The following is a 135,973-nucleotide window of genomic DNA, read 5'->3' on the forward strand; positions in this document are numbered from 1 at the left end:
GGTGGGGTGATAGGAAGTACAAAGGAAGTACAGTGGGGCCGAAAGCTTTTTTGGAAGAAATTTATTGTTTTGTAAAAAAACCATCTCGATCAGAGAACGGCAAGGGTACACCCAGACAATGAGTTCACCCGAATTATTCGTGCCTTTTCGGCACTCAGGCTATATTTATGTGAAATTATTGGGATTTCCTTCCTTCCTTTCATGTAAAATTATTCGGTCAACCCTCAATGACCAACTCATGCAATACAGCTGAAGACACCCGAATCACTCATCCCAAAAACTTGGGTGTTTCATGTGCATAGAATTAAGTGGGTGTCAAAAACGCAAACACTCAAAACACACAAAGCGATCTGTGCACTCGGGTGTGAGCTCTTTTTTTGCACTCGAAATGTATTTATACACTCGAAATGTATAAGAGTGATTCGGCTGCCGAAAAAAGAGGGGTAACTTTTGGCATACAAAGAAGGGAAGTTTTTCCATTAACGCAAGCAGTGTATTGAAATGAGCTAAAGGGGTGTTTTGTGATTTAAGAGGAAATAAAAAGGAGCATACAAAATTCCCCAAGAATATTTCCTGAACTAAAAATAAATAACCATTTAGTTCATTTGGCTTTGAAAGCAGTGCAAGTTATTTCCCTTAGGGATTTTTTCTGACTATTTCACATGCTAGCACTGCTTTCAAAGCCAAATGAACTAAATGGTTATTTATTCTTAGGGAAATAACTTATTTCCCTTAGGGATTTTTTCTGACTATTTCACATGCTAGCACTGCTTTAAGTTATTTCCCTTAGGGATTTTTTCTGACTATTTCACATGCTAGCACTGCTTTCAAAGCCAAATGAACTAAATGGTTATTTATTTTTAGTTCAGGAATGGGGAATTTTGTATGTTTCTTTTTATCCCCTCTTAAATCACAAAACATCCCGTTTAGCTCATTTCAATACACTGCTTGCATTAATGGAAAATGCCAAAAGTTACCCCTCACAATTTCGCTTAGCTTAGGGAAATTTTACCCCAATCTCTGAAAATTTCGGAGAACTATAAATATTTTAAATAGTTAAAAGTCATAAATTAAAACCAATTTTTCAATTAATGTTATATTGCTTGAAAATCATTGAAATTATTAATGTATTATCCACCAATAAACGTTCCCAATCTTATTTATTTTTAATCTAGTCCAGATTCCATGCATTTATTAACTCTGATCAATATATCTAAATATTTAATCGCCGCAAATTGTCCATGAACTTGTTATGAATTCGCTAATGCCAATACATCAAATATCCGCATATAATAGGCCTGCACTAGGCTCTCAATAATTTATAATCGATTGCATTAAGAGCTTAATCAATATAAGCCACCAATTTGCAGACACCTCTGCCCCTCCGCCACCGCCACCGCCATCACCACCACTTTTCCTGCATTTTCATTGACATTTTCCATTCGTCAGAGTGAAAGTCGCAATGGCCTATCTATCGACTTTCCCTGCCCCACCCACCACCCACACTTTCACTCAAGGTGAACTCAATTGAATTCTCAACATTTGCACATCAATTATTTCACAAGCAGCCAGTTTGTCCTTTTTTTCTACGGCGTTGAGAAAAATACAACAAAGCAGTTGGAAAAAATGAAAATAAATCGTAGCGTAGCCGTGGCTGGAAAAATCAGTGAAGCAAAAACTGCATTGGCTGCTGCAGTGGCTCCTGCCGATCCTTGCGGCGCCTCCACCTGCAGCTATCCTTTCGTTTTTTTTTTCGCCCACCCGCATAACAGATTCAATGTCAAAAATTTGACAAAAACTCAACAAGAGGCGAAAAGGAAAACAAAGAGCGAACAGAAAAACAACAACAACTAGAAGAAAATTTCCCAGAGATTTTCGCTGACGAATTTGTGGCAGGTTCATAAATCCAAACAAGCAACAACTAACTAACAAGAAGAAGACAGGCGCAAAGAACAACAGGCATTAAAAAATCAGCAAAAACAGAAATAAAAAACATGCACAGCGAGAAAATATGATACCTTTTATGGCTTATACTTTTGGAATTAAGTAAAAAACTAAAAACAGTTGTTAAAAGAAAACTTAAAAAGTAGATTTACTTCTTGCTTTTAACTTTATAGTTTATTTTGATATACATTAAAATTTGCACACACTTTCACTGCATTTATTTAAGATAATATTTTCAATAGCTTTTCCTCAAATACGTGGCAGAAGGAGTGAAATTTTTTGGCGCCAAAAGAACATACAAAAGCGAGAGGACAAAAGCTGGAAAAAAGCGAGAAAAAATGCCAAACAAATCGAGAACTCGACACAAAAGTCGCTTTCAAAATTTATTCAGTCAGCGTCGAAGTTCATTTGAGTGTCATAAATCAGTTGGCCCCAGTAGAACCAGCACCATCACCAGAACCAGAACCATCAGAGCCACCCACCCAGAACCACCCACCAGCGCCGGGGAAAGTGGGTGAAGAAGAAGGTTGGAGTAAAATCAAGGAGAAGATGAGAGGCAGGGGCATATAAATGACAACTTTGACTATTGGCTGCCATTGCACGTACAACAAACTGCAGCTTGGGCACGATTCAGCATCGTTGCGGCAGGGCCCTCGCATATTTCCTTGCAGCGGAAAAGCATAGGAAAAGCGTCGGCAAAGGAAAATATTTTCGAAATCGTAGTAGCAGCAGGAGCAGAGCCAAATGTCATGAGAAATCTAGTCGGGAGCAAGCGGCACACACAAAAACATTCCTTTAAAGGGTGGCAGTGTGTGTGTGTGTGTGTGTGCTTAGCCATGGAAAACTGAGGGGGCTACCACCCAGACCAGGGACCAGACATTTCCCCCACATCGACTGGATAAAACATTTCTTCGTTATAAATCAATTTCAATTGCGCGAGCAGCTTAAGCGACAAACGATTTGCAGACAGTCAGCCACTGAGAAACCAAAAAAACCAAAAGACTGCCAGCCAACAGAAAAGGACTTAAAAATAAAAAAAAGACAGAATAAGGATATTCGGCAAAGCAGAAAATGCTGTTTATTTAGGCAATTTGTTGGGAAAACAGCAGGAGTGAAAATCCAGCAAGGAGCTGGTAATATTTCCCCTAAAAATATATTACTTTTTAATGAGCTGTCATCAAATATTAATATTTATAAAGCTGATATTTAAACAGCTGATATGGCAAACCCTATTAAGGCTTTCAAAATATCACATTTTCTGATTTAATTAAGCCTTACAATATTAATCAATCATAATTACATTCACTTTTTACGAATAAATAATGCGTTTCAGTACATAAATCGCTTAATTGTAACGCAATTTAAAATTCTGAGTGTGGAAATGTATTTACGTAAATGCCGATAAATTCACACATTATGTTTTTAAGCAGCGATTTTTAAAGTTAACATATATAAACATAATATGGTTAATTCGGTTAAAAGTGAACTTTAAATCAGGAAGAAATTCCCTTTAAAAATGCAGCTTCCGTTGGAAAAGTTCTTCTTTTTTCAAATATTTTAAACATTTTACCTGAGATAACTTCAAAATATTATATTTACAACCTATTAACTCTTTGTTTATTTGGTTGCCTAACTTATTTTCAATGTATATTAAGTATTTTAATCGTTTGGTTTTTAAAATCTTAAACTGACAAAATGAAAATGCAAATGTAAACAGAAATCCACCGAAATCCCTGTCTAGCCCCAGGCACTAGCTTATGTTAAACAATCCACCAAAAACTTGACATCAAATTTGTATGAGGATAAGGATAGTAACAACCAACCCCCAACCTCTAAACCCCTTAACCCTATATGGTATATGGTTCCATCTCGTTCAGCTGCCGCTGCTGCTGCTGCTGCTGCTGCAAATGAAGCGCTAAATCTGCAAGTGTCAAGCACAGGAGCTGCAGCAGCAACATTTCCTCCGCTTTTCATTTTGTCTTTTTGTTTTTTATCTTTTTTTTATCTCTTTGTAAGCATTTTATTTTGGTTCCTTTATTTTTTGTTTGTTTTTCTTTTCCAGCAAGTACTGGCTGCTGTTGCTGTTGTGTGTGCTTAATTTTTTTGTTTTATTTTGTTTTGTTTGGGGCAGCATCATTGTGCCGCATTTTGTTGCGGACGGGCCTAACCCATTTGCATAGCATAGAGTGTAAGGGGAACGAGGCGATGCGGTGGTGCCTCCATTTAACCCACTGAGCTCGTTTTGGATGCCGCCGAGAGCAACAAAACCGCACAAACCGGAAGTGAAACAATGTACGACGCTTACACACATGCACACTTTTGAATGCTGAAAGGTAACCAGCAAACAACAAAGAATAATAATAAAAAAAACACTTTTACACCTGCCGGCAACAGGGCAACCCAGAAAAATTGTTTGGGCTAATGCTGTCCTAATGCCAAGCTTTCCCCAAGTCCTTCTCCATGAACAAACGAAATATTTGTTTGCGGAAATCATCAGCATCATCATCACTTCCGCCATGGGTTCTCTCTCTCTCTCTCTCTCTCTCTCTCTCTCTCTGTTCATGTGCTGGTGGCATCTTTTCTTTTTTCTTTCCCTCTTTTTATATATATAATTTCACCTGGCCAGGCTGCCACCTTCTACTTTCTACTTACTCCATCCACCTGCTCACAAGTATCCTCTGCTTGTTTGTCGAGAGTTGTTTACCAGTTTAAGTTTTTCGGGTGAGCAGTTTGGGCTGTCTGGCGGAAGGTGTCGGTTCCATTGAGAACCAGATGAGCAGCTAAGGCCACTCCTTTCCTGGGCCAATGCCTGGATCACTTAAAGGGTCAAGAGTCGAGTGCCAGTCTAGGGAATGCCTCTTAGAACTAAAATTGGAAAGTGGGAAATTACGCAGAATAATTATGTTAAATTGCTAGGAAAATTCCTTGAAAATGTTTATAATTGAAAGGAATTAAAGGCAATACATAAAAATAGAAAAACTCAAACCTAAGATTAACCTAAAGTATTTCCCATAGAAACCAACCAACAAATACCTTCGAACCCAATCCATCTCCATCTTGTAAAAGTGCAAATTCCCCAACTTTTTCCCATTGAAATACATGTGCGGTAATAAAGGATTGCATGCCAAGTTAAATTCTATCTTTTTTATCATAGTTCACGTAGCAAAGTTGCTTACCTTTAACGCTCGCTTTGACTTGGCTTTGGAGTGAAAGTGGCTTGAAAGTTTCTGGTCGGCCGCAAAGTTGAAAATTTCGCAAAGCTTCTGCATGGCGTATGTGGTATCTGGACTCCTGCAAAGGAACCCCAACCCCGCTTTCCTAACTTGACAAATTGCAATCGAGAACAACTGAAATTGAATTGTGGTTCTGCAGGGGTTGCAAGGTATTACAGTGCGTATACGTAATTTGATGTGTTGCTCCTATGTTGACACTTGTCAGTGCCTAATAAGCAGCTGTAACTCTTCCGGAAACGGAGGTTAACACAAGAATCTGTAGGAGGCTAAGGAGAGATGAGGGCAGGCCAACTAACGAATAGCAAACGCAAATTGCCAATTATGATAGCAAAGTAGTCGCTTATTTTGCTTATTTATGGCACGATACGAATATTTGATATATTTACGACAATATCATGCTCAGAAAACACACACACACACACACACACAACCTGTGCGAAAAGGGGAACCAGAAAAAGTGGGGTTTAGGAGGAGCGGCGTGCAACCCCCTCCCAAAATTGTTGTACGTGCCGGGGCTGAATTTAATGCGGCCAGGCATGTCAACAATTTATGCTAGATCGAACTGAAACGAAAATCGCACAGAGTAAACAATTTTATATGGATTTTATATAGATCTTAATATTTATTTATCTTTATGTTTGTATGAATTCAGTTTTTTAAGTTGAATATTCAGCTTAAGACTTACTTATTATAAATTATTTTTCCATTATCCTTCTAAAACATTTAAAACTTAATAAAAAATGTGTAAGAAACGCATCTTGCAGTTAGTAAATATCTAAAAAAGTGTGTAATCTTAAGTGTTAGATAGTAAAACAGAGCATAATTTCTATAATAATTTATAAAATATTAAAATGATGTGGAAAATACCATCTAAGATATGTTTCATTTTTCACTCAACTTCTCATCAAGCTTAGAAGTTACACGTTCATTCACAACCTAATTGATACAATTAAGGAGTAATATTTATAAATAACAATTTCTTAACAAATTAACATTATCAAAATACTTTTTTTCCAGTGCATAACCAGAGTTTCAGTCTCGGCAATGCCAAGGATGCCAGCATATGCATCACAAATAATTCGCATAGCTGGCCAAAAAAGTTGCCCTCTGAAGCAATTGGCATAGACGCAGCTTAATATGGGAATAATATATATATGTATATATATGTATATTCCCGATATCGGTTGAAATAAGAAGATGCTAGGGGGCACAGGCAGTTTATAAGCATTTAAGCGGCTTAACTCGCCGTCTCTGACTTATCGCATTGTCATCAATTTGGTTAAGTAGATTTCCCATCTCCCCCCATCGCAGTAGCATTCGTTGATTGAAAATTTTGCACACTCCATTGGTCTTGGGGAAGGACACGTAATTATTTCATTGATTGAAAATTCGTTGCTAGCACGAGGATAACTGTTTGGGAAACGGCAAGGAAAGCGGAAAAACTGCGAGCCACTACTATTCCAGGCATAATCAATCACGTTTTATCGGGATAATTATTGTTTGGCACATTTTCCTGCATAAATTGAGTGGTCTCAGCCTAGGCTGATACTATTATTATTGTTTGCACTCAATTTCATTTTGAAGGAGTTTATTCACTTTAGGGGGTACGGGAAATACGGCCAATACGGATATTATTTATGCAACAAAGCAAATACCCAAGCAATTAGCTTATGCCGCAGACAAAAGGCGCCGCGCCTGATGGGTAAAAGAGACCCCCCAAGGTATCGAAATCGAGCGGGATTATTGGATATACTCGTATATATATATAAATTGCTTGCATTTCAAATGAGTATATGCAGTTAAATGCACTCGGTAAATATTTGCTAAAAGCCCACGGCTAGGGGACCCATAAATTTTTGGCCAGCCACTCGACCTCAATTATTGATTAGCCTTTTCATTTGGCCAAACGCGAAGTGTTGACACACAAGAGACTTTGTAATGGGCAGCAAACATAAATCAAACTAGGAATCCCCACCAATAACCAATGAAAATCCCTTCAAATTGCAAATAAGTTTCGAGGTAATATAAAAAGTTTACGAGTATTTTAAGATTTTAAACAGAAAGTCAAAATCATTTATCAAAAAAAGTAAATTCCATTTTTTGCCAGCCAATTGAATTCAAATATTAATGGTTTTTTTGTATAATAAAATGATAGAAAACCCCAAACATTTGCTAACAACAAAAGGAAGCCTCAAAATAACCATAAAAATGGAAACAAACAAATAAACTCATTGCTGCATTGTCAGCCGCAGAAGGTCAATGAATTATTGATTGTCTCAGGCCAAGGACAAAAGCTGAGCTGAAACTCCAAAAAAAAAAGAAAAGAAATCCTTTTTTTTCAGCTCTTCCACTTGACTGGCCACAACTCAACTTGAACTGGCTTAGAGCGGGCTGGTTGAGTTGTCAAAAGTCTTGCCCCAAAGTGACTTTAAGTAAATAAATCTGAAATAATTCAAGGCTCTGGGGCAAATAAATTCAACTCTCTTTGTTTTGGCATTCGACAGTCTTTTGGGAGTTCGGAACTTAAATTTATTGCCCAGTCAACTATTTTCCCCTTCCTCTGACTTGCCTCTGTCATAGATTCCATCAAACTGATAACAATAATAGCTAGTAATAATAATATGCAAATTGATTTGTTATTATAACTTCTGTTTTTTTCGTACACCTAAAGCCGCTTAGCAAATTGAATGCACATTCAATTGATAGGAGCTGCCAAAATAATAAAACTGATTGTGCTGCTGCCACATCATCAGCAAACAATGACAAACATTAAACTATATCTATATCTGTAGCCTTCTGCTGAAGGATTTACCCAGTGCCAACATTCAGGATAACAATAAATCATATTCGAGTCACACATCCGTATCAAATTGATTTATCTGCTTGACAAGGGCAAATCCTATTAAAATAAAATCTAAAGTAAGAAGGCCAAACTTGGGTCTTTAAACTCTTTGATTCTCTGCAAATATATTTAAGGATATTAATTTATGTTTTTATATTTGATAATCAGCAAGACAACAATATTTATTACTTAAGCATAATGATTTTTATGGATTTCATTTAGTGATTTCTCTGGTTTTTAACTCTTGCCAAGTTCCATACTATCCTTTATTTACCACACAACAAAGCCACATAAAGGTCATTAAAATATTAAAAATAAATGCCTGTAAGCCCAAGTAAGCACAGCTGCCAATCGTATTAGTATAAAAAATGTGTAAACTACCTATTGATTGGTAAAGTAATTGTTTAACAAAACTAAAGCAAATAACTAATAAATTTATTAGGAAAATGCTTTTTCTTTAAATAAATGGTCAATGTTGTGGCTTGCCAAAGGGTTTATTACCACCACAAATATGAAAATAGAAATATAAAATAAAACTAAAATAGAAAAATCTGTTGACTCTTGTAAATATCATTCAAAATACAGCATATACTTTTTCTTAAAATTTCTGTTTTTACGGTTCATCAAGTTTTATTAACTTAAATTACACAAATATTCAAATATACGGAAAAATGCAACATTTCAAATTTGGAAAACAACATATTGCAACATTGCCGCCAGTTTACACATCATTCTCATCGAAGGGCAATAAAACCGCAGCAAAAATATATTTTTTATAATTTATTCTGACTTCTGCAAACTCTTTATTAGAATATGCAAATTTTGTGGGCAAACAAAGAGCAAATATTTTGTATAATTATACCCGTTACTCGTAGAGTAAAAGGGTATACTAGATTCGTTGAAAAGTATGTAACAGATAGAAGGAAGCTTTTGCGACCCTATAAAGTATATATATTCTTGATCAGGATCAATAGCGAAGTCGATTGAGCCATGTCCGTCTGTCCGTCCGTCCGTCCGTCCGTCCGTCCGTCCGTATGAACGCTGAGATCTCAGGAACTATAGCAGATACAAAGCTGAGATTAGGCATGAAGATTCTTGAGGTCCCGGGACAGCGCAAGTTTATTACAGCATCCTGCCACGCCCACTCTAACGCCCACAAGTCGCAAAAAACTAAAATTGCTGAAATCTCAGGAACTATTGCAGTTAGAAAGTTGAAATTCAAAAAGTATAATCTTTAGATGGCAGCGCATCTTATAGTGGTACTACTATCCGGCCACACCCACCCATACGCCCACAAGGCTCAAAAGACGGTTTTCGGATTTTCTAGAAAAGCTGATATCTCGGTAACTATAAGAGATAGAAAGTTCGGATCAAGCATGTATGTTTCTATAATGCTCCCAATGCGAATTGTTTTTTTTCCAATCACGCCACGCCCACTCGAACGCCCACAAAACCCGAAAAACCAAAAATGCAAAAATCTCAAAAACTATAAAAGCTACACAATTTTGCTTAAGAACACGTATTTAGGAGATGCCTCTGCAACTTGCCACGAAGTTGCATCCGGCCACGCCCACTCTAACGCCCACAAACCGCGGAAAACTGTGGAGTCTACAATATTATTATGAATGCCTTCGTTTGACCTTGTGTAACTTATTTCTGTTAATATCTATCGACTTACAAAAGATTTTTCAAATCGGAACATTATTTCGCTATTTATGAAGAAATTAAGGTTATAAGGCTCCACATGGGCAGTGACGTCACTATAAGCATACTCAACATACTTCCTCTGACAATAGGTGGCGCCTTGTGAATTTCCACTAGCAAAATTAAGATTTTAAAATTGTGTAAAACAGTAACGGGTATCTTATAGTCGCGGCACTCGACTATAGCTTTTCCTCTTGTTTTCAAATGAAAATGTGTGCCATATTTTAAAGAACTTTTGTGGAAAGCAAGAGAAAACTTTGATGAGCAATAAAAAAAAGAATTTGATAAACTTATTTCGGGAATGAAATAAATTTAATATTTAATAAGTCAGTTATTAGGCTATTGTTAAGGATCTCTGACAAATTGCCTTCTCTGTCATCATTGTCTTAGTTAATTATGGGAGTTATAATGTCAATTTTAGTAACTTAATCGATTGATAGAGAACTTTAAAGGTTGCCTGCTAAGTGGTATGCTTAGGTATTAACATTGACTTCCCATTATTCCTCTCAGCTTTCAAAGTTGTCCCAAATCTGATAATCAAAGGCCAAGCATTGTTAACCAGAAAACTCGAACTTGGACAAAAGAGGACCCAATTAAACACTGACTTTGGGGGCACTTGGCCAAGATGGGCAGTGCAAGCACCTCGAGTAAGAGAAAGGGGAAGGTAATTGAATAGTTGTCGCAACAATAGTGCCAAGTTCGTTGAAAGCAAGTTGATTCCATAAATCGCATACAAATAGCCACATGGGAGTATTTGTATCGTTCGAACAAAGCCGCCAAGGCAATGGCAAACAAAAACAGGAAACGAGCTAATTACATTCCCCAAAATGTTTGTTTTTGTGAGTGTGTTTGGGGTATTGAGCAAGGGGAGGTGGAGACAGAAAACAATTTGTTGGCTAAATTATCTGGTAAATTAAGCAATTTCAATTCAACAAACGAAACTGAAGAAGATGTTCTTCTCTTTCGGGAAACCCAAAACCTGCAAATCCTCCAACGATTTGCCTTCAATTTTTTCTTCTAATTCAGAAACACACACACACACACACACTAAGGCCAAACGGGAGAGTGCTTATGTGTGCGTGAGGTGCGGCAAGTGCTGCACAAATCGGTTGCTAAGTAGCTCATAATGGCCAAGCTTGCCCCGAAATGCTCCCATTGGGAGGCCATCTTAAGAGTCCCCCTCCTGTGCCACGACTCGAAAGTGTATGTCCGACTTTCGCTGAAGTTGGCCAAGAAACTGGACCTCTGTTTATGTTCCCCATATAACCTTTTTGAAAAAGAAAAGTATTTTTGAATATTAAAGTCTCTTTATAAACGAAAAGATTGAAAAATCGTTTAAAAAGACACTTTTTATAAATTTTGTAAAATTTTCTCTTTAAAAATATATTAAAATTGATTAATAAATGATATTAATAAGTTAGAATACCCATTAGGATTTTAATTCATTTATATTTTAAGCAAATTATTATTATTTAAATTTAAATTTACAATAATCTTAGTAAGATAAATAATAAACCTCCTACTATTTAATAATTCATTACAAGGCATTCAAAATTCGTTTGTTTGAAAATTTCAAAACACTTCCGGTTTTGTTTTTTATGTCTGAATGTTGCATCTTGGTATTTGGCTTCCTGGATGGACCATAAAAAGGGTTAAAGGTTACCAAATGGCACGCATACCAATGCGGGCTTACAACATGTTGCATGTACACACATACTCGTACATACTGCTGTTCAGGTGAGTGAGTCTGTGTGTGAGAACTTTTGATAAATGCAGATTTTATTGTAATTCGATATCAATTTGTGTGTGCGTATGCAAAGGGCAACCAGGGGCCCCGGCAATCGCTGGGCAATCCTCCAATATTGATATTGATATACAATTTTATGGCAAACATTTAAACTGCCGTCCAAAGGAGCGTATTAAAGTGAAATCAGAAACAGAAGTGTAAAAAAAAAAAAGCCAAACCGTTTACGAAGAGATCCATTTCCCAGAGCTTTTCACTCGGAATACCGGGCCACATTAATCAGGCAACTACGGCGGGCAAATTACATCAGTTTTGTTTGGAAATGTTCCCATTTAATTTAATGAGACATCATTATGCCAAAACTTTAATCTCATCAGCAGAGGTGGCTACAAAAGCATCACAAGCAGCAGCAGCAGCAGCAGCACCAGCAGCAACGCAAAAAATTGTAATTATTGAGACAGCGCTTTTTTCGGTTGCAGACAGCAGGTACACTGGAAGAAAATCGATTAATTAATGTTCATTAAAAATAAAAATAAAACATTAAAAAACACTTTAAAGTTAATTTACAGCTAAATATTAACTTAAAAAGTCCATTTAATACATTTTAATGTAATAAAATTTGTTATCGATAAGTTTATTTTTCCCGATTAATCAAAAATCCGATATATATTTTCATTTATCATTCGACAACAAGGTTACTTACGAATTACTTTACTTAGAGTGTATAAGTCAGTGGGCGGTGGGCGTGTCGGGATGCTGTTAATGATGTTTGGCAACTTCAACTCCAGTCCGCCTACACACACATACACACACCCATGACCACAGGCAGCCGTAGAAGCATACACACGCACACACTCTCCGGCGGAGCACACCTTCAGCATCCAATTAGCGGTAAAGCGAGTTTCAGGATCTCACCCACACATACGTATACGTATGCCTCATCCAACCATTTGGGCATCCCTTTTCCACCGCGCACTCGCACTCTTTCTAACAAGCACTCGAATCGCTCTTTTTTTCACACACGGCAAACGCCGTGTTGTACCCACACATATGTTTTGCCTTTGTGCAGCAGCAAACAAACAAACAAACAAACAACAACAAAAAAGTAGCGTGCAAAAAAATGAAAAATGGCAACACTTTAACTTTTGAACGGCGTTTCACCCACAAAACACCAAGCCACCTCTCTGGATTTCAGCTACCTGCCCTCCTTTCAAATGCGAATTTTTTACCCGAGACTATTTTTGTTTGCCAAGTACACTTGAGGAAAAAGTTTTAGTTTGTTTAGAGTAAATTATTTGAAAAGTAACAAAAGTATTCCGGATTATGATTAACTTGCGTTTTGTAACTAAAAAAAAAACAATTTTTAGAACATAACTTTTCTGATATCACTCATACGCCTTGCTGCAAACAGTATAAAAAATCTATTTTCAATATGAAGATATATAAATTGTTTTCAATGCATTTTGATTTAATTAGTATTTTAAAAATTATGTTGAACTGTCTACACAACCATTAGTGTGCACTTCGCATGTACTATATTTTGTTAAGCTGATAAGGCTTGCCTTATTCTGGGCATTGTTTCATTGCTCATATCATGATAATAACCACAGAACCTAAAAAAGCTTACTTTTCCCAGAATTCGAATAAATTAAATATTTATTCTTTCTAATTTGTTATAAAAAACTTATGACTAAATCAAATTTCCGAAATAAAAAATATGTTCATAAAAATTATTTTAGATTATTTTCTTTCTTTAAGATTATAAAATTATTTTACGTTTCAGATTTTATTGATTTACTAACATTTAAAAACTTATTTACTTCTTTTATTTATAATTATCATTGGATTGGAAATTTGCTGACAAATTCAATGTAGAATTAATCCATTTGGACAGTTTTAGCACATCCGTAAAGATGATGGGTCTTTTATCACCGGGCTTGCGAGTTCCCCAGTTGACAATGCCCACTTGGACATAGGAAGGTGAATATGTAAAAGTTTGACAAACCAAGGGAGCACCACCATCACCATTGCAATCCTTTCCCTCAAAGCCATCGCCACAAAATTGACCGATTGGCAATTCCCTATTAAGTCGAATCTTACATACATCATCACTTAATCGTACAATTTGTATCTTCTTAATAACATCGGGATAGTCATCAGAATTCCATTCAGCTTTGCCCCAGCCGTTGAAGAAACAGGAATATCCGTTATATATAACTTCCGGCGATAGATTCAACTGAATCATCTGGATATTATCTGTCATCGTAAATGCTGATTTTAGAATAAGCATGGCTATATTGTTTACAGCGGTGTACGGGCTAAACCCCTCATGACGGACAATCTTCAAGACCTCAAGATCTACATGTCGCTGATCCGTTGTTGTGGAAATATTCCCTCCGCCAGCGCGCACTAGTAAATCATATTCGGTTGTTTCGTTTAGGATACGGCAGGCTGTGAGGACCACATTGGGTCTGATCAGGGAACCTACTCCTATGTATCGAGTTAACCAATACCGTTGATCCAGCACAGCAACCACCCAGGGATATGACTCACGTAAGTAGTTTTGATTTTGCGCACGTTGCAGCTGATGGCGAATGTTGCATGTACATTAATATAACTTTATATTATTTGTTTAATTTAAGTTTACCTGAAATTTGTACGTCTGTTGAGCATTTGCAAAGCTGCACAGCAAAAGAAATAATATATATGGAGTCATTTCTCGATGAGGTTTCAAAGTAAACTGATGCCGTAGAAAATCATTTTTTAAGTTGAACTTATCAGTATTTAACTCGCTGAACAATTACCAGCGAGTTAAACACTGATACTCACTTATACTCATTTATACGAGTATGTGAGTGGATGGCTTATCAGTATTTATTTATTGGAAACTTAGTCATATATGTTCCTTTGAAATATGTATATGGTCCATATTTCGGCTTATATTAGATTACATTACCGAATTTCAAATACATTTTTTGTCTAGAATCAGATTCAGTTTCTTTTCTCTCAGTGTACTTTTTTTTCCGCCTAAGTGTAACTTTTGCATAATACTCGAAGTTGAATGAAAAAAGAAGTGAAACAAAACAAAGACTAGTTGCATAGTGCATATGTGCGAGGAGTCAACAAGCGTACGGTTGCCGGGATTCAGCAGATTCCAATTAAGTTTTAAATTTTTAGCAGACAAGCTTATGAATGATGACGTTCACTTCGATGGCAGCTCACTTGGCAAATGTCCAAAAAGGTTTTCCCCTTCCCCACATACCTTCTGCAAAAATGTGCTAATCATTTTCATTTGCAACGAAATAGCCGAGCAAATGGTGAATACAAGAAACAAGCATCGCCTTGGTCTCTTGAAATCTCCTCCCTTTCCATTTTCCTTGGCACCTTTCAAGGACTTTTTCCGCATGCATTCCCAAGTAGTTGAACATGGGAGTGCCATTATGGGAAGTAATAAACAAGAAATGGAATAACAAAACTGTTTTGGATAGAATTGCAGATGCCCTTCGTCCTGTGATTAGCATTTATCACTGAGGGCTGCACAAATGCTAATGTTAAAGGGTTACGAATCACACTATTAAAAGTCATATTAAAACTGTGATTCGATAAAACTATTATATAATTATTTAAAATAATATAAATAAATGAAAATACATTTTTAAAGCATTATGTATAGATTAAAAATTTTCATTTCGTTTTTAAGCAAATCTTTGAGATACAAAAGGATCTTTTAGATAAAATAAATATCTTCAGGATTAATACGTATCTTGACGATGACCAATTTAAATCTACGTCAAGTTGGCATCTCCACAAGACTGCCCGCCAAACTGCTCCCCATTTAACAGCTGTTTCCAAAGTTCCATTTTGACAATCGACTGCTTTTCAAAAGCTGCCAATGCTTCTCTGATGGCGCCACCCACACTTTTCTACGCCTGATGCCGAGCAATAACAAAAAGCATACAAATGCTGAAGATGAAACAAAAACAGAAAATAAAGAATACGCATGTATGACCTTCGCACAAGGTGACTGAGGCATAGAGAGAGCGTCAGAGAGAGCGAGGGAGTGAGAGCGAGTGAGAGTAATGAAGAGTGGAGCAAGAAATGCAAAAATGGAGCATAGCTAAAAGTGCAAAAGAGACGGAGAAATGCAGCGGCGAGATAAGAACCGCTGTGTCAGCCACGCACAGTGGAAAGAAATCTCAAAAATATTATTATCTTTCTATTTTTTTAATATAAAATAATTTTTTTTTACTTTACATTAGATATAGGGTTTGAATTAGAAATTTTATATTTTAAAATTGAGAGTTTTTAATCAATAAATCAAGTTTATTTAAAATAATGATGAGCGTTTTTTATAGTTATAAAAAATATAAGCTTTATTTTACTCCTATATCATCTCCTTGTTGAACTTGATTAATGCACTGATAGAGCAATCCAACCACTGTGCATCATGAATTGTTTACAAGAGTGCCTTGTCGGAGAGTAAAAGAACACGAACGGAGAGACAAAAGCTCTTTATGAAAAAGCTATAATACACCAGTATAAAAAGTATATCGAGAGTATAAAGTGAGATTCGCTCCGGATTTTGCTGTGAACGGTCGTCTGTTCAGGTCTGGGTTGTGTCTAGTCTATAGTCTCCGTTTCCTCTTCGCTGTCGCACACGCAAACGGGTCTCCGCCGCACACACGCGCACCCACGCATCGGAATCAGCGAACTATATAGAACTACTGTAGAGAAGGCCTGATCAAAGGGATATAACTAGGACATCATGTCGAAGCCACAATCGGACGCCGATCGGCGCAAGCAAATCTCGGTGCGCGGTATCGCCGAGGTTGGCAATGTCACTGAAGTGAAGAAGAACTTCAATCGGCACCTGCATTACACCCTGGTTAAGGATCGTAATGTGTCCACTTTGAGGGACTACTACTTCGCCTTGGCCAACACCGTCAAGGACAACATGGTTGGCCGTTGGATTCGCACACAGCAGCACTACTATGAGAAGGATCCCAAGGTGAGTTCAATGCCCAGTCAGGCCGCCCAGTTATTGATTTTACTTCATGGAATTTTCCAAAAAAAAAAAAAAAATCTAACCTAACTTTGACATAGTTGAGGACCTTCTATATCTAATTTTTCCTGACTGTAAAACTCCAAAAGTGTTTAAAAATTTCCTTTATATATATTTTTTTCTAAATTTTATTTGCCTATTACGACATTTTTTTCGGCATGCTCCATTCTCTTTTTTTTTTCGCTTCTGATTTATTCCTCAATGCGCTTTGGCCAACAAATTTACAGTGAACACCCTGCTAAATGAAATCCTAAACTTCCTATAAGACAGAATATATATCTCTTATATATATCTAATAAATTCTAAAAACTATAATTATATATGATTAATAGCTACTTGTTGAACTTTTTAAGAGGAGCTTATTTTCATAGAGTATTCCGTGTTCTATATATAATTAGTAATATTTGCACTTACTAGTTCCAAGCCCCATTTTATACCAATATTTAACGCCATAAGGTGTGTTAAAAAAAATTCCGGAAAGTTGAGATTTCTATTTTGTATATATCCAGCATTTACTGTACTTCTGCAATTTCTGCTTTTAATGCATTTCCCACGCTTTCGTTGTTTTGCTACTATATAATTGTTTCGTTTCATTTAATTATCCGCGAAATAGCCAAAAAGCAAAGATGGCAAATGGGATCAATGCCAAGAAATGCGCCAAAAAAAAGGTGTGACACTTTCACTGCAACAAATTGCAAAAGTGCAACAAAAAAAGCCGGCGAATTTTTCAACCACCACCCTTTATTTTCTGCTCCTAATCGAGAATTTCCACCCGCCAGCTGACGGAGCAACAAAAGCCTTAAAATAGCTCAGCATATAGCAGCTGTCGCCGAGCAACTTCTATATCTATGCAAACATATTTATGAGCATTTGAAAAATAAAATCCCTAGGGCCTTGGCTCACTAATTCTCTCGGTGTTTGCCCCAGAAAATGCAGTTTAAGTAAGGCATGTGTGCACTTGCATTTTGCCCCCTTGCAGTATTATCCATCAGATACACAATATAGATATATACATCTTTCAAGCACGTGCCCGAAGCGTGAGCTTTTCGTTAGCAAATTTCGCAGCATCGGCAGCTAAACGTTTTTGTCCTTGCTGAATGTCAGCTTAAATCACTTTCAATTTCTGTCCCATAAGCTTACCCAAAAAATGTATCTATTAATTTTCCATTGACTTCGACCGCTAGAAGTTCAAGCTATATACATATTTGGGTGATAAATATTTCCAATTTAACTAAATTGTGGAAACTGCCGTCATAACGACACACATATTTTCAAGGTCAATCAAAGGTTATTAACAACAACCAACTGACAAAAATATCAAGGAAAATTTCCCTCATTTTTATTTTTTTTTTTCTCTCTTTGAGTTTTTATTTTGGCTACAATTTCGTTTGCTATTCGTTCTCATATATATCTATATATATATATCCACCTAAATATATTTTCTTTTCGTTCAGGTTGTGGAACTTTTATAGGCCCGATTGTGTTTAGTTGTCCCCTCACATGCAATTAGCTCACGCAACCATCTGAACATAAAGAGAAATACATATAGCTAGTTGAAGATTGTATCTGTTGGATACTTGAAACAGCTGTTATTATGCGTATCGCAGTACTTAGAGTTAATTGACGACTACTTGTCGCCCATTGGATTCTGTGACAATTTATGCAAATTGAAGAAAGTTCAGCAGGGTGGATAGCCTCATAAGAAGAGTTTATTATTATTGTTCCCCTGTAGTTTTCCACGAGTCAGACTGACCCAATCAAAAATATTGCCACACTTATCACCCACATGGAAAGCCAATTAATAGCTTTCCAGCTATCAGGGATAAACGAATGTTCAATGCCAGGGTAAAAAGACTATCACATTTCCAACTTCCTATCCACATCTGTTGTAAATTTATTGCATATAGGTAGGAAAAAAGAAGAAATAAACAACAAATGCAAACAAATACCGGTCATTTGTTGTTGAGGTGTTCTTTATCAAAGCCGCAAAAAAACAAATGTCTGGGCTCTAATTCGAATATAGACCTGGCCAGAACGAATAGAAAAGACCCTGCATAACGCGAACAGCTGTGAATAATGTCACCACCGGCAGTTGAATGACTTCAAAAGCTTTTTATGAATCTAAGAGATTACTCACGGTTTGTTGTGGAGCTCCATGTTTTTTGATTAGATAAGCTAAATAGGTTATTCGCATTTTATTTTGGGTACAGAGGAAAGGTCATGCTTAGAATCGATTTTGATATTCGGTAATCCAGTTTTGATTATCTTGATTTTTTCAAAATTCTTATCGTTGTAGTCCGTTTGAAGATTAATAACATACTTTTTTTCCGAAAAATTTATAAGGAATTGTACTTTAATACTTCAATTTTATATAAATAAATCAATTAAAGAAAATAAATGTAATACTTTAATATTTATTCCTTAACACATCTCAGTATAGTTATTAGATCATATATGATTGCAATAAGTGTTGCCCTTTCGTTATCAACTTCTTGGAAATATCTTGATATTATGTTTACATAATCTCATGATCAAACTACACCTTATTTCATAAGAATATTATTGGTCACAAGATTTCTAATATGTCAGACTATATGGTAATGTTTCCCTTGACTTTTATTAACTATGACTAATACTAACTTTTTATCAAAACAATGTTCTTTCCACAAACAACACATCTTGTCAAAATCAGTTCATATTTTCCCTATTACCACCTAACAGTATACATATATCTTATCTGGTAAATAGGTTTGCAAAATATTCCTAATCGAAAATCCCCGGATTCCATATAGGCGCCTTAACCCCTTTCACCTACAAATATGCACACAGAAACACGCTCGCCAAACATTCCGCACTAATTGGCTATAGTTTTTTTTTTTTTTTTTTTTTGTTAATATTATTTTGCCGGATCATATAGCATCAGACATCTGAAATCAGCATGCGCCAGAGGTATGCGTTTTAGGGCATAGATTACATAGGTGGACTGATAAGGAATGGGATTAGCATACCATGGGAGCCATTAGCTATTAACTGGCGACACTGTCAGCGATGTTGTGTCGTCAATGGTGATTGGTGATCCGTGATCGATCGATGATGATTAGCATTAGACCAGCATTGGGACAGTGATAATGATCCCGATTCCGAGTTATATAGATTCATGCTTTGCCATGATGATGTTTGCCCAGCATGCAAAGTGCAGCCTGCAATCTATTGATAACTGTTGCTTGTTGCTATTAACACAATAAATGCCCTCGTAACATCGATCGATTGATTTCAACTGAATCGAACCGGTGATTGTGAATGCCTTCCTCTATTTATAGTTTTCCAGTTGGGTTGCCCTGAAATTACCGGTCGATTTTTAAGCTGATAAGGTATTATTCAGTTGGGAACCGTGAAATGGAAAAATGGGTGACCTTCTGGCCAAACATAACTAGGTCTTTAAGGCATAGGCGGCGCCATCCTTATCAGCCTTTAGTTGCAAATATGCACTGTACAGTTGAGCCTGAAATGTTGAGACCTTGCACTTGGCTGATCATTACGGAAATTCACGACCAAAACTGGTTTCCAATGAGCTTATTAATCCCACTCTCTTAAACTCTACGATTAATGCTCTTCAATGCTGTTTTATACTCTTTAATCTGTTAATAGTATGTGTTTTTAACTTTACCAAGAAGTAACTTAATTAAGTCTATTCCTTACCTACAACTATACTTTTATGATAAGAAACGAAATTATAAACCAACTATTTAACGAAACCAACCTTTTAACTTTTTAGCGCGTCTACTACCTGTCGCTGGAGTACTACATGGGTCGCTCTCTGACCAACACCATGATCAACTTGGGAATCCAGAGTGAGTGCGAGGAGGCTATGTACCAGCTGGGTCTGGACATTGAGAATCTGGAGGAGATGGAAGAGGATGCCGGTCTGGGCAATGGTGGTCTGGGTCGCTTGGCCGCTTGTTTCCTGGATTCGATGGCCACTCTGGGTCTGGCCGCATATGGCTATGGTATCCGTTATGAGTACGGTATCTTCGCCCAGAAGATCAAGAACGGTGAGCAGGTTGAGGAGCCTGATGACTGGCTGCGTTATGGCAACCCATGGGAGAAGGCCCGTCCGGAGTTCATGCTGCCGATTAACTTCTACGGTCGTGTGATCGACACGCCCGAGGGTAAGAAGTGGGTGGACACCCAGAAGGTGTTTGCCATGCCCTACGACAATCCCATTCCCGGATACAACAACAACCATGTGAACACTCTGCGTCTGTGGTCCGCCAAGTCGCCCATCGACTTCAACCTGAAGTTCTGTAAGTCTCTAATGGAATATTTTCCCATAAGAAAAGCTAGAATTAATATATCTGTATCTATCCTTTTCCAGTTAACGATGGTGACTACATTCAGGCCGTGCTTGACCGTAATCTGGCTGAGAACATCTCCCGTGTGCTGTACCCCAACGACAACTTCTTTGAGGGCAAGGAGCTGCGTCTGAAGCAGGAGTACTTCATGTGCGCTGCTACTCTCCAGGATATCATTCGCCGTTACAAGGCCTCGAAGTTCGGATCCCGGGAGGCGGTGCGCAACACCTTCGATCACTTCCCCGATAAGGTTGCCATCCAGCTGAACGATACTCATCCATCGCTGGCCATCCCTGAGCTGATGCGCATTTTGGTTGATGAGGAGCACCTGACCTGGGAGAAGGCATGGGAAATCACCGTGAAGAGCTGTGCCTACACCAACCACACTGTGCTGCCTGAGGCCTTGGAGCGCTGGCCCGTGTCCCTGCTGGAGTCGATCCTGCCACGTCATCTGCAGATCATCTACCACATCAATTTCCTGCACATGGAGAATGTGAAGAAGAAGTTCCCTGACGATCTGGACCGCATGCGTCGCATGTCGATGGTGGAGGAGGATGGCGAGAAGCGCATCAACATGGCCCATCTTTCCATTGTGGGTTCCCATGCCGTCAACGGTGTGGCTGCCATCCACTCCCAGATCCTGAAGGACTCTCTGTTCCACGACTTCTACGAAATGGAGCCCCAGAAGTTCCAGAACAAGACGAACGGTATCACCCCGCGTCGTTGGTTGCTGCTCTGCAACCCTGGACTTTCCGATCTGATTGCCGAGAAGATCGGTGACGAGTGGCCAGTGCATCTAGACCAACTGGTTGCTCTGAAGAAGTGGGCCAAGGACCCCAACTTCCAGCGCAATGTGGCCCGTGTCAAGCAGGAGAACAAGCTTAAGTTGGCCGCCATTTTGGAGAAGGACTACGGTGTGAAGGTCAACCCTTCGTCCATGTTCGACATCCAGGTTAAGCGTATCCACGAGTACAAGCGTCAGCTGCTGAACTGCCTGCACATCATTACCCTGTACAACAGGATCAAGAAGGATCCCACAGCCAACTTCACCCCGAGGACAATCATGATCGGAGGAAAGGCTGCTCCTGGCTACTATGTGGCCAAGCAGATCATTAAGCTCATCTGCGCCGTGGGCAATGTGGTGAACAACGATCCCATTGTGGGCGATAAGCTGAAGGTTATCTTCTTGGAGAACTACCGTGTCACCCTGGCTGAAAAGATCATGCCCGCTGCTGATCTGTCCGAACAGATCTCTACCGCTGGCACAGAGGCCTCTGGTACCGGTAACATGAAGTTCCAGCTGAACGGTGCCCTCACCATCGGCACTCTGGACGGTGCCAACGTGGAGATGGCCGAGGAGATGGGTCTGGACAACATCTTCATCTTCGGTATGACCGTCGAAGAGGTGGAGGCACTCAAGAAGAAGGGTTACAATGCCTACGACTACTACAACACCAACCCCGAGGTCAAGCAAGTGATCGACCAGATCCAGGGCGGTTTCTTCAGCCCCGGCAATCCCAACGAATTCAAGAACATTGCCGACATTCTGCTCAAGTATGACCACTACTACCTGCTGGCCGATTACGAAGCATACATCAAGGCCCAGGATCTGGTGTCCAAGACCTACCAGGTGAGATTTCGAAGAATTTAATGAAGGGGGAAAACGTTAATGGTTTAAAAGACTTTTACTTTTTAATTTTTGTTTCTAAAACAACTTTTCTATCTATTATTTTCCAGAACCAAGCCAAGTGGCTGGAGATGTCCATCAACAACATTGCGTCCAGCGGCAAGTTCTCGTCGGATCGCACCATCGCCGAGTACGCTCGCGAGATTTGGGGCGTGGAACCCACATGGGAGAAGCTGCCAGCGCCGGAGGATCAGCCACAGAACTAAATCAATTTTTGATATTATTTTATTATTTATGTGCTTTACTTTTGTTAAAGTCAAAGTCCAATTTTAGGCGCCAAAAGCAACAACTAAAACTAACCAAGTAAACACGGGCCACAGTCCCGAATTGTTAATATTTTATTTAATAAAAATCCAAGATAAACAATTCAACTAGTTATCTCATCTCTGTGGAAACGAATCAACAACACCAACAACGGTACCTACCTAAAAAAAGACCTCAGGAACACTTTCAAAGTAACAAAAAAAGAAGGAATTAAAAAAACTTTAAAAAATGGAAAGAATTATAATAAACGTTAGTGGCAAGCTTGTTTAGATATCGGATATGCGTGTTTTAAATCGAGATTAAACCTCAAGTTCAACTGTTAAATGTAAAAATTAATATAAATTGAATAAACTTTGATTCGAAATAGAAAACTGTGGCATTTTCTGTGGTTCTAATGGTAGCTAACGAGTAAAAGTGGAAGAGAATATGTTTATCTTATTGGAAATATACAACTTTATTATTCACACAAAATTTAAATTTAAACAAATTCTGAATATGTATTTGGGGAATGAACACTTTTTAAAATAAAGTCCCATTAAAAGAACACAAGAGTTTAGTAATTTTTACAATGTAATTGTTGTTGGATTTTTCTCTTTTTAAAATAGTCACTAAAAAATTGTAAATATTTCAAAATTATTTTCGCTCACAATCATTGCTTCTAATGGATAAGCCATTCAAAAATTCTTTAAAAATTAAACAAAATGCTCTTCATAATGCACAGAACGGGGGAGCAAAATCCCCGTTTGTATTCAGTAGTTAACTCTGGAGGATCGAGTCGACTTGCTGATGTACTGTCGCTCCTCGCCACGCGATCCGCTGGCACCACTTCGTTCTCTATCGAATTTTTCATGTGAACGTTCCCGCGGTGACTTCTCCTGCGGAAGAAGATATATCTTGGTTAATAAAAAGTTTCAAAAGGTAAGCAGGTTGTAAACGATGCAAACATGATCCTTGCAACAGCAGCACCGTTCACATCCAACTTAAAGATACCACACTCACTCTGTGACGTTCTCCTCTATCCCGTATTTCTTCTTCACCATTTTGTGCTGAAATTCGTTTTTCGGTTTTGAATGTCTTGATTATCCGATAAAAAAATCTTCTCTCACCTTCGCGCCGTCGCTTATGTTCATTGCTATTGGACTCCTCGGTTCGATCGCGTTTTCGGCCCAGCTTGCGATCCTTGCGAGCATCTCTCTCTTCATCCGACAGTTTGTCCTTGTTGCGCTCTTTGGTCTTGAGGCCTCGCGCCTTCTTCACGCTGTCCACCAGTTCCTCCACCTTCTGCAACGGTATAGGGTTAATGGTTGTAAAAACATATTCAAATTCTTGCTTCCTCTACAACTTTAATTACTTAAAACTGTAAAAATAACCCAAGAAGGTACATCTGTATTGTTGTTCGCCTAAGTCTCTTTTGTTATTCTATGCCTATTATAGCCGTCGTCCCCACCACGCGCCCATCACTTACCCGTGGGCAGTCTCAACATCAACGAATTAACAACTAAACTGGGCTGCACAGGTAACTGGTAATCAGAGTCAGGGCGCTGAGTAGGTTTTCCATTCGGATTCCTCCATGAGCTTGATGATTTCCAAATAGCCAGTGACGGATCGACATCATATATTCCATAAAGTATATCATTGCTTCTGTATACGGTAGTATTTGTAGGCAGTAGTATCCACTTTGTTTAACTTTGTTTACAGTTGTCGATCAGAATAATGTTCCATATATATATTACTCGAATTGAAGAAGTTATCCAATTTATTTTTGTTGGCATTGTAGTTTGTTTAATGAAGTTGGATCCAGTTGCAGTATAGACGTTATTTATTGTAGATGTTGATGTTCTTCGCGCTCCATAGAGTAGCATTTGTTTAAGTTTGATTTTTTATCCATCTTTCTTTGAGCTTGTTGATGCTCATTTGTGTCATTCATTTTGACATTCATCAAGAACGTTTTAAATAGTTTCCATTTTAAAAAGTTTGTTGGTATACTTTTACAAAAAATTGAAGACTTAAGTTATGATGAATTGCGGGTTCAGTTTTTGATGATTTAAATTGTAGAATTGTTTTTATAATTTGGTTTTTGTAGATTCAGTGTCAATATCCAGAAATGATTTCTTCGATGTTTTATTCTTCCTTTTAACTTAAGACGGTTTTTTAAAAAATCCTGAATTTTGAGTTGGTCATCCATTTGCTCCTTTATTTTTCCTTAATAATTGGTCCTCTGCGCTTCCAGCGAGATTCGTCTCTTCATTTTCGATTGTCGCCTTCGTGGTCCCAATACTCCAATTTGGTAAATTATTTACACAACTACACTTAAACTACTACAATTAATTAACAAAGTTGATTATAAAAAAAATTCCCTTTGGAAAACAATGATCCTGTCACATTTGTCTAAAAAGTTTAACTTTTTCTTATAACTTAGCTTAAAACTAACACCCAGAAATGAACTACAGCTTATACTTAGAACTAAGGAACATTTTTAGCATAGAACGAAGGCCACCGCATCATCTACACCAAGCATCAGTTTTTTATGTTTCGATATTTTTATAGGTGGTGGGCTCGTTGTTGAGATGTTGATTTTGGAGTCGCAGTTTGAAGTAGACGTTGATGTGTTGCAAATTGGTATACTTTTCGCATGCTCGATAAGAACTTCGTGTATTTTCCCTCCAGATGCAATCGTCATCGTAGTGTTGTTTTATATTGTTGTTGTCTTAGCGTACTTATGACTGCAACCATTTGGTACTAACCTTTGAACTGCTGGTTGACGACTCCACTTTGCGACGCTTTGAATCTACTAAAACGAAAGGTTAGATATTTAATTTCCACTTTAGGGTGGATCAATTTACCTTTTTCGTATTCAATGGTTTCATGGCTACGTTGCCGATGCTGCATTGAACCGTTGCTTTCGTTCGACACGGAACTTAGATCTCTCATTCGTCCCTCAAACTCCTCGTAGTGACGGTTGTCGGTGCTGCCCACTAGATCCACCGTTTCGACTCCATCTCCATGCCGATGTCGCTCTTCACCACCGCGTCGGGAAGACTTCTCGCGCTTTCCGCTGTTGCGCTTCCAATTCTTCCAGACGCTGCGAACGTTCCCGCGACCGCTGATGCTGTTCGGCTTCTGTTCGCTCCTTAACCCTCACAATTTCCCTAGAACCGCGATGGCTAGTAATGCTTCCGTGACGCTGCTCGTGCTGATCCTGTCTGTCTCGCTCCACATCGCGACTGCGGCTTTCACTCTGTCTGCTGCCATTACTACCATTGTTTGTGTTCTCCAATTGTTCATCCTTGCTGCGGGATTGGGATTCCCGTGGCGCTGGCAAATCACGTTGCTTACTCTCACGATCGTTATTGGAGGCCGTTGAGGAGGATGTGGACACCAAAGTGACGTTGTTGCCCTCACTTTTCTGGCTCTTTGATTCCCGCAGGAGAGAAGCTATAAATGAGTTTATGGTTAAGAAGGTACCTTAAACATATAAAATGAGTTCTACGCACCTGCTTTAGCCTCTGGCTCCTTGGTTCCCGACTTTTGTTCGGTGTTGTAGAAAGGCGCGGCACCGCTGTTGGCCTTGGCACCTTGTGCCTGTGCAGAAGGTGAAATAGGCGACATTTTTTCCGCTTTAACGGCACCGCCAGATGCAGCAGCACTATTTCGGCGACTCCTTTGTTTGGCCGCTCGGCCATCTGGTGAAAGTCGCTCTCTTTGAGCATGTGAGGGGTCTTTAGCTTTAGCTGACCAATGTAGCTGGAGGCAATGGCATACAGATCTGGTCGCTTTGTCTTCTCTTCCTCGCGCACCTTGTCAACTTTACGTTCGATGATTTGCGCAAGCTTCGCAAGAACCGGATAGTGAGGAAGGATGCGCATCAGGATGATCAATGCATTACGAATCTGCATGAAGTCCTTCGAGTCCAAGCAAAAAACGATGGCCTTAGTGATCTTGTAGTGCCATTTATGGCATACATGTCGGTAGTTTTCGTACCCAACGTGATCGTTGGCCTCTGAGAACTGATTGCTCACTCGAAACTTGGTGACGAAACCAGGATAGTTGGCGCATTCCTTGTTAAACACCGCCTGATCCGCATGCCAACGCATAACGGTCTCTAGCATGGCGCACAAGAAACGGCCGTATCGCGTGGCCTCGCCCTCCGTGCACGAAGTCACCGAGTAAGTGATGTCACAGAAGATCTTAAAAGGGAAATACAGAGAGTAAGTTTATTTTAAAATATAAATATTTGGTACTATTTACCCGATCGTAACACAACAACGTTGAGAAGTTCGATGTCTTGAGGTTGTGTATGGCGTGCACGAATTTGGCACAATACAGCGCATCAAGAGCTGTGAAAGTGCATCGCGGGAAAAGGCAGAGTTGAAGGAACTGCGTGATTGTATCGTTTTTGGCCGACTTGGCGGATCGCAGTAGGAACCAACTATCCTTTTGCTCTTGCAGTCGCTGCGAGATCTTATCCACGTGCTCGTGCTGTTTCTTACGTTCGTCGTTCAACTTCTCCATTAATGCAATGTACCGCTCTTGCTCCTTCTTGTTTTTTGACTGGTTCGAGTCCTTGCCCTCGGCTGCCTGCTGGGCCAGCTGTTTGAGTTTGCCGATTTCGCGCTGATAGCTTTCATTCGGAACGTGCAGATCGTACATGCTGAGACTCCAAAATGTTACCAGAAACTGAGGACTAATGTCCTCCCACACCTTGGCACTGTGCAGTGGTCGAACAGACTCCACAATCGGGTTCATAATCAACTGCGTGGCTTCCAAGTACTTTTGAAGCTTTTGAGTTGTGGTCAGCTTCTTGGCGTTTGGATCAGCCTTGCGCAGTTGGTCATATTTTTGCTATAAGGGAAAGAGGTGAATAATAATATTCCTCAGACAAAGTTTTCAGGCTTACATTGATTTGATGAGTAAACATGGGCCTGGCCAGGAAAAAGGCCACATCGGTATTTATGTGGTACTCCCGCAGCATAGTAATAATCGAGGGCAACCGCTCTACATACTCGTCAACCGAATAGGTTGACCCTAGGAAGGTGCCAAACTGGACGAGGGTATCCTGACACTGATCATACAGATTTCCCACGAGCTTCAAATGACTGTGCGCAGCTGTCTCGCGGTAGATGACGCAGTGCTTCTGTTGGGCCATTAGCAGGCAAATGGCCACGGCGAGATCATTGTTGGCCAAGGCCTCCTTTAGGCGATTAGAGGACTTTTTCGTATTCCGCACTTGACTAAAATAGCCAGCCTAAAAAGGAAAGAGATTTAATAAAAGTATTTGTTTAGAAATTATTTATAAGTTGATTTATATAATTACCTCTCCCCTGAGTTGTTCTCCACCGCACATAGCCTGGAGCTGATCATTGGTCATCTCTTCACACGACTCCACGCCCAGCCATCTTGTGGACGATTTCTCGCAAAATAAGTAAGTCCAGAGACTTCTGGGATTTTAGTTGATTTGCCACATATTGCAGCAAGCCACTAAGCTCAATGCTGTACTTCTTATAAATGGTGCCGCAGAAGGATGCTAAGGCTTTGCAACCACAATGATAGGGACGTGCCATCATCCTTGAATCTCAGACGACCAGTTAAGGTTAGGGACTCTATAATGCAGTATCCCAGACAGTCAAAGGAAAGGGCAGTAAGATACTTGAGCATATCGCAGACAGGACCAATGAGATTGTCATAGATTTGAATTTGCAAGAGAATCTACAAATATATTTAAGAAAATTATGGAAATGAGCACTTGGAAAATAATATATAACAAACTTACATAGTCAAACAGAAGCCCTGGTGCACAGTGGCTGTACTTGCCCACCAGGCGACCAAGTTGTTTAACATTCTCCTTGCTCACACGCTTCATTAGCGCCTTGATATCCCGCTGAGCCAAGCCACAACGCCTGATTAAATTGGGATGTATCTGGTAGCTGTCGTTCTTCCAACGCGCATACAAACTATAGCGGAAATGGTACGGGAAATACTTTAGCACAGCCCAGATTTCCTCGGACATTGAGCAGTTATTGTCCAGATAAAGAAGTGAGGGCAATATGCAGGCATCTAGAGAGGTCATAATGTCATAGTAGTGCTGCTCCGCCTCTGAATTTGGAGGCGGTCCGTTTAAGCTATCCACTCCCATCTCTACAACTAGTTTTCGCATGATGCGAATTAGCTTGTACATCAGCACAGTGTCGTAGTGCATGGCAGGTCCCAGGACGTTTGCCATCGGCCAGGTGTACTTTCTTAAATCCCCAAATTCTTTTGCCTGCATCTTGGCTAACAGCTTGGAATCGTCGTACAAGCGATTTCGGCTCTGTTTTCGTCCAGCGGGAGCTTTGAAGCATTTCTTATAGTAGATATTTTCTATGGACAAGTGAATCAAATCGGCAATGGCACGGGCAATAGGTTCTTGAAGTACCACCGCCTGTTCGGGAAGCTTCTGGATGATCTTATAGGCATTTTCCCAGTCACCCACTTTAAGTAGAGCTTCGCAGAGACCAAACTTTTGGTTGACACAGTATTTTTCCTGATAAATAAACTATTAATGTTAATATATACTATTTCAAAAATTTGAAGAACTTACCTCATTAAATTTCTTGACCGAGGGTGGCGGTGGCGGATCCTTCTCATCTTCCTTCTTGTTGGTTTGAATAAGGTTCAGCTTCCGCACCATTTCTTTTGCATCCGCCAGTTCCTCCTCCCAGTCCGCCTTAATGCTACTATCGTTTGGAGTTAACCACACATAAACATCGTTTAGCTCGATGACGCCGTGCTTAAGCAAAAGTGCACAAACATGATATAAAGACCGAGGCGTACGGGAGTCTTTAAAGTGACAGAACTTATAACCAAGGACTTCGCAGATTATGGCACCGGTAGGCATGTAGCTGCGCAGCAAAGGAATGAACAAATTCCAGCGATCCGGTCGAGACTCAAAGGACTCGATAATAATGTCCAGCACTCGATTTGGATCCAAATTAAAGCAGCCTATAAAAAGATTTCATTAGGTTCAAACAATAGCTAATTAAAGTATGCCACCAAACATAACATCTAATATAACTTGTTTTTAGGGAAAAATATTACCTATTAATGATTTTATGATGTCCATAATGCTCTCCGGCGTGGTGCTTTCATCAAATTCCTGATTCAATTCTGTAATAAGCTTGGCAAAGCCCTCGCTCTCCTCACGGAAGAGATTAAAGCGGCGCTGTTTGTAGCTTTAAAATACATTAAAAATTACGTATTTTATGAATCGAAAACTAGCTTTAAAATACATACTACAACTTGGTTTTGACCTTGATGAATTTGGAATAGAAGCTCTTGTTTTTGACAATTCCGGCCTCCTGTAACGTATCGATTTCCAATCGCTCCTTTAGCAGACTTTCTGAAACCACCTTGTCCATGTCCTTGACCAATTGCACGAAGGCATGTCGCTCCTCTTGAAGACCATCGGTAATAAGTGATGTTTCACTGTCCAGAATGTTGACTACGTCCACTATAAGGCTGGGAAACTCCGCGTGGAGGGCCTAAGAAAAAAATACATTAACATTTAATATTTGTTTATCTTTTACAAATTTTACGTTTTTTAGTTGATACATAAATATAATAAATCAAAAAAAAAAAGAATAAGTACGGAAGTAGGAAGCCATACAAATTTACCACACTTACCACGACTTCCAGGAGCAGATGAAGCACCAGATCTTTTTTGTGAGTGAAGCGCAGGGCTTGCCAGAGGAGCTGGTAGATGGCATTGGAGATGCCCTGCTTAAAGACGCCGTTCTGGTCGTAAACGGGAGTATCTGCCGCATCCGGTAGCTGTTGCTTGAGGTACTTCAGGCTAGAAGTAAACGTTTAATTTAGCTAGGGGTATCGAGGAACAGTGGGTCCAAACAGTCGACACAAGAGCGCGCGTATATCCAGCAGCAGGACACAAACTTGTGGCAGCCACTGTACTGCGAATGTGTGTGCGCGTGTGCCTTATATCTCTACGTTTGTATCGGTGTCTGAGCGTGGAACCACACACGTACAATTCGCTCCGTCCGGATTTGTCTAAATGCTTGAAGACGTCCTGATTGAGTGAGCCTGGTTCCTTTCCGGCGGATCCACTGGCGGTTGCGCCATTTGTGTCCATCGACTCCGATGTCCGGTTTTCGGTCGCCGCTCCATCCCCACCACCATCCGCGGTTCCTGTAACGCTCTTCAGCTTTTTGAGCCGCCGCACCCGTTCTGTGGATCTCTGCATCCTCGGATCAGATGGTATACGCGGGCGCTTTGCTGCGGGGGCTGATATCTGCTCCCGAATCGATCAAATCTCTATACTTGTCGAAATATTTGACAAATTTTCACACTTTGGTTGAAGCAGTGCCACCAGTGTGACCCTTTTGCGTGCCAACTAAAAAGTTAAGCGGTGAAACAAAAATGTTCTATTTCGAGGTGACTATTTTTTGGGACGTATGAAATGAAACATTACATTAAAACTGTACTTTTTAAATGGTTTCACACGTTCCTCTCAAATTTTGAAGCGTTAAAAACTATTTATTTTATGATAATTTCTAATATGAGATTATTTTTTTTATTTGTTTTCTCTATAACTGGAGAATAATAAGCCCTTTAATTACTAATATTAATCTTATGTAAATAGTTTCATTCCCTGTGTTTCGTTGAAATCTCACTTATCAAACAACGTCTCAAATTATACACCCTTTTATTGATTTGTATGCGCATCTAATTTGGGAATCTCTTGAAAATGCAATCTAAGATCTAACCAAATTCAGGGATTACACAGATGCAAATTAGCTTTCTCGCCAGACTGCGTGGATGCTGCCACGTTTTTAATGATTTAAAAAAGGGGTATCAGATGAAAAGTACTTACATATATGTACATGTATGTACATATGCCCTTGACGACCTATAATTACATAGCTATATCACGCGCAGATAAATATAGAGATCAACGGTCAGGCGTCAATATCTTAATAAAACACCAGATAGATTGAATGAAAATATTTATGTATTTAATTTGTGTTTGCATTATTGATTGCTAAATAGCCGACCACAACTGCTAGATCTAGAGCATTAACGGATTGAAAAAATTGTATCTCAAAGCGCTTGTGGAAAATCTTATGCTAGGAATTCCAGGTCATACTCTTATTTGAGTACAGTCTTTTATACTATTCTTAACAATACAAAATCAAGATAAAAATTCTTGTGGGAAAATAATTTTGAACATAACATTTGAAGGTAAAATCATAATAAAAGTAAATTTGGATGATTGCTAGAGGTATAAAGCTGAAAATCCCAATTCTTAAAGCAAGGGTTCATTTTCAATTTTGACATCACACTCAATTATGCAGCTATCCACATAGTCGTAAGATTTGGGTGATGGGGGACTACAGTTTTGAAGAATGGAATTGGAAAGATAGTTCTGAGAGTTCTCCAATTGAGCGGCAAAACTCGAATCCGGAGCGGGTGTCAGTTTTGGCAGGCCTGTTCCTACTGGTTTGGGTCCCGTTCCTGTAAGCATCTGTTGATCCTCTTTTCTGAGTTCAACCAAAATTCGAGCCATTTCCATGCGAAACTTTAGAGTACTGATAGGTGACAACGACTTCACGTGCGGCACCATACTCATCAAAAAGTTAACGTCCGAATCGTTCTTTAGATCGGCAGATTTTGGCAAAGTCTTGCTGGCGTGGCCATTCAAAATATGGCCATCAGACGAGGGTGAAGTCTTTCTGCGGCGTGCCCTTTTTGACGGCGGCGGAGGTCGTGGCACGAATGGACTAGCATGCATCAGTGGAACGGGAGATAGCATTGTCGGCGACAGATCCTGATCGGATCGTTGGGCAACTGAGGATGAAGAATCAGCCGGTTTGATGAGAGAACCACCATCCGACCCCGAGTCTTGTGGCATCGACGGTTCCCGCTTGAATATGTCACCAATTATCTCAAAGTCAACGGAGTCATCATTGTCCAGATCCACATCAATGACAAAGTCCATAAGCCGAGTGGATTCAAAGTCCTCTTGTTCGGTTTCCAAATCGAATTCCTCCGGCGGAAAGGGTACCAGGCGTTCCGGATCGAAGATGTTGCGCATGAACTCCAGGGAACGAAAGTAGGTCCAGTGAGACGTTTCGATCCGTTTCTGTTGGATCTTACGAATCTCGGCCCTGTAGCTGTCCCGCAATCCCTTGAAACGCTTCTTGCAGGTCGTGACTGCGTTAAAAAAAAACAAATACATTTAATATTAGGTCTTTGCGCGAACAATCACTTTATTGTCAGGTACTCACTATCCTCCTGCAAAATCCGCGCCACACTTCCCCATTGAACCGGTGATTCCTGATTGCGATAGGACATGGACATATTGGTGTCCCACAAGCATCGTCGCTTGGCAACCTCCGCTATGAGTCGAAAGTTTTCGGATTTCATGATAAACTGGTCCAAAAATGGAAGTTTATCAATAATTGTAGTGCAAGTTCTGGACTCTGCACTTTCACAGCGATTTTCTTTCACTCACGCGCTCACAGCAAACTCGACGAATGTGTGAGCGGTTAATTGATAAAAAATTTGTTTCAAATCCCAAAAAACCTTTATTTCCCTGCTACGTTTCGAGGATAATAGGCGGAATATAAAATTTTGGGTGGCGATGAAATCTCCCGACACTACGCTTAACTTAACTGGGCAACTCTGGCCTAACAGCTGATGTGGTGTTACTATTCCGTAAGAAAAACGGGCACACTTCGTTTGGCAACTAAACAAATGATTCACAAACGGAATCGCTTTTTTGCCGGCTGTGGGTTTGAAACTTAATTAAATAGTTATACAGACATGTCGAATCCTGCTGAAGAGTGCAAGGACGAGGATCTGCCCGCAAATACGCTGGAGCATTTCACCGAACTGCAGCAAGTGCTGGAGATGATTGAAAACATCAAATCTATTGCAGCTGGTACCTTTGAAAGGGAGTTTGAGCAATACGCCCAGGTTTTGTCCAGATATCAAGAGCAGCCGCATCTGCTGGATCCACACTTGGAGGAGTTGTTGGGTAAACTTTTGCAGAAGATTCGTAGGCAGGACCTGGACACCGGAGAACGACATGCTGCTTTCAAGTATCTTTATATTATCTGCAAAGTTCGTACATATAAGGTCCTTGTCAAGTTTATGCCCCATGAACTGAGCGATCTAGAGTTTGCCCTTGATCTATTGGGTCAGCAGGACCCAAAAGAGTTTGAACAGTGGGAAACACGTTATATATTACTCCTATGGATGTCCATCCTGGTCTTGAATCCCTTTCATATGTCGAGACTGGATGCCTATGAAACAGCTCCTAGTCCCACCACTACCAATTGCACTCTTATCAACCATGTCCAGACTAAAAGCTCCAAGATGGAACGCATCTTCGAGCTGATCCAGGTTTATGTGTCCACCAATGACACATGCAGCAGCATGGCTGCTTATTTGGCTGCTAAGTATTTCGTTCGCAGCGACATCAAGGATCTGTATCTGGAGAGATTCTTGGACTGGATAATGGAGCAGCATCGAGCGGATACAGTGAACGTCAAATTCGGTCAGCTGGCTGCAGTCGCTGCTATTTTAAAGCACGGCAAGCGCGAGGATCTTTTGCCCTACGCAGACAAGCTGCTTCAGTGGATTACCTCCTGTCAGTACAAGGACGGCAATGACTTTCTGAAGTACAAGAACTATATTAAAATTATACAGAGGATCGGATTGGTGCATCTAAAGCCTCGTATTGCCAGCTGGCGGTACAAAAGAGGTAAGTTTGGGTAATTCATATGGATAATGAAGAAAAATAAAAATACTTTTCATTTAGGTACTCGCTCATTGGCCACAAATCTTAGCCACGCATCTGGAGCAAGAGGCGAATCGGCTGCTTTAGAAGTATCACCAGAAGAAGGAGAGGAGATTCTTGTACCCGATGCTATCGAAGAGGTGATTGAGGAGCTGCTGCAAGCTCTACGAAGCGGTGGAAATGATATACGCTGGAGTGCAGCCAAAGGATTGGGCAGAGTCACCAATCGCCTGCCAAAAGACCTGGCTGATGAAGTTATAGGCTCTGTAATTGATATACTTAACCCACTAGAACCCCACGAGGCTTGGCATGGTGCGTGTTTGGCCTTGGCGGAACTGGCTAAAAGGGGATTGCTGTTGCCTCATCGATTGGAGGAGCTGGTTCCTCTTTTAATGCAAGCTCTTTTTACGATGAAATGAAGGGATACATGTCGGTGGGTCAGCACATCCGTGACTCTGCATGCTATATGTGCTGGGCGTTTGCCAGAGCGTACAATCCAGACGACGTGAAACCCTTTGTGCACAAAATCTCATCTGGATTGCTGACTGTTGCCGTTTTTGATCGCGAGGTAAATTGCAGACGAGCTGCCTCCGCCGCATTCCAGGAAAGCGTAGGTCGCTTGGGTAACTTCCCTTTCGGCATCGAGATCTCCACAACCACGGACTTTTATTCCGTGGGCATTCGTCAAAACTCCTATCTGAACATCAGCGATTATATTGCTCAGTTTGAGGTTTATAGGGAACCTTTGATTAATCATCTAGTGCAACATAAGGTCAACCATTGGGATCCAGCAATTAGGGAGCTGACAGCCAAGGCCTTGCATAAGCTTTCCCTCAGGGAACCTGAGTACATGGCCGCTGTTGTATTGCCACAACTGTTGGCTAAAACTGATACCATCGATATAAACTGTCGTCATGGATGTGTTTTGGCAATGGGAGAGATAACACTTGCCCTTCGGAAACTAGAGGAAAAGAATGATCCATCTGTGGCTTACCTTTCAAATCAAAGGATTGCGGAGCTCAACGAACTAATAAAGACATTCTTAGACAAAAGCTATTATCGCGGAATGAGCGGCGAGCTGATGAAATCCTGTACAGCCAACTATATTAAAAACTGCAGTCTGGCCAAGCTACAGGCGACGACCGAATGTTTGAGTAAGGGATATGTTACCCAACTAATGTTATATATTTAATAGAATTATGTTTATCCTTTTAAGCATCCTGGCAGAAAGTCATAGACTACTGTCTGGTAACTAAGTCAACCTCCATTCGGGACTCTGCAGTCGAGGCTTTTGGCGAACTCTGTACCGCGTATTACAGCTTGGATTCCAGACACCAGGAAAACGAAGAGGTCATTTATACTTATCTAAGAGGAGCCGAAAATGATTTGGAGGAGCACATACGTATGGGATATATTGCTGCTTTGGGAGTACTTCCAGCCTTTATGATCCGTCCTCACCTGTCGGACATTTTGGACTGTCTGGTGAGGCATTCGTTGACCCCTTTGCAGGTGGTTCTGGCGGGAGGAATGGGCGACAGGGAAAATGTTCAAACATACAGATGGAGCGAAGCTCGGACAGAGAGCGTGAGAGCCTTGACTAAATTGGTGAAAACCGTAGGATATAAAAGTGGAATTGGTAAGTTTTGGGGTATAATAATAAGGTTAAGATGCAAAAATTAAATCGCATAATTATCCTTTTCCAGACTCATTTGCAGACCCTAAAAACTTTAACAAGATTATTGAATGTCTGCTAAAAGCTTTAAACGAATATACCCTGGACAATCGCGGCGATATTGGAGCTTGGGTTAGGGAGGCGGCTATGACTTCGCTTTATGAGATCGTGACACAGTGTCCGCCTGATCTCCTTGCCCCAGAACATGTCCATCAGATTGTTGTGGGCTTTATGCAGCAGGCTGTGGAGAAGATTGATCGCACTCGGGGATTAGGCGGCCGCCTCTGCTGCCAGCTTATTCATCATCAACCCAGGATACCGCATATACGAGAGCATTCGAAACTTCTGGAAATATTCCCCGCGGATGCGGATTCCGTACTTTGGCTATTTGCTGATCACACATTCCCATTGTTTTGTGAGCTTCTCTCTCTGCCTGATTACTCTAAAAGAGTCCTTTTGGGCTTGAGTGCGAGCATAGGTCAACTTACTGAATCTCTGGTAAGTTAGGTGGTACCTTTTGGTAAATCTGTTGGATTCTAAAATGTTTATCCCACAGATCAAGTATGCCTCTAGTGCCTTATTCCAATTTTTGCGTTCCAATCCCGAGACTGTGCCACGTCTTTGCTCCGAGGTTGTTCAGATTTTCGAGGAGCACCTGCTGAACGAACGAGTGACTTATCCAATGCTCAGTTTTCTGGATATTCTCATAGGATCTGGAACAGTAGAATCTGTACTTCATGATGAAGCAAACCCTTTTGCCGAGGATATCTTTAGATTGCTAAACCTGGAAGTTAAAGGCTATAAGAAGTTGTATAAGACCGCTACCAGCATTAGTGCTTTTTGCCAACTGCTCCAGGTTCCGCGCTTATCCAGACGCGTCCTCTCTAAGCTCTCAGTATTCCTTGGTCTGCAGCATGTCCATGTTCGTAAAACCGCTGCCACAAAATTATACGAAGCGCTGGCTCTTCACGGCGATGTCACCGAAGTTCCAGAGGATAATTTGGATGATATCCTCACACTTCTCTCGGAAACGGACTGGACCATGCCACTGGTGGAGGTGCGTCCGTTGAGAAATCAATTGTGCCACCTAATGGACATCAAGGCTCCTGTGAGTGGAGCCGCATTGCAACAAGCGAAAGCGGAAAAATGAATTTGTGGCAATACCAGTTAAGCTTTTGTAATTTAACATTTGACTTAATTTATTTTGAGATTTTCGCACAATTATACTGATTATGCTGGCAACACGTTTTTGAGCTATGAACGATTTTTTTTTTTTTTTAAGATTATTACTGAGAAGAACACTTTATGAATTTGCTTTGAATTTGAATTTAATTTAATATTTTCAAAGTGCGAGCTAAATAATTTGAAATGATAATACTTACCAATATAAATCAAATCTTTTCTAAAAAATAGAATCTACTATTATTTTTTGTCTTCTTAGAAATGAAAACATTTAACGATTGTTCTTTTGTTTTAATCCTGATCTTGTTTACATATTGTTAAATGCTTTATTGTTTCAAAACAGCCTTTGCTTTAATATTCAAATATTTCATACATAAAATGAAATTCGAAAATTCTTGGTCATTTTCAAGCCGGGTAATTTTCGAAAAGAGCTTGACATTTTCCTATTACACGGCGACGGTCACACTCAGACAGAGACATAAAAAACAACAGAGACAGCGAGGGAATGAAAAATACAAATAAATTAAAGGCGGACAACCGAAAACCAAATAGCAAAGAGGGATAAAAGGGCTGAGATCAATTAAACACCGCCGGACTTCACACGGAGAAATTTGTCATAGAAATTGTTTTTTTTTAAACAAAACACAATCTTGCAAACACACACGTTTCTTTAGCGTTACACAATTGTGGATTGTGGTGTGACAATTGTTCTGGATTCAGTTTAAATCACGATGAGTATTTGGGGTATCCGATGTCTTACGCAGAAGTTCATCCGTCAGGCTTATATTCTGGCCAGCAGGCGGCTAATGAGCCCAGTGCCACAGCGATCACCGCCGGTATATGGTAAGTGAGGTTAAGGCCGGCAAAAGCCGTTTTGTGATTTATTGTTTTTTATAAGATTTAATTAATATTGTGTTTTCTTTACGATTATAGCACCACATCGTTTGGCTCACAGTAGTCTCTATCAAATGGTAAAGAAACGTACCCTCGAGGCGCGCACCAAATTGCAAGCAAACAAATATCCGAATAACCAAGCCTGCGTCACCAAGCCCCTAACCATGACCCAAAATGAAGAATGCGAGGAGGTCGCGGAGGCCACCGGCATTCCCAGTTTCGCCAATGCCCAGTTTCAAGCCCAATCTCAGTCGGAGCCACTCTTTAAAGTGGTATCCATCGCTCATCCCATCCACCATTCATTTTAGCTCGCTAAGTTCGGGGATGCAAACATTGGGATTCCACTTTAGCCGAAAAACTGATATAAGCTTTAGTAGTAATGAGATATTTCATTTCACTCCAAATTAGTCATTGTGAAGTTCATATCAAGATGTAAATGTCAAGAAAGGCTGGGCTATGTATTTGAAACCCGTTTGCATCCTTGCCTGGAATTCTTATAGAGCTGATTAAAAAATTTCCTAATTAAATTTCAGGGCTTTGCAGATGTCAAGTCAGTCTGCAGCGCTAAGGATGTGCTCAAGTCTGATAGCGCACGGCTCAGCACCAGCCAAACAGTTCTAGATAGCTGCAAGCAACCCAATCCTTGTGAGGAATTCAAACGAAAACGAAAAGAGACAACTTGCCAGCCGTGCAACGAGGATGGAACTGCTCCAGGGGACTGTGGTGGTGGTGGTGGTGACGAAGAGGTGGAGTGCCGAATGAAGGACCTACGTCTCAAGTGCCTGCTTGGTGCCTTGGCCGCTCTACTAGCTGGAGGATTTGTATGTTAACATCTGATATCTTCAAAAGTTCCTCTTTAAATGTTTTTTTTTTTAACTTTCAGCTCGCTTGGTTCATGACGAGGGATACGGAAGACAAGGAAGCCAAAAAAGCACAGGAAGAGGAGGAAGAACGGAAACGTAGATTGATAGCTGGACTAGCTACGAGTAAGTATGCGCTGGCAGATAAGCACAAGCCAATTTCATCATGATTGGATAATATAACGAAAGAATTACAAAATTGTTATGTTGCTTATCATAGGCCATTAGGCGAAAAGATAACTGCAATTGGGAAATGTGAAATTCGGTAGTATTTCAATTTGTTTTCATCTGCAGGTCCGCCGAGTTCTGAGGACCTTCCCAAGCATGTTCCATACCTTATTATCGGTGGCGGAACCGCTGCCTTCTCAGCCTTCCGAGCAATCAAGTCTAATGACGCAACTGCCAAGGTTTTGATGATCAGCAACGAGTTCCGCAAGCCTTACATGCGTCCTCCGCTGTCAAAGGAACTTTGGTACACGCCCAATCCCAACGAAGATCCCATCAAGGATTATAGGTTTAAACAATGGACAGGTTCCGAAAGAAGGTAGGCTTCATTAGTATTATGTTTATGAGCAAATTTTTTATTCCCTAATTCCTTTACAGCTTGTTCTTTGAGCCAGACGAGTTTTTCGTGGACCCCGAAAATTTGGATGACAGTGCCAATGGCGGAATAGCTGTCGCTCAAGGTTTCACCGTGAAGAAGGTGGATGCGCAAAAACGCATAGTGACGTTGAACGACGGCTATGAGATTGGGTACGACGAATGCCTAATTGCCACGGGCTGTGCCCCCAAGAACCTGACGATGCTCCGTGATGCACCACCCAGTGTGCTTGAAAAAGTAATGGTCTATCGTACACCTGATGATTTTGATCGTCTCCGAAAATTGGCGGCTGAGAAGCGATCAATCACAATTGTTGGTAATGGTTTTATCGGAAGTGAGCTGGCCTGCTCTTTGGCTCATTACTCTAGGGAGAACAATGGCGGCAAGGTGTACCAAGTATTCCAGGAGAACGCCAACATGTCCAAAGTTCTGCCGAATTATCTTAGCCGTTGGACGACGGCAAAGATGGAAGCCCAGGGTGTCTGCGTCATACCCAATGCCAGCATTCGATCTGCGGTCAGAGATGAAACCAATCTAAAGTTGGAATTGAATAATGGTATGACCTTGATGTCCGACATTGTGGTAGTTTGCGTGGGTTGTACACCCAACACAGACCTCGCTGGTCCCAGCAGACTGGAGGTAGATAGGAGTCTCGGAGGTTTCGTGGTCAATGCGGAATTGGAGGCCAGACGGAATCTTTACGTGGCTGGCGATGCCTCCTGCTTCTTCGATCCTCTGCTGGGCAGGCGACGAGTGGAGCACCACGACCATTCGGTGGTCTCCGGACGGTTGGCTGGTGAAAACATGACGGGAGCAAGTAAGTCTCTATTTCCACACCTAATAGTTGACCCATTTTAATGAATACTCTTTTACTTTTCTTAGAAAAACCCTATCAACATCAGAGCATGTTTTGGTCTGATCTGGGTCCAGAAATCGGATACGAGGGCATTGGTTTGGTGGACTCCTCATTGCCAACTGTTGGCGTATTCGCCCTGCCCTCGAATACTGGCGAACGGGTGGACCAACTGTCAGAGTCAAGTGATTCTGAGGTCTCTGCAAGTTCAAGCGAGTCGACGGAGAGCGATGCCGTTGTTACCCCAGATGGCGTTACCTGTGATCCCGATGAGGCGGCCAACTATGGCAAGGGTGTGATATTCTATTTGAAAAACGACAAGATCGTCGGCATCCTGCTGTGGAACCTCTTCAATCGGATAGGCTTAGCTAGGACGATAATCAATCAGAATAAGAAATACGATGACCTCAATGAGGTGGCCAAGCTGTTCGAGATTCACGCGTAGAGAACCGACAGTCCCGAGGGGACCAAGGAGAAAATCTTATCATTATCCTGAAATGCTAATAAGTCGATCAGTACCGAATGCCTTTAACTGTGTTTACTGTGTACATATGCAACTGCAACTAGATATGAACGGCAATGACGCAATGCAACAGAAATTTTAGTTTTATTATTTTTGGAATAAACCTTTTTTGTAGTTAACGACAGTAATATGTTTATATGGTAGCAATATCGTATCGGCATGTAAATATTCAAAAGTCGTGGGTTAGCGAGTATCTATCTGTTGAATTGTGTGTAATTTTCCTAATAAAATAAGCGTCAAAAAATTTGTTGACAAAATTTTGCACAGCATCTATATTGTTTAACATTTTGCATTTTCACTGTTGAAACTCGCTTTTTTATCAGTAGATTGATTGGTTATTAAACTAGAATTAAGGCTTTTGTTTATTTTTAAATCAAAGCATTGGAACTTTGAAAGAGACTTTGTTTTATTTGATCAATAAATAGTGGTATTAAGAAGTTCATTTTTGAAAATTGCTTTTATTTATTTATGAATTTAAAGAAATTTAAAATTGTAATATAATGACAAGAAAACTATGTAACCTAGTTGTTTCCAGTACGAGTTGTCATAACTTCTCAAAGTCGAAAAAAAGGTATTCCAAAATTCCAAGAATTTATTTGAAGTTCTTTAACAATTGTAATAAACCATCTGCCGTTAAAAGGATTGCACCTGGCTTATTAGGGTAACGCGGATTAGCCAGGTTTTAAAATTCGCGAAATATCATCGTTGATCTTACCTGTGACCTGACCAAAGGTTACTTATTAGCGCGATTGGGATTACCGGCCAATTGGTAGGTAGAACTTAAGAGTGGGTTGCCTCTTCTAGCAGGTAAATTCGCGAACTATATAAACTTGCGCCACAACTCAGCAGGACATCAGTTCCTTTTTGACACTCCAACCATGAAGTACCGCATGTTGAACAAACGTAAGCAGGCGACACCTTCGCCAGTGAGAGACTCCGGAGTAGAAGACGTATCCTTGGTCAATCACAGTGCCTTGGAATTGGAGGCAGCTTCTGCTTTGTTGCTACTACGGTATCAATACGATCGGCAGGCGTGCAACAATATTATTTCATACACTGAATCCTGTTCTCCAACTCCTCCCCCTGCCGTGGCTGATAATACAACACCCAAGGATCAGACAGTTCGTCCACCCGTCACCAGCCAGCCATTAAAGAAACGCTCTATACCGTCGCACCTCCTTAGAAGATCTTTGACACCGGCTAAATCAGAGAATTCGGTTATCAATAAGTCTATAGTCAAGGCCAAAACAAGGACTCCAGTGCCCAGTAACGAGCGGAGCTGCAATAAGGCTCTGCTTAAGTCCTGCAGGAATATGATTCGTGAGTTTTTGGACAATCAGGAACTCATCTAAAACCAAGTAACCAAGTGCCAAAATATTTCTAGAATAAGTACATTTTATAATTTTATACTTTTGATTCAAGATTTTACAAAAAGTTAAAGGAAAAAAGTTGAAAAAAAATTAAGATTTAAGAAATCTGTTTATAGAATTTGTATAATATTGCCAAATCAATTTCTGTATTTTATACTTGCAACAAAAAGAAATAATGAAAATATATTGCCCAGTAAATTTTGAAGCACCAAAAATGATAGTCAATCTCAAGGATCTTGGATTTCACTTTTCAATTTATTTATTGCATATAAATTTGTTTCCTTTTTTTATACATATATAAATTATGTATTGATCGAAAGATAACGTTTTCAATGGAAGAACAGGTATTGTGGCGACACTAGAGTGCTAATTATTAGCTATTGGCGGTGTTTATACTTAAGGCGTACGAAAAACAAATAGAAAATTATCATTACCATAAATCTACACAATAATTAATAATTACAGTTGCACTACAGGCTAAATGTATGAAAGTGCATTGATGATATCTCTCCCTAACTCGATTCATTCTGTTTGATATAATTAATAAAGTGCTTCAAATGTACATTTTCTATTGTTTCATTGTATTTAGAGCTGGTGAGTGGGTGGTGATTGGGTGGTGGGGGTGTGGGTGTGTGGTGGTAAGATCGTAAGCGTTTTACAAACTAAACTTGTTAATGCTTAAATGAACACCTTCATTTGCTGCAACATCTCCTGCTGGGCTGCCATTTAATTGCAGCCGCTTAAGCTACAGTACAAATAATATAATAAAATTAAAGATAATAGAAAACTAATGTGTATACATATATGCTTGTGTGTATCATCATTGCTATATTAAAATGGAAGCCAATGTTTTATTTTTCTTGTTTTTTTTTATATGTATGTGTTTTTGCTTGTTGCAGTGTAACTAGGGCTAAGGGGCTCAATTGAAATTGAATTTTGAAAGCTCTCTTTTCAGGCTGATCTTAAAGACAGAGCAATCCCATCCTTGCAAGAAGGATCACAAAACTGTTTCAGTTTCGTTTGTTAGGATTGCTCTTTTTTCGGTATGAATTCAGCCATAATGTGAATCAAAGATAATTCTGTTGTTATCACAAGAAATCAATTTGTCTTGTTGTATACAAAAAACTCTTTCTATGCAGATTTGTATATTAATTAACAATTTCGCCAACAATTCAAATTTCATATTTCCTTCACTTTCTTTCTATTTTAACAATGTTTGTTGGTTTTTACTTTTTTTTTGTTTTCATAAATTTGAAACCATTGTTGAGGCAACATTTGTAAAGCTCAAAGGTGGCAACACTTAAGGTCTAAGCTACTGCCTAATGTTCTCTCCTTAATCACTACTCATTACTTATATATGATTGATTATGGTTAGGCGTTCTTTGTTTTTTTGTTTTGTTTTGTTTTTGATAAATGTAGAAATTGGCACATAAATCGAAGGCTGCGCTGCGCCGGCTCAAGAAATCTACTTACAACAATGAAATTACATGCACTCTGCATTTGCTTAGCTTAGCTTAATAAATACGCTTGATGTATAAAATATATGTATGTTATGTATGTGTGTTTATGCAGATATGATTTCTATATACAGAAAGTCGGGCAGGTCGTATCAGAACAGCGAAATCTATTCTTTGAAGGACATGAGGAATTCAGATTTAGAAATTTTATATTGAATATCAATTTGTATGTAAGAAAGAACTAAGAGCTTGTTTTATATAGTTTCTTCAAATTCTTCAAAGATTAGTTTTCCATATGGTTTGCCTATCCTACGACCCATCCTAACCGAAAGGCATCCAGATCTATGTCCAGCAGGGTGTCTGTTTATATGTTTGTGTGTGTGCGCATGTTGTGCTGGTCCCATATTATTTAGGTCAGGTAATGTTGTGTGTGTGTGTGTGCTCAGGAGGGAGTTGAAGATGAAAGTAGTACGGTGATTGTTACAGGTTATTGCTCTTCCTACTGCCGCATATGCCTGAACGAATCCTCCGACTCTCCGCCATTACAATCGCTATCCATGGGCACGGGTTGTGCCTGCTCACTGACCTGATCCATGGGTCTGGGCGAGCTGCTGGCAGTGGAGGCGGCGGGCTGCTGGTCATCCGACTTCGGAGATTGCTCAGCTGGCGAAGCGGCTCCCTGATGATCGTTATAGCGTATCAACTTAATGGTCGTCAGCCCGTCAGCGTTACGAATGAGTCTGCAGGGCGGAAGTTTGGATTAGCTCTCTGATATGAAAATGAGTCTTGGCAGACTTACGGATAGCAGTCCTCGTTGCTGGTGGCGTTGCTCTTGCTACTGACACTCAGATCCGTGGGCTTCAGATCCTCGCCAGCGCTTTCCGAACCTGATCCCGAGCTATTCTCCAATTTCAGGGGATGGAACTGAAACTTATCGGGTCCTCCAACAGCGGATGGGGTGTTCAGGGCAGGGGAATTGGGTGGCGGACCAGCTGCCGCCGCCGAAAGGTAGTGAAAAGCTCCATTAATAGCGTGCATGAAGAGCGGCGATGTGGGCGGTGGTCCATAGGCTGCAGCAGCTGCTGCTGCCACAGCTGCCACGGCGGGCAGGCTCATCGGTCCATTCCGTGAGGCGGGACGCTGGGGCGATTGCTGTTGCTGCTGCTGGGACTGCTGCTGCTGTTGCGGATTCCAATTTTGGCCAGCAGGACTTCCAGGAGCCTGATTACTGCCTTGCGGCATCGATGAACCGTTACCATTTCCATTCGCCGGCGTCGATTGCCGCAGAAGCGAAATATTCTTGATGTTCTTCAGTTCCGTGGGATTGCGTAGAAACTGATAGCAATGTCGCTCGCCTTGTACTTTGCGGAGTATGTTTAACCCTGTAATAATAACGCAGGGCACGCGACATCTTGTCGTAGTTCATGGACAGATGATTCTTCTGGATGCCCCATAACTTGGCCAGACCGGCGGGGTCGACGATCTTGAAGACACCCGTATCGCGGCACTTCCATGCTATCAGATCGCTGTACTTCTGGTTGCGATCGTTTAGCAGCTGTTGCAAAAAGTCCCACAACAGGCGGCCATCTAAAAGAAGTAAAGAATGGGGTTTAGTTTCTGTTTTAGAAATAATCTCATTTAACAACTTACTCGTATTGGGCTCTGAATTTTCGGGGAAGAACTCCCTCTTGGCTTTATACATATAACTGGGTGTGGTCGGTGCGGAGATGGATCCACCGGCAGGGGTCACCACTGGGCCAGCAGTATTATCTAGAGTCAACTTCTGGGGCATTTGTTGTTGCTGCTGCTGCTGCAACTGTTGCTGCTGTTGTGCTTGAGCTGCGGCTGCGGCCACTGCAGCAGCCTGTTGCTGCTGTTGCTGTTGTTGCTGTTGGGACCACGAGTTTACAAAACTATTCGTAAGCTGTTGCGTCCAATTGGGCTTGATGTCTTTCAGTATGGGTGTTCCCGGCGGACTGGCCGTGCTGTAGGACAGCGGTGCTGTTTGCAACTTGCCCACTCCACCGCTAGTCTCAGAGTATTCCTCCTCAGAATCGGAGTGATTGCTGCTGGCACTGCTAATGCCCTTCATGGGCATAATGTTCGGCTGGGTGCCATTACTTCCGGTGCTGCTGGCACTGGACGACGTGGGATTGCTGTTGTTAGTGGCGCCACCAGCATTGGTTGTTGGTCCTGATACTGTTGCTGCTCCTCCAGAGACTGCTCCGTTTTGGTACGGTGCCTGGGGTGGACTACTCGCTTGGGAATCCACTGAGGGCGGAGGACTCAGCGTCACAGAGTTCGGTGCCATGAAATGATGTCCCGCCAATCCGTGAGCCGAACTATGGAAGGGACTGTTTTCCGGCGGTGCATTTAATGGTGGCCACGTAGGTGTCGGCGGATGACTGTGCGGCGACAGGGGATAACGACTGGTGGGCGTTACTGGACTGTTGGGCAGATGCCACTGCATCATGTGGGACTCTATGATCAACATCTGCAGCACATTGTGAAGCACATCTCCTGCCCCCGGACATCTGTGTCCGAAGTCCGCTCGTGTCAGCAAACACAGCGCCTTGCCGTTCATTTGGAAGAGATCAAAGTCGAGCTTAGGGAGATCGAATTCGCGGACACAGAACCGTAGGAAGACGAGCACATCCTCGCGGCTCCAGAGACGCGGATCAGAGGGCAGGGAAGGGGGCAGTTGTGTCTTAAGCTCCGCCAATTGGCTGGAGGGCGCGGGAGGGCAGCGCCAGAGCACATCATTCCAGATGCCTGGATTCAGCGAGTTCAATGATAACTGTACTGGGAGCATTTTCATTTTGGACATGCAGCCACAGTGTGTAAGGAAGTATCCTGGTCAGCGGATCCGTATCAGTGGGAGCCACTAATGGTGCCTTTAAATTGTATTATCTAAAAATAAATAGAAAGAGTAAATATAAATAAGTATATAATTTCAAAAATATGAAAGCTAAATATAATTTTTAATAAAGAAGATTATCTTTTAGAATTTACTAATGCTAATAATAAATACAAAAATGTTGTTTCAAAAGGAATAATCCGATGAGAATGTATAATTTTATGAAACTCAGTCACTAAGTTTTGTTTTAAGTAATAATATTTATTGGCATATATGAGTGTTACTTTCTTGTATATATTATTGAAAGTTGATTATACTATTTTATCTTTCGTTGAGCTTTGTTCTGAGTAATCCCAGTAAACGTGATTCACATTCCTATAAATCACTGTACTCTAAATTTGTATTTTCACTGCCTTTTTAGGTATTACTGAAACCCTTCGACAAATTTCAGAACTTGTTTTTTTTTAAACAAACACAATAACACACAACATACATTTGTCTGAAAAACCATTTGAGTAATTTCAAGGGAAACTTTTTTGTTTATTTTAAATATGGAAAACTACCACAGAATCTGGCATGGATGCCAAGCACACAGTTCTTTTGGCGGTTCAAAGTTCACTACTGAGAAATTAACATCGCAAAAGGATGTGGCCAAATGGTTGTTGTTGATCACTCGTCGACACACTTCCGCCAGAGAAATATCTAAGCGGACACATCACCTAGTCGTGGAGTAGGGGATAACACTGATCCCGCTCCCAGACGCCACACATACCGATCCAATCCGATTTGATCCGTCGTCGTCGACGGGAGCGAGCGGGAGAGCGACACTCAGACAGACATTCGCATTCCAACCAAATCAGATTTCTTCATAATCGTCGCGGGGCAGCCGATGGATGAGGATGAAATAAACAAATAATATATCTCTCCGATGCCGACGCAAGAATAACAAAAACAACAGAAACGCGACGGAATGAATCTATTTGTGCGTGCGTATATTTGTGTGTGTATGTGTGTAATGATATAGCCGATATATTGCGGGCAAGCGCATCCGAACACTACTTGGCGCAAACTGGCGACGGGATCTCGATCTCGGAGAGCGAAGAGCGTGACTCACTGGCAGCGGCAGAGACAGAGGCAGCGCAGCAGAGGATCCGATCAGGCAGCGACAGAGGTCTGGACCGGACCTCTCTCTCTTTTCTTCCTTCTCGATATCTCTGCTCAGCGGGCATCTTCAGCAGCAGCGGCAACAGCAACACACCCCCGCAGCGACCGAGGCGCAGGCAGACCAGAGGAAAAAGAGCAAAAGCGGGAGAAGATTGTTCCAAAATAAAAAGAAGAGGATTCAACCACAACGAACTTTTGAATGCGCTACAAGGGAAAAATATCAACCAACATTTTTATTTTACCACCTGACTTTTGCTCTTTTCTATTGATATTTTCTTCCCTCCGTTTATTGAATTTAATTTTTAGTTTTATAACAAACTTTTAGTACCCAACGTGAGGCCTTGCCTTAAATCCCCTTTAGGCTCTTCCGCTTCTAAATACGGATGGTTATTAAATTGTTGACACTTCACACCTCAAAAGAAATTCATAAATACAAAATTTCCACAACCTTGGTTTTAATTTCACTTCCTGAAGATATTTTGGAAGGTTTTATTTAAGATTTATAAAAAATTATCCAAATAATAAACTCTTAGAGCATTTCTTAGTCGTCAAAGAGTAGCGGCAAAAGCTTTTTAATTGTAAATTTCTCAATATGGTAATTTCCACCAAAAATGTGTGATCTCTTCTGGTGGTATGGGTGTGCATGGGCGGCAGTACACACTGCCATTCCGGATGTGTACAAACCAAACGCAGACACACGAATACCGAAAGACGTATACACACACATGGCGGTGATCATTTGCTGTAAAGATTTCAACATAAGCGAATGTATTGATGGCACCAGCCGACGGGTGCGGGGCATGAGGTACGGGGTACAGGGTACCGGGGGAGCGGCCAAGTCGAACGTCTCTCGAAACTTGAAAGCCGTGCCCATTGCCCACTCTCGTATCTTGCTGCAGCAGCAAACGGAAGTGCACATTCCAAACAGAAAACCCGTTTCCAAAAGCAGCAGCCAGAGAAGAGGGAGTGGGATGGGAGCGACCAGTGTTGGAGAAAGACGCTGCTACGGATGGGGCAACTAATAAATCCGCCAGTGGGTAAAGAGAGCAGCAAGTCTCAGTCGGTGGATCGAGATGATTGTGGCAAGTATGGGGATGTTGAGGAGCAGGAGTAGCATCCAGCCAAAACGTGGGGCACCCTGTTCACAAACACAGCCAAAGTAAGCAATAAAATGGTAACATTCCTCTTGATTATAAATTTTAAAATTAATTTCAGATCTTCACTGACTTAGTTAATGTTACTTTAATGGTTTTGATTTGTTTCTTAAGTTATAGTTAATGTCTTAAAATGTTGTTCCCATAAGCAGAGCAATATTTCCTTGTCCTGTGCTGTATTTATTCCCACATATAGCCGGACCAGACGTTTTCGCTGCACACATGTTCAGATTTATCTCGCATCTCTCCCCGACCGACTCGGTTGTCTTGCTCTCCCGAAAGAAACTTCCTCATTCTCCGGGAAGCGCTTTCAACAAGTGAGCACTGCCGAGAGCGCCAGAAAGGGAGGGCAAGAAAGAACATGAAATATTTGTGATGGCGATGGGGAAAGAAAAAAGGGGGCGGAGGACGGATGATGATGATGATGAGGAGGAAGATAATAATCGCCTTGAATATTTTATTGTGCATGTACATGGCTTAGAGGGGGTCTATCCGATCCACAACCGATCCGATCTATTTGTTTTTGAAGAGAGCTAGAGGTAAATGCTGATGCCCCGCTGCTGATTGTGCACACTCCACCATACAGACACACACATACTGATACAAAAACGATCCTACGTGTTATTTCGGTTGCCACAACACATGGTTGAGTTTTCACTAAAATAAAATCATATATTCTAGTGCACACATGTTCCGCAGCACCAGCAACGGCAACACAAAATAAATAAACATTCGGCTAAAAGTTGGAGTCGGTGGCACGTAGTAAAATGACAAATGAATGCTCATCAGCCAGCTAAAAAGAAAACAACAATAAGGAAGGCAGGGCAGCAGCCCAGGAACAAGCAGAGTTGGGTCAGTACACTGACGAAAAAAATTCAGGTTAACATATATAAAAATTTCAAAGACTATATAATGGAAGTAAATTAAAATTGGCGCCCAACCAAACGACTTTTTTGCAGGACATAAAAATCGAAATGTCCTATTAATGTATGTTTTAAAAGTAACAAACACACATTTTTTACAGTGGAATAACTTGAAGCAGTCGTCTCACACACGCAATAAGAGTATAAAGAATATTTCTAAATCTCGGCGCAGGAGGCGCGGCAGAGAAGAATCCGAAAAGAGCAGCATTAACTCACTCTCTCTCTCTCTCTCTGGCACAACTCGAAATCAACTCAGGCACACAGGTAGTTCAAAATCGGAGGTAAGGTATGCGAACGATCTCGAACCGGTTTCAACGGAAATTACAAACGAAAATTATAAAACGATCAGTTTAGAAAAGAAAGAAAAAAGAAATAAATGCCTGGGGGAGTGGAAGGAAAGCTGGAAAACCAAATACAAGCAAATGGGTTAAAAGAATTTCATGGGCTCTTTCTACGAGTATTTGCAATGTTTCCGTTTTTGGCGAAGGCGGAGGAGGGGTCTTTCGTGTGTGGGATCGTGGGATCGGAAATGCTAGAAAATGGGACATGGCAGATCTGAAAGGCGGATAAGGAAGTCGAGGAGGTAAGCGTTCTTATAGAAGAGAAAGGAAAGGATTATATGGGACAGCCATCAGATAAGATTAAGTTAAACGTTAATGCCAGCTTGGATTTTAGCACTATTAACCCTATCTACTTTTCAAAATCTTTACTGAAATATTTCCATTTTTCATATTTTTACATAAAAATAACCGACATCAGATTTAATACCTTCTTCTACTAAGTGAAAAGTGGCTTCCAGCTCAGATTTCACTTACAATCCAACACTATAGTACTTCCCTATCGCTTAGCCCCTTAAGATGACACTCGAATGGCATTTTTGATCGGCACTCCTAGACGCAGCTGGAATTCCAGCTTGCAAGTGAATCACCCGAGTGCCCAGCCAGGAGTTGAACGTTAATGAGTAATTTCCGCAGGCGCATCCTCTTCTCTTCGGAACCCCGCCACGCCTCTCTTACCCAGTCCACATACTGTGTGCATCAAGTGCTGCGCAGTAAGAACGATGGGAAAATAAGAAAATCTGATAGCCATAAATGACGGGGGAAAAAGGAACCCGAAGAGAGACAGAAGCGACAGCAGCCATGGCGCATTAAGATTAACGGCTCAACGCTCCATCGAAGGGAAGGTGCAAGAAAGAAAGAGTGAGAGGGATGCTGTCTCCCTTTTTACACTGAAAAATGCATCCAAGATGCACATTAAAAATTTGTAAAAAAAAACCTTATGTTCATTTTGTAAATGAAAAACCTTTTCTTTTTGACTTTAGAAAAAGATTGTTCAACATTTAGAGGATATTTTCTTCAACCCAGCACTACATTTCTCTCAGTGTAATGATCAGGTAGAGAAGCAGCGCAATGAGGAAATGCGTCCGTCCTTCCCCTACCTGATCTGCACTTTGCTTTACATCTTGTAGGACTTCTTGGAAACCCGGCTGCGGATCTGTTCGAGACCCATCAAAGAATGGAATGAAGTAACTGAAAGGAAGAATGACGAGGCATGTGGTGCACGTTGCCTATGGTGGTGGTTGTTGCTGTTGCTGTCGTTGACATTTGATCTCTTTTATGAGGTCTTCCTTGAGCGAGCTCAAGTGCAGCATCGGCTTTTTTGTTTATCTCTTCTTTTCTGTTGTGCTGGTGTTTTTAGGTCTGGCCCCTAAATCAACCCCTAAAGCCAAGGGATTTGACCCTAGTCCGCAAATTGTCTGTAATTCAATGAGTTTACTTGTTGGGGGTCTTACTGCGATTCGATTCATATCGATCGTGGTAGATAGAAGATGTTCTTTTGACAGCCAAATGTAAGGGGACCTTAGGGGATTTACTTGGCCAATAAAAGGATCTTGAAATTAAGATTCTTTCAAGGTGAATGATTCCCATAGAAATTTCATTGAGTCATAAAATTCATAGGCTCTATATTTTGCAATAAAAGATAAGATGAACAGTCAATATCATTTTATTAGCTTTTTTTTATTATATTTTCTTTTAGAAATTTCAGTAAGTCTTAAAAGGTCTAAAGTTTATCAGTAATGTTGATTATTTGTCTTTAAAAAAATAAGAAAGAAATAATGTAAAATTTTATTTTAATATTTCAGCCATTTGGCAATCAAAAAAAACTATGAGTAATGGCTATTCGTTCACTTAGGTTTCGAGTTCAAGTCGTTTCTATGGATGTGTTTACTTTTTGCACGTGTATTTCGTCTTTCAGATATTGCCATATACGTATGCTTGTATATGTGTGCTTGCTCATATCAAATACTCAATTAATAAGCATAAAAAAAAAGATATTCAAAATTCGAAATAGCTAAGTCAACGACCTGCTTTGCTTTTATAACTGCTCTGAGCGCAACACTCGTCACCGTATATTTAAGAAACAGCAACAACAACAAAGCGCTCGTAACTCTTGATTTACCTTAGCTCCCCATCGGATAGCCCCCTTTAATACCCCTTCTTCTAGCTCCACCGCTTTTTAGACGCTGCTGAGCGTGCATAACAAGCGCGTGAGCGTATCGTGTTTGCTATTTGTGTTTGCCTTCGTTTAACTGTATTGGTATATGGGTACCCCTCTCAACCAAAGTGAAAAAAAAATAAAAAAAAAAAAAAAACGCCAATTCCGGGTTCTTCTTCGCAGCCAAAAGTCGAAATAAAAATATATAGAAAAAGTATGCGAAGAAGCGGGGAAATAAGCCAAATGTCTGCGGTTCATTTTCTGTCTAGATCGTCAGTTTATGTGTGTTCAGCTTAAAGCGCCGTAGGCACTTTTCTTTTGTTTTATTGTTTTTTCTGCGGCCTTTTTTTTTTTTTGGAGCAAACCCCCAAAGAACAAGGCAGGCTCAAAGCTCAAGCTTAGGCAAATCAATCATCGTTACGCACTTTTGGAGAAGCTTTAAACCCGATCTCAAATCGGTCCCAGACCCAAAAGCCTTGCGGTAGCTGTAAATTAAAGTAAAGAAAGAAAGGAGAGCCACAGGCATTCCCCTCCACCTAACACTTTGGTTGGTCATTATAATACAGTGGTCTCTGCATAAGAAGTTTGTTAGTTCGAAACTAGAACAGTTCCAACTTGAATTCTAAAATAAATTTGAAATAATTAAGGACTTTAATTTATATTATAAGTAAGATTTTTCGATATTTACACTACTTTAAAATCCAGATTTTTACCACTGTAGTTTTCTCTTTTGATCTGGCGACAAGATCTGGCCAACATTAAAGGTCTTCTTCCTCTTCTCCAGCTTTAGCTTCGAGCTCTTTTGTTTTGCTCGATCAGACAGAGGTGAAAAAGAGAGGTTGAGAAGAACTAAAAACGAGATGGGGAGATCTACAGCTGCTGGAGGCGTTACGTGACGTGTTTGTTCTAATGTAGCTCAAACCTCGGCTTCAAGTCGTTGTTTTTTCCTTTTATATTCGAGTTTCTTATTTTCTACCTCTTTTTATTTTTTGTGTGGAACTCTTTCTGCTGCCTCATTGTTCATCTTTATATGCGCATCGGGTCTCGAAAGGGGGGAGCGAGATGGACTGCTTAATGATATCAAACGTTCGATAACCTTTTCGGTATTTTCTTGTTGTTGTTTTTTTTTTTTTTTTATAAATATGCAAACTCAAAACCACAGCACAAAAAAAAAAACCAAAAACATACATACATCTCTTCTATGCTGATCATTCTCATGACTAGAGAGATATCCGACTTCGTAATGAGCATTGGAACAATCGGAAAACAAAGGGCGCAAAAGCACAGCATCATCATTATGATCATTATCATAATGCTTATGATCGAATCGGTAGCTAACTACCTAGAAATAAAAAGAATAACCACAACGAGCAACAGAGAAAGATGCTAGAGATCTACAGTCAGATATTCCATTTCCATACGATGGATGAGTTCATCAAACGACCAGACAAGAGTTCAAAATCATTCTAGTTGTTGCTCAAAGAAGGGGATGATGGTAGGGATACACTGAGAGAAATCTATTGTATTATAGAATTTATAAAATATATCAATAATGAAAGGAAAGCTTTAACTTTGAACTTAAGGTATATATATTAACTATCAAGTTTCCTGAAGAGAATTCTTAGATTTTTTCCAATTTGTTATCCTTAAATCCTTAACTAAACTTGAATTCCTAACACTTCCGGCTTTTTTAAGTGTACAAATGGTGTTTGCTGGTGAGGAGCTGGATAGTCATAGACCTAGACCGCATCAACCGCATCATTTGTGCCCATTACATTCAATTAGTCGCATCTGTGTTTTTGTTTCAACTCTTTGCGATTTTCTCGCACTTGCATCAATCTTCTCGGCCCCTCCTCCATCATGGTTTGCCTTCTGCCCACCATCCTAACTTAATAAGGCAGTCATCAGCAGCATCATCATCATCATTGTTGTTTTTGTTGTTGTTGTGGACTGTGCTGCCTTGCAGCAAGAATTTAATGTTTTCCTCTTATATCGAAAAGGGGTTGCCAAGCTGGAGGGAATTCCAAAGAGGGGGAGGCATTGGCGAGCATTGGACATCTCATGTGCGTCTCTCTCTTTTGACTTGGGGTCGGGGTCAGTACGGGTTCAATTGAGTTGGTTGACATAAGTTGCTTCCGTGTTTGAAGACCGCAAAATACTCTTAACTACAGTTTAGATTAACTCTGTAGAAGGGGTAGACAATAAAGGGGGAGGTAGGTAATCAGAGGAAGCTAGTAAGATGACTTTCACTATTACATCCTTTTATCTGTAATCATAAAGAAATATTTTATAACTGATACCTCTGTTAAATACCATTTAATTTCATAAGTAAACATTTCCGAAGATCTTAACTGAACCACCCACAAGTCAACCATCAACACAATCTTCTGCAACACATACTAAAGAAGAATGCTAAAGGAACCTTGTCTAACAAGCTGATAAGATTCCCATCCCCCATCACTCGTAATCCCAGTTCCAGTTCCAGTTCCACTGTCAGATCCCCGTCCTCGGAGCACACCTGCTGCGGAGGCCTTTGGCGAGATATATATATATATATCTGTAAACTAGGATTACTTGTTGACTTAGGTGTCGCTGCTCCTCTGATAAAGACCAACAGAAATAGACAGAGCACATAAAAGATACAACATGTTCCGCTATCCGTCGTCGTCGCACACTTCCACCATAATGTTTATATGTATATTATGAAATGTTTACGATTTGCTTGAGTTTCAGTAAGTTCATAACAAATATGCCCCCCCTTCGCAGATAAGATAACGCATAAGATACATAGAGCAATCTGACTTCACTCGACCTTCAGACTTTCTGTCCGAGTCTTTTTGCCATCGAAGAAAGAAAGACTTTTTAGCCACTTCCTGCTCCGGTGGTTTGACTATTGATCGAGGCTGATCTTCCAGCTTCCTGTGGGCAATTAGATCGGTGTACCAGCAAAAAAAAAAAAAACAGCCTAACTACAACGATTCCAGCTAACTAAGGCACTTACACTGCGGAAAAAATGTTTATAATAGAACCATTTTCTGAAATAAAAAGATCTATAGAGCTGTTAGATTCTACCCATTTGTTCAGAACTTCTTTGATTTCAAGATAGCTTTCTTGATCTTGTTCCTATTTTCTTTCCGTGTGCAATAAGTGATCGTTTGCTGACTCGATCGTCGGGCTATTTCTTTTTTTTTTTTTTTTGCACACAATCTGGTCGGGCATCTAAACCGGTAGTTAGTATTTGCACTAGTAATCAAGCACATACATAGCTAACATCTAGGCATGCATGGCGAAGCCGCTTCCTTCTCCACAACCCCGCATATAAAGCCAAAGAACTTTGACGATCGCGCTTCGCATCTTAATTACAGAGGAGAACGAGCTAAAAAAAAAAAAAAAAAAACTAAAACAGCAAAGAAAAAACAAAGCCAAGAGCTAGCCCGCCAAACCTGAATTGTAAAAACGTTCTAAACGAACTGAACTCAACCGAACCGAACTGAACTTAACTTAACTGAGCTGGGCTGTGCCGTGCTATGCTGTGCTGTGTGGAACGTTTTAAGCGTCGTCGTGGAAAGACACTTAATAAATGCGGAAGCGGATGTTCAAGCTACAGAAAACAGAAACACAGTGAGAGACGCTGACGCTTGTCTATAATCACAATCAGGTTCCAAGACACACAGGGAACGCACAGGGAAATGCAAAAATAAAGATCGTATAAAGAATAAGTGCGCGTAAGTTAATACCATCCGTCTACAGGTTGTAAACATTTACAAAGCCAAGGAAATGCCAAGTCTACACAGGAACATCAGGGAGAATTGTTTATCAAATGGGATGAGAAATCATCATAATGACCATAGCTCACTTCCTCCGACAATTCGATTGTGGAAATCAACAAATATATATGTATAATCTCAGAAGATATGCAATACATGAGCTAATGCTCAGGAAATTGAGCCATATCTTGCTTGGTTGGTTAAAAAAAAAAAGGGCGACACACGAAATATTGATTAGGCGAAGAGCATTACAAACATCGTAAAAAAAAAAAAACGGTTGGAAACGGAACCGGATTACAGATAAGAAGTTAAAACAAATACTCCAGGCCAGAATAGCTTTCAAAATGAACAGTAGTGTGAATTGTTTTAAGGGCGTTAAGGGTTTTTTTGTATGTCATACCTTTATAAAGACTAAGTCAAATAAATATATATTAGAAATCTATTTATTATCTTGGAACTACCATAACCAATAGAAACGATGTAAAAAAATCCCGAACCTATCAGCCTTTAATCATCACGGAAACGTATAGTATCAATCAATCAATTGCATTCAAAGTACTTAGAAGGGGGGACGACAGCTGTTGGGTAGAGAGCATTTCCTCAAGTGTTAAAAACCTATTTGATTTCGGTTCTGTTTCCAGGCGGAATTTCCCGACTGCACTTCAATAGTTTGGCTTATTAGTTTTGTTATTTTGAGAGAGCTGATTAGCAAAGCGCAGAGCGCGCATTTTGAAAAGGCTTCTCCAGAGATTGTTTTCACACAAACTCTTAATAACGTTGATAATTATATATATATATATATATATATATATATATATATTTAAGGGGACGAGAGGCAAAAGCTTGATAAGCACGGACAATGGCATGAGAGTGAGTGTGGGCACAATAATAATAATAAACAATTGTTGGCGATGCCGCAAGTTGCTCTTAAGTAGCCACTAAAACGTGGCAAACCGACCTAATGAGATAAAAAAAAAAAAAGAAATATCCACAGCACTCGTCACGAGAGAGACAAGAGGAATACCCAGAATCCGGCAATCCAAGAACTAACAATTGTAATAGACAGAGCCCTCAAAGATCTTGGGGGGATCTCTTGAGGTTTCTGCGCATTGCCATCGGCCAAGAACTCATTTAAGCCGCTGCTAATTATGAATTTGGCGACAATGGAGTAGGAAGAAGGAGTGGCCCCCTCACACATCTCGAGGCTCGGAAAATCTGACTCTCTACTACCACCAGGCCTCCTTCAACATCATTGCGCTACGTGCTGTTCGTGTCAATTTTGTTGTTTGTTTTAATTCGTGTTTGCCTTACTTGGAAAATTATAATATAATCTCCCAGCTTGACTTGGACCTCATCATTCCACATCCCTCTCATTTGTGGGTTCATCTCATCTGGCCCGAGGGTATTTTCGAAGCTGTCGTTTCATTTGACACTTGGTCCGCAGACAGGGCGGCATTCGCTTGAAAATATCTCAACTGTAATTCCAGTATTAATAAAACAATTTCGTCTTAGGTGCTGTTGCTGGAGAGGATGTGGAGTAGAAGGAGGATTCCTTGCCACTTGAGCAGAGACAACTGACTTCCTTGACTGGGGAAGGGGCGAAAAGAAAACTGGCAGCAGTGTCTTTGATGTAAGATGATTTTTTAGAGGAACTCTTTTCGGACTAGCAAGGCTTCTTAAGCTGAGACAATGTTTGTTTTTTTTTGCAGAAAATATTTATGATAGAAACTAGATAGCTAAAATAGGACCAAAATTCATACTCAATAAGGACTTACAAACTATTTTTCAGATCCAGATTTCAAATTAAAGGGTTTAATTACCTGCAAATAAAAGAGAAAAGTTATTATTAGAAAATTGTATAAATTGTAAGTAAGTAATGATATTTTCTACTAAACATTAACAGATCTACCATTAGATACAGCACCATCCTACCTCTTTTGACCTTGAAATTTAACCCTAATTTATATAGCATTTCCCACATTGCGTGAACGCATTTTGAAGTGCCTGGCCTGGCCAAAGGAGCCATAAAATAATCTCAAAACTCGTATCTCTGCGTATCAAGGTGTAAATAATTGAACAGCCCAATATTCTGGGGCCAACAACAACTGCAATCATTATAATAACACTTGTGAAAACCGTGCGATATGATTAAACAAAAGGAAAAGCAAAAAAACAATAGCCAAAAATAAAAACGAAATACTATTGTTTTGGCTGTTCTTTTTTACCGAATGCCTCCAAAAGAGGAACTATAAGAATGTAGAGCCAAGAGTGTAATAAAAAATAAATAACAAAAATAACAAAAAAGTTAAAGTTGACATGGATTGCGACTGATTATTGTATCAATTAGGACCAACAAAAAAAAGAACCAAACACAACCACCCACTCGAAGCCAAAGCAAAAGCGTAAATTCTTGTACTGCCGTCATTTCCGGTTCCCCAAAATCCCCCCAACCCCATCCACAAAGTCCCACTCACTCTATCGTAAACACATTTTGGCACCACCTCCTTTTTCACCTGCCCACTGGCCCCCCTTAGCCAACCACCTGGCTTTGGTTCCGTGCGTTTTCCAGTTGCCTTATCATTCCTTGCCGCCAACAAATCGACCAACGACTGATTATACACAAACGCCACCTGTTTGCATACATACAAAACTGATACTGCCAAATGCACGTACGTAGGGTTTACGGACTTGTGGGACCCGGTAAAAAGGAATTTCGGGAGCGTTATCTATGCTATCGGTTCTCAAAATCAAATTGATTTATTAAAGATTTGCCAAAAATTCGACTTAAAAACTAGGAAAATGAAAAATGGAACATACGTAACATAGGTAGTAAACCTTCGACCTTAGAATAATTTTCAAAATGGCAGCCGCAGTTCCTTACAAATTAGAAAAGTCCTTAAAAACAATCTATTATTGTGCACTTCTTGTACATAATTCATCGCAAGTGCCGCAAGCTAAATAGGAAAAATTTTCCTTTTCACTGCCCGCTGCGTTTTGAAGTAGGAAAATCGTAGAATGACGATGACGAAACACAGCTGCTGCATTGTTCTCAGTGGAGAGCCTGCTGTTTCGAACCGCCCAACACCCTACGGTTTCACTCCTCTTCCTTCTTCCGCCTTTTGAATGCAATTTCCTTGAAGTGCCAAATGCCAAAACTTCATTGTGCGTTTTGTTTTCTCGGGTCAAGTCGAGGGGTCGATTTAGGTCGGGATCATATCGAGAGCTGTAGTGGCCCAGGGGTTCGGCCGGTCGCAGTTAGGGTTTTGAGAGTGACAATTATGGTCGAGGGACCACCCACAAAGTTGCGAACCTGTTCCGCTTTCAACTCAATTCATTGTTGTAGGTTCAACAGGTAGGTCAAAGGTAAGGGGAGGAGGGGTACGGTCTCGATTTCCTACAGGTAGTATATTCCCATTCTTTATTTTTCCCTTTTCTTAACAACTTTGAATAGTTACAGTGAAGAAAAAATAGCAATTAATATTTTTAATTTGGGTTGCTTATTTGATCTTCATTTTATGGCATTATCCAGATAATCTCTAACCATTATAAATGATTTACTCAGTTAGAAATATAAGAACTATAAAGAATATGAACAAATTCTAATTTTAAAAACTATTTCCCTCAGTGTTTTTGTGCCTTTTTCCTATATTTCATTTATCAGTTCCGAGCAGTTACAGTTACCTTTTGTATTAGATAAAGACTGTAATGGACAGTCGTCGGTAACTGTGACGTAGTAAGGGTCGTTTCAAGTATCTCTTGTTACCAGGCCGTAAAACTTGGGTGTGTAAGTCCCGGTAGCACCCGTCGTTGTTACGTCTCTTTCTTCCAGCTCGAATTTTTTTCCTTGTTTTCTCCCGTCTCTGGTTTTATCTGTTGCGATAGACAAGCGTTACGGATACTTCCTTTTTGGCGTTACGCCATCACCTTAAGCTAGGTGCACCCAAAACTGTTACGTTATCCACCACGCAATTCCCCTCTTGAAAGGCGGGTAGAGGAGTTTACCACCCCCTCTGCTGCACCTCTCATGGGAGTTCAATAAGAAGAAAGAAGGAAAATTACCTAATTGTGTTGCATCGACAGACGACGTCGACTTGAAAGCGACTTTCCACAACATTACTCCACTTCTTGCTTGATGTACTTTTGCCCCCCCATGTTGCCACCCACTCTTCCACCCTCTTTAGCTTTAGCTTACTTATGGCGCCCTCCCTCCCTCTCTCACTACTTTATCGTATGTGTGCCAAAAGGAAAATGTGCCACAAACTGCACAAAATGCGGCGAATATTTGTGTGTTTGCTTTTTCTGTTTGTTGCTTCGCTTCGTTCGATTCTTTCTCCCTCTTCCTCGCTATCTCTTTCTCTCCCTCTCCCACTCTTTGTAGTTAGATAATAGCAAGTCACCGTTAAAGCACCAAAGTCGAGTTGAGCGGAGTATTATAACTCAAGCAAGACTTCCTATATTTTGAAACACGTTACGTTCGTAACATAATTCACACAACAGGTTACTCAGACACCGAAAGAGACGGGTATAGGCCGAAGCGATAGAGACAGCGATAGCCTGACTAAGCTGGCTTAGGCTGCAACAACAACAAATTGTACTAGTGGAGTAATACGAGTATTAGTGTACAATGTTTTAGTGGGTTTTCGGCGCGGGCAGAAATTGGGAAACATGGGGAAATGATGATCGTGAGAAAAGATTGCGGGAAATTGTCAGAAGTGCAAGATGAATGGGCCGCCAGATGGGTGGAGATCGTTTGAAAGATGCAAGTGCAGAACTAAGTAGATTGTATCGAAAAGTTAGGGATATAAATTTGAATCCGTGAGACAGCAGTCAATTTATTAACCAATAGGAAATATCCATTAATAATTTGAAACTTTTTACTTTAATAACTTTTTAAACATAGGAGATGATTAGTTTTGAAAATTTCAATATGACAATAGTTTAGAAAAGAACTTTTAAGAATTGATGATAACTATCTGTAAAAATAGTTGATTCTGTATATTAGTAGGATTGTCCCACAACCTTATAACCATTCATATAAAATATATTTTTAAAGGTTTAGCTCTATCATTTAACCGCATAATAAAGTTGCAATTTCTCGGAAATATCTGGAATAGTGATTCACTTCCTTTAAGCTGGACTTATTTCAAGTATGATCTCATTGACATCATGACAATATCGAAGTTTCTTATGAGCAACAGCTGTAGATAATCCCACTGTGCTCTGACGACATCCTTAATGGCAAATCCTAAAAAAAAAAAAGCCAAAACTTACCCACTGTTGTTGGGTTGAGAAGAGACAGAGCGAAGATGTGAGAGAGGGAAGTGGGGTGTATATTTTACCGCTTTTAATGGCAAATTCGCACGATCGTTGATTGGAGTGTTGTTGTTGTTGCTGCTTTTCTCGCTTGCCTTTTGCACTACTTTCTTTATTTCTTTTAGCGAATTTGAGACACGACGTAATGGAAGCTGGCTGCATTTATGGCAAATTCAGGTTAGTGTGATTTCGTTGCACTATAAAATGGGTTACAATGGGATGAATAGTACGCACAAGTGGTTCGTTCGCTGCTTTATAAATGCAAATGTACTGCCAACAACAATAGCGACATCTGCTGGGCGATAACAACAATATATTTATGTGCGATGTAAATACATACATACAAACACATGTATGTATGCATGTGTTTTAATGCATATTTGTATGTATATAAATGTGATGTATTTGTATTGAATGTAAGCTTCCGCATGCAAGTTACAACTACAAATGCCAACGAAATAGAAGAAAAGGAAGCGAAATTTGCAAGAAGAAAAAATGCTAAAGCATTGCCCCTATAACAAAACCAAAATAAGGGAACCACAAGAACACCACAACAAAGGCAATCAAATTATCAGTGTGTGACTTGTGACATTTTAAATGACCTTAACCCTTCAGTGGCCCAAATTTGATAAATAGTGGCTTTTGTGGTTGTCATAACATAATTGTTTAAATACATAATATACAGTAAATATAAATAAATCTTAATATTTAAATAAAATGCAATTATGATATTCTTAAAATTTTACTTAAAAGTAATACCTAGTTGTTCAAATCGCTTGATCACGTGTATTATCCATCAAATGGTTTGACCCTTCTAAAGAACTTGTCATGTCGTTTTTTCTACATATTTTTGTTTTTTCTTCAAAATACTGGGAAAAAGAGAGCGAAACGCACACATACTCAGGCAGTTTTTTGCTTGTTCGGCATTTTGCGTTAATATCTCAGCCGCTTTAAGGCGTTTTTTATTGTTGCTTTTGCTGCTGTAGCTGCTGCTTGGCGTTTTCTTCCTCTTTCCTTCATTATTTTGCCGCCGCTTATAGTTGTGTTGTTTTTTGTGTCTTGGCTGTGATTCGCACGTGTGAGTGTGAGTGAGTCAGTTGCTGGGCTATTGTGTGAGTATGGGTGCGAGGGAATAGGTCGATGTTTTCTTGCTCCATCTCTCCCTCTCTTCCCCACACTCTTCCACCCCATGATCGACAGTTTTTATACCTGTTTGCTTTGCTCCTCCACCTTCCTCTTTTTCTTGCGATCGTCACCTGTCTCTGTCTACCTCCCTCTCTCTATCTCGCTTACACTTTTGACCCGCTCTCTTGCTTCCGTGCACTTGCTTTGCTCTTTCTCTTACGTCGTTTGTCTTTCGCTGCGCCCCGCACACACACACATACACATTCACACACTCACCCATTCCCCATTACGTTGTTTTTGCTTTTTTTTTTGTTGGGAGCAATGCGGAAGTGAATTTAATTTATTGTATTTACGCTGCTTTTGCCGCTTTTCTGCCGCCGGCTGGTCACCAGGCCAAGTCTCTCGGGGGATGGCAAGGGAGCGGAGAAAGAGAGAACCAGGAAAGGAAAACCGCCATGCAAAAACGCAGCTTCTAAAAGTTGTATTTCGATTGCCGCTAATTGAAGAGAAACTGTTTATTTTTTTTAAAAACAAATCTTAAGACTAACAGTCATAGTCAGGTGAATAGATAATATGCAAATTAAGCATGTGGTATTTTGTAATCAAAATGTTTATATTGAAGTTTTTGGGAAGATTTTTGAAACAATTCTTTAAAAAAATAAAGCCAAAAATTTTAAAAACCCAAATAAATTAAATTTTTTAATGTTTAACTAATAAAATATCAAATTTAAACCATTAAAAGCCATAATCTTGTTACATAATAATAAATAATTCCCTCTTCCTTAGAACTATTTTCCTGTCCCCAATAGTGCTTGTGTTTGTTTTGTACATAATGAAATTTATTGGCGAGAATTCTCCTCTCATCTATAAAAAAAATTATAAAATAACGGAGGTGGCGCACGATCAGGTGTGTGTCTAGTTCGCACCCCCCACCAAACCGCCTGAAAACCCATTTATATGTACGTTGGTATGTATACCTTATAGCTGCGGCAGAAGCAGGAACTGTTTGGTTGATTTGTTCGACGTCGTCGGTCGGCAAAGGCAAATAAATAAACACAATTCTGCTGGCTGTTTTTACTTTTTTTCATACAATATATATATATATATATATGTACGTTATTATGATTGTGTGAGTATTTCTTTTCGCCATAGCGCCTCTGCGATAAGATTTCGCTGACGCTTGCCAGAGTCGCCGGAGTCACCCTAATTGGAGCTCAACGCTCCGCTTTTGTTTCACTTCACTTCCATAGAAAAGTGCATGCAACAAGAGACTCGTGAACCGAACAGAACCATTCCGTATGCCCGGTTCTATAACATATAGAATACCGATATGAAGTCCAAGACATGTACTGAGCTCTCGATAATTACCGTTTTCTTTATTTTCGAGGCGGAAAACTCGGTACTAGCCAATATATGATGCAACAGGCATTACGAAAAGCACCCTAGGTACCGTTATATGGAGTGGAATGTATGTATAGAAAAGGCTATTTTCCAACTGAATCGATCTTGTTTGTATCGTAGAATGCTAAGGAATCAGTAGAGCGTGCAGTGCATACAATACTACTCAAAATTGTAAGCTTGGGAAAAGAAATTACTATCATATCATATTATTATCATACTATGATATTAACATATGGTTCCCAACCACATTTTTTAAACAAATTCCACTGATTAATTAATTTCAGTAGAACTTAATGGACTTATAATATCTGGACAATAGGAAATATCTTTTCTCTTAAACCAAATAATAATTATAAAATACAAATAATTTAGAAAATGAGGAACAATCAGATAACCACCATATTAATTAAAGTAAGAAACCACTCCCAAAAGATCTTCATAAAATTGTATCATTGTAACAAGCCCTAATAAAAACGCCACAGTCAGATCTTCTGATATAACATGCAAATAAATCAAATAAAACCTTAGATAAACCATTGTTGCCGAGTATCCCCATCTCGAATATAGTATGCTCCAAATATAGCCCCAAGTTATCTGTTTACACGTGTAGATCCGACAAATTGTTGACCTCAACCAGAGACCAAAAACTCAAACATTGTAAGACATTGTGTGGAGCGAAGTGGGGAAGTCATATTTAGCAGATAACCAACAGCAGATTAAGGTGGAGCAATTATTTATCAGCTGCTCAGACAAGTCAAGACTGTTTTCATGACCATTGTGACGTAGTTATGGGAAATACATCTACCAAAATGATGGTGTTTATCAATTTCGTAATAAAGCAAAGATGACAACAGGAAGATATAAGGAAAATGGACGGTAATACTCGTTAAATCCTTTAATCATTTGGATCTTGCCAAAGCTTGAGAATATAATAGAAAATTTAATAACCATTTTTTAAAAACATTGTACGTTGGTGCCTGGTGGTTAGTATATCTTGATTTTAATTTAGGAATTTATATTTATATGTATTTATAGAAAATTGATTAACGGGTGACTAACCATAATAAAGCAAATTTTATGCCATTGGGGAGACATAAAAGCATTTATGGTAGAGGAATTTTTATTTACGTTAGCAAAACATTTTTGATATTTTGGTTCATGAAAGTTAAACGACAAGAAATGATGTATGCAAAATATAATATAATAAAAATGTGAATCCAATAATTGCGATTTTAAGAAAGAAAATTAATACCACCAAGGAAAGAACATTAAACTAGTTTTCACATAAACATAAACGTTTTTTTTCGCATAATTCAGCAGTTTATTTTCCCAATATCTTACCTGTTTGCTCCACTGTGCACCGTGGTGACGAACTGCGAGTGATTTTGTCTGTTTACGTTGGGCTTCGGATTCGATTCTTGAGCTTTTTTAGCGACAGAAGCAAACGCGGAAGCGGATATGTCCAGATCCCAGAATGCTTTAGCTTTTTGCTTCGCTCTGTTGTTTTTGTTAATTCGATGTTTTTCTTGTTGTTATCTGCTGATGACGAAGAGGGCGTCGCGCCAAGTTGCCATTGTTATTATTGTTGTTTCTTTTGCCTTTTTCGTGGGGGGCCGATGAGTGGGCGGTGGTTGTGTGCTTTTGGGGCTAATCCTGGCTCTCTGTTTTTGTTTTTATTTTCGTTTCGTTCTGCGACGAATTCCAGCCGCAAAGCGGAGCAAATAAAGAAGGCAAAGCAGAAGAACAAGTCAAACGTTTCTACTTCCGCCGCTGTCTCACCAACACACACTAAAATAAACGCAAGCACACAAACGCACACGCACACTGTAAGACACTCACGCGATGCACTTGCACTCTGGCGTTTTGTTCGTTTATTTGTTGTTGTACTTTAGTATTTCCTCTTTCGTCTTCCTTTTCACTTTTGCTTACACTTCTTGTTGCGTTGTTTTTGCTCTTGTTATTGCTGTCGCTCTTGTTTATTTCTTATTTCCGTTTCGCGCACACCCATACACTCTTGCACTTGTGTAAAGTAAACACACACCGAGTTAAGTTGGCTGCGGGAAGAACCGTTATTCCTCAACGCCGCGCACGAATTAAATTCTATTAATTGTGAATTAATCAATTTAAAACATATTAGTTTGGCATTTACAAGAGAATGTCTAGTTGCTTTCTGGAGCGGCACTTGAACACGTCCGCCTCCCACGACAGTTTCTGGCGATTTGACTGGCGTTTTTGATTTCGACGTTTTGGTCTTGAACAAGCGGCGAACAAAGCAGCGGCGTCTCAGTCAGCGCAAGCGCCGAATGAGCGGAGCGTAAAAGGAGAGACAGCGAGAGAGAGCCGGAAGAGCGTGAAAGAGAAAGAGTGTTAGCTCGCTCTTGTTTTCTCTCTGCTGTGAGAACTGGCGCCTCGCTAAGAATACGAAAATAAGATAATTACATATTTAAGGAAGTCGCGCTTTGATCCATTTTAGTGTCCAAGATTTATATCTTAAATCTGAGCTGTATTTTAGGTACAGTGGAGATTCGACTTCAATTACATTTGGATATATTTTTGGTACAGAGACGGCCCGGAACTAGGTAATATTAATTTTGAATTTTTGGTAAAGAAAAAAATAAAATCGGATTTAAGTTTTACCGTAAACTTGTATTTTAGTATTTAAGAAATACTAAATAGATACTACATTATTTTATCTTGTCAAGAATGTAATTTAACCAAGGTTAGCCTTATTCTTGCCCTAATATTCGGAAAATATTTCCCAATAATTACATTTAATGCTTTTTATTTCAAAATTGTTTGGAAAACCCACAATTACGATAATAATCTCGATTATGTTATTATACCTTGGCGTGCGTGTGTATGCAAAGACTACAAACAAATCATTTGGTGCGTAAACATTAACAGATTTCTTTCAACTTCCTTGGCAACAAACGTAACAGCAAAAACAACCAACGGGTAATAATTTAAATAATTTAAAATCCACAAAATTTACTATTAAACAACTCAATAGGAAAACGAAGCCAGTGGGCGGCGTCGAATTCGCGTGGGGTGCTCGATTTAGTTGTTAATCAATAGAAGATAAAGTTTAAACAGAAGAGTCACGCTGATACTAGGAAGCATGGGTGGCGTCAAAGAGGGGATTTTTATATTTACAACATATTTTTTTACTTAAATTTAATATTGGGTTATGAAAAAGGTAAAAAACCCTCTCATAATTTAGGAATGTTTATACTTTTACCCAGTAAAAATGTAGTATCAAACCTCCATAATGATATTGAAAATTTAAAATATTTTAGTAGTTTGTCGATTATAATTATTGGTAATTTGTGAGGTTTACGTATACAAACATAGATAAGAAAATACCAGGAACTGTAATCAATGCTAGATAATGTTTGCAGCCATTTTTTAATAATTATGTATTAGAACCCCTGACTAAAAAGAAAAGCGTCACGCGCCTGAGAAAAAGCCCTCTATTGTAATACAAAATGTTTTTGAGGTGCTAGCTGATATGTGTTTTCGATTCCATAAATCTTGAATCTTCATGGAAACCAGTTGGCAATCTTTAATTATAAATTGTTGGAACATTTCCGCTCCGTTGCGACTGGAAATCTCTTTGGAAAAGAGTGAGGGAGGGGCATGGGGCATAAAGTGGATGGGTTCCTCGTCAGGTTGGTCGGTTGGTCTAAAGATGCGCTCAGTTGCACTGCATCCGCTTTGGGGTCTCTCGAGTCGCCTCAGTTGGTTAACCAGTTTCTCCCCGGGCAGCGTTAACGTTGACATTTCAAGTCAAATGCCCATAAACGGCGACTAGGCGGACGACCCCGCCTACGCCCTCCATGTCCGTCCCTCAGTTCCGTGGCCCTGCACTTGAAGAAAATTCATCAATCATTAAGTGAATTTCTAAGTTTTTCAACAAGAACTAATTGTGTTACTTAATTATGATTGTAATAGCTAGAAAATTATTTAAAACTTTATGATCTTTCATACCTTTTAATATATAAAAAAAAAAATATATTTATTTCAAGTGCTTTCTTTTCCATCAATAGCTACGACGATGATGACGACGTTTCAAGTGATCGCCGCAACGACGATCACTGGCCCAAATTAGTAGCTTCGGTCATGGTGCGTCGCCCAGCGGGAAATGCCCGGGTGAAAGGCATGGGAAAGGGGGCTTTAGATATGTGGTGGTGGGGGCGAAGGCGGCAGAAGAGGAAGAGCCACCGATGAGGATCGTACGGGGTCAGAGTTCAAATAGTCGTCCAATTGAGCCAATCAGCATTTGTACATCTGTATTTTGCCATTGCAATGCAACCAGTTTACTTCTGCTAGACCACCCCCACCACTCCCGCCTTCTCTCACACTACTACACATATATATATCTCTATCTCTCGATTTCTTCGGGTGATCGCTATAGTCGCAGCTCTTAGTTCTTAGTTCGATGCCTAAGTGCAGATAATTCATTAAAATAGAATGCCAATGTCCAGAGGCAGCCGCCAAGTGGCATCCACTTGTGCTCTAGAATCAGACACCAAAACACAGATATATATGTATGTCTGTATAGAAAACATATAGAAGGAGAGACCTGCCAGACAGCCAGCGATTTGATATATGCCCTGCACTATATGCCCAGATCTAAAAATAAGTCTGGTCGCAGCCCCGACAAAGTCGCCTCCCGATGCGGAAGTATTTCCAGACGTGAGTTCGCCTCTTGTTCTTTCCTTTTTTCGCCCCTTTTATTTGTTGTTGGTAATTTGCCAATTACTAAAACTTATGATAGGGGGTGCCACAAGAGGGTGGGGGAACAAGGTGTGCAACGAGGGAGACAAGAACAAACGAATGCATGTCTGGAGCGGAGATATCCAAAAGAAGATATTTATAGGAAAGATAAAAGAGACATTGATTTTTATAACTTAATTTCTTATTAAAAATTTGTTATTCTAGGCCATTAAAAACCTTTTTTTAGTTTAAATTTCTTGTAATTAAGCTTAGGAACTTGTAGATTTAATTACAGAATCTTAACTACTTATACTTTTTATACATACATATATAGAAGAAGAATCTTTAATATAAAATTTCTTAAGTTAATGATCGAAACTGAACTAAAACCCTAGTTATTTCCTATAAAATTGCTTGTAATTGACTAATTAGTTTTCATACAAAATCAATCAAATAATTAATCCCTAATAATTAATATTAATCCCAATGGTTTTTATAAAATCCCAGAGGGTGTATCCCAACACACAACCTTTCCACCCTTTGCAGAAGCCTATCGAAACGGGGATCGTCCTTGTACCACCCACATAACATTTGGTAATTTTTCAGGATTAGGTAAATAAAGAGCCAGGAAGACGCAATAGCGACAGATCCTTTTCGTTACACTTTATCCTAAAACTCAATTGAATTGTGTTCCCTTTGGATTTCGACTGAAAAGGATATTACGCAGAGATCCTGTGCAATGATCCTCGACCTGAATCCGAGCCCTGGCCTAATTGTTACACATTCCCCCCTTGGGCAACAATGGGTAATTGTAAGATTTTTGCCGCCATCCTTATGCATTAAGGATTTGCCCTAACAGTTGTGCGTTGTCGGCCAGGATATGAAATATGCACCCAGCCAAGAAAGAAGGAAAGAAGAAACCGTGGGAAACCTGCCCGAATGTCTGGATTGGGAGTTAAGGAAGAAAGAGAAAGAGAGAGAGAGAGTGCTGAAAGAACAAAGGCCAAAAAAGAAAAAACGGAAAACTGATCGAATCGATGAACACCGGGCTCAAGACCAAAAACCATCCAACGCTCAAATATCGATCTCTGGCGACGTTTGGTTTTGCTGGTCAGGATTATGGCAGCCCAGAATCGTTCCAATTTAGCGCCCAAACGAAGCGTAGCCAAGCAGAACAGCCAAGCTGACGAGGGGTCAATGTGGTATTAGAATGATGAACTATAAGATACCTTATAATAAATGATATGTTCTTTGATGTTCTGTTTCCTGAAACTCATTTCGTTCTTTATTTATCTTGGAAAATTTAAACTATTTGTAATATTTTTTCACTTTTCAGATCTTTTAGTAAAAATATTTTTTAATGGTTTCACAAAAGAATCCATATTTCATATGGTATTGGTAATGATTTTAAATTTTTTTTTCAATATTTTACTAAATATGAATTCTGTCTTATCTCCACAGTCGGATATACCCACTCCTCTGTTACATTATTAATAGGTATGAAATCCCAAGTGTGCACTTAAGGGATGAAAAAAGTGATCGCAGATCGAACCAATCCACAAGTGTTGGCAGGTTGAGACACTCTTGGCCTTATCAGTGTATTAGTGTTTTGTGTTTTTTGGGCTAGTGTGTGCGTCTGAACTGAGAGAGTGTGCGTGTTGAGAGGCACCTTACCACAAGAACGCAGTGCAAATGATGGTGAAAGGTTTCGGGTTTCATGTTTCCCGATGGATGTCGAAGTACCATCGATACATGGAGAACAAATTATAGGAACTTATGTTATGTTTTTTAAATATTTAATTTATTAAGTAAGATATCTAACTTTCCTTAGTTAACTATGAAAAGTTTAAGATAATGATTTTTAAAATAATTTCAAATACACTTACACTTAGCTAAATCTGATTAAAAATAATCTTAAAAGTTCAAAATATCATTTCTTTCAGTGTATTTTTAAAGATTTCAGCTGGTTCCGTGGTCGTTGCTTTGGGGTGAGTTGGAACCTATCAAAGTGGAGGGCCCTCTGCAATGGAGATTCGATATGATGTCGGGATCCGATCCTGGGCGACAGGATAAACCGAAACCGAGTTCCCCCATGCTCACTGTTTGGCTTCCCTCTGGCATCGTTGGAATGTGGAAATCTTTATCAATTAAATAATCGCTGCACAAACACACACACACACAAAGACACACGCACTAACTGAAATGAAAAGCTATATGAACGAAGATATTATAAGGAAAGGGGCCTCATCATCATCAGCTGAGCCCGGCAGGCAATGATGGAAAATTAGAGATGACGATTAAGTAGGGGGTATAAGTATAGAACTAGAAAATTAAAAATTAAAAGAGATTAGTTTTTTATAAAAATTAAAAGCAACGCCAAAATAAGTGGAAAATATGTCAATAAAAAATATAATTTTATATTTTTATTTTTTTTCATCTTCCTCCCACATATCCAAGCTTAAAATAGTTTGATATTTTTATAGTAATTAAAAAGTGTTTTTCTCATTATTAAATCGCCATAGACTAACGCCAAAAAGTAGGCCAGGATTTGTATGAACCAGTATTAGTAATTTCTACTACAGTGACCTATTTTCACAGCCTCATCTGTACAGCCAGAGGAAGAACTAGGATGGTGATAGAGGATGGTGCACGCACATTACATTTGAGAGGCAGCTTGGAAAATGTGCCCAACATCCGCTCCTCTTGTCTACTTCGATCTCTTCGAGCGTTTCTTGGAAATCGTTTAAAACCAGAACAACAAAAGGAACAACAACAAGAACTGTCCAAGATCGAACGTTTCGAGGCGTGGAAATGGCAGCAAATGAGAAGCCGAGAGGAAAACGCACACACACACACACACACACTCGCACCACACACCAAATGAAAATGCTGTGTAATTAATTACGCAGACCGAGGATCGCTCGGGGGTCTTGGAAGGAAAAAATGAGAGGTGGAGTAGCCTTTGGTGGAACAAAGACCTGATGCAGCAGGTTGAGAAAAAAAAACACATTCAATATTCGAGTGGCCTGAGAACCTTTCAGGAGAGTCAGCGTCTGAACGGAAAGGAAGTTATCCTAGCACATGGCTTATCGACTTTATGGCACAAAAGGAAATTACACATGAAAATCGATCGTAAAAAACATAAATTTTCCCATTTTACGAGCGGCGGCAAACACTTGGCAAAGTGCTGGGGCTCTAATTGAAAATCTAGCCTTAGTTTTATGCTTTTTGATGATCAAGTGTTTGGCCATAGCCGGTCTGAACAATTAGATAGTCACACTTTGGGCCAGATATACATATAGATATGTGCAGGAGGAAGTGTTTTTAATGGTTTGGAAAAGCAAACTTACCGTTTTCCTTGGTCATAAAGATTTTAGTAGTTTTTTATAAGTTTATGGAGTATTTTAAAGATCATTTTTGAGCACATTTTTAAAGAAGTTATGGTTATGTTATTTGTTATTCAGTGGCGTTTCATATTTTTATTGGTTTTTAAATCCATTGCTTGTTTAAGATTTATTTTTAAGTAAGTAAGAAGCCTGACAATAAATCTTTTTAGAAACAGGAAGTAATTTGACTTCCAATACCTATCAAATTTTAAAGAAAATCATCTTCTAATTATACCAAGCTGTGTTATAGGGTAGAAATTTTATAAAAATGTCTGGGAAATGATCCCAAGAAAATTCAATTATATGTTCATTCAACCACTTTTCCCACATAAGCAGTTAAAACGAAGTTAACCAAGGTAATCATTGAACAGTTAATTAAGTACCATAAATTCCCAAGACATCGAACAGGTTGATCGATCCTCGATTTCAGTTAAACGATCACTTGATCCTCGATATCGGTCACCTAATGGGAAGCTCAGCAACTCTCCGACATACTTTAATGAGGAAGCACAACAAAAAACACAACTCCGGTAGGCAGTCAAACGGATCAGTTACATGGGTCTCTCAAAGCAACCAATCCCCCTTTTTTTTCCTGCACTTTACCCGATCGTCTCAACCTGATTGCCCACCCACATAATCCAGCTACGAAGCTCAGAGATTTTTACATTTTTTTGGTTATTAACTTTCAGGCTAAAAGGCAAGCGCAGACATTGGGAAAAAATAGTGGTTATTAAATATTAGTTAACCATTTTGGAATTTGATGGAGTTAGTTAGTTAGAAAAATTCCTAAAAGTATTTCACTTTTAATCAAATAAGCTATTAAAGTAAGGCTTATCTTAAGCTTAAGCTTAAACTTATACAGATTTTTTATAGTAAACTTTTTATAATAAAGGTTAACGTATAGAAAATTAAAGTTTAAGATTTTTTATAGTAATAATTTCTTCCCTGTGCAGGCATGCTCATAAATGTTAAATTGATTGAGGCATATTGCCGACATATCGCGATGTTGTCTCGATTATATAACTTCCTCGAGCAGCCGCAAACGGAGACGGAGACGGAGAGCTCCAGCCCCAAGACTCAAAGAAAAAAGCTCTGGCAGGCGGCTGAGGAAAAAGTGTTACAGACACGCTACCGTCCAAAACGATAGCGATACTGTTTCTGCCATGTGTGGGTACCCCACTCCATTATTTTCAAACTCGGAGACTCCGACACCCACTGCCTTACATTCATAATCTATTTTGCCACCACCACACGTTGCATCAAAACACTGGGCTTCAGACTAAAGTTGTGGAGCTGGGAAAAGGAGTGAAGGAGGGGATTTGGAGAAAGAGGGAGACAGCATCCGGAATCGGTAGGCCAAAAATAAAAAGAAACGGGGAGAAATATGGATCTGATGGAGTAAAACGATCGGTCAATGCACTAAAAATATAAGTATTAAGTAAAGAAAGTTGTTTTTTTTACAGATTGCAGGTATTGATTTATATTTTACCATAAAAAAATGAAAAAAAGTTTGATCATTTCCAATAAAAATGCTTAATAACTTTTTAAAATCTATAAAATACAAAGTATGATAGAAAATCTTCTGATTTAAAATTCATTTTAACTATCTATTAAAAAGGGAAACCTCTTTTTTAATGCTAAATTTAATTGCCATTTTGACACCGAATCTAAAAGTCCTCAGATAATATTTATTAAAATTGCTTTGTATTTAAGGGGAATCCATTATTATTTTTGCATAACCCCCCTGTAAAGAGTATTATTAATGAAAGACGAGAAGAATTCAGGTTTGCAATGCGGTAATGCACCGCCAAAGAAGACAGCGAACAAGATGGTAATGGCAACCTGTCCCGTCTCGGAGATCTGAAGGAGAGAGGAGCTGGAGATCAGCAGTCAGCCAGTGGGTCGTCTCTACTCTCGAAGACTTTGGTTGTGGATGTCTTTGCTGTCAGTTTCTGCGACTTCTGCACTGCGCGCATGCGCCATAAATGGTGAAAAGTCGCAGCTTGCAACTTTGGGAAGATGAAGCTGATGATGATGATGATGGAGAGAAGATGCGACTGTGGAGAAATGGAGGAGAATGCCGTGGCTACTGTGCCACTGTTCCACATTCGGATTACGGAAATATCTGAACCAACAACAGGTCGCCGACAGGTGGGGTCCGGTTCGGCGCAGATCGACTTGGCGGGGATTGGATCGGTTTTCTCACCGTTTCTGCCTGACCTGCTATGGCCAACGGTGCACAGAGAAAAATTTATATATATACAAATTGTACTACTAATAAAGTAAGATTTAAAAGGCTGTTTTTATAGGTAATTTTTTAGAGATTAATTAAATTAATTTTTAACATTAATCATTAATTATTTTGTTAAAAACATTTTAGTTCTCATTTCTCTCCGTGTTTCTGATCACCTGCTGCTCCTCCTGCCTCGCCTTTTGGCCTCTGTTTTGCGGTTCTCGACAACTTTCACCTTTCACGTAATCTGGCGAAGCCGAACAAATCTCTTTTGGGCCAGGCTTTCTCAGACCGGCGGATCTGCTGGAGGAGATTCATTTATTTGTCGCTGCTATTTGCCAATTGACCATTTCCAGCTGGAGGAACTCAATTACATTGCCGCTCTTTTTTCGCATTCGCATTTGGGATCTTTCTGTTTATGGTCCAGGCAGCGCATCATCTAGCGGTACATTGGCCATAGATTGCAGATCGTTTGGATCGAAGAGGAGAAGAGGAGAAGGTGGCGGGGTTGCTGGCTGGTAATCATTGAGGTAAATTACATACCCCATATCCCCACATTTCTACGATTCTCAGATTCTGGCTCAATGCGAAAGAAAGACACACACAGTCTCGATTTGGGTAAGTGGAATCTTTGGGAAATGGCAATCCCAGGCAGGATGTAAAATCTTTTTAAGTGCTTGCCAAGGAAGTCGGTCATTTCGAATGGAATCTGGTGGGTACAGGTAGCTTATGGCTATAAGAATTTATTGCCAATAAATGAAATCTATAAATATTAAAGATTCTAGTTCTTTGATTAATGAGTAATGCGTTTACTTTGATGGTCTTAAAACCTAATTTATTTTATTTTACCATTAAAAAAACCTCAAAATCTAACTAATAGATTTCCCACATTTTTCATCACCTTTAACCAACAATCTTTCCAATATATTGAATTAATTTCGTCATTTAAGCACCATATAAAATGCGATGACAAAGTTTCCGATGATTTAGAAAAGTTTTCCCATATCTGTCCTCCATTCCCCAACCATAAATCCCTCATCCTTACATTCTGCGGAAATGGAACTACTTCACCAGCCCAGATTCCGGTATCCGGGCTAAGCTCCCACTGATTCACTCTCTCTCTCTTTCTCTGGGTGGGTGAGAAAAATTAACTTTGCATGGAATTTAATTTACGTCCAATGGGACGATGATTTCCTGCCAAAGCGGAGTCCTGCCCCGCTTTCTCTCTCTAAGGATTTTCCCCCAGCTCCTGTGTCAATAGTCGTTGGTAGTCCATATTCCGGAGATGCAGTCCAAAGCAGCTGAGACGAAGGATTCAGCTGCTGAGGCTGCTTCCGTCATTTCCTTGACGTAAAGGCTTCTGCCTCTCGCATTCCGTTTGCCATTTTCCGGGGGGCAAAAGTGGGAAATGGGAAATGGACGAAGTGGGAGCTGCAGATGCCGGCGGCAACGTCACGCTTCCTGCAGGATGCGACAACGTAGTCAGATGTCCAATTCGCCTTCCCCGCATTCTCCTGGTGTACATCTTGGACCAGCACAGTAACAAAAAGTATATGATCTTCTTAGCTGTGATTTAAAATTGTAAACCACATTTTAAGATTTTTTAGGATTAAATATTTTTACATAATATTTGCATTACAACATAGCCATGGCTGTAAAAGAAATATAACTTTTTAAGCCAGGCTTATCAAATGACCGTGTGGCCTAACGGATAAGGCGTCGGACTTCGGATCCGAAGATTGCAGGTTCGAGTCCTGTCACGGTCGAAGCGGAGCTCCTTTTTTCCAAAATATTTTTTCAAAGAAATTGTATTATTAATAAAAAAATAAAATAGATTGAAATAAAAACCAAAAAATTAAAAATAAAAAATAAAAGGGAAACACATTTCTTACTTATGATGTCCCTATTAAATTTTTAAATATTTTGCTTATAAAATATAAAAAAAGTTACAAATTTTTTCCCTGTACTCTTCGTCCTGTGCCCTGTTTCAACTTGTGTGTACATTTCAACGGTGGCCTGGTGCTCGTCCTCGTTTTCGTTTGCCGTTGTCGTCCTGGTCTCCTGTCGCTGCTGTTTACCCGCTTTAATCAACCCATCCAAATCCACATTCATGTCCATGTCCACGAAATGTTTTGTGCTCTGTGGGCGGCTGGGCTCTGGGTTGGTGTTTCCTGCCCCTTGCGTCACTTCCTTGCAAATGCTGCAGCTTCCGTTTCCGGGATATAATGTTCATATTTTCGAGGACATTTTCAGGAAATAAAGTACGTCGCCCTCAGCGCGCCTCTCCGTTTGCCGAAGGGGTGGTGGTGGGGGGGATGACGATAACAAACCCAAGCCCAGCCATCCACTCTACCCCCTACCATCCCCCCATTCACTAGTCACTTCCTCTTTGGGAGTCTTGGCTCCTGCCAGGAAACTTTTTGCCTTGCGCCGTGTGCGCATTTATGCCAGCCCAGAGCTGTCACAGGTCCACCCACTGACCCACCACCACCCATTCCTCCTCCTCCTTTCTCGCTTCTCTTTTTGCTTCCGCTTTGCCAGCAGGATGCAGGATGCTGGATGGTGGGCAAGGAGAGGCGGAGCTGAGCGGGGACCAGAGTCTGTTTGAATTTTGTCGCACTTCCTGTAGGTGGAAAAGCTTCGTGCGTCTTCCGCTTTTCCAGAGCTGCTCATCAGCAACGTAATTTCCGCACAGCCAGAGCAGCTGCCTCTGTGTTCATGGGTGGGCAAGGATTAAGAGTCCAGACAGCCACTGGAGCTGGGACAGACTTTAAGCAAACTGCTCAAAAGGTAGAAAACACTTAAAAAAAGATCAATATTATGTTAAATAAGATAAATTCATTTTTTTAATTCGAACAAGTTAAAAACTGAATACTAAGTTTAAAATTGGTAATATTTGTAGCCATTATTCTGGTGTCTTTTCCCACGTTAGTTTATTAATTTCCACAACTATTCTTGCAGATTTATAACATGCCAAAAACTTCTAATTTTCTGTGAGTGCACAAAGTCTTGGCGGAGTCAGAGTTCAGGTTAATGAAGTGCCCCGACGACGCCAACAGCATATCGGATCAGATTGCCCGGGCAACAAGTGTTGCTCTCCTGCCCACCCTTACCTTGCACTTGTATCTCCAGCCCTGAACCCCCCACCCTCCCAATCCCTTTCCCAAAATAAAAGGTATCAACGACTCTTCGTCCGCTTGGCAGTTCATCAAATTCTCATGTGACCAAGCCAAGTAAGTTCAATTCATTCGAAATTTGATATGCGCTTCACATATTTAATGACTTCTTTCGGTTGCCGTCTTTACATAACACTCGATTCGATGAACTGCCAACGATCCCAATCCGATTCGATGCGATGCGACACGAATCGGATCCCCTGTTGCACCCACCTCAAAAAGAAGCCAGGCACTTGTCGTTGTTGGTACTTGGAAGAAATTAACTTTAAACTGGACAAAAAATAATTAGTAGAAACCTTCATAATATTTATTTATTTAAAAAAAAAAAGAAAGGAATTCTAACATTTTTCATGGAAAATGGCTAAGCAATATCTTGTTCATGTTTACTAGTTTTGAAGTTAAGTTAAACTAGTTTACCTTAATAACAAGCTAGTGCCCTTCATCCTTTTCTAACCCTTTATTAAAAAATAGTTATCTTAATTATAATTTCTCTAAGTGTAAGGTAGGGCCTTGCCTGAGTTAAAAATGCCGCGGATATTCCCCATTTCCATGTCCAATCCCTCCGCCGGGATGGATTCCCCCAACCCAATCCCTAGCACGTGATGGAACGTGGATCCATGGATGGCTGATGATGATGAGTGGAAGTGGCGGTGGCTATGGCTGTGGCAATGTCAGTGGCACTTGTGGCAGCAATTTGGGGATAGATGTTGCGTGTTGCTGTTTAGTTTTTGCTGCCGGCTCAAATGCCACGCCCTTGTCGAACAGAATGCATTTGTATGCAGCGTGGCGGATGCGACGGTCCAAGCGTTTATTTCAACATTTCTCGGAGTGTGAGAGACCGGAGACGGAGGCCCAAGGAATGCACTAAACCGCTAGCCAAACAGAGAAAAGAAGCCCAAAAGAACCCGAGAGTTTGGCCACAAGTTGAAAGGCGGCAGAAGGGGTAAAAAAATAATAAAAACGAAAAGGGAACGGTGGCCAGTGGCCACAAACCAACAAGTGGGAGTGCACTGCGAGAGATTTATGTGTAGGTAATGTATGGAAGTACAAAATTGGCAGAAACTATAACCTAAACTCTTTCTGCCTCTTAGACCTATGTTGTTATTAAGTTCATTATCTCCTTTTTAGACTGATAATTTGGTACAATTGTTAATCATTTTCAAACTTTTCCACCCCAAATCTTAGTAATTTTAGAAAATTAATTGTTAAATTTTCAGAAAAGTTTATAAAATTATTTTCATTCTTCCATTTACAGGTAGAAATTTAACTTTAATCTTTGTTAATAAAACTTATTAATTTGATACTTTATCTACATTCCTCTCTAATAAATCGCATATTTTTCTCTCAGTGCACAGTTCTTGTTATTTGAAACCCGGATTTACACCGACATTAAAAAGAAAGAATGAACAACAAATTACTTTTACCGATCACAAAAACAACAAACAAACCAAAAGAAAAGCAACAAAAATAAGAAGAACAACGACTGTAAGCCACAACATTAAAGTCGGATAACAACAAAAGCAACAATCACAGCAATGGGGATATATCCCGGCTGCGACTGCGCAATGACAGCCCAAGAAACGGAGGACACCAGATGAATACAAATGCACAAATTAAGCCACAAGAATCATCAGCAACAACAACGACGGAATAAAATTTCCTATGTACGAATGCACTTGTCCAAAGGTTCACTTCTCACAATTGATATGCCCATCCCGAGGAATGGGAATTGTGCATGCAGAACGGAATCCGCAGTGGGCGTCTTTGAGAGGCCACCGATTGGGGACGAACGATTGATAGATTGTGGGGAATTCCGTTTCCTTAGAACCACAAGTTGAACAAAAAATCTGACAATCCAAGCGCCACAAATAGTGATAGGAATACCAAAATAAATTCTTTATGGCCATTAAAAATTAACAATAAATCATGCTTTCGTAAAACAACTTTTAAATGCATTATAAAAATGATAACTTTAATAGGTTCCGAGTTCCGTACATGTATATGATTAGGTGTTTATATATATATATATATTGCAAATAACTATAACAAACAATAAGCGGAACAGATTTTTTATCGTAATCAAAAAGCTTGATAACCTGCAGCACACAATAATCAAATCGAATCGAATTGTAATGAAATGAATCATTTTAGCACCATCCCTTGGCACCGTCTATTACATTTGTATAATTTAATGCTATTTCTATGGCTATGCGAAGATAATCTAAATTAGTTTCACAATCACTGCGAGTTTGCTAAACTATTTAGCATAAGAAGCCCATCCATCAAGTCCTTCCACTTAAGCGTAAAACTTAAAATATTTACACAAAATCCTAAATGATAGCTCCCTAACCGTTGAAAAGTCGCTAATCTCGTGTAAAACTTCATCTGAATTCCGAAATGTCTTCCTTCTGTATTTTGGTGTTACTTGTTTTCCTCAAAGTAATGTGCTCAGAGCCAGAGCAGGCGTTGATCCCAAGCCTGCGGCTGAGCCAAATCTCAGAGACCCGTGTGGCTTGTCTGCAGCTGCTCAATGGAAATGGATAGCTGTTCCAGACGCTGCATCAACTGCAACATATTCTCCTGAGCCTTGTTGGTATTGAACTCGTTGCCGTGCTCCAAGGAATCCTCCTCGGCGGCAGCAAGCTCGAAATGCAGTTTGGCCAGGCTTTCCTGCTGCTCACGGATCTTGGTCATCTGGTCCATGGTGCAGCCGGAACCTGCTTGGATAGTAATGTTAGGAGCAAAGAATTAGCCGTAGTTATTGTATGCAAAATTCATGCACCACTCACCGAATGCCTTCAGCTTGCCGGAGTGAAAGTCATCCAGCAATCCTAGAAGAGCTCGCTCCATGTGCTTCACATCGGGAACTTCGGAGACAAAGGAATGATGTTTTATTGGACGATCGTCGAATTTATCGCTGCGGATACTGGTATTTGGCATCGTGGCTGAAGGATTCTTGCGACGCTGCGATCGCGGTGTATTCTGATTGCTATTATTATGTTGATTGTTATTGTTGGGTTTTGTGCTGTCGTTGTTGTTGTTGTTGGTGTTGTGTTGGATTAAGGTGGTTTTCTTGTTCGAGGTTGTGGGATCAGGTGCTAGCCACTCGCTGCTCACCAAAGTGATTGCATTCAAGCTGTTTGCACTGCTGTGTGTGGGTTCCATTTGATCGCGATCTGGTCTCGTCATGACATGGACAACAAATCAAACGTGAAGGGATATGGAAATACAGATACAAATAATAATAATAAATAAAGAAATCATAAATAAACCAATTTAAACAATAATTTTGTTAGATATTACACAAACAAATAAGCCACCGAAAGTAATAAAGGTAAAAATAGTACAGAAACTAATTCTCTAATTCACAAATAACTATTAAAAACTTCAAATACAAGTTTTATGTCACAACTAAAACTACGAAACTATAAATTAAACACTATTAATAAAATCTAATAAATAAATCACAACAATTGCCGTATGAACTGAACCGATGGGAAAAGCTTACAGCAAGCAATAGAAAACGTCCTGCCACAGGCTGTTATTTTAGTTTTTGCTTTTTGCATGAGGCGGTGAGAGCCATGACGGCTTGTAATTTCAATTATTGAAATTATAACCACCTCCCAAAGTGTCTATGCGCGAGGGGTGTAAAGGGAGGGGCTCGTGTGTATATAGATTGTGAATAATGGAATCTAATGTATTCCGGCCATATGGACACCGGAAAAGTGCGTCATCAAAAGGAAGGTCAATGATGGCCATTAAGGCTGGCAATTAGTCGAATTTGTTATGAATAAAAGGGAATTATTATATATTATTTTGTTAAATATTTTCTGGATTTCGAAATGAAGACTTAAGTTTATATTAATGTATAAATTTAGAGTTATGCTTTAAAAATGGTATCATAGGCAATTCCTTATATTTGTGCTGTTAATGAAACCGAATACCGAAACCTTCCCAGCTGACACCAAAAACCGCCATCCACAGCGACTGAAAATGCCGTTAAAAATGGGGAAAACGATGAGTAACTTCGCTTTATAGCTTCACCCACCTTTGAGCAATTTACGTGGCCGGGTCTTGAACTCGAATCTTTCATCACCACCGCCTCCTCCGCTGCCGCTTCCAACATGTGCCTGTGGGCGTGGTCGCCGTTCATTTACATATGTCACCTTCGTCGCTGTTTGACCCTGCCCCTGGCTTTTGTCCTTCTCCTTTTCGGATATCGTACGTTCTATTGAACAGGAAGCGGAATTTCTGCTGCGTGTGGTCTCTCCACTAGATATTCCTTTGATTTTGATCTGCAGAAAATAAGAAGAAAATTAAAGTTTCTATACTAAAATCTCAGGAATCTCTCACATTTGGTACAGCGGGCGAGGCGGGGGTGGCTGATTTGGGTGCACTTTGGCTTTGGGCTTCCTCCTCCGTTTCTACATCGTTCACTAGTTTCTGGCGTTCTACCACCTCATCGTTGGGCTCCATTTGGCTAGTTATGTTAAATAAAATTCTACAAAATTCTGTTAGGAATTAAAATTTCTTTTCTTTGTTTTTATTTTTCCTCCCCAAAAAGAGTGTGACCAGAGTTGGTATATCATGAAAACTCAAACTCATAATTGCGTGGACAAAAGCAGTGTTGCTCTACTAACGTTTTTAGAAATATTAATTTAGCGGTTCATTTGACATTCAATAATAATAAAACAATATTTACTTAGTTTAATATTTCTTTAATCAAGAAAGTATTTAATCACTTAATTTAAGCCTTCTTCTTGGCGAAACCCATTGTGTAGACCAAATGGATAAAGCTGAGGATGCCAACGCCGCACAATCCAGCAGTAATGCCGAATAAAGCCTTGTCCGCTGGGCCGCCTTTCAGAAAAACGGGCAGCTCGTTGACAGCCTAAAATATTTAAGAACCTTTAATATTTTTAAAATTTTTGGCTTCTCTAAGCTCACCTGGAAAACCTTCATTTTGTTAGACAGTCCATCGGGTAGAGCCATTTTTGCTTAAATCGGTTATGTAACTGCTGGTTGTATAAAAAAAATGCACTTCAATGTTTAAAAAAGAAAACTTAAGAAATCGAATTTAGCCCCGTCTTAAAACATAAATATCGTTACTTTGTTTTATAATTTTTCTTCTTTGTAAAAAACTTACTTCGAAAACGCTCGACAATTAACGAATTGCAATTGACTTGCTGCAATTTCTTGTAACAGATAAAAATAGAATTATTCACAGATGATCCTAAGAAAAAAATGCACTCAAAGGGTTGTCAAGTTAAGAGTACAGAAATAAATAAAATTAAATTAAAACTTGTTAATTTTTGAATGGTTTCAACCTTTTATTCATTCATTAAATTTATTTTTTCATTTATTTATTTTTTTATTATGTTTAAAATCCATCCCTTCTGAAATCCAATTTTAAATTTGGCGCTCTGAAATGTACGTTAAAAATTCAAAAGTGCGACGAAAACTAAATCATAAATAGAAAACGCGTTTAATAACTTATTTCATAAATTAAATGAAAAACCAAAAATAAAAAAAATTATTTGCTTTTAAAACTATTTAATTTTATTCAAAGTCGCGCTAATAAATTTAAATTTTAAATACCAACTGCCGGATTTTAGAGTTGCGTCGTGATTCGCCGTCCGAGAAAAAAATTGTATGTTCCGCGCTATTTTGGCTTTTTGTGAATTTTTCATCAGGCGCTCAGGCAAATTAGCCAGCGATTTGGCGTCTTTTCTGCACTATTCGTTTTTACGGCCACACGTCAATGCAACGCTGGGCGCAAGCGAGACGGCACACGACTCCAAGGTGGGGCGCGGCAAAAGCTGCGCACAGCTGCCATCCCGTTCGCACTCGTTGCGGAAAGCGCTTGCGGCGAAAAGCACTCCGAAGACTCTTAGGGGAAATCGACCTGCTAACGATATCTGTGCGCCTAGTGGGGATTACAATAATTCTACACCGAATGAGTTGTGCAATTTCTTCGAAAAAACTGCTTCCGTTTCGTTAGATGTGCAATTTGTAGACGCAGCGAAAGAGAGCGGAATAGTCTGGAAAAATCAGTTGGTGTGGGATTCGACTTTGGGGTTTTTTCTAGGGACTTTTTCGGAATATATTCAAAAGTTTGTTGCTTTATTAAAAAGTTATTTAGAATTTACATAGATGCAACGGGAAGAATTTAAAACGTGAGTAGTTAAGTTGCTTTACTATAAAAATTATGAGAACATTTTTTTTATAAAATGTGAGTTTTAGTGAAAAATAAAAACAAGAATTTAAAATATATATTTAATGTTTAACGTAAAAAATTATATTCACTAATTTAAGTGTAATTAGAAGCTTTCAAAAAGCAGTACGCTTACTTTCCGCTAATTTATTAATTAAAATTACATTCTTTTAACCACATTTTAAAGTGGTTTTCCTAAATTATGGCAACGAATTCAATTACTGTTGTGACTTGGGCTTACATATTGCATTAGTGATAATTATAATATATCTTATAATGGGCAATTAAGAAATTATAACATTTGTTTTAATTGCCTTCAAAGTATTTGGGCACTGCGTAATTATTATGCCATTAAGAACACTAAGTAAGTAATATCATTAGATAACCTTTGCAATTTCTGATTCAGAATTAAAAAATTGCATTCGCTGATTTCGGGTTCTTGGTTTTATTTAATTTCTTTACACAATAATTGCAAGAGGCCAATAAATAAATTCTTTTGTATAATATGCGGACTAAAAAGCTGTTTAAGCTCTCTCGGCTAAAAAAAAATGTATATAAAACGCTTACGCTCGGATCGGTTGACCCCGCAGCCCCCTTGAAAACCTCAAGCATCGTCGACCTGTTTCAAAACAAAACAAATACATATCATATCGCCCTCCTAAAGCCATCGACGATTTTCAGCGCCCAGCAAAAGAACTTTCAAAACTGTAGCTTCCATGCTAAATTAACTTGCCAAAGTTGCGAGGCGGCCGCTTTTCGGTATTCCGAAACGAAACTTGAAAAAAGTTAAATCTGTCAAGTTCACCTCCGAGTGCTTTTATTAAAATAGCCAATGATATGGGGGGCGCGGAGAGGTAAAGACTTTGGACACATTCTCTGGTTCTTCTCAGGTTCGCTAACTTAAGGTTTCCCATTCTACCAATAGCTCCCTCTCCCTCTCACTTTCTTTAATGGGTGAGGAGGGGTTGATGTGCTCTCCCTCTAGCAAAGTTTAAGTTCTATACTTGTTCTGCAAGCTGCATCGCTCAAAAAGAGTGAGTTCTGTCCCGTTTTGCCCCTCAGATGAGTGTTTAAAAGTTCTGGGCAATCACCAAGCACAATAAGTTTGAAAACTTTAACGGAAAGCGTTGAGACTCAAAGTTATTAATAGGTCTTAGGAGTATCTAATGCATATCAAAGAAATAAAAAATGCTAGAACCATAAAGATCACTTAAGATCGTTCGATAAAATTATGCTTTCCAAAATTTATGACCGAACATTTTTTTGATTTGATCAATTTCGAAGTCAAGAAATATCCTTTCTTTTCAAAGTCTTACCTTTGAGACCTTTTTATAAATTGTATCTTTTATGTTTATTATCAATAGATTAAACTTTATTAAATCAAAAGCACCTCACACACACTTGCAGAAAGCGCTGTTAATGCTTTTTTCGTGCTTTGCGGATTGAAAGTTTTATCAGAAAGCCAAAAGATGCGAAATGAGAAAAGGGGAAGCCCAACTCATTCAGCATAACTAAAAACAAATCCCTTCAAATCCCTAGCTCCCAAAAAATTAAGTTTATATTTGTTAGATTGCATTGTAGCATTAGGGAAAATCCAAAACGGAAAAAAGGGAAAACCCATTGAAAATAAAACCCACAGAATTCCTATTTCGCGCAAATCTTTTCCCTATTTCCAAGCTTTAACAATAAGCTAGATATGTTTTTTCAATTCCCACTGGAAGATAGCCTCAAATTGTAGCTCAGCTTTTGTGCAAATGCGCTTAAAGCTTAAATGACAATATAAAAATTAATCATTATAAGGGAAACAAAGCTTTAAAATTGGCATTTAAAAAATGTAATAAATATTTAAGGGGCAAATAATCTTCATAATGCTTCACTCCTTTTCCATCTGCTGCCTTTTTTCGCACTCTTTCTCGCATTTCTTTTCAGCAACTTTGCTGCGTGCAAGTTGAGATGGCAATATGGCATGTGCGATTGAGATGGGGACAGAACATTGGCGCTACTCCTTTTCATGGGGCAAAACAAAATGGATTGCTCTTTAACTAAAACAGTTAACAGGCGCCCAGCGTTTAGAGCACTGAGAGTCCCACTACTGAGCAAACATTACGGCATATATTCATCTCTTTCGTGCCTGCATAAAGACCCGAAAATCCATCTTGAAGTCCTGCTTGCCTATTACAAAATTCACAAAACCGCTACGAATATAAGGCATTCACACTATTCACTCACTCGTACTCGTAATCGTACTCTTATCCTCCGTCCCCCTTTTTTGGGGCGTGGCAGGTCGCGAGTGAGTTTGCGAGTGGATTGAATGGGATTCAATGCGATAATGGTGGATACCTTGAGGTTCGCGCTCCTCTGGCGCCGATTTTTGTGTTGTAAAAAATGTTTGAACTGTTTTAAGTTTAAGTTTTAACGGTAACAGTAGAGCAGAAAAGTGTAGGAGGTTGACTTATTCACCGCGCGAGCGAGTGAGACGAATGGAAGGCAGTCAGGAATAGAAAGAGAGCGAGATAATGTGGCGAGGCCGTCACCTTGGCATTGAAATATGCCTGTGCACACAAGCAAGCCAACAGGCACACGTGTGAGTTGACAAAGGTGGGGGATGGTGAGGGTTACAGTTCGTTTACCTTTGCGCTCGCTCTGGCGTGGTGAATTAGGTTGTCATGTTGCTTATGCGTGCGACAGAGACGGTAAGAGGCAGAAATGCTAATTACTTGGCGGGAGCACATATGTGGGATTTCAGTGATGGTACCAAATCGGTGGAAAAATAGCTACATTAATAATTTTATTTAATTTTTAGTGTTTTGTAAGAATTTAATTTAATTGATTAAATTTTGCATTAAGATTAGGTTATGTACAGATGCTGGAAAATACGACTTAAAATATTTCTGATATTACTGATGCTTATGCCAAGATTACGTAAGCCTAATAAATTATTATGTTATTATTATTATTATATTATCTTTTTTAAACCAAAATAACCACCTCTGATGAGAACTGAACAGTTCTGTTGCTAACAAATTGTTGTTGTTTATTTGTATGGCCTTTATGTTGGTTATTTCGTTGTTGTTGCTGCTTCTGCTTTTTGGTCGTGATCACGGGTTATTCCTCTTCTTCTGCCTGAGGCTGTCAAATGTGTTTCAAAGTCAATGTCGTGCAAGTGCGAGCGAGATAAACAGCCATGACCCTGCGCCCCTACTTCCTCTCGTTAGCCCCACCACCCACTTTTTTTTTGTACTTTAACAGTGGTGTGCGTGTGCTCTCTGTATTTTATTTGTTGTTATTGTTTCTCCTGTTTGTTTCTGTGTTTGTTTTATCATTCTAAGTGGTCGTTGCTGTTGTTGTTGTTGCTGGCGCTCCCGTCATTATTTAGAACCTTTTTCAGTGTGCGCATGAACAAAAACAAAAAAAGAGGCGGAATAAAAAACGTAACACACCACAAACACACACAACAAACCAAATACGGGTGTGTGCATGAGCGAGTATCATCATCATCAAGTGTCGTCGGCAGAATCGGAATCGGAACCAAAAAACCCCTCGCAAAAAAAGGGAGCTTGCTGTTCGCCTATTCGAAAATTTCACTAAAAATTGTTTGCACTCTCTCGCCGGGCATGAAATGAAAGTATCCTTTTAGCGACGCCCCCCAGCAAGCCACCCGGAATACCCAGGGCACCCAAAGTTCTTTCAAATAGGGGTTTAACTGTGATTCCAGATGGTGGTGGTGTGGCTTTTAAATTTTTGGAGACAGGTTGTCGTTCTGTCGCACCTGTTGGCCAGGTGGATTGTGTCAACTTTGTCTCTAAGCTGGAGAATATTGATTTGATATGTGGGTGCTCGCATGCAATTTTATTGAGAGGGTTGAAAAATGTTAAAAGTTGGGGGTTGGCTAAAGTAGTAAAGTAGAGGGGAATCAGCTTCTAAGAATGTTTTTTTTTAAGACTTTACTTAATTGTAAGTATTTATTTTTTAATTTAAAAATTGAGTCTTGAATGGAACTTTTTTAAAAAACTTCCTACTATTTTCAATTGTCAGCCAGAAATTTAAATATTATAATTTTTAACATTACGCCTCTGTGCCTATATAGTACCCATATATTTTCATTTAAAATTCCCAACTTTAGCCTTTACCAGTACCCCAAATCACCGAACATACCCCTCTTTACTCCACTGCATTCCCCTTACGAAATCCTGAACGATATGGCGCTATAGCGTGACGTAACAAACGAGCGGAACAGCGGAAAGTGTGAACGAGAGAGCTAATGTGGGGGATGGAGAAGGCAGCTCATTTGACTGATATGGCGAAACAAACACAAGTACACAATTGGAATGGCTGGTAATCGGATTTTCCCCGCACACCCCATTAAAATGAAACAACCGCCGCCCCACGTTGCCACCTGTCTGGTAGTTTCTGATAGCCTGCTACGATAGTCAAGACTTCCCCATGTCGGCGTGTGTGCGCTGCGACTAAAAATGTGGAGGTCCCCAATTGGAAGAACGGGACCTTGAGAAGGTCTTGAGTGGTGCTACGATGTTTTTTGCGGTGATGGTGGTGCGCTGCTGCCCCTTAACATAGTACCACCCTTTCTATCTAATACCAAGCCACTTTGTTCCCATTTCCATTTTGTTCTTGGGAGACTGAGAGTTATGGGGCCCATTCAGAATCTTCCCCATCGTCTAAGGAGGTGGCGGCCATTTAGACGGGCGCCTCTGCTCCGCTCTACTATAATTTCTGTTAGCCCGCCCTGCTAGTAGCCATCTTTTTCGATTTTTTGCCCAACAAGACAAAAACGAAAGAGCAGAAACCAGAAAACAGTGAATTGCCCGGATAGCAGTGGAAATGCACTGAACAAAGTTATTAAAAAGGAAAAGTTAATAAAGGGAATTTCCATTAATCAGAAGTTAATGCCAATGGTTGTTAATTGTCATACGGATATCATATTCCATTACTGCAGGCCAACTGTTGTCATTGAACGAATTAATAAAGTTTATGTACATACAGTATGAAATGTCCACACATGCCTAGACATTAATAACGATTTTCAGTCTAGGTTATTGGAGGTACCTCAAGCTTACAAAAATGTAATCTATATTTTAAAAGTAATTCCCAAAGAACGTCTCTAAGTCTTTCCACAAATGTAAACAATGCTATCAAATAAAACACTTGTCTTTTTCTCACAGTGAACGATCGAAGTGGTAATGGAAGTGGGTTTGGACTGTTTATTTTATCTGGTTTTCTGGCCATGGTCTGGATGAGGATGGTGGCCTGTTGCCTTTGCTGCGGTTTTGAATGCACGTCGGGAGTTTCGGTGGCTTTGCACCGCCGTGGTGCTTGAGCACTTCTGTTTTCCTGGTGTAATTAAGTAAGCGAAATATAATAATAATAAATTATAATTTTAGAAGGCGTGCCCCGAACCCGAAAAGTGCCTGGTAAACTGGTAAACTAAAATGGACAGCACTTTAGGCCATTTCTGTGGGAAGCGCGACGTTTGTGTGTTTAAAATATAAACGAACAGGGTCTAAGAAATTGTGCTATAAAAATTTGAAATTATAATGGGGAAAATGGAAAATGTGAGGGGGTGTTTTAGAAAGAAAAGAGTAGACTTTTGTTATGTTAATTTTTACAGCCGCACGGCTGTTAGCAGTGGTACTCTAGGCCGAACCCAAACCAGAAGAAACCAATCCAGTCATGGAGCGAAACCTGAAACCCAATCGCTGTCTCCACTCGAAACCCCTTCTCGAGAGCTCCCGGTTCCAGTTTCCAAGTTTCCACGTTTCCCATTTCCCCAGCTGGGTTCGCCAAGTTGTTGGCCAGACTTTTGCTATTTCTATGACAACTTGGTAGCTCTTGGGTAACTTCTAATGATTTTCTATGCACGCCGCTGTTAAGGAGTTGCCCCCGGAAAGTGGGGAAGCCCCATAATCCCCAGCCTGGGGATCCACTGTGCTCGGTGTGATTCTGAAATGTACGTTTTCGGTGGAGTTTGCGTCATGCGATGTTAATGGAACAGGCGATCAGAGGTCTCTAAGCGGATGACGTAACACGTAACGGCAAAAATGGCGCAACGGAGCGAACAAGACGGCGATACACGCCAGACAAGGAGGACTGAAGGTCGCTCTCAATAATATCTGTTTGTGTGTGTGTTTGTCTGGGGCCAATGTACTCGCGGTCAGTGCATTGCACCCTTCTCATTCCAATCATTCTGTTCGCGCTCTTCTCTCGTTCTTGGGGTTTGAAAAAAAAACGAAGATGTGGGGAGATAATACGGAGTACAGAAACGAGCAGGCACTATAGGATATTCCATACAAATGATGTATCTTATTTGTGTTCTGATATCATAAGCTAGCTTACTTTTGTAATTTTAATCAATTTGTTCCCTATTTTGAATTTTAATTTTATTTATTTAAGTTGTTAATTGCATATAAGTTAAATGATCTTTTTAAGGTTTAGGTAAAAACCAAACTTTCTAATTCATTTTTTTGTACTGTTATAATTTTTATTTTACGTTTCGCTTATTACTAAACTAGGCATTTTCTGTTGCCAAGTCAACTTTACTCTTTTAAGGTCCTCTCCCCTTGTTACGATTTTTTCCAGCAGCTTTGTTCTGCAATTACGCCAACGTCATCGTATTCGTGCGGTGTGCAATTTCTTCTATGTGCACGTAGCTGCACTTATCTGCCCCTGTGCCCCGCCCTCTCAATTTACACAGAAATAAAAATCCGATGGATTCAATAAATATTAGTCTTTGAGCTATACGCCCTATATTCACACCCCATTATAAATTAAAAATGTAAATAACTATTTACACCGAAACTTAGGGAATCATAATATTTTACCTAATTTATTAAATGTATCTCCTTGAAATGTATGCATGCAAGCTGTTTAAAATTATTTATTCAGTAATCACGATTTAATGTATTTAAATGACTTAAAAAATGAAAGTACATAATGGAAATGTAATAATTTAAATTTTAAATCCGTAACACATTACTTTTTTCTTTGTGTAAAGCGGCTCTCTGTGTTTGTGGTCTATGGGTGTGAGAGCAAGAGAGTGTAAGAATCGTGAGGATGGAGAAGGGGGTGGTGCCTAGGGCTCCTATCGCCGCCCCCTTTGGCTTTTTGTTGGTAGATGTGGATGGAAAACTTTGTGTGCCCCTGCGCTCGCACATTTGAAAAGTGCATCGAGTGCAGCGAGTGCATCTCCCGACGTTCAACCATCTGCCAGCCGAAGAGTACAAAAAAAAAAAAAAAAAAAAAAATAAAAACGAAGCCTAGTTCGGCGAGCCTAGATCCGAGTGCTTGGGAAAACTCTTTCGTTTTTCTGTTAGACGATCTCCCCAACGGGCGGCAAATGCAACACCAAACCCAGTTGCAACCCACCTGTATGCAACTCCAACTGGTTGGATCTATTCGGACGCCTAGGAAAAATCCTGTCCATAGTTTTTCCCCAAAACGGAAAACTCCACTGCACATAGAAATTCAAACCTTGCCCCGAAATAGAATACCCCCTCGCTTCGAAACTGAAGATTAAACTCGGATTTCGCTGGCATTGCACCAATGAAAAATGGTTGAGAAAAAAGGTCGAAAAAAAAACGTTGTATGATTTTTCTTCGTCAATATTTTGTAACAGAGCCGCAGCACCGTTGCAAAAGCGGCTCCTCTGCTCAAAATGAAATGCTTGTGTAACGATATAAAAATGCATGTGAGGAACGAGAGGGAGAGGAGTGGAGGGAGGGAGATGGCAAGCACTCAGCGCCAACGGTTCCCCTTCGTCTTCTCCCTCTCGCACTGCAGTCACTGCCCCAGTTCTGCGATGGTGTGCGTGTGAGTTGTTGCTTTTTTCAATGTGGACAAGTGAGTCGGAGATAAGCGAAACTAAAGAAAGAGAAAAAGACCAATGCAATTTTAACGATTGCACAGTGGGATCAAAAAGTTTTAAAGCTTTACTTGAGCATAAAACTCATAAAAATATTGGAAATTTACCACTTTTACTGAAATACTCGTATACTCCTAGCAGTAGGTATTACTATCTTTAGACTAATATTTCTAAATACAAAACTTAGAAGACACTATTCACATTTTCCATCCCACTGTGCGAGTGCATCCCTCACCCAACCCACTCATTCTCTCTCTTTCATTCTTTTCTTTTGCATTTGTAACTGCAGTTGAGCGAGACTGGGATGGCAATAGAGGGCAGTCAAGGAAAACATGATGGGGATGGAGGCTACGGGGGAAGGTCTGGGTAACTGCAAGTGCATCGGAATCGGATCAAAACTGCCCACAAAGTGCAGGCTGCAAACTGTGCCCCCACTCGCCAAAACACGAAAACAGCCCAGAAGACGAAGGCGCACTCAGCGGCGTGCAGAAACCGGGAGAAGCAATCGTCAGTGCACGCGTGTATTTGTGCATACACCACAGTGGCTATATTAACATGTATCGGAGATTTGTGCAAAAATCTCATCGCGAATCGGTGGGCGCACCTGCTCCGCCCCCCTTTTTTTATATATTTTGTAGCTCTCTCTCGCTCGCTCTTGCCGGTCTTGGTTTTGTTGTTTTTTGCAAGTGCATCGCTTGGCTGCGAAATCTGGGCTCCTTTTCCCAATGTAACACAACCATGCACCATGCGAGCGAAGATTGCCCCTAGGGTCCATTACGACACATATGAACACTGCTTTTTTACAGGATTTGAAAAAGGGGGTTTACAAAAAAGTTTAAGGAGTAAGGCAGTGCCCCCATATTACAACTCCATCTTCTCCTGCGAGCGATAATACCCATATTCCCCTTGCAAATGTGCCGCTCCAGCTTTGTTTTTTTGTTGCTTCTTTTTTCCTCTTTGACGAGCTGCGTGCACAAAAGTAACAAAATGTACTGAATGCCAACAGGCTCTCAGTTTTGTGGAGAGCGACGATTTTACATTACGCTGTTCTCAGTACGGTACACGCGCTCATTGCGCGATGTCCCCTTCTCTCGCTCTCTCCCCTCCCACCATCTTTACTTAACTGCCTGTGTGTGTGCGTTATACTTGCGCTCTGGTTCTCCCCACTCTTAGAGCCCCCTTCTCGTCCACGGGATATAATGACTCTACTCCACTCCCCGTTTTTGTGGTTTTTTTTGCCTTTTGCGGGGCTTTTGCTCTCGTTTGCTTTAACAGTCTTGTTTTTGTTGCTGCTTTTGATGATGCGCTTTTGTGTCAGTGTGTACGAGAGCGAGCAAAATGCACTGCAAATTGCAGTAGAGAGAACAAATGCAAGTGCATTTGTAATCTCTCTCTGCCCTTTCTTTTCTCAAAAGCTGATTCTAATAGACGAAATCAATTTGTTTTAAATTCATAAGACAATTTTGAAATTAACATAATTACATACTATATCTTAAAATATAAAAAATGTATTTTTAATTTTATTTAATATATTTTATATTTTGTTCAAATTTAACAAATTGGACTTAATTTTATATTTATTTATATATATATTTATTTATATATCTTGACCTGCCTTCTTTTCAAAATTTTTGGACTTGAAGCACTCTTGTGGAAGAAATCTGAAAATTCATTTTTATTATTAAATAAAATTTGAATTATAAATAAAATTACATAAAATAATTTTCCTTACCTGTGAATCAGTGGAGATATTAATTGCGAATCCAGAGTCTTGATATCTGTCGGTTTGGTCAATAGAGAGACCAGAGAACCCACAACGATGACGGTAAGCACACCAATGGGGTTTATCCAAAGGAATGAAAGACGGTAGAGTGGAAATACTTGCTCTTCGTCTATCCAAACACTTTCTGGGAGAGTAAGATTACCCGTGCAACCTTCAACGGAAACCGGAAGTTTCTGGGGATTTAGTAGTCCGGATGCCGAGGCGATTTGTGTTCCAAAAGTTATCCATCCGACCAGGAGAAATCCGGTGATTCCTCCCACTGCTGTTCCCACTGTATTTGCCCAGGGTACTAGCATTCCCAGGGTAAAGATTCCAAAAGTGGAACTAGTTGCAATAGAAACTACAGACGTGCAGATACCTAATATGCCACTAACTTTATCTACTATAAATAATAAAGCAAAGGCTATAATGCCCATAATGATGATAGTAGATTTAACAAAAATTGCAGATGCCTTTTCGCTTGGATTCATTTTAAAACAACCACGGATTATATCCTGTAGAATCACCAAAGATGTTGAGTTAAAGGAAATCGAAAGGGAACTCAAGCCAGCTCCAAAAATGCCAGCAATAAAAAGTCCTGGGATTCCGTAGATATGGCCAACACTCTGAACTACGAACAGGGGAACCAACTGATCGCTATTCTGTTAAAATATTAAAAATGTATATATTATATATTAAGCCTTAGACTATTTTCCGATACTCACCATGATCTGACCTGCGCTTATTGGATCGCAATCCTTGTACGTATGATAGATAAGCAATCCCAAAAAGCAGAGAAGAGAATAAAATATTATAGATCCAATAACAAAGATGGCGATTGAGATTCGGGCCATTTTTAAAGAAGGCAAAGACATATATCTATGGACCACCGATTGATTCACAGCATTAACTGAAGTCCAGTAGAATGTGTTGCCGATTATAACGCTCCATACGGTGTTACGGACATAAGGTGAAGGATCAATGTTTCCAAATGTAAGCCGTCCTCCTTCCTCTAATTTATTTAATAGGTCATCTAAGTCGGTGATATAAAATGTTGCTAATATAGCAACAACCACAACAGATAGAAACATTATAGCCACTTGCCAGATATCTGTATGCACCACAGCCTTGAGACCGCCCTGCAGATACAAATTTGTAATAATATTAAATAAAATAATAAATAATAAATATATCATACCAATAAAGTATATATAACGCACACCACAATGATCAACACTTCTATCAAATAAATATTAATGCCAGAAACTGTAAAAACAAATAGAATTACGGAATGTCGGGTGTAAACCGAATTAATCTTACCCTGATTCAGTGCTAAGGCCGGAACGAATACTAAAAAGGGCATATATAGTAGCTGAAAATAATTAATTTGTAATTAAAACATAGAGATAATAAATTATCTTAGCTTACCACTTCGACAACAAACATTATGGATGTTATGCTTCTAATAACCGAGTGAAATCGTTTTTCCAAATACTAGATATTAAAGACAGAAAATTAATTAATATATGTATAGACACATTTCAGACCGCCTTACCTCATACGAAGAGGTTACTTGTAGAACCGAATACACAGGCAAATAAACATAAGAGACGGCTAGTCCTTGGAATACGATGGCCACCACAATAAGACTATATTGCGTGCCGTAATAGTACATTTCCGAAGGTGTTCCCAGTATTGCAACTCCCGATATATAACTGAATAAAATTATAAACGAAAATTGGATTATTGCAGCTTAAGCACCTCACCTGGCTATCAAACTCATTGCAATAGGAAAAACTTTCAAATTGCGCGATCCCATGAGGTACTCGTCCATCTTTTCTGATCCCAAATTTGGAGTGGATCTTTCAGTTGTATTAACATTTGGTGGATTAGGCTCTACATTCTTTTTGGTCTTCCTATATATTTTTTATAAATAAAGCACAATTTTACATACGTAAACATCCAAGTTTTTGTAAGTCCTACTCACTTTATCCATCCGTAATATAATCCTGTGGCTATGGATAATATGGTCATAGCCAGAAACACCGTATAGTCCACGATACCAAATCTGTAGATGTCCATTCTTGGCGACCTATTTTGCTATAATGTCAGTTGTAATGTCTTAAATGCCAACCGGAGCTAAGATTGCCGAAATTGTTATAATCTGTGATATGTTATCGAGGGTACACATAAATGGAGACATGATAATGGTGGAGATATGATGGTGATGATGGAGATATGATGGTGATGATGGAGATATGATGGTGATGATGGAGATATGATGGTGATGATAGAGATATGATGGTGATGATAGAGATATGATAAACTTAAAATTTCTAGTCTAGACACTTTGTAGTCTCCAATAAAATCAGTGAAGTACTGTCAACTATTTGGATAACAAAATAGGTTAAAATAGCTTTGTTAAAATAGGTTTGTACAAATGAGTGGTTACCGCTTCCCTGAAGCGCTAAATTGGACTGGGATGTTAGATGTTTGGGTTAGATAGACAAAATAGATTTCCCCGTAGTAAAATACCAACAAAATTAGGCAATAAAACCACTTAATCAATTATGGTCTATGATTTAAGTAATCAAAGATGATTGCACATAATGATCTTATAAAACTATAAACACATTTTTTAGATAATTGCCAAAAAGGTAAAAAAAAACAAAAAAAAAAAAAAAGGTATATACCCTGTACTAATCATTCGAAATTCTCCCAATTTATTTAAAACCATTAAAATTCGAGAACATTTATTTAAATTCATAACTTCTGTTGAGTCTGTTTATAATATAATATATATTACATCATTATTTGTAAATTTAGCTTTTATTTTGGGCTTGATATGTTTCCGTTTCCGTTTCAGTTTTTGTTTTTTTTTTGTCCAATTCCTTTATTAAATTGCTTAAATTTTTTAAATGAAAACCAACAAATTTATGGAAACGTTTTTCGTCATCTTGAATTCTTTATCTACTAATTATTTATATATTTTAAATTTTTTGTTTGTTTTTAAGAGTTAAGAATTAAGTACTTTTTCATTAATTTTGAAAAGTTTCTTATATTCTCAGATTTGATATGTTACTAAATGTTAAAATTTGTGGAAGGGTTCTTCATAAATTGTTGTTTTTATAATTATCTTTAAAAAGCTGATATGCTTACGATTTCATTTTCTTGTTTGTTCTTCCCCTAAAAGTGAGATTTCTAGATTGGAGGATGTTCTTAAAAGCTAACAAGTGCTCCATTGATATGTATCGGTTCCGATTTGTGGATCAACAAGTTGAATGCATTAACTAAATTCCCATAAGGTTTAAAAAGATTACATCGCTAAAAAGCGGTCGTTTCCAGCTATAGATATTTCTGGACATTGTTCTTCTTATTCTTTAGGTGGAATCTTAACTACCTATCACAGTTTGAAAAGGGCTCGTCTGCTTTTCTTCTATTGGGATTATCTAAAATTCCCCGGCTTTTGGGGGACTGACTGCCCCGCATGCTTCTTTAAAATTGGTGGCATTTAGTGGACTAAAGTAATCCTCGTGCAGAAAGCGTATGATGTTCTCAATGGGACATAGATCGGCTTTATTTCCTCTGGAATCCCTAGTGACCCTTAGGCTCTTTCCGCCCTCACAGAAATCTATCTGTTGGGTCACATCCTTTCCGTTATAAACTACACGAAAATAGTAATCCGTGTGCGCTTCACTTCGATATACTTCGAATGCCAATCTGGAGGCATAGGCTATGGTTTGACCTTGGCTGGTGATAATGCCCAAGGCAGCCGTTAGATATTGCATGGTGCAATCGTGTCCAGAATATAGTACAAGCTTAGTCCTATCGCCAGAGATCATCTTTAGCATATAGCTGACTATGTGCCGGATCATTCCATAAGATCGTAGCAATCCAGATAGCTTATAGTAAGAGTGACCAGCGGAACGTTGAGATAGTTCATCCGCAAAAGTCATTAGCGTATCCACCTGGCTGGGTTCTACGCAGCCCTCTTGAGGTTCATCTGCCTGCACAGAAGGATTTCCATTCTCGACTTCGGGGGAATCAGGTTCCAGCTGGGTTTGTCCCTCCTTAAAAAGAGGAAATTATAGAGCCTTGTAAAATCTTAAAAATTCTTCAATAAATACCTGCAACAGATTGGCAGCCGTTTCATCCTGATCTATATTAATCACATCCACCAGCTCCTGATTGGAGTTCTTTTTCAATGGTTTTGGAGTAGATGACGATTTTTTTCTACGACATGGCAAGGCGGCTTCATGGCATAAAACCGTTAAAAGTGCATCCACTACCTCAAAGGGATTACTAATCCCATTGGGAGTATGCTGTAGTATGGTACCCCCGATCCATTGCATCACTTCCAGGACATCGGCACGTTTTAGGAGCTGCCTATCCCCCATTGCCTCCAAACGTTTCCTCAGAAGTGCCGACTGTGGGCAACTACATTCTCCGAAACAGAAAGCCATGCTATGCGATTCCCGTACATTCAGAGTCAACCATTTATCCGCCGGAAGCAGGGAGAACAACATGGCCAAAGCTGATTGGAAGGTTCGGCGATAGCGAGTGGTAAAGACAACCACTTCATCTGAGTTCAGAAGCGTGTGGGGAGTTGTTTCCACTGAAGCACGATTGGGATTGGGTTTAAGCAGGAGGCCCAGAGGATGGGCATAAACCTGGTGCATGGTGTCGCCTACGTGAAGGAGCTGTGATATACCCCTGGTAAATAAAAGATAGATTAAAATCCGATTAAAGAACTATATATTGACTCACTTGTAGGTGAGCTGACCCAGCGGACAACCACGCTCTGTGGCCGGCAGCAGGGGAAATCCATGAAAGGGTCCCACTTTGTTCCAATACATGTGATTCGATCCGGAAGCGGAGCTACTTGAGTTATACAAGAAACTGCGATATCTGTGAAGAAGACACTTGATAAAAGTTGATTTACTTGATTACTTTGATGGGTGAGTGTACCCACCTGTTGACCAGGTTATCTGTGCCCCCACTAACACCGCAATTAATACCAGCACTACGGACATGTGATATGGGTCCCCGATCACCGTGCCTAATCACCAGCAGCACTCCCTGAAGCTTCCAACCCTCCAAGATGCCGCCGTCATCCAAACGCTGGAGCTGAGGCAACGGAGCACATCTTTCTCTGTATTTTGCGAATCGCTGGGCAGCTGAGGATGCCATGGTTTCGCCGCCCAAGGAACTGACGGTGCCATATGAACTAGGGCCAAACACTGAGCCACCACCTGGAATGGACTCAACATTGCCCATGTACCGATACATTCCTGGAAAAAAAAATGAAAGGATTTTTAACGTTTCTTTTGAACAACATTTTTTTTTACAATCATTTTTTAGCACATTTTTTGTTTAGAATTTCTAAAAATATATATCTTATTTTTTCTTGAATTTTTCTCAATCCACAATCAGATATCATATTCCCCTAACTCACCTGCTATTAGAAGGAATATCCAGACGGTGAGCAGCACATAGCAATAGAAGGCTCGATGTTGGGTGGCCACACGCATCAGTTCCTTGAGCAGCCTCATCCTGGCCAGAATATCCGGCTCTTACCTGCTGCCCCCAAACTCCACTGCTCTTCCTCAACATCAACTTGATAGGCGGCACTCTCGGAGGGTTTCTGCTGATAATATAGCTGTGTTATAATCCTTTCTAGCGCTTAATAATCCTGACAAGAGATTCAATTCATTGGGAAAGTTTCGATAGTTTGTTAAAGAAAAAACCTGGTTTAAGCGTTTACGTGGAGCACATCCAATTGCAGGAGCATGCGCACTGAAAATTAAAACGCTATCAGCTGTTTTTACATGGGTGCTGGACAAAGGGGGTAGATTCCATAGCGCCCAGGTAAGTTTCATTTTGAAAAATGATTTAGGAAGATACGATTTCAGTTTTAATTATAATATAAAACTCATAGTATAAGCTTAGCATCAAGCTTGAGTGCACTCTTTAATAACAATAATGTTCCCAATACATTTGTGGCTTTGGCTCAAGGCAAAATAAATATGCGTAAACTGTAGTGTATCTGAAAGACGGGGCTTCAGTCGCCTTTTCAACAGGATTAAAAATATGGTGGGTATTTAAATGTATCTTCTGGCAAATAGAGGATCTTGGTGGTACATAAGTTATGAGATCAGTTCCAGCCTAATTCTGCGTAGCAGACAGAGCCAGAACGGTGAAGCGCACATCATTGGGATCACGCGCCATAAACTCCTTGCACACCTTGGCCGCATCCTTTACGAAGGTCTCCTCTGAAGTTGGTCCATGTTTGATTGGGAAAGACTTGCGTCCATCCAGCTCGTAAAGAGTTCCATCCTTGTTGACAAGGGCGATAAAGTGATGATTCACCGTTTCGTGCTCATCGGCATTGGTCTGGCCCTCTTGAGCCAGAGCCTGATGACCGGCAGTGAAGTCCTTGTCGTCCTCCAATGCCTGGCCACGTTCCTCCGGCGAAAGCTTGGCTCCATTATATATGAAGTCCTTCAGCACTCCCTTATCGACTTCAATGCTGGAAATAAAAAATATTATATGAAGAGTAGCATAAATGTATTATATGTATATATATGATCTACCATATGATTTTATGGAAGATCTTATTGATCTATTAAATTATATGTGATATAACTTTTTTTAATAAGAGAATAGTCAAGGGTGTAACTTTGATAAGAAAACGAACTGGTTCGCAATAAATAAAGACAAAGAAAATTATAACTCACTCTTTGTTGTTGGCTACGCAGTGAATCAAGGCTACGGTTCCACAAGCGTTGGGGGTAATCTGGCGCATATAGAAAAGATCGCTGGGATGCTGCTCGTTGATCTCCTTAACACGTTCGTGTTCCTCAGCACGATGCTTCTCATACTGAAAAAAGAACTCAATAACTATTAAATACATAAGATATACACAAAGACCCACAGTTTCGCTACATGGAAAGAGCAGAATGAACGCCTTCACGGGACGGGGAATCCATTCCAAAGTGTCCTCTTCCAAACCGATGACGTCAGTTACAGACCAAGCCGGCGACACGCCCAATTTATGTATATACTTGGTCAAGACCTGGGAATGGGTACATTTTATTGGCGTCTTTTTACTTTATTATCAATAGGAAGCCGACATTTTTGCAAAAACAACAAGAAAGCATTTGGGAATTTGCAATTATTATAGTTCCTTTAGATTTGGGTTTCTTACCTCTGGATTGGATTCAAGCGGAGTCAAACTCATCATTACCTTTTGAATTTAGCTTACGATGTGTTTAGAATGAATATTGAAATGGAAATGAAGGATTTTTCAAGACTATTACCGGCAATTTTGTCGAGCTTTATATTTCCTGAACGGAGTGTGTAAGCACTGGGTTATCAACATATATCGATGGTTGCTATGTTAATCAATATTGACATATCAACTTAAAAATATTTAAATGTATAACAAGTTTTTTTAATATTTTTTAAATTTACAAATTGAAAACAAAATTTATTTTAATTTTTAATTTTCACCTATCGATACCAAATAGTGCCAAAGAGCATACAAATTAATCTAACATGTGTTTAACATTATTAAAAAAAAAGCGTGTAGACATTGGTTGACGTAAACAAGAATTCACATTGTTTACAAAATGACCAAAGCGAATAAAACGCCGCAAAAAGCCAATGAATCCAATACCAATTCATCTTTGACACCAGTGCGATGTAAGTTTTCATATTAATATAAGTATATATCAGTATTAATATAGTTCATTCCGCGTAGATCTGGACAGTCCCCGTCTGCAATCACCCACCAGTCATGACTCGAATTTGGCCACCTGCAAAACGAGATTGGAGACCATAGTTAAGCAACTCCAGGATAACTATGCTAAATGGCAATTGGCCCAGCAACGGGGCTCAGCCATTTGTTATTCCATTGAGGCCAAAAAGACCAAGTGTCTCGAAAAAAGCCAGGACGATGGGATGATTACCACTTATCCGGAAGATCTACTTCTGCCCTGCAACAAGTTGGCCATTATAGCTTCGATTTTTAGAGATATAGCTAATAATATAAGGGAACTGCTAAGACAGCTAAGGGCCATATGTAAATTGCCAGGAGCTGCAATGGATACGATATTTTACAGGTCATGGAAGTTGCCACAATTTTTAGCGTTCACCCAAGAACTATCTGAAAGATATCAACAGGAAGCCTTAGTGAAAAAGGAAGTGGCTGGTAAGACCATTTTCTATGCTTAAGTCTAAGAATTGATGATCTTACGAAGAATGTGTAAAATATTAGAAAGTAATTAGCTTTAGAAGTCTTTATTAGATTAATCAGAACAATTAGTATTACCAAATCGAACTTTTTATTTTCTCTTTTATAGAAAATATTGCTCATTCCACTAATCGAAGCGAGCTCATTGCTTATACAACTTTGTGGGAGTTTCCCGAGCACGTGGATTCATATGTCCAGCTAGGTTTTCTTCTCCTTGCCGAAGAAGTCGGCCTAAAACAATAAATAAATTGATTTTTTCTCAATTTGTAATACCATTTTTAATGCTTATCAAATGTTCATGTTAGGCAGTAGAACTTCAATACAGCTTGAGATTATCCAAAAGCTTAGCAACCTAAATACTACGAGATAATGGGAATGCAGCTATCAAATGCTTCGTTGTCGGTTGTTTTAGGTCTGAACAGAGATCCGCTCCAGTCGAGGAGCACTGTGAAACTTGGTCCACCACCAAAACCAAGCGCACGAAAACCCCACGGCCAATGTGGTGAAGTACAAAACAGTGGCCAGGCTAAACTTTTTCTGTAAGGAGACGATATTATGATAAATTCAGTCAATCAACATTTATTTTTGTACCTTCTTTTGTTTCTCCTTGGCCTGGACTTCCTTCTGGTTTCTCGCGTTCTTGGCATTGGCTTCGATTTTCCGGAGGTCATTGGCTATCTCCTCCGTGATTTGCTTAACGCTCTTCAGAGTTTCCTGGGCAAAGTAGCTGGCATAGTGTTTGTCGCCCACGACGACGTCCTCTGGAGTAGAGACCTGCAGCTTATAGTTGGTGACCGCCAAGGAGGCTCGCAAAGACATAAAGTGGCTGCCAGCTTTGCCCAGGATCTGATTGTTATAGGCCTTGGCGTCTGGATGATTAATAAGATATTCGTAACTGGGATCTTGATTGGGCATTTTGTCAAACATCTTTAGCAGCTGGTTGCGTTGTTGCTCCGACTTGAATCCGAAAAGTTTCAAGTCTTCGTCCGTGAGGGAAGCCAAATCCCGGTAGCTGATGTTCTCTGCAATCAATTTATCAACGCAACTGCTGGCTTCATCCATTTCCACGGTGGTGGAGTTTAGCAGACTATTGAGGATCTCGCGCTCTCGTCGTGTGTCTTTGTGAGGCTTTTGGCGGATCCACGGACGACGCTCGTTACCTAGAAAACCCTGATCCAACATCTTCTGATGGGTGTGCGTGTGGAAGTCCTTTTTTGGATCGAACTGGATAGCCGACGGCATATTAGCTATGGCCGCCAAAGGCACTTCCTCAGCGGACATGGTGTAAGTCTTTGTTTCGCAGATCTCTGTCAATAATGGCAATTAATTGTTTGTTTAAATGCAATTGCGCTTAGTGAGGATTCTCTTGATAAAGAGTTTGGCGTTTTGCAGCACTGTAAGTAGGGGTGGTCAAGAATTTTAACAGGAAATGTTAAATATAACAGATGGGCTTTATAGACGTTAAAAATTAAGACTTAAGGCAGCTAAAGGATCATCAAAATGATCTTTATTTTTTGTTGTCAATATAAGACTCCCTGCCCGTGGATTATATACATAAAAACTTTACTTATGAAATGCTTAACATTTGTATTTAAAAATATAACAATTTTGAATTATAGGAGAAAAAGCTGCACACTATCCTATTTCTCAGTCGATGGTCTGTAAACTGGAGCACTGGTGGTTGCCGCCTCCTGCAGTTTCTTCATAAACAACGCTTTCCTCTGGTCATCTGCACTTTGTTTCGAACTCGAGCTGGAGGCTTTGATGCGTTCAATTTTTTCGGCATTCGGCTCGGTAAGCAACATCAGGCCATATCCCATTCCACCAAAGCCAATCAACCACAAAACTGACTTAAAATAGGGATTACTAAGCATTTTGAATGTTTCCTATTTCTAATCGCTTTTCTTTAGGGCGCTCCAATAACTTGCATCCGCTTGTCGCACCGTGCTATCACCGACAATTTCTCCAATCTTATAGTAATAGTCCAGAACAAAGGGATAGTTTTCGTGAATATGTTGACGGAACTCTGAAAAAGGATTATTATTTACAATAAAATTACTTATGTAAATGTCATCTTACCTCGATTCGTGTTCATGCGATAATAAACACCGTAGCTGGCCGCAAAGCAAACTGCTTCTAAAACAAATAGTGTCTTCGCACTTCCCTTGATGAATTTCCAGATGGCGGGCTTGGGTGTTTTTGGCAGCATTATAAACAGTAGTTGTTAAAATTAAACACGTTTGCTTTCTAAAAACAAAATTACTTACGAAGGTTACGATAACGATTGCCGGTGCTATCGAACAGTGTTCGTTAACGGCTTAAAACAGCTGTTCGACCGGCTAGTGTGTGTGTGCTTCTTCTTCTAACTCAGTGCAGTGTTTATCTCACGTTTTTGTTTTTGCTAACTGATAACGCGACGCAATTTGGTCTATAGTGAAAATCAGCTTTTCATATCGATGGAAAATCGTACACGATGAGCGGCAATACACACGGACTCAGCTGGTTTCCGCACTTCCCAGACAAATTCGTGTCTTGGGGCCAGGAAATCCATTTGTACGAGGTGCGCCGCAAAGATGATCACAGCCAGAAAAGTGAGTTAAGAAATTTAAGATTTTTCATTGTAATTAATATATATGTAACAGGTCGCCTGCCTTATATATCCGTGAACTACCTCGCCAACGAATCGCACTATCAATATGCTCGGTGCGTGGCCGCCTCCTATCACAGTGACCAACCCATTATTGCAGTGGGTTTGGCGGATGGCAAGATTGGGATATGCAATTTTCGGGACACATATGACAGCAGCTGGGAGTACAGTGGGTGATCTTTACATTAACACAGATCTGTTGCTCTATTGAACTGCGCTATATGCCAAATTGCAGCTCCTCGGCAACAGCGCATGTGCACCTGCCTCGCGTGGAACGAGCTGGATGCCAATATACTAGCCATTGGACACGATCGCCATCGAAACGACACCTGCATCACCATCTGGGATATAGAACGCGGTGTTCCCAAGGAGACGGCCAACTTCTTTGGAGTCGGCGAGTCCGCAAACTCAATTTGCTGGGATCGAAACCATCGTACGGTCATTGCCGGCATGAGCCAGAAGATGATCAAGCTCTTTGATCTGAGACGTGAGTCGGTTTATAGATTTTTAAAGTGCTTAATAGTAGGGTTAATCTTTCTAAAGAGATATTGTATGATCTATTAGTTCTTTTTTCTAATTATTAACTAATCATTAGCAAAACTCTCTGATTCATTCAGTTTTAATAATTAGTTATGTTTTGCTAATAAAAAAAACATTATGTTATTCCGTTCCACAGAAAGCAACGCCACCTGTCAAAGCATTCAAACAAAGACAGTACAGGGTCTTTCGGTGTCCCCTAATGGCAACTATCTCTGCAGCTATGTGGATTCAGTGATCACGCTGTGGGACCCGCGAAATATTAAGAGTCCTCTTAGACAGATTCAATCATCAAAGAATCATCTACAGATAGCCTGGTGTCCCACTAAGGACGAGCTTGCTCTCCTCCCTGCAAAGGGATTCCTCCTACATTACCCTCTACGACATCCGAAGTGTAGATAGCGAGAACTCCGGAGAGATTTATCACGTTAAACGGCAGATAAGCCCTTTTCCGGCTAGATATCAGCACAGTGGAAAGTTTTCCTTTGTCAATTGCTTGTCGTGGCATTCAAGAGATTTTGAGAGGGCTCTCCTTTTGGCGGATGCGTTAAATATTCTTGATTTCCGCCTGCCAGCCACTTTGCACACAGCGCACAGCAATCGCCGAAAGTTGCCGCTGCTTATGCAGCGACCTCTTTGCACACCCTCTTCACCGACTTCCACAACAGCGGTCACGCCGACTAAGCAACAGCCCACGAGCAGTTGCAGCACAAATAGTGGAAGCTCTCTAGACTTTACCAGTCCCGGTGGTTCCCCCTTAAATGTGGATTTGTTGGAACCGGAACTTTTTGAACTAGATCTCGTGGATGAGATGCGTCAACGTGCACTGGAGGATTATGGTATTAAGCCCGATAATAAGCGATTCGCAGAACTCCATTTGACACCTTACCTCCGGAATGTGTGGTCTACCCTTAACAATGTCTACTGCGATGATCGGTTGACGGGCTTGAAGGCAACTTTGGGCATCAATTTGGGACACACCTCAGAAGCCTTGATGGCCAGCTCTCGGATCGAATCTCAAGTGCTCCAATGGCCAGAGGGGATTAATAACTCAAATAAGCTGATTTGCTACAGGTGAGTTTTCATAGAATGTGGCTATTATATTTTATTGATCCCAAATTGTATCTTAGGAGTGAGCAACGTGACCTTGCCCTCCAGCTTTGCGGCTGGGCCTTTGAGCATGAGCTGGAACGCTTTATTGACCAGTTGTATGCCAACAAGGAGTACAGCCGTGCTGCCATGATTTGCGTGTTTCATCTAAAGATCTTTCACGCCTGCAACATCCTTTCCTCGGCAGCGGACAATATGAGAGATCCCAGCATGTACAGGATCACTGTAATAGCCTTGTCCAGCTTCAATGCAGATCGTTGTAGTTCTACTTGGCGGAATCAGCGCTCTAGCGCCAATATGCAAATACACGATCCACATTTGAGAGCAGTTTTTTCCTTCCTAACTATGGAGAAAGACAATTTTGATGCGGTTCTAAAAGAGGACGGCGTGTCATTGTCAGATCGCATGGCCTTCGCCTGCAAATATCTGTCGGAAACCAAGTTAGCTGACTATGTGACGCAGCAAATCCAGACGGCCATAGATGGCGGTGATCTCAATGGTTTGATGCTCACAGGAGAGTCGCTGGATGGAATTAACATATTGCAGTCCTATATGGACACAAGCTTTGATGTGCAGGTAAGGGAAATTCATTATGTTTTTAACATTATGATGTTGAATAAATTGTGTTTAGACAGTAGCCCTAGTGGCCATCAATTACTTCCGGCAAGAGCACTTTGCGGACAAGCGCATTCAGTACTGGATTGCTAGTTACCTTGACCATCTAAATAGCTGGGGCTTGTGGGAGAAGCGAGCCGAGTTGGACATCAAGATTGAGGGTATTCGAACGTCTTCACGCAGTTCCCGCACTGTATTCCTGTCCTGCAACTTCTGCGGCAAGTCCGTGTCCAATGCATTGTTGGATGAGCCACGTCCACGCAGCACCACCACCAGCACCAATCGATTATCCTCGTGCCCCAGTTGCCGGAAACCACTGCCTCGCTGCTCACTCTGCCTGATGCATATGGGTACAATGGTGAATATGAGCAACGGAGAGACACCAAACTCCGCATCCGAGGTTTCTGGATGGCAGACCAAACCCTTCTCAAAGTGGTTCTCATGGTGTCAGACCTGTCGACACGGTGGACATACCGAGCACATAATGCAGTGGTTCAAGTGAGTACAAAATGAAATGTTTCAAATTTTTATATTAATCTTTAACTATTTTTTTGGAAAACAGACAAAATTCAGAGTGCCCCGTGTCGTCTTGTAACTGTCGCTGCTTCGACATGGACGGCACCAAGCCCAATACATTAAGAGACATTTCCTAGCTGTCCTCCGGAGCACTTATCTACAGCCCTTACTCGCCCATGCCATATGCATTAAGTTGTTGATTTGTTCCAAACGCGCGCGCCTTAAACAAACATAGAAGTGTTCATTGTACTTAGACAAGGGTATGCCCGTAGAATTAGTGTTTATGACCTACCAGCTTTTAGCTGCTCAATTGCATTTTATACTTACATTCAAATAAAGAACTATAATTATATATTACAAAAGGAAATATCTTCTCAAGTATTTATTAAACGGATAATGATTAGTTTTATATGAATAATTAAAGAAAAGGGAAATCTACAGGAGAAGGCACTTAGTTTTATAATTCCTGCGAATTGGCGCAAGACTCAGATTAAAATTATTGGAACTTTGTGCAGCCGGACGTTAATCTCTCTTGGCCACAGAACGCACCACCTCGAAGTCAGTGGCCAAACGAAAAATTTATTTGGTTGGTCCTCATCCGGCTGCCAGAAAAATAATGTATTGATAGGAATATTTGATGATCTAGGCGAGAATGTCGATTATTCCGGATAAATTAGTCCTCGCTAATGTAAGATGACTAAATGAAGGAACATTATCTAGATGCTTCTGAATATCGTCCAGGATGCCTTCTTTTCCCACCGATCTGGATTTGACCAAAAGCAACTTGGCTTTACTGAAAAGTCGCTGAAGCAGCTATTTGCATTTCACTCAGAATAGGCTCCCCAGTTTTTTTAATATATACCTATACCTTCGCACTTTTAGAGACGCATTTAATTGCTCACTTTCTTCATAGGTTTGAAACTAAAAGACTTAAAAAAGCTTCTAATAAACCTAAAATAAATGAATATTCTATAAATTTCAATTAAATTGAAACGGTTTTATTACATTTAAAATAAGACTCTTCATATACTGCTTTTTAAAAATAAATTTCTTAAACTAAAACTATATTAAACTACTATATTAAATAACAAAATGAAAGTTAAGCCTTAAATTTAAAAATTAAAAGCGTTTTAACAGAGTTTACGCTGTACAACACTATTATATACATATCAGAGCTTATTTGTAAAAGCCACTAACGGTCACACAGCCTCGCACGTTTTTATGCGGCATTATTATTTTTTGTTGCTGTCTGACGTAAATTTGGATTTGTTAAGTCCCAGAAAATCGTGCTTCCACTCGTTAAACTTAAATGAATAGTCAATAATATTGGGTGATAAGGCAAAAGCAAACATAAATAGATATAGCGAAAGGAAAAAAAGCCAATAGTCCCGAACAAAACAGAGATATCAGTGGGTAAGTAGGGGGTTGGAGGTGCACAATGTGCGAAATGGAAAATATAAACTGTGGGTACACTACATCGCTTGAGTGGTTAATAATGGGTATCTTTAGAAGTACATCAAATAACCTGACCTTTTCAACTTTTAACTGTCTATTCGTGAGACTTTTGTTTGTTATTCGAACTGCCCAAAAACTGGTTTTCCATTAAGAACTACCCCAAGCTTAAAGCCTGCAGCGTATTCAAATCTAAAATGCAAATATCTATACTCAAGCCATAGCTAAAAGTGTATTTATATTTTGTATCAAAGATCAAAGAAGGTTTCTCCAAATAGCTTTTTGCCGGATTATTGAATTATTTTCAGTGACGTCGCTTTTTCTTGTTGATCGGGCTTTATTTAGCCATCGAGACAACAAATAGGTGTGCGAAAAAAATTTTTGAAAACTTGCCAACTAAAATTCAACGCATCTCAGGCATTTTCACCGCGTGACCCCTTCGAAAAACGAAAACGCTGAAATGTTGGCAGCGTTTTTTGAATGAGTTTCTCTGGGGAAGTAGAGCATAAGAAAACCTATTAAAAATACGTTAAAAATTTAACAGAAAATGCGAATTAACATAATGCGAGCTATAGTTAATGTTTTATTGACTTATTGTTTCCATTCAAAAATCGGTTATAAATCAAATGGAGAACCCAAACACAACTTAAACGGAACGAACTGTTTATTATGTCACTTCACTAAATTTAGCACTCTGCGCACTACGCTCTTTCTCTCTTTAAGCTGTTCTACACAGGGAAAAATAGGGTGGATATTAAATGGCAAGTTTTACTGAAATAATGTCAATCTTATTAGTATGATAGTTTAATTTACTCTCAAAATAAACGTTACTTATGTGATTTTATTTATATATTTAAAACAAGAATTACATAAAATATTTATGAGAATATCGAGACCAAAATCCATGTTAACTAAAGTGCTGTAATTTTTCTCATCGTGTACGCCCCTTTATATTTCGCTCTTCGTCAGACATATGGTCGCTAGCTAATTTACGCGTTGTTTGCCTTTCATTATTTGTCTTTATGCCAGTACCGCTGTTAATTACCAATTCCTACAATTCACAATTTGCTATTTGCAAATCAACCGGCAAAGTAAACAACAGAGAGGCATAGGAAGAGAATGAATTGCAATCGTAAAACAGCTGACGGCGGTATCTCTCTCGAAATATGCTAGGTCGTCGGTTTCGAAAAAAGTTTTCCTCAGTTTTGCCTGAAATGTAGTGGCGGACTCAAGTTTTGCCCGCGAGTAAATTATTCAACATTATTTTTTATTTTAGCTCCATAATATAATTTACGATTTTTCGAACGAAATGAAAAACGAGAAATGAAAATGTGAAAATCAAACAACGAGTGGCTTTGAAATAATTCGCTTGATTGAGTTTAAGCGTTTTTTTAGTAACAAACAAAAGCCCCAGCTTTAGTAAGAAAACGTTTTATAAACATCGACGAAAAATTCACGATCAAGGTCAGCGTCAAAAAGTAATTAAATAAGCTTGTTTTTATAAAGCTAAAAATACATATTGGGATTTACTTTTATCAGTGGAAGATAAAGTCGGTTTGGGTTGAGGAAAATGCATTCATGCTTGGAACGAACACAAAGGTTAAACCGGTATGATAACGCCGATGAGCGCATAAACCCGTTTAACTTGTCCAAGAACCAGTGCAAAGCTCAGGAATATTGTGATTTATTGAGACTCAACAAGTGGAATAAAAGATATATGTAGGAATCAACAATACGAGACAGCAGAGACTGGCTTAAAACGCCGGAAGAATGTTAAATTTTAAAATATAGAATAAGGGTTTATTTTAGTTAAAAGTTATCTTTTTTTTCTAAACTTTTATTTTAATAATGCAATTTTCCTTTCTTTATCGTGGATAAGTTTCCGGTTTTCACCGGCTTTTATATAAGCAGCCAAGTAATGAAATTCCCTTCAAAAACAAAAAAAAAATATTTATTTGTTTTGTTTCGAAAAAATTTGCCTCTTCAATCGGCATTTAAATTTGCAGTTTTAAATGGCTGAAATCGGTATGACAATGCATTAAATAACTGTAAGTTGCTTAATTGTGGGGTCCATAATGACCAAATAACGTCACTTGTCTATTTATGCCTTGCACAGTTTACCTAAACAATTTCCATTATGAAGTCATTTGCAAATCTTGTGCCAAAATTATTTGTTTTCAGCCTGAATTAGCTGTCTTTGGTTATTTGTCAAAATTAATGTCCATTGAGTGATAGGATTATATAAAAAAGGGGGAGTGTACATCGATATAATGTACCCCTAAACTTTTATTGATTCGATTAGACGACATTAATGCTCGTACCAGTCGCCTTAGGGCATAAAATGGTCTTGAACTTGTTCTATTTTTGTGTATTTTTTTTTAACAAGCACACGCAACGTTATTAACATATTAAAGGGACCTTGACTAGAGGTCTTAATTCTCTTTATTTATAATTTGTTTCGGTATTCTTTAGGCTTAGTGTGCTACAACTTGTTATAGATGATTTATATTTGAGTATCAATGATATTTTCTAAGACAACTGATAAAATAAAATAATATGTATAAATGAATATAAATTTCATTTTTCTAATTTTAGTTAAAACAAAAAACGATAGGCAGAGTTGCAAAGACTCTCCCAAACATCACGTCCTAAACCACATACACACACAAAATGTTGCGTAACACGCCCTTCGGTGCCACGCCCACCTACAAATTACTTCTGGGCTTTGGACTCTGCTCCCTTGGTGGCGCCATGCTCTACGCGTACTTTAAGACTCGAAATGATGAGGAGGAAGAGGACTCAAATAACCAACACCAGGCTTCAAGGACTGCAAGACAAACGGAGGAACAGAAGCCTCAGAAAGAAGTGTGCCTCAAAATCGTTGTGGAACAACGAACATGTGCCCCTGATAATGGGACGGGGTGGTTCCAATATCAAGCTAATTGAAGAAAAGACCCTCGCCAAGATAAGATTACGGTAATTGGATTTGAATTTTATCGACCGAAGAATTCCTCGTTAGCTTTTGGATTTTCAACTAATAATAATCTTATTTTTCCTCTAGGGACAAAGACAGTGGTCACAAATTTTGTGACATTTCAGGCGTTCCCGATGCCGTAAAAGCCGCTCGAGTTCTGCTTATCAAAGAGATTGAGCGGGCACCTGTTGTGAAAGTGGAACTGCAGGTTCCTCAGAGACTTGCCAGCAAACTGAATGGACGAGGTGGCGAGCTCATCCAGGAGATACGCAGTAGCTCACTGGCAAAGCTGAATATTGACCTGAATGGTCGAAATGGAAAGGCTAAGATCACGATTGTCGGCAATCAAAAGCAGGTGAACATTGCTCGGAAAATGCTGGATGATCAGATAGAGGAGGATGAGGAACTGGCACGATCTATGGAGGAAGTGGAGCAGCGTCGCGAACCCCGCCGATCCCCTACTAACAGCATTGCATCGTCCAGTTTGTACTCATCCCAGACATCCTTGAGCTCTCACACTCAACCGAGGGATAAATTGATGGCTGCAAAGGGGGAAGGAAAGCCGATGGAAGTTTATGTTTCAGCTGTGGCCTCACCTACCAAATTCTGGGTACAGCTTATCGGACCGCAGTCCAAGAAACTGGATAACATGGTCCAGGAGATGACCAGCTACTATAGTAGTGCTGAGAACCGGGCGAAACATGTGCTAACTGCTTCCCTATGTGGGTCAGATTGTGGCCGCCGTCTTTAAGTTCGATGAAAAGTGGTATCGCGCGGAGATTGTCGACATTATGCCAAACCAGTACAATCCAAACGAGCAGGTCATCGATCTTTACTTTGTGGACTATGGTGATAGCGAATATATTTCACCAGCGGACATTTGTGAGCTTCGCACCGATTTTCTCACACTCAGGTAAGATCTTCTGCAAAGAAAAAAATATCGAATTATTGATCAATAGAATATTCATTTCTTTAGATTTCAAGCTGTGGAATGCTTTTTGGCTAATGTGAAGTCCACCATCCAAACTGAACCTATTACATGGCCGAAGTCCTCCATTTCAAAGTTTGAGGAACTGACAGAGGGTATGTTTTGATGGTACTTTGAATATTTTTAATATCTAGTCCTTAATCCTTTTTAGTGGCCCATTGGAGGAAACTAATTGCTCGGGTGGTGACTTATAAGGAGCGTCCAAAGGCCACAACCGCTGTGAATTCCGCCGCTAAGGAGGGCACACCGCTACCCGGAGTCGAACTTTTTGACCCTGCAGATAACGCTGAACTAAACATTGGCGATCTGATGATCACCCAGGGATTTGCTTTACCATTGGACAATTCTTATCCGGTGCGATCACGCTCCTCAACGCCCTCGAGTAATAGTGACTCTACTATTGAAGAGCTGTGCGTCAGCAATCCAGTGACTCCTCTCACTCCCCACTCACCCATGTCAATGTCTATTGACGCGGAGAGCATTACGCAGGCGGAGGACGAACTCCTCGCACAGCAGCTGCAACATCTGCAGCACAAACTTAATGGAAATGATTTAAAAACAATTAATCCGGCTAAATTGACAGCAACAGACCACGAAAATGGAAATAACAATAATGCCAACAAACAGACAAATGGCGGTAGCACGCATTAGGAATTCAAATTGTTACTAGTTATTCTCGCCTAATTGTTAATAATATTAAGGCTGGATGAGCAGCTCACTACTTGACGTGTACATAAAAGTATAGCTTTTAAGGAACTTATTTTATAGGTATGGAAGCAAACTGTTTAAATTTATCGCCGCGACTGATCGACATATCCTAGATCCTAAAAGCTGGCGATGGACCGGCACAGATCCTTAATTGTTTATAGCAAGCTTTGCCATGTTACTTATTGTTAGCAAAAACATTTGTACATCAACAAAAAAAAAATACACAAAAGATCACAAATTTATCAAAAGAAATGCATTTTATAAGAACATCAAACTTACGTGTATTGTTTTGGGCCTCTCTCGGGTTTCTATAAGTCTTTAAAGATGTTTTGAATTTATGACTTTAATTTTTTTTTTTGTCAAAAGAAATTTATTGAGTAAAAAGATTTGGTTCTTGTTTTGATTATTCTAAAATAAAAACTAGCCTAAATTAAAAAAATACTGAGTGAAAATGATATTCCACATTTTTGGGATAAAAACATTTACAGGCTAAATTAATATATTGCAAAACCCGAGAAGCAGGCCAGTTTTACAGTCTGGTTTGGGAGATATACCCCCGCTTAGATTAGAATATCGTTTGTGGTATTTATAGCTATGGGAGGCAGGTATATAGCTCGGATCTGACTGCGCAGGCGTGCAATTTCCATGTCGTCCCGCTCCATTTCCCTGATGAGTTGAGAAAACTGGACTAATCCCTCCCGGTTTCCAGGAAAACCATGACCCTTGATGACCTCCAATTGTAGTTGCATTACTAATGGAAATACCTAAAAGAGATTGCACTTAATATTTTAGAGTATTATAATTACTTATTATTTATTTACGTGCTGCATCATGAGAATCATCTCTTTCCCAGCGGATGCCTTTGCTTCTGAGAGTTTCTTGGAGTTTTCAGGCTGATTGACACATCGTATAATGTCCATGAGTATTTGCTTGGCACTCTCGTTGTTGAAATTGGCCAAATAGGACATAGTAAATGTTTAAGTGGCAGTGTTTAAGACCAATTATGAATAATCAACAAATATCACTGTAGGTTTTGTTTTGTATTTTTGTTAGAGATGCAACTATCGGTAAGATGTAATATGAAATCAATGTGTTGAATTTTTATCATTAAATTTTAATAATTCACTTTTTTATTGTTATCGATAGCTATAAGGCCTGTAAGGCGACAGATATCTAAAGGCAATTTAAAAAAATTAAAGAATTATCATTCGAATTAAGGACCACTAAATTCTACCACTCTTAACAGGCCCTTAACAGCAAAATGGAACGTTTTCCAACACTTCATTCTCTGGAAATATTTATGTCACTTTGGATAAATCGAAATCCAGGAAAATATCTACAGTTTATGAGATAATTATTTTACTTTTAATTAGGTTGTTTAAATATTAATGTTTAGTATCTTCGTTTGAGTTGATAACGGTGTCACTCTTCATCGATATATATCGGCCAAGATTTAGTGTTAGAAAGTGCAAAAAGGATGTCACGTCGGAACGTCGAAAGCAACGACAAAAGACACAAATAATAAGAAAAAGCTTATTTCGCGCAGGCACTCGCATATTTCTAGTAAATGCAAGGCCATGCAATAGAACATATAGTACGCGAAACCAAATTATTAGATAAATTGTCGACTTTTCAACGCAAACACCCCGAGCAACAACAACGAAACGCAGTTTAGGGCCACTGCATTTTTGCGAGAGTGTTAAAAGTGCGTGTGTGCAAAAGAATACAAAATAAAGGGGTCGCAAGAGGAGCAGTGAAAACCACAACACACAAAAACACAAAACACTTACACAGAAAAAAACGCAAACTCCTGCACCTACACACACACTCATAAAACTCACAACGTCGAGTCAGCAAATTGTGCCACACACACAAAACAGAGAAAGAGGAAGAAGACTACCAGCAAAAAAAAATTGAGGTGCTCTCACATCTCCAAGACTCCATCAACGAATTGCCCCATTTTTCGAATCTCCAAATCTCCGGAATGAATCGCTCCGACGGTTTGGTGCGGCGCGCTGTGAAATTCCGGGAAAACGGAGGAGCTGAGGGCGGACTAAATGCCAATACGCCGGATGACAATCAGGATGCACTGGATAGTTTAAAGGATCAAGAAGACAACATCGACGATGGCGATTCTAAGGAAACAAGACTAACGCTCATGGAGGAGGTCCTGCTGCTGGGACTCAAGGACAAGGAGGTTGGTGTGGGCAGAGGAATACCTTTTGCCCCCTATATCTCTTTAGGATCCACTAATTAATTAGTTTCTTTCACAACAAAAACAGTGCTTCTTCTTCACCTGTTAACTGTCGACTCTCTGTCGTTTTCTCTCTTTCGCAAGCTTTTGTTTGCCCTTAAGTGCATCGCGGTCCATCTTTACGCAGGGGCTTAGTTAAAAGGGGCCATTAACAAAGGGTTAATGGCTTTTCAGAGTAACTTTAGAGGAATGTTGTTAAAGTCGAACGGGCATAAGTGGAATTTAGCACTTACACGACATAAAGTTAAATGTCTTACGTCCATCCCTTCAATTTATTTTAAAAGATCTATCAATTCAGGCCTCGGAAGCCACCAATATAGTACCAACTTTTAATGAGCTTTCCCAGTTTGTTAAACAATACTTTATAAAACCCCTTGACCAGACTGGTGAGTAATGCACAATTAGCAATCTTGCTAGCCACATTTGTTGTTAATGGTCTTATCAGCCGTTTTTCTAATCTTATAAACTGAAAATGTTTTGGCCGCTGTCCACTGGTATTCATTTTGTTGTACTATGTGTATCTTTAAATAAAAGTATTTACATATCTATATAGTTCAATTTATATTTTCCGAAAAAATTCTAAATATCATTTAGTTACTTTCCACTTTTAATTAAAAAGTCTTCCCAGAATTCTTGACTACCTTGGTAGTTCTTAAGAGGATAGCACTTAATGATATTTCTTCGATTAGATAATCGAAATAAAGGTAGTGTTGGCTAAAAATATTTTCAAATTCAATCATTGCTCTTTAAAAACTTCACTCAATCGAGTTCGTCTCGTAGCACTGCTGAGAGCATTCCATCAAACGAGTTTTCCAATAAGTGGTTGATTTGCATATGATTGTAATATTCATAAATCTGCGTATAATTTTGGTATGATGACCGTAGAAATGGCGAGTCGGTAACCATACATACCCCATTATAGCAAGCCGGCAGAATCCCATTTTCTCCATTGAATTCGTTTTTTGTATTTCACTGGCCTCACAGCTTTATCTCAATTTGCTGTCCGCATGTACCCTATAGGAATATGGCATGTGTGTGTCTTTGTGGGAGACAGCACGTCTATTTGTTTTCATTATTTTGCCCGCAGTGTATCTGTGTGTGCCCACATACCCCAATCCCCCAACCCAGCAATGGAAAAACGAGATGGAAACAGTGGGACGTGTGCTTGTTGCTCAGTTTTGTTTTATATTTTTGTTCTTTGTGCTTCTTATCAGAAACATTTCATCCATTTGGTTAATTGTTTGAGGAAGTACTACCAAAACTTCTCCCGTTTCCCTCTTGGCAATTATCTGCTTCCCACATTTCTTTGAGTCTTTTTTATCAGCTAAACGTCATTCATTTGAAAATTACTATGTACTTGCTTGGTACGTATGTATGTATTTATCTTTACTCTCTATTATAAACATTTTAAAATCAACTAATGTTTCTGATAGGCGACGTGTTCTTTTATTGAACCTGCAAATGATTTACTTTTTATACAATTCTTGAGTTTTACCTTATCAATCATAAAATTGTTTATGTAAATCGTTTTAGTACAATAGATTATTGTTTAGTACGTGATGTTTTCGAATGTTTGTTATGACAACATTTGTTCTAGCTTACTTTGAGATGTTCATATGGAAATTAAAGTACAAATCATATGTTCTTTTAGTATTTCTTTTAGGCGTTCTCATTACAATTACACATTTTTACACCTTTTTAGGTAAGGTCTGGACAAACACAAGTGTTTAATGTTTAAACAACTGAATATTTTCGTCTGAGAGCTTTACGTTCATGGCAACAACTTAATTATTAATTTATTCCACTTTTAACACATGTGAAAAACCAACAGTTTTCATTTGTTTGATTCGCAGACTTTGACAAATAAATTTCGAAACCTTGAAACTTGAGAAAGTAACCTTTCGTTATGGTTTTAAAATAATAAATAAAGGTGTATTTTTAACTCAAGATTATAAACTCTTATAAGAAATATACCTTGCGCTGGATTAATATTTCGATTCTGACACAGTTTTACAATAACTATTAATATATATGTTAATATAAGATTCCCATCAAGACCCATATAGATAAAATCATGTAATAACATTTTTAATTATATTCAGGGCTACACATCTTTCTGGAATGACTGCATATCAAGCGGTTTGCGCGGATGCATTCTCATAGAACTTGGACTGCGGGGTCGTGTGATGATCGAGAAATCCGGAATGAGGCGACGTGGCCTATGTACAAGGTAAATATACATAAAAAAAGAAAAAACATCTTTAAAGAATAAATTACAAAACAATTTGGTAATTTTAAAGAAAATTGATCCTGAAATCGGATCAGCAAACGGGCGATGTTTTACTCGATGAGGCACTTAAACACATTAAGGAAACAGATCCACCAGAGACGGTTCAGAGTTGGATTGAATATCTTAGTGGTATGTATATTGCATACAAAATTAACCAATTTACCAAGGATATTTTATATTGCTGATTGATTTGACAGGTGAAACTTGGAATCCGTTGAAATTACGCTATCAGCTGAAAAATGTACGCGAACGTCTGGCTAAAAATCTGGTGGAGAAGGGTGTGCTCACAACGGAAAAGCAAAATTTTCTACTCTTCGATATGACGACACATCCGCTGAGCGATAATGTTGTAAAATGTCGCCTAGTTAAGAAGGTCTGTGGACATAGTTCAAAGAAAGAAGGAATATTAATCCTAATTGTATATTTTCAGATACAAGATTCTGTGTTGTCCAAATGGGTGAATGATCCACAGCGCATGGACAAACGGATGCTAGCGCTAATCTTCCTGGCGCACGCCAGCGATGTGATTGAGAACGCCTTTGCGCCGCTGAATGATGATGATTACGAAGTGGCCATGAAGCGGGTGCGCGAGTTGCTGGATCTCGACTTCGAAGCGGAGTCGGCCAAGCAAAATGCGAACGAAATTCTTTGGGCAGTGTTCATGGCGTTTACGAAATAGATGATCCTCTCCGCTCCTCTCAATAGCACACACCCACACACCACATATAAAAGCCCCCAAAAAACAGAAATACACACCCACATCTGGAATACATTTTGCTGCTTTTGTTTTAGAAACTTTTCTGTGAGTGGAACCGAATCGGGCGATAGGATTTTCTTAAATGGCAACCACCCCAAATATCAGTTTCAGTAATATATATTTTTTAATAAGACTATAAAGCAGCCATAAACCCTATATAAATATATTTTTAACAAAATTGAAATAGTATCAATCAACTGCTAGATATTTTTGTCAATTGTATTTTTCCTCTTCTTTGAGTACTTTTTGTTATGCCAATGTTTTCCAATCATAAACAGTAAGTTGTGTTCCACGGCAAATAGAGTGTAGTTGATGGACTTCTCTTGCAATGCTAATCAAAAAATATAAGACGGAGAATTCGAAGCTGCAGCATTGTTTTTGTAATTATATATCTAACACTAATTGTAAGCGCCAACAAAAAAAAAACATGATAAAGTATGGGCAAGCTGCGTGCTGATATCTTTTGTCAAATATCCTATATATATATTTTAATTCAACTTTCCAATTGTGTTTAACTGTCACGTATATTCGAGCCCTTCCCCAATTCATTTGATTGCGCGGCGAAAATCAGTTCAAAACGTTTCTCCTGCTCTGCAATTTACCTTAGTACGTTCGAACATAAGTACGCACCCACCCACATGAACAGACAGATAAATCCACACGGAGCGACATTCAATCTAGGCAATATTTTAATTTAAATTGTTATTGAATTTCGGGAACATTGAAATTGAAAAAAAATCTTTTCTAACTGCTATAAAAAAATATTAGAGAACGACGATAAGTGGACAACAGAAGAAAAGAAAAAATTATGTAAATGTAAAATGTGCACGTCAAATAATAATAATTCTTAGATATTTAAAGGCCTAATAAAATACAAATATAAAATATATATATATCTGACGCAATATTGTGAATTTAATACAATTTGAGTGTTCTCTTAAGTTAATAGAGGGATAAATATAAAATGGTAAAAGGAAAAATATAAACAGAACGAAAAAGAGAGTTTTTATAAAAGGTGTTGAACAAAAATATTTAAGTTGGGGTAGTTTTTTTGGAATTCCTATTTTCTCATTTATTTATTCACATCATCGAGATTTGATATTAAAGTTTTGTCGATTTTTCAAGTCAATGTACACTGTTTTGAAATTGCATATTTTTATAAAGAAACCGAATTTATAAAAGTCTACAGTTCCCTTTTCAAGGTAAACAACGTCAGATCATAAAGAGACACAAAGTTGACCCTCCTTGATATTCCTACACTTGACCTTTGAGAGATCGAAGTTCAAAGCACCCTGTCCGAAGGAAATACTCCCAATAAGTTTAAGTTCTTCCGTACTTCTGAAGTATATAAAATTGTGATCATTATTAACAGGCGGTTCGGCATATCAAACAAACTAATCTCTTAGGTATAAAGTACTGAATGACGCTTTATTTTTCCTATTACACAAAATCGATTTGATAGTAGGTTTATATGTTTCAGGTAATAGGGTTTTCCTATTAAATATCTTTATCCAAAAAGTAAATCCATTTTATTCCATTCGCTTTTTGATAAAGAGTTTTTATTCCTTTTTCGTTCTCAATAAATGTTTTCTTTTCGTTTTGCACAGTTTTTGTATTTCTTTCGATAGTAGGGGGGCAATATACCATATAAGTCGAATAATTCTCACACGAAACATTTAGGTTATAATATAATAATCTTTCAATGACATAAAGTATGATAAAAAGCAGGGCGCAGGGCACTCGTTATTGCAAGAATACATTAAAATTAACATCGGTTAGGCCAAAAAAGGAAGTAAATAAATCAATGCTCTTAAACTATCCATTACAATCATATAGTAGTTTTCAACTGTGGGAAATTTGCAAGTAATTTGTAATTACAATTAAACATATGCATGGAATTTCATAAGAGAATAATTTTTCTAAGTAATTTTGCAGAATAGCAGTTGCCTCGTTTAACAAATGTTTTGTAATTAGCGCATCGTTTAAAAATACATACATATATATATATATATATTCAAAGGAAAACAGTGGAAAATATGAAAAGTTTAATAAAATTAATGGAAGAATTGATACGATCGAAATGATAGCCATTAATTAATATATATGTATATGTAGTTTTATGTAATTATAATTGAAGTTCCACTAGCTGTCAGGCTCCAGTTCTTGCTATTGATCCTGCTCCTCTCATTTGCCGAGGCGACTGCGCATGGACGACAGGCGACGCATCCGAGCTCTGTTTTGGGAATAGCTGTCCGCCCATCGCTGCTCGGGTTTGTAAGTGCCAGAGTAGCCGGCGTGCTAACTCAGCAGATCCTTGATTTCCTTGTGCATGTGACAAAGGAAATCCACGTAGCTAGCCGAGCCGTCTGTACCGCGATCCTCGACCAGGAAGTGTCGGAAAACGCTCTCCAGTTTGTCGTTCTGTCGCAGCCAGGTGATCTATAGAAGTTTAATGTTATATTAAGTTAAAGAGAAAAAACATTTTTTTAATAACAAGAAAGTACATACCCTCATGTATCGCGATCGTTCGCTCATGATCTGCTCTAGGATGCCGTGTATGCGCTTGGCCAACGGTGTCTCTGGCACAATGTTGAACCGCTCCAATGCAAGCTGTTGGAGACCCTGGACGCCAAAGACACTTTGCACAAAGTTGGGGGATAGGGCCTGGCCCAGCCAGACGAACAGATGCACTCCATTTTCCAGGATATAAGCGCCATCTTCTTGCGTTTTTTCGTGCGTGCAACGAACAGGTGTTGGCAGATCTGTCTCTTCGGGTACGACATTGTGGATGGGAATGAAACGTGGATACAGGTAGCTGACGGATTGATTCAAATCCATGGACAGAATAAACTGGATAACATAGGATCGATCATCCAGCGTCATGTCAGAACCACCGGAAATAGCATCGTTTTTGAGCAAACACGAGGCGTACAGCGGCAGTAGCTTGAGGCACTCAGGAAGGATAAGTTGGCCAGCGGAGGTGGGCGAAGTGCAGTGCTTACGATAGCAGGCTAAGATCTGTGCTGATCGATGAATCAGGTTATCCTTCACCTGTTTGGGAGAGTGTTCCATCAGCTTGAAGCAGGCCTGCTTGGCGAAGAACAGCATCATTGCATCCAGGTCGCAGCTCTTGAAGACATCAGCAATCGTCGTGGTCACCCGCAGAGCCAGATTAAGGACACGCAGACGTCGCTGCCCGCTGCACGAGGTGTACAGCAGTGCCACTTGTAGGTATATATTCTCCTCCGGCGCCAGCTTGTCGTCGTGTTTGATCTCAATACTCACGGACTTGGTGGCGTCTGCGAAACAAACAAAAACATTATTTTGTTTATTCATAATAAAATCAGAATAAGGGTAACATACCTATACTGGCTAGCTCCACATCAGTTGTGTTTGACATAAAGAAGTGGCCATAGAACTCCGTCGGTCGAATGCCCGCCGATGTGCGCACCCTCATCACTGCATCAAAGGCAATCGGACGCGATACGTTCTTAATGATATCCTCGATCAGTCGCTTGCCATCCACGTCCGCTTGGAAGTAAGTATACTTAAACACTTCACCACCAGTTAAACGAGAAACCTGTCCAATCGTGGCCAAATCGATGTAGGCATTGTTAAACACAAACAAATCGACCGAGCAGCCCTGCTGGACGCACTCCTGACCCAATTGGTTATAAGCAGTAGTTTGCGGGGTGAGCACGGTTTTTTCCTTATCAGTGCCCAGGAGTTTCCGGTCATCGCGATTCTTAAGTTTGCCCGGTGCCTCCGCAATTGGCAGCGTTGAGTTGAACACCAGCAGTTTTCCTGATGCATTGGATGCCTTAAGTGCCTCCAAACCAGCCTGAATGGCAGGGTATAGAATCGTTTCCGTTTCCTTGGTATCCGCAAACATACGAGGGATCTCTTCCATCAAAGCATCGATTACAGCTGCCGATTCGTCTGGGTGACATAAGAATCCGTCGAGCAGAGGCATAAACATTTCCTGGACATCGCCCACAACCATCATCTGGGGCTGGGCCAGACTGCTCTTGATGTTGTAGAAATGCACGGTACTATTGTACGTGATGAAACCCACTCGGACCTTGGATTTATCTTGTCCCTGGTCTACAGGCAAATGCTTGAGTATGTTCTTGATCTGGGAGCACAACAGATGTACCAGCCCCGACTTCACGGTGTTGTAAGACACGTCGATAATGAAGATAAAGGCGGGAATCTCGGGGGGTGTGTTGTTCTGAGGAATAATTTAAATATATCTTTGATATTAGAAAAAATAAAAAATAATTGACATTTCTCGAAAGAACGCAAAACGGAAAAAAGAATAACACCATATGTTGGACATGCACGGTGAAATATTGTTTAGAAAAAAACTATTTTTAAAATCATTATGTTCTGTTTCCTACGAAAGAGTTGTCTAGTATTTCCATCTAGCTTACCCGACAGTAATCCTTGGTGGCCAGGAACTCGTAGGTACCCAACAGCAACTCTGGTCGTTCATGCTTATCCACACGCTGACCAGTGTGGTCCAGATGCTGGTAGTAGTCCGGATGAACTGGAATATAGAGAATTGTTATCTTTGATGTTTATTCTCTCATCCAGGAAAACTTACCCTCCGAAGTGACCTTGCACATCAGACACTGGAATCGTCGGCCGGCATCCACAAACTGCATGTTTGGCGACATATACGCCTTACATCTGTTACAACGAATTGGTCCCATGTCGCCAAAGTTAACAATCGGTGGCTCCAATTCTCCCTCGGCGGTTTTGGCCAACGGCGATATGTTGAGCGTCAAGGGCAGAGCTGTGGTCTTCAGAAGATCTCCTGTATTGGGGATGCAGTACAACGAGGAGCGCAGGAAGCGCGGTGAAGAGTTGCCCTGGTCATGGACAACGAATTTCGTAGTCACCAATGGAGGCAGCAATCCTGGTTGATTGGTCACAAAAGGTCCGCCAGCAAGACGCTGATTCTCGATCATCACCTGGATGGGATTTCGGCATTTGGTCAGGATCCAGGCGTCGGGGCTGTGGTGCTTGCTGATACATGTTTCCTGCACCTGGCATGGGAGGTTGCTAAATTAAACCACAAGTAATTAGCCAGAAATTTATTACAACAAAAACTGTATGCTCACATTAAAGCCAGGACGTCCGGGCTGTCCTGGAAATCCGGCACCTGGTTGAGGTGGATATCCGGGTGCTCCTGCCTGCTGTCCCGGCTGTGGTGGATATCCTGGCATGGGCTGCTGGCCGGGCTGTGGCGGATATCCCGGCTGCTGACCCGGATAACCCGGTTGTGGTGCTCCGAATTGCGGCGGAACCGCTGCTTGTTGTCCTGGAAGTGGTGGTGGTGCTCCAGGGAAGCCTCCGGGAGCCTGGCCTGGAAAGCCACCGGGATATCCGCCTGGCTGGGGTGCTCCATAAGGTGCCCCTTGCTGCGGCGGCAAACCTGGTTGAGATTGGGGCGGCAAACCAGGCTGCTGTGGGGGAAATCCCGGCTGCTGCAATGGTAATCCTGGTTGCTGTACAGGTTGTTGGCTGCTGTTGTTGTGGCGGTAGTCCCGGTTGCGTATACGTCGGAGGTGCTGCTCCAGGTGGTAATTGCGGTTGTCCCGGTCGCGAGCTGGGAACTCCAAATGGACCGGAAACAGGCTGGGATGTGGGAATTTGACCAGGAAGTGGTGGCTGTCCAGGTAGTGGAGGTTGTCCGGGAAGCGGTGGATGAGAAGCGGTTCCTGCTCCAGGAATTGGAGGCTGACCAGCAGGAGGTGCTCCAGGTGTAGCCGCTTTCGGAGGCGGCATGTGCGGCAATCCCGCCAAACTCGCGCTGTTCAAGCTCATCTGATTAATTCCACTGGCGACGCTCTGTGGGGTACTGCTGGGAGGAAGTGCTCCGTTGACATAGCCGCCCGCTTGCGCTGGTGGCGGAGCACCGAATGCTGCATTGTTGTTGTTGGTCGGAGGTGGCGCCGCATTAGAGTTGAATTGATTGAAACCGGTTGTTGGTGGTGCAGCAGCTGGGGAGCTCCTTGGGGTAATGGTGGCTTAAGGGGATTTACTCCAGCTCCACCACCGCCTCCCACACTCAAACCGCCCATCGACGTGGCCAGCTATAAAAGAGATTGGTTTTTAGTAAGTTCACTTCATATTTTCTTATCAACAAGCTCAGCTTCACTATTCTATTATGAAATCACGGATGACCTCTTTTAGTGAATGAAGTGCTCTCACTTTATCAGGCGGAATTTGTATATTTCATAAAAGTTAGCGTGATACCAAAATTCATGGCAAAACATTGGTTAGCCCTAAAAGTAGTATAATTTTTGTCCGTACAAAAAAACACAATAATCTGTACCAGATCGTCATTTTAATAACTGTTGTTTGAAGAGGTCAAGGTGGTCAAGTAGTTGGTAAGATTCACGTCAGCTTAAAATCTTTACAATAAACGAAATACCGGACTGGAATGTTGTCTACTGTAGTCAATCTAGTCTGCTTAGAAATAACATTATCCTGTTATGATAATCTATTTAAGTTTTATCCTATTCTACATGCACATTACATATTATGTTATTGTCAAACATAATTTCTCGATAGATTTTTCATATACAAGATGTAAACCTACTAAGTCCTGGTCTGCCACCAGATTCTTTTAGGATAAACATTTATTGGTGTCCCAATCACCTGCTGCTGGTAATTCCCATTGAGGTACGGCTGTTGTGCCGCCGACGTTGGTGGTGGTGCTCCGTATTGTGGTTGTTGTTGCTGCTGCGGCGGAGGCAATTGTTGTTGCTGCTGCGGCTGTTGTTGCGGTGGCCAGCCTCCGGAAATCGGCGGTGGAGCCCCAAACTGGGGCTGTTGCTGGAATTGCGTGGGCGGTGGCCCGTACATATTCGGATTCATTTCTGGGCCGGATTGGTCACCGTTTTTAATAATGAGAGGCTGAAAGCTAAACCACCAAACAACTTTCACGCGAAGCGAAGAGAAAACACACGGGCTGGCTCAAAGTTCGCCACGGCGATTTGACAACTTTGGAGGCTTCTCGGCCGGATTCCTGACCACTAACTCCACAATTTTTGCCACTCAGTGTTGGCCTCAACTCTCGACGGCCGCGACGCACGAGTCGATGATTGAAAAACAAAAATAATTTCGAGCTAAACGAACTTCCACGTCAGTTCCCTATTTCGATTTTTTGCTCTTTTTGCTTTGCCACGTAGGCTATCGTTAATCGGTAATAGGGAATCGGTCATCTATCGGCTATCGTTGCACTCGTTTTGCTTGCTATCGTCAATCGTTATCATGATGGTGCTAACAGAGCTCCTGTTAACGGGCAGATACTGTTTATGTTGAATGCTGAGAAGGTGGCGCAAAATTCTTAAGTGACGTCACATAAATTGCTTAGAATGAAAGAAGCTTTATTTTCATTTTTTGTCAAATTAATTTGAATAAAATAATTAGAATTATATGGGGGGCTTTAAAAATCAACTCAAATCAATCAAATTTTATTTATTTAATATTGTCTGAAAATTTATATTTACAATATCAATAATTTTAGTGATACGATCTTACGAAATTTTTGTTTTCTGTTTATCTTAAATTACCTAATCTTTAATTATTCTTTAAAATCCATTAATATCTTATCCGTAGGAAGGGTCACTAGTGGCTCAGAAATTTCCTGAAATCGACCTGCCCAAGCCTTGGTGTCAACCTTAAAAGAGTTTTTGTCGAACTGCACCACGGGTCGCAGTGCCTTATTAAATTGCAGTCCCGTGAAACGCTCTATTTCGTCAATCTTTGCCCGATGATTACTTAACTTTCCCCCCACCGTTCGACTGTTTTCGATGATGAAACATTCCATAAATGGATATAAATTCGGTATTTTACTTTCCACGATCAGGACCTTAAAGTAATGCGATGGAACTGGCATCGGTATCCAATCGAAGACCTCATATTTCATGCTCCATTTGCCATTCTCGTGACAGGAGGGTGTATAAATCGGACCAGTGTAACAGTAGACTGAGCCATACTCTTTAGTCTTGCTAGACACATATTTCTCTAGATCATTCCATATCCTTCTCTTAAAGGCTTTACAGATCTTCATCGAACCGCAGCTCAAGACATAGACATCATTGTAGCGCAGATTCATAGTGCTATAGCCACCTTCATCAGAAGATATCTTCTGGTAATTTCCAACGAAATGCTCACAAATCCATCTTGGAGCATTCGTGCGTATATCTTGGGAAACTATATACTCCTTATGGACGTACAAGTTCTCCGTGCTAGGCAGTCCGTATTTGATTAAGTCCAGCAAATCAGTTGTAGTTGTCGAATCGGTATTTATCATTAAAATAGCGTTAACCAAATCACAAATCGGTGATACTATAATCTCTCGGAATTTGTCAGCCAATGAAGTTGAACGATTCCACAATCGGGTCTCATGATCTGTACTAAAGGTAGAAAGCTTTTGTGGAAATAGAATAACTTTAAAACATTTTAGATCAAGTATTAACACTTACCATGGGATATAACTTATGTCGGTAGTGATAAACATAAGGATCCTTTCGAATCTGCCGAAAAAGTTGCCGTATTGACACTTCTTGTTGGACAAATGCTCCGCATACAAATCCTGTAAATCCTGCCAGGGCATAAAGGGCCCACTGTTGAGCTCTTGATTCGTTCATGGACATAGTTCAAGTTTACAATAATTTGGATTACTATCGTTTGTTAGTGTATATCAATATTAATTTTATAAAATTTACTGAGGTTTTAGAAAAAGATTGCTTGCTTTTACATTCCTTATTAAAAGCATTTAAAATTTTTTTTACTACTTTCAGCTGAACTCCCGAAAAACCTGCGACTCACTAGGATAATTACTGCCAAATAAGGCACTTCTCCTCAATCCATCGAAGAAATTGAGGCCTGCGTAGTGCTCAATCTCCCGGATGTCACAGAGGAAGGATCGAAGTGGCAGACCATCTGGTATGGGAGCATTTGGTAGCACATAGCCCTCCATATAGGGTTTACCCAGATGAAGCTTTGACTCCACCATGATTACCTTAAAGAAGTGCGTTGGAACTGCCACCATATTCAGACCAATCATTTCATACTCCACACCCAATTTGCCTCCTGGTCTTTGTTTGGGTTTATAAAGAGGACCAGTGCAAACGAAAACCGATCCAAATCGATGGACCAGATTTCGAACATATCTTTCTAAATTATTCCATGCCCCTCGATTAAAACCTTGACCAATTTGTGGGGCAATATTCGTTAGAAAGAATGTATCCTGGCAGTGATTTTGCTCTAAATGATGATTTCCAGCGGCTGCCAAGTGTCCTCGATCGAAACCCGGATCTCCGATAGTCGGTCAACTCTGAGCGGAAGTTGGATGGAACACTCATATCTGCCTGGTATGGATTTTGACCGCGTCTACCCCGATTGGAATGGATGTTGTCCACCTGGAGATGTTCACACACCCAATGGGCCACTCGATTCCGACGATCATAGGAAAGCACAAAGTCACTGTAAAGCCGTAGATCGTCTAGGCCTGGAAAACCGTATTTCATGATTTGTCTCATTCGGTGATCGGCTTCCTCGTGGGTCTCAAAGAAAGAAAACTGAATATATTTTTATTATTTTTAAGATTATTTGTATTTTTTATTTAGTTGTATTTATTCCCTTACCACTTCATTAATTTTTGGACTAACATAGTAGGCATAAGGATCTTTTTGTATAATTTCCTGTAAACGTTTTCTGGCATCCAAATGCTGAAAATACATTCCGACCACAAAGGAAGCACAGAGACCGGTTACTCCTAGGACTAAGCCAAATCCCAGGAGCTGCCATTTTCGGTCCATGAATGGTGTAAAATTACCCACTTTAAAGGTAAAAACTACTAGTTTAAAGGATTTATCATGGCTAACGTTGTTATATGTTTGATTTTAACTACCTTAATATAATTTAAACATACAGACTTTTATTTAATTTGTATTACTAAGTAAAAACTAGAAACTGACATGGAATTTAGCCGTATTACTTAGCATTGGCAATATTACTTTTTATAGGATTATTTACAGAATTTGTTAGAGGACCAATTACTGGGTTGGTTACTGGATTGGTTACTTGGTTGTTGACAAAGTTACGGTCCAGGCCTTCGAAAAACCTTAATCCAGTGGCATTTTCTATATCCCGGATATCACTGAGAAGGGTCTTCAGTTCGATATTATTGTTCAGCGGAGTGTTAGGCATCACATAGGCCTCGGCGTATGGTATGCAATCCCTCTCAGTCTTTGGATCGATGACTAAAACCTTAAAAAAATGAGTCGGTACCGCCACCATGGTTCTCTCTTCCGATTGGAACTCCACAAACCAATTATTCGTCTTAACTTCGCGGGGCAAATAAATGGATCCGGTATAAACAAAGACGGTTCCATGTTTTCTACTCATATCGTTGACGTACTGCAGCAATCTATCCCAAACCGTAAAATTGAAGCCTCTGTTAAGAAAAGGTTTGATATTGGAAAGGAAGAATACACGAGATGCCTCAGAATGACTAAAAGCACCAGCTGGCGTCACAGATGAGGAATCCCCATAGACAACGCGATTCGATAGATCCACGCGTTCACACATCCACTGAACAGCGGAGTTTCGTCGATCAAAGGAGGTCACAAAGTCAAAGGTCTCATTTAGACTGATATCATTTGTGCTGGGAAAGCCGTACTTCATGATTCCGCCTAACTTGTGACAGTCATCGGAATCCATGTCTATATCTGAGCTATCAGCTCTTACAGTAAAGATACCCAACTAGAAAAGTAGTTATTATTATAAATTATTTTAAATATATATCCCCTACCAATCCGTAAAGTTTCCTTCTAATAAAGTAAGCATGTGGATTTCGTTGCTCCAATTTCTTAATCTTTCGCAGTACATCAATGTGCTGGTAATAGGCTCCCAAGGCGAAAAAGATCCGGCAGTGGCCAATATACCAAGTATGCTCTTCACTGGCATTTTCATCCATCAATTTATCATTTACGGCAATTTAGAGAAACTTCAATTATATTTGGATTGTATAGACAATAAAACCTATGACTTGTGTATGAAAACTAACTTTGTTGTCCATTAAATTGGAAAATACTAACTCGAAAGACCTGACTTTTCCTGCAGTTAATCTTTAAAGTTTCCATGTCCAAGTTCAGACTTGACTGCACTTGCCAACTGCATTAAGTCAATAGAAAAAGTTGCAGTCATCGTTGTCGAGTCAAAAACTAAAAACTAAAAAAGTCCTTAGGACAAAACATTCCCCATTCCAGTTTGCCAGTGACCCCTCCCTTGCCCCCTTGAACCACGTAATAAGCGTTTTGGGGGGCTATGCCTGACTAAACCAAAAGCGGCGTCAAGATTTATTCTCGAAATCTCGTCGTACTTTGTTATGCTTAAAAATGTTAGTTGTGGATTTACAGTTTTTCCGTTTTCGGCCAACAAAGTTTTCCTTCCCCTGATGAAACTTTTGTGCTGTTAAGTGATGGAAAAGTGGGAAGGAAAGGAGAGGATTGTTATTTGTAAAAAGGCATTTAATATAAGAGTTTTCTCACATAAAAACTATGAAATTATTTTGTTGATTATAAAAAATAATGTTTTTAATGTTTTCTTTTACTTAAAATACTTTTATAAAACCTAAAACATTTTAAAGACAAAGGAACTTCCTTAAACACCACCCCCCTTTGGTCAACTATTTGTAAGTAAAACTTAGGAAAAACTTTTTTCGACACATGACAAAGGTTACCAGGAAAAACGCCAAGGTGCAGTAAATTTTATAGGTTTAGAAAAATGTGTTCTAGACTCCAAGTATCCAGTGACCTTTGACCCAGGAACCGAATTCAGATTTCTCCCTCCCAGCTCCACAATTTCCACTTCACATCCATTTCCCATTTTAGTTAGCTGCCAGGCATTGCCAATTAATTTCCAACATCTAATTGGTGGTTGGCCAAATTTATTAGTCCCTTGGCGATAGGAGGGGCAGCGGGGGACGTGTTTGTCTTGCCCCTCGGATCTGTTTGCATATTGATTGATGCCTGGAGGCCCTTTTGACAATCTAAGGTGCACTGTATACCTCATTCGAGGCTTCGTTCTTGCGGATTTTCTAATCAACAAGGCTCGCCCAAATTTGCATAATTAAAGCGTTTTCCATGTGGCTCAGGTGAAAAGTAAGGCAGAGGCACGCCCTCTTGCTTTTCCAGCTTCTTTGCCAGGCGAAAAATTGACTCGCTAAGTGAGTGAAAATTTGTCGCCTCATTTGAGTTTGGATTAATGAATTATGCACTCTGGGGCTGCTTAATTAAGCGAGTTTCGAATGTGATTAGGGCCAGGCAATTAGCCGATAGGACTGAAATTTCATTTCTGCGATAATCATTTGCTGACTGACAGCCATAAAAATCATGCCCGAGGATTTAAAAAAAAAAAAACAAGCAAACTCATTACGAAGCCTCCTTTTTTCAGGTTTACACAGCAGGTCAACTTAATGGGGTAATTAACTTATCTGGGTTAGAAAGGGTGAAGCGGTTAAAATTTTATGTGCTTTTCACTCGAGAATTAGGGAAAACATGTGCCGGGGGATGTTAATTAAGGACATAAGGTTAATAAATTATTACTTTTTTATTTAGCAGCAATTTCTTTTGGGTTTTTCTAGGTGGTATTTTAAGGGTGAAGCCTTACTAAGAAGGTTATCAATGCTTGTTAGTTTTGGGGTTTAATTTATAGATTTTAAATTGACAAACTATTAGTATTATATGACCAAAACTCTCTTTTCTAATTACTTACTCTATAATCTTTTTTTTTTTTTGCAATTTTAAAGTCTTCTTTGCAAAGTTTAAATTTAGAGTTTAAACTTTTTTACTTAGTATAAATATAATCTTAATAAGCCAATGTGATTATTAAGAAGCATTCCCCTCTTAGGACTTTACTACTAATTATAATATTAAGCATTTTCATTTTTCAAAACATTCCCTTTTTTCTTTTGTTATTTTCAAGATCATTGATCATTAGTCATCCTTCTCTTCTTTAATGATCATTATTAGGAGTTAACACTTTTGCTTCTGGCGCTGTTCGCCAATAATTAGCGCGATCTTCAAAAGAAAGAGAGCAGAGCGACAGCTGATGATCAGTAATCTCTACAGTGAGCTGTTCTCGTCTCTCTCTCTCTCTGCACTCCTAAATGGAAACGATGGAGAGTTTTGTCAGTTAGTTGGGCACGCACCATTGAGCAGGTCAGATCTGTGCCAGAACTCATTCCGCCGGAGTGCTCAATCTATAACGGTAGAGATCGGTCATCGCACGCGGTAGGCACTACTCAAACGGTCAGAAGCCCCTCGGGTGATATCTTGGAATAACCATGATCTCGCAGCTGGGACGGATTAGCATTATTAGTGCGCTACTCTTGGGAGTATTGGCTGTTATTATTGGTGAGGAAATATTATGCTTATAAAGGGTTATTAATGATATAGAGTGGAAGTGGGGAATATTATATGTTAACCTAATTTATTGTAATTTTGATTTGATTTAATAGGTAGACCTTAAAAACTGTATAATATTTGTATATATTTATTTCTTACTTATTCTTAAAAAATAACCACAATTTGACTTTATTTTCAGCCGGCAGCTCAGAAAAAACGGAACTCGATCCCAATGCCACCTGCAACTACACTCTGGTAAAGAAAAAGACCTTGGGGGTGGACCCATCTTTTTGGAAAAAGTTCTTCACGCATTTAGTACCCTTTACCAGTTCAAGAGGCAAAATGCAGTTCATACTCTTCAAGAGAAATTTTGCGGATTGCGGAAAGGAATTGTTCGTAGGCGATGTGGAAAACCTCAAGAACTCGGGCTTCGATGCACGTCATCAAACGAGGTAAGAGGGGGATTTCCTTGTAGATTAAATCGACAGAATGCAAATCGAAAAGGGGAAGTTATTGTGCAACAATCAATTCATTTATCACTTTACAGTGGTTCAAGTGTTTAGCAAAAAGCTGTTTAAACTTCGAAACAATTGACAGTGTAATCAGTATTCCCATTGAATGTATGGTACTTCTAGGGTAAATAATTAAACGAGAGAGCAAATCACCAATCTAATGAATAGAACCAAAACAAATATTAGCTTAATTCTCTCGCCAAATAATTTAATTTTTATATTTCGCGACTAACACGAAAACAGGTTTCTCTGCTTTATATTTACATTTTTTCGTTGAGCTTTCGTTTGGGTTATCGCGTTTTGAGTCATTGCCATTTGGCTGACACTTAAATAATTGTCAATTAAAAATTAATATGTATTTAAAATTTAAGAGATAGTAAAGGTAATGTTTGATAATAGGTATGATGGGTGCTACACGGATTTTGCATTAAAAAAGTGATAAGATAAAAAGAGGAATTGATGATTTACATGAGATAATTTTTGTTTATTTTGAGGGGCATTGATACTAACAATCGGAGTCACAATATTAGTAGCATATTCAAAAATACAAATTTTTTGTATAAATTAAATAAAATTTTACTTCTTTATATTAGTTTTTTAAGGAAGGAGGGTTAAGGTAACTTTTTAATCACATTACTTTCCTTATTTCAGAATCGTCATTCACGGCTGGATGAGTCAAAGCAAGGGTTCCCATATAAGAAAAGTTAAGAACGCTTATCTCAGCCTGACAAATCCGGGAATTAAACGGAGAACCCGCCCTTTACGATGACTTCAATGTGATTATATGCGACTGGAGTAAGGTATCAACGAATGTCAACTACTACCAGGTGGCCAAGACGGTGGAGGATATGGGTGCTCTGCTGGCGGATATGGTACGATTTCTTAATCAGGAAGCCAATATGCATTACGATGATGTATATGTGATTGGGCACTCGCTGGGAGCTCAGATTGCTGGCAGTGCTGGAAAGCAAATTATGCCATTTAGATTTAATACCATTTACGCCTTGGATCCGGCTGGTCCTGAGTTCCGAGAAAAGAGCGATGAGTATCGCATCGATGCTAGTGATGCTTCTTATGTGGAATCCATTCAAACCAGTGTCAGTTTTGGCTTTGAAAAGCCCGTTGGGCATGCCACTTTTTATCCAAATTATGGAAAAAATCAGAAGAAGTGCTATGTATATGGCTGTTCACATAAGAGATCCCATGATTACTTTATAGAGTCATTAACGAGTCCGGCGGGATTCTGGGGACCACGCTGTGAGCGTCATGATGATGGCACCTGGATCCTACTGATGGGCGATGGAGAATTCCGGATGGGTGGTGAGCCTTCAATTCCCGAAGAATGGCACTTTCTATGTGAAAACTTACTCAAAGCCACCGTATGCGATGGGTCATAGATGGCAAACGGAACCACCTCCACGGGAGGATGATTTTGAGAACTCCACCGAAGAGTAGTTTATTATCTGAGTTTTAGTCTTTGTCAATTGTTATTATAAAAGAGTGATCAAAAATATTATAAATACATTGTTTTAAGAGTGTTATATATAATAAGTTTGGTAATTTTTACTTTTGAAAACATTTTAAAAGAAAATACTTAGTTTAATCTTTTTTTCAATGTATATATTTTTGTCATATTTTGTGAAACTAAGGAAGAAACTTGTCTTATCTTTATTTTACTTCCAAATCGTGAACTAATTTATTTTTTAAGAAAGAACTACTGCCGGGTTGAGAAATTCCCATATCTTTATATACCTCCCAAAGGCGTAAGACTTGCTCATTATTTTAAAAATTTTCAACTAATAATGTTTCGAGGCCAAGGTGTTTGGTTTTACTTTGTGGTTTTCCTGGTCCTGGTAACTGCTAGGCCAAAAGTGAACTTCCGTATAGGCAAAGCAGGAGGAAATTTTCCTTCGGAATCCTCATCATCTACAGAATCCTCGACAAAATCATCTACAAGTTCCAGCATACAAACTTCTCCGGTGACCACAGAATCTACAACAACCTCTACAAAGACCACTATCATAATACCTACAAGTTCTAGTAAACAGACCTCTACGGTGGCCACAGAATCTTCAACAATCTCTACACCTATGACCAGTACAGTAATACCTACAAGTTCCAGCAAACAAACTACAGAGGTCACCACCCAAAAATCCACATCTACAACAACTAAGCTGAAACCAACTCAAGAGTCAGATGAGGATTCAGAAGAAGATTCTTCTTACGATGAATGCTGTGATTATTCGGATTGGTTGGACTATTTTTACGATTATTGTTGCTTTTAGTAAGCGTTTGATTCTGTGTCAATAGTAAGCATTCGATTCTGTGTCAATAGTAAGCATTCGGTTCTGAGTCAATAAATATTAACTGCAAACTAGTTGAAAATTTTCTAAAGCCAAAATGCAGCTGTATTTAATAATTTGTTTTGCGATCTTTTGTCTGCTAATCACCATAGAAGCCTTACCATTACCTTTAGGTCAAATGGCTGAGGCACTGTCCACTGAGCCTGAAATGGATTTTCCAGATCTTGATCTTTCGGTAAGGAATTAAGTAATGCGTGAAGAAACGCTAAAACTTATTAAACTCTTTAATTCCAGGAGATGTAAGACCGCCTTCTAACCCGCTATTTTTCGTTCTGGCTCGCCACATATTTGGAACAAAATTTTTAATTAAAACAAACAATATGTTACCTAAATTGTTGTTGCTGCTTTTTGGAGTCCTCGTTGCTGTACAAAATTGCAGTTGCTGGGCCAGAGGCTGCGGCGAGTTGTTGTTAATGCATTTACTCGGCTTAATTAGTTGAGATTTTACATTATTCATACGCCATGTGTGACCAGCGGCCACCCACTCGAACCCAACTACGACTCCCATGCCAGTGTGTGCGCTGATGCCTGCCGTCTCCTTCTTTTCCTGACAACATCATAATTTTCACTTAATTAAAGTTGTCGTTGTTGTGGGTGCTGAGTTTGAGGTTTGGCCCGAGGTGCATTCGTCTATAAAGTCGAGAGGAAGTGGAAAATACATGGCTATGTACTGAAAACTTTTGACTTTTAATTTAATCCATTCTATCTAGAAAACTTTGGGAATGTTTGGATGGTAGTTGGTATGAAGTGTTAAGTGTCTCTTAACAGAAAATAGAAATTAAGTTTGTTTCTGAAAACTTGTTAATAAAATATCTAAAGGTTTGGCATACTTAACAAAGAACAAAAATCTTAAGTTTGCTTAAGTGCCTGAAAGTATGCACTGATTTGTGTACATCCTGGTTTTTCTTTGAAATTTAAGATGAAAATTTAATCAAGTCTTTAATGGTTTTCACTTTTATAACACA

At 39.7% G+C, this 135,973-nt stretch overlaps 27 protein-coding genes, 1 long non-coding RNA gene and 1 other non-coding gene across 35 annotated transcripts; 12 read left to right on the plus strand and 17 right to left on the minus strand.

Annotated features, from left to right (window-relative positions):
* Positions 1-13,234: 13,234 nt before the first annotated feature.
* On the minus strand, positions 13,235-14,218 carry LOC108110514 (phenoloxidase-activating factor 2). The gene is made up of 2 exons (XM_017219593.1): positions 14,115-14,218; positions 13,235-14,051 (listed from the first exon to the last, which is right to left on the minus strand). Exons 1-2 carry the CDS (start codon positions 14,181-14,183, stop codon positions 13,293-13,295), a joined length of 828 nt encoding a protein of 275 aa, XP_017075082.1. The 5' UTR covers positions 14,184-14,218; the 3' UTR covers positions 13,235-13,292.
* Positions 14,219-16,028: 1,810 nt separating this feature from the next.
* On the plus strand, positions 16,029-22,934 carry LOC108110739 (glycogen phosphorylase). The gene is made up of 4 exons (XM_017219944.2): positions 16,029-16,475; positions 20,305-20,833; positions 20,905-22,511; positions 22,619-22,934. The coding sequence occupies exons 1-4, from the start codon at positions 16,233-16,235 to the stop codon at positions 22,772-22,774; spliced, it is 2,535 nt and encodes an 844-aa protein (XP_017075433.2). The 5' UTR covers positions 16,029-16,232; the 3' UTR covers positions 22,775-22,934.
* Positions 22,935-23,261: 327 nt separating this feature from the next.
* On the minus strand, positions 23,262-31,201 carry LOC108110738 (THO complex subunit 2). The gene is given in 19 exon segments (XM_017219942.2): positions 23,262-23,707; positions 23,832-23,878; positions 23,939-24,113; positions 25,577-25,623; positions 25,676-25,883; positions 25,885-26,267; positions 26,327-26,492; positions 26,495-27,019; positions 27,081-27,674; positions 27,730-28,077; positions 28,147-28,221; positions 28,223-28,360; positions 28,362-28,538; positions 28,603-29,352; positions 29,410-29,810; positions 29,907-30,040; positions 30,102-30,349; positions 30,492-30,660; positions 30,851-31,201. Coding segments are annotated over 19 exon segments (4,926 nt in total). The 5' UTR covers positions 31,066-31,201; the 3' UTR covers positions 23,262-23,581.
* A 614-nt stretch (positions 31,202-31,815) lies between these two features.
* Positions 31,816-33,521, minus strand: LOC108110790. Its single transcript, XM_017220011.2, has 2 exons — positions 33,110-33,521; positions 31,816-33,035 (listed from the first exon to the last, which is right to left on the minus strand). The coding sequence occupies exons 1-2, from the start codon at positions 33,246-33,248 to the stop codon at positions 32,128-32,130; spliced, it is 1,047 nt and encodes a 348-aa protein (XP_017075500.2). The 5' UTR covers positions 33,249-33,521; the 3' UTR covers positions 31,816-32,127.
* A 42-nt stretch (positions 33,522-33,563) lies between these two features.
* Positions 33,564-37,540, plus strand: LOC108110788 (tubulin-specific chaperone D). Its single transcript, XM_017220008.2, is given in 6 exon segments — positions 33,564-34,590; positions 34,648-35,025; positions 35,028-35,780; positions 35,843-36,262; positions 36,330-36,796; positions 36,855-37,540. Coding segments are annotated over 6 exon segments (3,555 nt in total). The 5' UTR covers positions 33,564-33,647; the 3' UTR covers positions 37,449-37,540.
* A 326-nt stretch (positions 37,541-37,866) lies between these two features.
* Positions 37,867-41,653, plus strand: LOC108110789 (putative apoptosis-inducing factor 1, mitochondrial). 2 transcript variants are annotated; one of them, XM_017220009.2, is made up of 7 exons: positions 37,867-38,323; positions 38,414-38,646; positions 38,908-39,195; positions 39,258-39,360; positions 39,529-39,778; positions 39,838-40,652; positions 40,718-41,653. In XM_017220009.2, exons 1-7 carry the CDS (start codon positions 38,212-38,214, stop codon positions 41,131-41,133), a joined length of 2,217 nt encoding a protein of 738 aa, XP_017075498.2. In that variant the 5' UTR covers positions 37,867-38,211; the 3' UTR covers positions 41,134-41,653. The 2 variants fall into 2 exon arrangements, with proteins under 2 accessions (XP_017075498.2, XP_017075499.2); XM_017220010.2 differs by having other exon boundaries at positions 37,870-38,323; positions 38,414-38,451.
* A 137-nt stretch (positions 41,654-41,790) lies between these two features.
* LOC108110791 lies at positions 41,791-42,661 on the plus strand. Its single transcript, XM_017220013.2, has one exon. The coding sequence runs from the start codon at positions 42,090-42,092 to the stop codon at positions 42,561-42,563; it is 474 nt and encodes a 157-aa protein (XP_017075502.2). The 5' UTR covers positions 41,791-42,089; the 3' UTR covers positions 42,564-42,661.
* A 156-nt stretch (positions 42,662-42,817) lies between these two features.
* On the minus strand, positions 42,818-66,464 carry LOC108110737 (ets DNA-binding protein pokkuri). The gene is given in 5 exon segments (XM_017219941.2): positions 42,818-44,778; positions 44,838-45,415; positions 45,417-45,625; positions 45,689-46,948; positions 65,580-66,464. Coding segments are annotated over 4 exon segments (2,205 nt in total). The 5' UTR covers positions 46,866-46,948; positions 65,580-66,464; the 3' UTR covers positions 42,818-44,537.
* A 9,802-nt stretch (positions 66,465-76,266) lies between these two features.
* Trnar-ucg lies at positions 76,267-76,339 on the plus strand. The gene has a single exon. It is a non-coding gene; the product is annotated as a tRNA-Arg (tRNA).
* Positions 76,340-79,700: 3,361 nt separating this feature from the next.
* Positions 79,701-82,349, minus strand: LOC108111126 (coiled-coil domain-containing protein 28B). 4 transcript variants are annotated; one of them, XM_017220483.2, is made up of 4 exons: positions 82,103-82,349; positions 81,798-82,044; positions 80,539-80,616; positions 79,701-80,466 (listed from the first exon to the last, which is right to left on the minus strand). In XM_017220483.2, exons 1-4 carry the CDS (start codon positions 82,223-82,225, stop codon positions 80,246-80,248), a joined length of 669 nt encoding a protein of 222 aa, XP_017075972.1. In that variant the 5' UTR covers positions 82,226-82,349; the 3' UTR covers positions 79,701-80,245. The 4 variants fall into 4 exon arrangements, with proteins under 4 accessions (XP_017075972.1, XP_017075971.1, XP_017075970.1 ...); XM_017220482.2 differs by having other exon boundaries at positions 79,701-80,469; XM_017220481.2 differs by having other exon boundaries at positions 80,539-80,925.
* Positions 82,350-82,451: 102 nt separating this feature from the next.
* On the minus strand, positions 82,452-82,961 carry LOC108111127 (cytochrome c oxidase subunit 7A1, mitochondrial). 2 transcript variants are annotated; one of them, XM_017220485.1, is made up of 3 exons: positions 82,896-82,961; positions 82,697-82,767; positions 82,452-82,640 (listed from the first exon to the last, which is right to left on the minus strand). In XM_017220485.1, exons 2-3 carry the CDS (start codon positions 82,739-82,741, stop codon positions 82,497-82,499), a joined length of 189 nt encoding a protein of 62 aa, XP_017075974.1. In that variant the 5' UTR covers positions 82,742-82,767; positions 82,896-82,961; the 3' UTR covers positions 82,452-82,496. The 2 variants fall into 2 exon arrangements, with proteins under 2 accessions (XP_017075974.1, XP_017075975.1); XM_017220486.1 differs by having other exon boundaries at positions 82,697-82,764; positions 82,896-82,954.
* Positions 82,962-93,413: 10,452 nt separating this feature from the next.
* LOC108110507 (sodium-coupled monocarboxylate transporter 1) lies at positions 93,414-95,715 on the minus strand. The gene is made up of 9 exons (XM_017219587.2): positions 95,589-95,715; positions 95,368-95,517; positions 95,157-95,316; positions 95,030-95,095; positions 94,922-94,973; positions 94,800-94,867; positions 94,327-94,740; positions 93,572-94,263; positions 93,414-93,500 (listed from the first exon to the last, which is right to left on the minus strand). The coding sequence occupies exons 1-9, from the start codon at positions 95,681-95,683 to the stop codon at positions 93,437-93,439; spliced, it is 1,761 nt and encodes a 586-aa protein (XP_017075076.2). The 5' UTR covers positions 95,684-95,715; the 3' UTR covers positions 93,414-93,436.
* A 628-nt stretch (positions 95,716-96,343) lies between these two features.
* LOC108111241 (2-phosphoxylose phosphatase 1) lies at positions 96,344-99,379 on the minus strand. Its single transcript, XM_041819333.1, has 5 exons — positions 99,057-99,379; positions 98,574-98,892; positions 98,369-98,509; positions 97,729-98,314; positions 96,344-97,671 (listed from the first exon to the last, which is right to left on the minus strand). Exons 1-5 carry the CDS (start codon positions 99,151-99,153, stop codon positions 97,051-97,053), a joined length of 1,764 nt encoding a protein of 587 aa, XP_041675267.1. The 5' UTR covers positions 99,154-99,379; the 3' UTR covers positions 96,344-97,050.
* A 162-nt stretch (positions 99,380-99,541) lies between these two features.
* Positions 99,542-100,950, minus strand: LOC108110492 (ubiquitin carboxyl-terminal hydrolase). The gene is made up of 4 exons (XM_017219571.2): positions 100,809-100,950; positions 100,536-100,676; positions 100,339-100,481; positions 99,542-100,130 (listed from the first exon to the last, which is right to left on the minus strand). The coding sequence occupies exons 1-4, from the start codon at positions 100,842-100,844 to the stop codon at positions 99,767-99,769; spliced, it is 684 nt and encodes a 227-aa protein (XP_017075060.1). The 5' UTR covers positions 100,845-100,950; the 3' UTR covers positions 99,542-99,766.
* Positions 100,951-101,194: 244 nt separating this feature from the next.
* Positions 101,195-102,130, plus strand: LOC108111025 (cyclin-dependent kinase 2-interacting protein). Its single transcript, XM_017220345.2, has 3 exons — positions 101,195-101,305; positions 101,364-101,813; positions 101,965-102,130. Exons 1-3 carry the CDS (start codon positions 101,233-101,235, stop codon positions 102,096-102,098), a joined length of 657 nt encoding a protein of 218 aa, XP_017075834.1. The 5' UTR covers positions 101,195-101,232; the 3' UTR covers positions 102,099-102,130.
* On the minus strand, positions 102,108-103,251 carry LOC108111024. Its single transcript, XM_017220344.2, has 2 exons — positions 102,447-103,251; positions 102,108-102,392 (listed from the first exon to the last, which is right to left on the minus strand). Exons 1-2 carry the CDS (start codon positions 103,134-103,136, stop codon positions 102,264-102,266), a joined length of 819 nt encoding a protein of 272 aa, XP_017075833.1. The 5' UTR covers positions 103,137-103,251; the 3' UTR covers positions 102,108-102,263.
* Positions 103,252-103,422: 171 nt separating this feature from the next.
* LOC108111027 lies at positions 103,423-103,729 on the minus strand. Its single transcript, XM_017220347.2, has one exon. It carries the CDS (start codon positions 103,727-103,729, stop codon positions 103,496-103,498), a length of 234 nt encoding a protein of 77 aa, XP_017075836.1. The 3' UTR covers positions 103,423-103,495.
* Positions 103,730-103,747: 18 nt separating this feature from the next.
* Positions 103,748-104,116, minus strand: LOC108111026 (protein CEBPZOS). The gene is made up of 2 exons (XM_017220346.2): positions 103,935-104,116; positions 103,748-103,881 (listed from the first exon to the last, which is right to left on the minus strand). Exons 1-2 carry the CDS (start codon positions 104,062-104,064, stop codon positions 103,748-103,750), a joined length of 264 nt encoding a protein of 87 aa, XP_017075835.1. The 5' UTR covers positions 104,065-104,116.
* Positions 104,117-104,200: 84 nt separating this feature from the next.
* On the plus strand, positions 104,201-107,647 carry LOC108111023 (GATOR complex protein MIOS). Its single transcript, XM_017220343.2, is given in 8 exon segments — positions 104,201-104,446; positions 104,498-104,671; positions 104,738-104,989; positions 105,179-105,366; positions 105,368-106,113; positions 106,170-106,725; positions 106,781-107,262; positions 107,327-107,647. Coding segments are annotated over 8 exon segments (2,607 nt in total). The 5' UTR covers positions 104,201-104,328; the 3' UTR covers positions 107,418-107,647.
* Positions 107,648-109,932: 2,285 nt separating this feature from the next.
* On the plus strand, positions 109,933-113,676 carry LOC108110713 (tudor and KH domain-containing protein homolog). Its single transcript, XM_017219858.2, is given in 7 exon segments — positions 109,933-110,196; positions 111,328-111,621; positions 111,623-111,708; positions 111,794-112,421; positions 112,423-112,619; positions 112,683-112,789; positions 112,846-113,676. Coding segments are annotated over 6 exon segments (1,737 nt in total). The 5' UTR covers positions 109,933-110,196; positions 111,328-111,402; the 3' UTR covers positions 113,346-113,676.
* A 73-nt stretch (positions 113,677-113,749) lies between these two features.
* LOC108110715 (protein C10) lies at positions 113,750-114,475 on the minus strand. The gene is made up of 2 exons (XM_017219860.2): positions 114,224-114,475; positions 113,750-114,166 (listed from the first exon to the last, which is right to left on the minus strand). The coding sequence occupies exons 1-2, from the start codon at positions 114,368-114,370 to the stop codon at positions 113,963-113,965; spliced, it is 351 nt and encodes a 116-aa protein (XP_017075349.1). The 5' UTR covers positions 114,371-114,475; the 3' UTR covers positions 113,750-113,962.
* Positions 114,476-114,857: 382 nt separating this feature from the next.
* LOC108110714 (Golgi phosphoprotein 3 homolog sauron) lies at positions 114,858-119,200 on the plus strand. The gene is made up of 5 exons (XM_017219859.2): positions 114,858-115,599; positions 117,759-117,886; positions 117,957-118,075; positions 118,144-118,319; positions 118,377-119,200. Exons 1-5 carry the CDS (start codon positions 115,387-115,389, stop codon positions 118,623-118,625), a joined length of 885 nt encoding a protein of 294 aa, XP_017075348.1. The 5' UTR covers positions 114,858-115,386; the 3' UTR covers positions 118,626-119,200.
* Positions 119,201-120,105: 905 nt separating this feature from the next.
* Positions 120,106-125,913, minus strand: LOC108110712 (protein transport protein Sec24C). Its single transcript, XM_017219856.2, is given in 10 exon segments — positions 120,106-121,142; positions 121,212-122,002; positions 122,067-122,934; positions 123,137-123,252; positions 123,310-123,691; positions 123,693-123,770; positions 123,830-124,229; positions 124,231-124,714; positions 124,717-124,804; positions 125,373-125,913. Coding segments are annotated over 10 exon segments (3,681 nt in total). The 5' UTR covers positions 125,592-125,913; the 3' UTR covers positions 120,106-120,887.
* A 266-nt stretch (positions 125,914-126,179) lies between these two features.
* LOC108110515 (endonuclease G, mitochondrial) lies at positions 126,180-127,496 on the minus strand. Of its 2 annotated transcripts, none has more exons than XM_017219594.2 (2): positions 127,205-127,496; positions 126,180-127,149 (listed from the first exon to the last, which is right to left on the minus strand). In XM_017219594.2, exons 1-2 carry the CDS (start codon positions 127,373-127,375, stop codon positions 126,301-126,303), a joined length of 1,020 nt encoding a protein of 339 aa, XP_017075083.1. In that variant the 5' UTR covers positions 127,376-127,496; the 3' UTR covers positions 126,180-126,300. The 2 variants fall into 2 exon arrangements, with proteins under 2 accessions (XP_017075083.1, XP_017075084.1); XM_017219595.1 differs by having other exon boundaries at positions 126,180-127,130; positions 127,205-127,299.
* Positions 127,497-127,518: 22 nt separating this feature from the next.
* Positions 127,519-128,545, minus strand: LOC108110517 (endonuclease G, mitochondrial). Its single transcript, XM_017219597.2, is given in 3 exon segments — positions 127,519-128,034; positions 128,036-128,302; positions 128,369-128,545. Coding segments are annotated over 3 exon segments (957 nt in total). The 5' UTR covers positions 128,543-128,545.
* Positions 128,546-128,641: 96 nt separating this feature from the next.
* Positions 128,642-129,713, minus strand: LOC108110598 (endonuclease G, mitochondrial). Its single transcript, XM_017219696.2, is given in 3 exon segments — positions 128,642-129,488; positions 129,538-129,650; positions 129,653-129,713. Coding segments are annotated over 3 exon segments (930 nt in total). The 5' UTR covers positions 129,699-129,713; the 3' UTR covers positions 128,642-128,717.
* Positions 129,714-131,939: 2,226 nt separating this feature from the next.
* LOC108111166 (phospholipase A1 VesT1.02) lies at positions 131,940-134,264 on the plus strand. The gene is given in 5 exon segments (XM_017220544.2): positions 131,940-132,142; positions 132,333-132,585; positions 133,297-133,384; positions 133,386-133,979; positions 133,981-134,264. Coding segments are annotated over 5 exon segments (1,125 nt in total). The 5' UTR covers positions 131,940-132,072; the 3' UTR covers positions 134,101-134,264.
* A 183-nt stretch (positions 134,265-134,447) lies between these two features.
* LOC108110450 (integumentary mucin C.1-like) lies at positions 134,448-134,930 on the plus strand. The gene has a single exon (XM_017219517.2). It carries the CDS (start codon positions 134,448-134,450, stop codon positions 134,928-134,930), a length of 483 nt encoding a protein of 160 aa, XP_017075006.2.
* An 89-nt stretch (positions 134,931-135,019) lies between these two features.
* On the plus strand, positions 135,020-135,685 carry LOC121530363. The gene is made up of 2 exons (XR_005993933.1): positions 135,020-135,183; positions 135,243-135,685. It is a non-coding gene; the product is annotated as an uncharacterized LOC121530363 (long non-coding RNA).
* The last annotated feature ends 288 nt before the right edge of the window (positions 135,686-135,973 follow it).

The sequence above is a fragment of the Drosophila eugracilis genome, unplaced genomic scaffold (genome assembly GCF_018153835.1).
Source record: "Drosophila eugracilis isolate 14026-0451.02 unplaced genomic scaffold, ASM1815383v1 contig_587, whole genome shotgun sequence".
In the NCBI taxonomy this organism is placed as follows: domain Eukaryota; kingdom Metazoa; phylum Arthropoda; class Insecta; order Diptera; family Drosophilidae; genus Drosophila; species Drosophila eugracilis.

What these genes read in the sequence shown, in the direction of transcription:
- LOC108110514 (XM_017219593.1), bottom strand. Translation starts at nt 14,183, where the DNA reads ATGACTCCATATATATTATTTCTTTTGCTGTGCAGCTTTGCAAATGCT. An exon ending in AACAGACGTACAAATTTCAG is followed by an intron (nt 14,052 to 14,114) that starts GTAAACTTAAAT and finishes ATTCGCCATCAG; the next exon opens with CTGCAACGTGCGCAAAATCA.
- LOC108110739 (XM_017219944.2), top strand. Translation starts at nt 16,233, where the DNA reads ATGTCGAAGCCACAATCGGACGCCGATCGGCGCAAGCAAATCTCGGTG. An exon ending in ACTATGAGAAGGATCCCAAG is followed by an intron (nt 16,476 to 20,304) that starts GTGAGTTCAATG and finishes TTAACTTTTTAG; the next exon opens with CGCGTCTACTACCTGTCGCT. An exon ending in TGGTGTCCAAGACCTACCAG is followed by an intron (nt 22,512 to 22,618) that starts GTGAGATTTCGA and finishes ATTATTTTCCAG; the next exon opens with AACCAAGCCAAGTGGCTGGA.
- LOC108110790 (XM_017220011.2), bottom strand. Translation starts at nt 33,248, where the DNA reads ATGAAATCCGAAAACTTTCGACTCATAGCGGAGGTTGCCAAGCGACGA. An exon ending in GCGGATTTTGCAGGAGGATA is followed by an intron (nt 33,036 to 33,109) that starts GTGAGTACCTGA and finishes TTTTTAACGCAG; the next exon opens with TCACGACCTGCAAGAAGCGT.
- LOC108110789 (XM_017220009.2), top strand. Translation starts at nt 38,212, where the DNA reads ATGAGTATTTGGGGTATCCGATGTCTTACGCAGAAGTTCATCCGTCAG. An exon ending in GCGATCACCGCCGGTATATG is followed by an intron (nt 38,324 to 38,413) that starts GTAAGTGAGGTT and finishes TTACGATTATAG; the next exon opens with CACCACATCGTTTGGCTCAC. An exon ending in CGGAGCCACTCTTTAAAGTG is followed by an intron (nt 38,647 to 38,907) that starts GTATCCATCGCT and finishes ATTAAATTTCAG; the next exon opens with GGCTTTGCAGATGTCAAGTC.
- LOC108110791 (XM_017220013.2), top strand. Translation starts at nt 42,090, where the DNA reads ATGAAGTACCGCATGTTGAACAAACGTAAGCAGGCGACACCTTCGCCA.
- LOC108111126 (XM_017220480.2), bottom strand. Translation starts at nt 82,225, where the DNA reads ATGGAGCCCAACGATGAGGTGGTAGAACGCCAGAAACTAGTGAACGAT. An exon ending in CCTCGCCCGCTGTACCAAAT is followed by an intron (nt 82,045 to 82,102) that starts GTGAGAGATTCC and finishes TATTTTCTGCAG; the next exon opens with ATCAAAATCAAAGGAATATC. An exon ending in CGGCAAGCTGAAGGCATTCG is followed by an intron (nt 80,470 to 80,538) that starts GTGAGTGGTGCA and finishes TTACTATCCAAG; the next exon opens with CAGGTTCCGGCTGCACCATG.
- LOC108111127 (XM_017220485.1), bottom strand. Translation starts at nt 82,741, where the DNA reads ATGGCTCTACCCGATGGACTGTCTAACAAAATGAAGGTTTTCCAG. An exon ending in ACAAAATGAAGGTTTTCCAG is followed by an intron (nt 82,641 to 82,696) that starts GTGAGCTTAGAG and finishes TAAATATTTTAG; the next exon opens with GCTGTCAACGAGCTGCCCGT.
- LOC108110507 (XM_017219587.2), bottom strand. Translation starts at nt 95,683, where the DNA reads ATGGACATCTACAGATTTGGTATCGTGGACTATACGGTGTTTCTGGCT. An exon ending in TAATGTTTGTTGTCGAAGTG is followed by an intron (nt 94,974 to 95,029) that starts GTAAGCTAAGAT and finishes AATTATTTTCAG; the next exon opens with CTACTATATATGCCCTTTTT. An exon ending in ATATCTCCACTGATTCACAG is followed by an intron (nt 93,501 to 93,571) that starts GTAAGGAAAATT and finishes ATGAATTTTCAG; the next exon opens with ATTTCTTCCACAAGAGTGCT.
- LOC108111241 (XM_041819333.1), bottom strand. Translation starts at nt 99,153, where the DNA reads ATGAGGCTGCTCAAGGAACTGATGCGTGTGGCCACCCAACATCGAGCC. An exon ending in ACAGATAACCTGGTCAACAG is followed by an intron (nt 98,510 to 98,573) that starts GTGGGTACACTC and finishes TCTTCTTCACAG; the next exon opens with ATATCGCAGTTTCTTGTATA. An exon ending in CGGCTGCCAATCTGTTGCAG is followed by an intron (nt 97,672 to 97,728) that starts GTATTTATTGAA and finishes CCTCTTTTTAAG; the next exon opens with GAGGGACAAACCCAGCTGGA.
- LOC108110492 (XM_017219571.2), bottom strand. Translation starts at nt 100,844, where the DNA reads ATGATGAGTTTGACTCCGCTTGAATCCAATCCAGAG. An exon ending in TCTTTCCATGTAGCGAAACT is followed by an intron (nt 100,482 to 100,535) that starts GTGGGTCTTTGT and finishes TTCTTTTTTCAG; the next exon opens with TATGAGAAGCATCGTGCTGA. An exon ending in TGCGTAGCCAACAACAAAGA is followed by an intron (nt 100,131 to 100,338) that starts GTGAGTTATAAT and finishes TTTTATTTCCAG; the next exon opens with CATTGAAGTCGATAAGGGAG.
- LOC108111025 (XM_017220345.2), top strand. Translation starts at nt 101,233, where the DNA reads ATGACCAAAGCGAATAAAACGCCGCAAAAAGCCAATGAATCCAATACC. An exon ending in ATCTTTGACACCAGTGCGAT is followed by an intron (nt 101,306 to 101,363) that starts GTAAGTTTTCAT and finishes CATTCCGCGTAG; the next exon opens with ATCTGGACAGTCCCCGTCTG. An exon ending in AGTGAAAAAGGAAGTGGCTG is followed by an intron (nt 101,814 to 101,964) that starts GTAAGACCATTT and finishes TCTCTTTTATAG; the next exon opens with AAAATATTGCTCATTCCACT.
- LOC108111024 (XM_017220344.2), bottom strand. Translation starts at nt 103,136, where the DNA reads ATGTCCGCTGAGGAAGTGCCTTTGGCGGCCATAGCTAATATGCCGTCG. An exon ending in CCAAGGAGAAACAAAAGAAG is followed by an intron (nt 102,393 to 102,446) that starts GTACAAAAATAA and finishes GTCTCCTTACAG; the next exon opens with AAAAAGTTTAGCCTGGCCAC.
- LOC108111027 (XM_017220347.2), bottom strand. Translation starts at nt 103,729, where the DNA reads ATGCTTAGTAATCCCTATTTTAAGTCAGTTTTGTGGTTGATTGGCTTT.
- LOC108111026 (XM_017220346.2), bottom strand. Translation starts at nt 104,064, where the DNA reads ATGCTGCCAAAAACACCCAAGCCCGCCATCTGGAAATTCATCAAGGGA. An exon ending in TCGCATGAACACGAATCGAG is followed by an intron (nt 103,882 to 103,934) that starts GTAAGATGACAT and finishes ATCCTTTTTCAG; the next exon opens with AGTTCCGTCAACATATTCAC.
- LOC108110715 (XM_017219860.2), bottom strand. Translation starts at nt 114,370, where the DNA reads ATGTCCTATTTGGCCAATTTCAACAACGAGAGTGCCAAGCAAATACTC. An exon ending in TGATTCTCATGATGCAGCAC is followed by an intron (nt 114,167 to 114,223) that starts GTAAATAAATAA and finishes AATCTCTTTTAG; the next exon opens with GTATTTCCATTAGTAATGCA.
- LOC108110714 (XM_017219859.2), top strand. Translation starts at nt 115,387, where the DNA reads ATGAATCGCTCCGACGGTTTGGTGCGGCGCGCTGTGAAATTCCGGGAA. An exon ending in TTGGATTGAATATCTTAGTG is followed by an intron (nt 118,076 to 118,143) that starts GTATGTATATTG and finishes TTGATTTGACAG; the next exon opens with GTGAAACTTGGAATCCGTTG. An exon ending in AATGTCGCCTAGTTAAGAAG is followed by an intron (nt 118,320 to 118,376) that starts GTCTGTGGACAT and finishes GTATATTTTCAG; the next exon opens with ATACAAGATTCTGTGTTGTC.
- LOC108110515 (XM_017219594.2), bottom strand. Translation starts at nt 127,375, where the DNA reads ATGTCCATGAACGAATCAAGAGCTCAACAGTGGGCCCTTTATGCCCTG. An exon ending in GACATAAGTTATATCCCATG is followed by an intron (nt 127,150 to 127,204) that starts GTAAGTGTTAAT and finishes TTTCCACAAAAG; the next exon opens with CTTTCTACCTTTAGTACAGA.
- LOC108110450 (XM_017219517.2), top strand. Translation starts at nt 134,448, where the DNA reads ATGTTTCGAGGCCAAGGTGTTTGGTTTTACTTTGTGGTTTTCCTGGTC.